This window comes from Papio anubis, chromosome 13 (genome assembly GCF_008728515.1).
Source record: "Papio anubis isolate 15944 chromosome 13, Panubis1.0, whole genome shotgun sequence".
In the NCBI taxonomy this organism is placed as follows: Eukaryota; Metazoa; Chordata; class Mammalia; order Primates; family Cercopithecidae; genus Papio; species Papio anubis.
The window spans coordinates 27,457,824-27,562,260 of NC_044988.1; the positions used below are offsets into that span (position 1 = coordinate 27,457,824).

A 104,437-nucleotide genomic window follows, 5' to 3' on the forward strand; every position below is an offset into this window, starting at 1 on the left:
ATGTTACTGAATTTATATAGAAGTATATCCACCATGTAAAAAACAAGATATTTCATGCAAGTAGATTAATTTATAGAAAAACAAGTTTCACATCACAAGGTTGGGCTATCAATATCAGATATCACATCTCTGTAACAATTTCTCAGGCAAATCTTCAGGTACCAGCATTTATCACAAACATTTTTTAATGTTTAAATAAGCTTTCAATTTTAGAATGGTTTGAGATTTCCTGAACAGTTGTGAAGATAGTACAGAATTTCCATATACCCCTCACCCAGTTTTCCCTAGGTATTCTTGAATTGCTCTTAAGAGATGCCTAAGACTGGGTAATTTACAAAGAAAAGAAGTTTAATTAGCTCACGGTTCTGCAGGCTGCCCAGGAAGCTTGGTGGCATCTGCCTGGCTTCTGGGGAGGCCTCAGGAAACTTAAAATCGTAGCAGAAGGCGAAAGGCGAGCTGGCACCTCACATGACTGGAGCAGGAGGCAGAAGGGGTGGGGAGACGCTGCACACTCTTAAACAACCAGATCTCGTGAGAACTCACTCACTCAGCATTGAGAGGGGAGACAATCTGCTTATTCTCTACTCAGAAAAACTCCTCCCCCTACCCTAGGACTTCAGTTAAGGTAAGCCCATCTTCAGAGAAACCCAGGATTCTTTAATATGCCATCTGTTTGGCTATCTCATAAGTTTCTCCACCTGATTTCTCTGAAGTGCGAGGCATTAAATCTGCCTCCACATTCACTTCATTTTCTTTATTTGTCTTATTGTGTTTTTCACCTACCCATTTCCTTGAGTTTTTTTCTCTTCCTTCACAGCCACTTTCTTGCAATTATTCAATAAAAACCAGAAATGCCAACAGCTTCATTTTCTACCTTCCTGTTTTATAAAAGAACTTTATGTACACTCTGCTGGACTTTAAACGATGTATAGAAAGAGGCATCTTTAAAAGAAATACTTTTTACTTTTTGGTTTCCCCGTGTTATTTTCTTCAGTTGGCTTCAATAGAAAAATGTTTCAGATTTCAGTATTTGCTTGGGTTTTTAGAAATATTTCTTTGAGATACTTTAAATTTTAAAAAACCACTATATATGCTGTGCAGTTTTTTTTTTTAAGTCATGACTAAGGGCTTTTCTGTGATCAATTCTTGGGTTTCACAAAAACAGCCTAGTCAACTTGTTAATGATCAGTGTCATATCAACTATCTTGTCAATATACTGCCTGAATTAAATCTATTGGGAGTTTGAATAAATTTTTAATAAAAATGTTAATCAAATGCATCCAAAGAATACAATATTGAAAAATACTTTCACTTTAATTCATTCCTTATCTCTCCTCATTTTCCAATTACAATGTAATTTTCTCCTCTTCCAAATCTCTAACTTTGCTTCAGGTGATCCCATTCTATTTGTTTTCCTACTTAGTGATTCCACCTACTTCTATAGACTTAAATTAAGTTTAATTACATTTATGTTACATTACATAAAAATGCAAATTTTTCCTGATAGTTCTTGAGATTAAGAACCTATTGCATAGAATCTTATATTCTCATAAATGAACACTTATTAGGCACCTATGTGACTCCAACACATTAATTATTATGGTAAAAGGTCTCTTATAAAGACTTTAGCCTACTCTTACCCTATAGAATAAAATAATTATAACCTACAAATACTCAATTCTGTCTACATTAAAATGATAGGTGAAACTATAGACCGTAAGTTCTATTGGTACTTAATGAAAGCCTTACAGGAAAATGTAACATAAGTAGCTCTGAGAATTTAAAGTAGAGGGAGTTAGCCATTCCTCTTTGTTAGAAAGATAAGGAAGAGACTATAGAATATGTAAATGCCAATCACAATAACTGTTAAGATAAATTTATACTGTATTTCATCATCATGAAGTTGGGGTTCTGTCTAAATCTGTTTACTGAAAGAGGTATTTAGAATTTTTTTTCTTATCAGTAGAACTGGGATTTTATAAAATCTACTTCACTTGTGTATGCGGTACTTAGTAGCCACTCAACAAATACTTATTTTGTCTTTCATCCTTATTTAGAAATTGCTTAGATTAATGTTTTCCCTAATGTTTTCCATGAAATACTAATATTTTGGGATATATTTATAGATATCTCCTGCAAGAAGAAATGATTCTTTGATGAAATAAGCCTGGGAAATGCTGGATTAAATAGAGTTTAACTGCTTTCTGTTCTACAGAATTTCTCAGGGTCTTTAGTATTCGAATATGCAGGGTTTGTTCTGATAGGTGCTCTGGTTGGCCAGCAATCATTACTTTAAGGAGGATTTTAGTCAGTTCCATGGATACTCTGGCAAACTCAGGTTTTCCATACAGAACATAACACTTTCTTAGGCCAATTTTGCCAACTCCTCCAATTTCACAAGATTACCATTGAAGCCCTTAGTAGGACAAATGTGCTAAATATCAGAATATTTTTAAACAAGGTCATCCCGATCATACAGATTGAATTTTTATCAATTACCCAAGCATTCACTCATATTAATATATGATTATGACAAACATATTGATACCAACCCTTCAGCATTTCTGAGTGCTCACTGTGTATTAGACATTGGTAACCCCCAGATGAGCAGATACAGTCTCTACTCTTCAAGAACTCATGTTTTGTGAAACTGCCATTTGACAAACTGGTTTCAATCGAAACAATGAAAAATAATAAATATTGGCAAGGATATGGAAAAACTGTAACCTTCATACATTGCTGGTAGAAATGTAAAATGGTGCAGCTACTTTAGAAAATAGTTTGGTAGTTCCTGAAAAAGTTAAACATAGAGTTACCATATGACACAGCAATTCTACTTCTACGTCTGTATTAGTCAGGGTTCCCTGGACTGATAGAACTAATAGGATAGATGTACGATAGATGTATATATAAAAGGGAGTTTATTAGGAGAATTGACTCACACAATCACAAGGTGACAAGGTGAAGTCCCATAATAGGCGGTCTGCAAGCTGAGGAGCAAGGAAGTCAGTCTGAATCCCAAACCCTCAAAAGTAGGGAAGCCATCAGTGCAGCCTTCAGTCTGTGATCAAAGGTCCAAGAATCCCAAAGCTGAAGGACTTGGAATCTGATATTTGAGGACAGGAAACATCCAGTATGGGAGAAAGATGTAGACCAGAAGACTAAGCCAGCCTAGTCTTTCCACATTCCTCTGCCTTTTATCCTGGCTGTGATGATAGCTGATGAGATGGTGCCCACCCAGATTGAGGGTGAGTATGGCTCTCCCAGTCCACTGACTCAAATGTTAATCTCCTTTGGCAACACCCTCACAGACACACCCAGGAACAATACTTTGCATCCTTCAATCCAATCAAGTTGACACTCAGTATTAACCATCACAACGTCCAAGAGAGATGCATGCAAAAACTCATACATGAATGTTCATAGGTGGAAAAAGCCCAAATGTCCATCAACTAATGAATGGATAAATTGTGGTATATCTAGACAATGGAATATTATTCATCCAAAAAGGAATGAAGTGCTGATACATGTTACAATATGGATGAACCTTGAAAACCCTATAGAAAGTGAAAGAAACCAGTCACAAAAGACCACATATTATAAGATTCTACTTACAGAAAAAATCTAAACTAGGTAAATCTGCAGAGGCAGAAAGTAGTTTCTTGGTTGCTTAGGACTGTGGGAGTTGGGAGGGAATGCGGAATGACCGCCAATGGATATGGGTTTCTTTCAGGAGTGATAAAAATGTTCTAAAATTGATTGTGGTGGTAATAGCAGAATTCTGTGAATATACTAAGAACCATTGAATTATATGCTTTAATGGAGTGAATTGTATAGTATGTGAATCATATCCCAATGAAGCTGTTAAACTTTTTTTTAAAGTTATGGTCTTAATATTTGGAACAACAATTTACTGTGTTAGGTTTTGTTTGGATTTTCCGCTTTGGTTTACAATGGCTGTCTCGTGCTTGTTCTCTGCTATTTGGAGTGAGCGTTCAGCTATCTGCAAACTTCCCTGCTGCTCTCTCTGAAATAAAGTTAGCTTCTGATCCGTACATCTTTAAGAAAGAATTTTCCTGCTGCTCTGTTCTTGGCAGTGGCTGTGCCAGGCACTTCCATGGCTTCTCCCAGCCTGCCATCTATATTCTATGTCCCACAAAAAGACTTCACCATTTTTTCTTAGCGTTTTCACAAATCTGGAATTTGTCTGTACCTCTGGAGCACTGGTGTCCATGGAGTGACTTTCCTTTATAAACAAACCACTGAGCTGGCTTGGCCCTGCCTCTTGTCTTGATCTGCCAGTGTCATGTCCTAGGGGTTGGGTCTGGTACCCTCACTTCTTACATCATCTCAAATGCATTCCTAATATAAACCAGTTGAGCTGAGGTTTCTCTATTCTATATTTATAAAGCAAAGTCCTTGACCCAGTCCCCATCTCTATGTTCATGGGGAAAACTCCTGCAGTAACCTTTATTTCAGTGCATCATTTTCCTTGGCTAGTTTAAATGCAGTATCTCTTATTTCATTCTCCTTCTAACCCAAACCCAAACTGATTTCTAAGGTGATCCCTGATAGCAGACCCAGTCGTTTCTACAAAATGTCATGTTAGTCATCGTGACAGTATAACATTTCTGCTAAAGTAAGTGAATCTTATTTTATGTTCTAGGCACTAGGCAGTGTTCAAAGGTAATGATGTGGCCATCAGAACTTTTTCTCCACAGAAAGAAATTATTAAATGATGAATGGCTTCACATCCAGATTTGCATACTTCAAATAGCTCTTTACCCCAGATATGTTAGTGTTAGGAATGATTAAACTTGGATGTATAGTATGTGGAAGGAAAGGTAATCCTAGGTAGATATCTACTAGAATAAGTACTACATATGAATTAACATTTATATAGACTATATTATACTTAATGTATATGTAATATACATAATTATGCATATATAATATACATATTTGTGTGCATATGGACACATTGTAAAGCAGTGGGAAATTATAGTAAAATTCTTCTAGCACATGCTTACCTGGTATATCACATTTTCTATATTAATTATCATTTCTCCCATAAAAAAGCTTATAGTCTTTTTCATATCTTGTGAATCCAGCATTAGAGGCAGTGTTCAATTAGCATTTATCAAGAAATGCTAGTTCATGAATTTATTTTTTAAAGAAAAATAAGTAAATGAAGGCCAAGTTGACCAAATAATTAAATACGGTCTCAGAAGAAATAAAAATTTTCAAATGCATCTCAAAGATGCATCAGAATCTGCTACTCCTATAACCCTGGGCAACAGCAGTGAACTGAATTCTGTTCTCCCCAAATTTATATGTCAAAGCTCTTACTCCCAACGTGGCTATCTGAAGATAGGGTCTTTAGGAGGTAATTCAGGTTAAATGAGGATATAAGAGTTGGGGTCTAATCAAATAAAACTGTAGCCTTACAAGAAGAGGAAGCGAAAGAGGTCTGCCACCCCCATCCCCCTCCCGCCATGCAAGAACAGGGCAAGAAGGTAACAATCTTAGCAATTGTTTTGACTCACCTTCCTATTTTACAGAAATTTATTTTTGCATGGTTTTGGAGGGTGAAAAGTCCAAGATCAAGGTTCTGGCAGGGTTTTGTTTCTGGTGAGGGCTCTCTTCCTGGCTTGCAGACTACTATCTTCTTTGTCGTTTAAGCTACCCAGTCTATGGTATTTTGTTACGGTAGACCCAGTTGACTAATACAGCAGCCTACTTAAACATCCATGGACCTCTGTTTGCTCTGTTACTTAAACATCCATGGACCAATGTGAGGGTAAGTCAAAACAATGGCTAAGATTTCTTCCAAATCTAACACTAGATGACTAGATTTCCCATCAAACCCCTAGAGTTTCACAAAGATTCTATCTGCACCTCTGCTATCCATATATTCTAAAGGTTTTAACTTGAATATGGAAAAATGTCATGCAAAATAAATAATCCACAATGAAACTACTAGCTACCACAGATAAATAAAAATTTATAGATACTGATTTCCCCCTCAAAAAATATCACATACATACTCAACATTATTATAGGGCCAGTGTTGCCTAAACTTTGACCATTTAAGTTTTATGTCAACCTATATATTTATTCACTTAAAATTTTGTCTTCAGTGGAATTTAAGTTGGCCTACTTTTTTATAATTCGCCATACCCTAAGCAATCATAAGCTTGATTGTGCTAGTTTTATGTGTTTTTTTTTTTTTTTTTTTTTTTTTTTTTTTTTTTTTTTTGAGATGGAGTCTCGCTCTGTCGCCCAAACTGGAGTGCAGTGGCCGGATCTCAGCCCACTGCAAGCTTCGCCTTTCGGGTTCACACCATTCTCCTGCCTCAGCCTCCCGAGTAGCTGGGACTATAGGCGCCCGCCACCTCGCCCAGCTAGTTTTTTGTATTTTTTAGTAGAGACAGGGTTTCACCGGGTTAGCCAGGATGGTCTCGATCTCCTGACCTTGTGATCTGCCCGTCTCGGCCTCCCAAAGTGCTGGGATTACAGGCTTGAGCCACCGCGCCCGGCCATTATGTGTTTTTTCTAATAATTATTAAAAGAAATACATAATCCATAAAATAATGTTTCACTAAATACCATCTAGAAATGTGTAGTGTACTCTCAGCAAGAAACACACTGAAATTTGGAAAATACCAGAGTAGCTTATGAAAATAAGGATATAAACACTGGTCCAGAAAATAAGACTTTGTGCTTAAAGGAATCTACTATACTAATACTTCCATTGCATTTATTAAGATAGAAAATCAGCAACTGCTACATCCATTTTTCATTAGTCAGAGATGCTGATTCTATACATTATTTTTAAATGGGCGTGATAGGACCACCAGTCAAGGGATAGAGTTTCCATTTTACATCTGAATTAGCATAAATCCCACTCTCATCATGCCAAGTGTTGATGCCAAATCTTTTAGAACCATTTAGATCCGTGAACTGAGAACGGCATTTTCTGTGGACTATGGAATAATCATCTCGACAGGGATAAGCCTATGGGGGGAAAAAAAGAGAAATAGTATTTAATAACCGAAATATGTAAAAAGAAGTAATCTTCAAAAGTTTATCTTTTATATATTATTCTTATGATCAAAGGTTAATTTTTAACAATTGATTAATTTGTTCTCTCAAATAGCAAATGTTTCAATTTTAAAAATGGCTATTGCATTCATAATTACTTCAAATCCCAAAAAAAGAACATAGTTCATGGTTGTTTATAAAACTAAAAAGTCACTACACATGTAAAATTTTTCTAAACCACAAATACACAGTATAAAGAACAATTTAAGTTTTATGATCATATATATAAGACCAAAACAATTATAATTTAATACAATTCAACACCTTTCAAAAAATATGTTATAACCATTGCAAAGAATAATATCTTGGGTTATATCTTTAATAATTGTTACCAAGTCTTACTTCCCATGGCAATGATAAATGCCAAGCTCTGATACATTCCGGTAAGAATTTACCTCAACATAAGCCAGTGTAGTGTTTAAGATGTTTATACTTAGGCCACTTCAGAAAAGCTTCATTGTAATAAAACAAGATATTATCATTGAGTATTTCCCAAAGGAAATATTGATTCTTTCTGATTACACCAAGGGTAATGGCAGGCATGGAACATAAAGCCTTTTAACTGATTATCTAATTTCTGCTTTAAATTGGCTCTAATTTTAAAGCACTAGGACATTATTGAAATTAAATCACCAAAGCTATAAAACAATGAAAGAACACCAAAATAGTTATAATCTTAGATTGGTTTTGTCAAAAATAATTGAAAAATGTAATCATATGTTCAACCTTAATAGTGTCCATGTATTTACTGAGTGCCTTTTGTGGGTTAGGCACAAGTATTTGAGTGTTTGTATTTTTTAATCCGTAACTGGGCTGTAAGGTATGAATTATTACACCCACTTTACACATAGAAATGATGATTTACTTAAAATTTCAGGAGAGAATTTAAAGAAAGTCAGAATAAACGACTAAGCCAGGACTACAAATTAGATCTATCTGACTATAAAACTCATTATCCCTCCAGAACCCTAACAAAACCTTTATCAATTAACAGATGAAAATAAATATAAACTATAAAATTGTAGAGCTATATAATATCTGTGTCACTGTTCTATGTAGTTTGGGCTTTTGCTTTTGTCATTCGGGCTATTTCTTCAGGTGTTATGGTTGGTTGCTTGGTGGGTAGGTCAAATAGAGGTCTTTTAAATGAGATTTGAGCATCACTGGCCCAAAATGTCCCCTCGAAGGCAGGTGAGATCTTCTCATTCCCATCCCTGCTGCAGTCAAACTGAAGAGAGCTTCAAACACAGCATCGATGTGTTCCTTTAGTATTTCATAGGCAGAGAGAAGGATTTTTATGAGGTGAGTGACAAGATGAAATGTGCTGTTCTAGGAAAGTGATTCTGGTAGCAGAAGCACTAAAGACTAGAGGAGGAAAAAACTGGATTCTGGAACTGTGATTAGAATTGGATCTCAGTCATTCAAATGTCATCAATTACATGAATAAACAAACGTAGTCTAGACATACAATGAAATATTATTTGTCAACAAAAGGAATAAAATACTGATACATGCTACAGAATTGAAAGACCCTGAAAACATATGCTAAGAAGTGAAACCACATATTGTACAATCTCTTGTATTAAGTGTGTAGAGCAAGCAAATTCACAGAGACAGAAAAGTAGACTAGTGATTGCCAGGGAGTGGCATGATGGGAAGGAATGGGGAGTGACTGTTAATAGGTATTGAGTTTCCTGCGGTACAAAAATGTGAAATTGATTGTGGTGATGATTGTACAATCCCATAAATATACTAAAAAATCACTGAATTATACACTTTAAAAGGGTGAGTGTTATAGTATGTGAAATTATATCTCAGTGAAGCTGTTATTAAAAAAAGAATGGACCAGGCACAGTGGCTCACTCCTGTAATCCCAACACTTTGGAAGGCCAAGCTGTGAGGATCACTTGAGGCCAGGGGTTTGAGACCAGCCTGGGCAACACAGTGAGACCATGTCTCTATAAAATATAAAATTAGCTGGGCATAATGACATGTTCTTGTAGTCCCAACTACGCGGAATGCTGAGGTGTGAGGATCACTTAAGTCTAGGAAGCTGAGACTGCAGTGAGCCATGATCGTGCCACTGCTCTCCAGCCTGGGCAACAGAGCAAGACCCTGTCTCAAAAGAAAAAAAAAAAAAAAGAATGCATTGGAAGTAGCAATTCTGACATTAGAAAAACTAGTTAAGAGACTGTTGCCTGTTAATCCATGTTAGTTACATTGGGTTCCTCTTACTCTCAGTGCTGTGCTGGTAAACCAGCTCTAAAAAATTAAAATTGTAATATTTGCCAATTTCTGTGGCATAAATACTCCCACTAAGGCTAACTTCAAGTTACCAGAGTGAGGTCAGTGAACACTGAAGAAGAGGTGAGCATAGTTAGCTCATGCCAACTGTTAAGAGCTGGCTCCAACTCGCCCCTGAGTCCACTTCTCCCATTTCCCAGGGTGTAGCAGGGGTGCGCTTTGAGTAGGATTGATCCCAGTCCCGGGTCTAGCAGCAGAATCTAATTGGCTAAAGACAATCAGAACAGTGGCATCTCCTTCTCAATGACAGTGATAGGTTCAGTGTTAGGCATGTGACTTAAATTGGTCCAAATAGATTAAAGCCCAAGACTTCTGTTCAATGGTTTATGTGAAAGAAGTTCTCTTCCACAATTGGACATAAATGAAGAAGCATCTATCCCAGGGTGCTGTTTGCAGCTCTCCTACAACCAATCTAGCATGAAACCAACACCATAAAACTCACATCTGATAGTCAGTAAGAAACACAATGGCATTACTATATCAATCCTTTCCTAAAGTCTGACTTTTTAGAACATGGAAGCCAGTAAGTTGCTTTTATAGTCTGACCCAGTTTGAGCTGGATTTTGTACATCTTATTAAAAGCATCCTAACATACACCTGAATAATCTACAATATTGGAACACCGAGGTATTTGGAATCAGAGCAAATAAATGGGTCAAAACCAAGGGAGCAGGGCATATATGAAAAGTAGGAGTGGAGGAAAACAGGAAATTTGTGACAAAACATACAACTAGGAATCAGAAACATGCAAACATGAAATAGGAAAACAAGGCAGGCATTCAAAAATTAGAACAACTTGCTAGAAACCTAGAGGGTATAATTATTCTAAGAAAGCAGAGCAAGTATGCTTTTCAAAGTTTAATACAAAAAGCATGGAACAGAATAGAAAAAAAAAAAAAAAAAGGTACACCAAGAACAACCTCAAAAAACCTTAATATTGATTGCAGCTCAGAACCAAGGCAAAACTGATATCATGGGAACCCTGGACAATAAAGTTGTTTGGTATACCACTCAAGCCAATAAAGGGGGTAATAAGTGGAAAATTATTCATGTGTTTTCCTCTTTCCATGTATATAACCACTCATTCGTACTTTGTCTCAGAAAAACACCAACCAAAGAGCAAAATCATACCAGCTTCTAACATACCTAGTAGGATTTTTCAGCAAGACAATATCCTTGTAATCCAACTCACAGTTTTGAGGACTTTAGAATGTCAATGATCAAACCTGGGAGATTATAGAGTTCTCCAAATGGGTAGAGAAAATATCCTTTGCTATGAAAGCTTAGAGAAGAGCTGAAATGAAGAGAAGGAAGATAGGGAAGAACCTATCTAGGGAATTGTGAGAATTAAAAAACAAAGGGGAAAGGAGAGCAGAACGAGCCCACTTTATGTCCCAATTTTCCCATCCCTGGGCTTTAATCAGGCAAAGTCCCTTTGACCTGAATAGTGAATGGTACACTAGACAAATGAGAATGATGGCAAAAAACACACAGGAGCTTCCTTGTCCCCATTTCTGTTGGAAACTCTTGAAATAGATCAACTCTCAGATGGCCCTTTCCTTTCACTAGCATGGTCAGGTAGAGGGAACCACTAAGATTCATCAATCCTGAGCCACTTTTGTTTTCCTGTGGCATGGATGAGATCCTAAGGTAGCTGCAAGTCTGCAGAGGAGGATACTAACAGGGGCTATAGAGCCGACCACTGGAGCTGGGGCTGCGTAAGAGTCACAGAAGGTGTCTGTGGGGTGTACAGTGTCTATGGGAATGGAAATGAGGCTGAGTCATCCCAACCAAGCCCAGGGATAGAGAGAAAAAGACTGCCAGTTACAATGTCCATAAAGTTTGGCCACTAATGCTAGCAAAGAAAAGAGCAACCAGGTAGACTAGGGATATCACCTCAGAGAACAGAACAGGCAGAAAATACCACATGTAAAACCCTACTCCTCCCTTCTGGCATCAGGATGCTAAGTCACATCCTTCTCTCCATGTATCTGGATGCCATTGTAGGGAAAGCTGCATTCTTGTTGCTGCAAACAACCCACTCTGTTCATACTAGTGTAAAACAATAGCCATTTCACTATGCCTCCAGATTCTTTGGGTCAGGAATTTGGACAGGATATGGCAAAGGCAGCCCTCTGCTCTGCAATGTTCAGGGTCTCAGCTGATTCATAGAAAGAAGACAGATTCATAGAAGACATGAAAGTTGGAAGTGAGTTGAGGGTAGAGGTTGTACACATCTCATTCCTTTTGGTCACCGATGCTGGCTGGCTGCTGGGACCTTGGCTGGGGCTATTGGTTGGAACAGCTGCATGGGTCCTCTGCCTGGCTTCCTCACAGCACAGTGACTGGCTCCTGAGAATGAGCATCCCACAAAGTGAAACAAGAGGAAGGTGTATTGCTCTTTAGCACCTAGCCTTGAAAGTCACATAGCATCCATGCCACCATAGTCACAGTTCACCACAATTCTCTCTGAGGGGGTAATTTAGACTCTGCTTCTCAGTTGGAGGAGTGTCAAAATCACATTGTAAGAGCATGTGGGAGAGGAGCACATGTTGTGACCAATTTTGGAAAATACATTTTTCTCCTCTTTTCAGGGAGAAAAGAGTATGGTGTATTGGGGTCCCCAAGACCACCTCAGGTATGAAGATCTAGGAGTACTCACAGTTGTGTGTGTATATGCACACACACCTATATACAGACACTCCTAAACTTGCAATGCAGTTACATCTTAATAAACCCATCTAAGTAAAAAAAAATCATAAGGTGAAATGCATTTAATACCAATAAACGCATCATAAAGTCAAAAAAGTGTAAGTTGAACGATTGTAAGTCAGGGACCACCTGTATAGTTGCACTCATGGTTATGATTTATTACATAAAAATGATACAAAGCAAAATCCACAGGAAGCCAGGTGCAAATTTCCAAGAGTCCTCTCCCAGTGGAGTCACACAGGATGAGTGTAAATCCCCCAACAGTGAGTTGTGCCATGCTGTCTGCTGGGAAAAGCTAATTGCAGACTCAGTGCCCAAAGTTTTTACTGGGAGCTGGGTCATGTAGGCAGCCTCTGCCTAGCATGTCCCAAAATTTCAGACTCCCAGAAGGAAACAGGTGTTCAGCATAAACCATATTTTTGCACAAACATTTTAGCCACAATGGGTCATTCTTACCCTGAAAGCCAAGTTTCTAGATGCCAATCAAGGGCCAACATTCTAAGTAGGCTTTGAAAGGATAGTAGTCTCAGTTCTGCTGTGTTAGCTCTTCTCTGCACACACAGGATGGGAGAGAGAGGATCTCTGAGAAGGTGAGCGTTTTCTTCAGGAGGGATTAAACACTTTCTATAGAAAGCAGAACTATTTAAATTATGGAATCAGACTAAGCATTAAATGGATTGAAGAGTTTATGTTTTCCCACTGGTGGTGGGCTCCAGAAGAAGGTCAATTATCAGTTAGATAAATTTCCTCTGCATATGTGAGTTACAGACAGTTATGTTTTCCACACCCTAACATAATTGGTAAATCTCTTTTCAACATTTATTTAGTGGGAATGGGAAGAAAGTGCGTATTGAAATAGATTTGTGAATTACTATATGTTGCTGTTGGCTAGGTCACTATTCGGTGCTACACACACAGAGTTGTGACAGAGTTTATTTAAGGAAGGACAAGCATTGCAAGCTTTTTCTGAGTTCTTCAAGTAGATGAGGGTAACTAGAAGAATTTGTCTAATGTGTGGAATGGGTGGGCATTAGTGCACAAAGGCTGATGCAGAATGAGAATGAAAGAGTCATTTCACAGGAAGAACGTAAAGGATTTACACAACTAACTGGGAATAAAGAACCAAAGATGATTCATAGCTTCAAGCCTGGAAGGCTGGGAGAGTTGTAATAACACTGAAAAGAATTAGAAAGACATGGGGGTGGGGATGATTTGTTTTAGGGGGAAATGATGAGTCACATTTTAGACATTTTTAATTTAAGATGACATCAGTAAAAATGTTTCTTTGGAAGGTAGTGCTGTGGGACAGATGGCCTGGAGAGAAGTCAGTGCCCTATGCACAGCAGTGATCACTGGCAGGGAAAAAATAGCTATAAAGAACATTATCGGGACCATGGATGATATTTAACATAGACTGTGGGTTATATAATGGCACTGTATCAATTTTCCTGAAATTGAAAACTGTACCATAGCTACTCGTCCTTATTTTTAGGAGATGCACATTGAACTGTTTAGGAGCAAAAGGGCACGATGTCTCCAGCCTACCTTCATATGGTAAACAGCTATCAACTCTGCAAAGAATATATGGAAGCTCCTTGTGCAATTTTTGAAACTTTCCTGTAAGTTTGAAATTATACAACAATTAAAAGTTACCCCCCAACCCCCACCCAATGATGACTGGTACAGAGACATGGCAATGGATGAATTCGCTGAGATTGCATAAAATGAGAGGTGCAGGGATCTGGGGCCCAAATGATTGGATGCCCATGATTGGGTCCGTAAAGAAGCCATGAAGGACAGAGAAGGAGAGATAAGGAGAGAGTGTTGCAATGTCATAGGCTCTGAAGAGGGAGGGAGGCTGAAGAATGTGGTGGTAACCAGCAATTGCTAAGCTCCAAAGAAGCCTAACCCAGAGTAGCACCTGACAAAACACAACAATATCAATTAACCTCTAGCCACCCTTGAGGGTGCATTTTCAGTGAAGGGTTGAGGGAGTCCCATAAAACATGCTGGTAGAAGGAGGAAAAGAAAGAGCATCAGCGAAAGGAATGCTGTAGGCAAAACAGGTCCTGCTAAAACAGGAAGCACTGGAGTTGCAGCAAAAGAATCACCATAGGGGAAAACTGGCCTTTAGAAAATTGGTTAAGAAAGCATTCTTCTTTCTTTTCTTCTTGTTCTCTTCCTTCTCTTTTTTCTTTCACAGATCATGGCAAGGCAGGTTAGGATGTTAAAGGAGGGTCCTCTTAGTGAGTGGTTCCCCCAACCCACCTTCCCTCATGGTTTTACCACTTACATCAGTAAAATGCATTAATGGATCATTTTGTTTTCTTTGTTTTTGAGACAGAGTTCATGTTGCCCAGGCTGGAGTGCAATGGCACGATCTTGGCTCACCGCAACCTCCGCCTCCCAGGTTCAAGCAATTCTCCTGCCTCAGTCTCCCGAGTAGCTGGGATTACAGGCATGCACCACCACGCCTGGCTAATTTTGTATTTTTAGTAGAGATGGGGTTTCTCCCTGTTGAGGCTGGTCTTGAACTCCTGACTTCAGGTGGTCCACCTGCCTCAGCCTCCCAAACTGTTGGGATTACAGGCGTGAGCCACCACGCCTGGCCTCATTTATCTTAAACGATGGGCTGTCCCGGTATCCACTCCACCTCCACCCCCATTGCCTCTTGTGTGCTCTATCCTTACTCTAAGCACCATTATCTCCTGCACCTTTTTTCGGAATAAAATGATACTGCTACTTCTTAGTCAACTGTACAGCCAGTCCTTAGCCAATTTTTTCCAATCTTCTGGTAGGTTATTCCCTGGTTCTATTCATTCATATAGGATTTCATCCTTTTTCTTTAGGACCTTTCATTTCTGATAGTTTTATTTTTCAAGGTCATTTTCAGTTTTAGGACTGCCTTCTGGAACATAGTAACTCTGCCTAATATAATATTACAAGATAATTTGGAAGCATAGTCTCAATTCCTTCATCCAGATCGTTCATAAAAATGCATAATGAGTTATGTTTCCTGGCCAAATTAGTCAGTGCAAACTAACCTTGCATCCGCCATGAAAGATAGCTATTAGCCACCTGGCACTGGTACAGCAAAGACCATTCTTCTCTAGTATGCCTATAAGGATGCTCATTTTGAGTATTCCATTTACCCTTAAAATGCTATTTGAGTTAGTAAGCTTATTTATGTGAATGTCACATTGGATGGAATGAAAATAGATATAAAAGTAAATTGTTGTGATATTTTGTTTCATTATTTCCAGCACGCATCATGTATAAAAGTCTTTACCAATTACACGCACTTGACTGAAGACCTGCCTTTCTCTAATAGGTTGTCTTGTAAGCACACGTGCAGAATGGTGGGAGGAAAAAAAGAACTACCCTACAGTCAAACCTACCTCATCTACCCTGGGGACCAATGGGGGATGGGTATCTCAGGCAGATTCCCTCATTCATTTCCTTCACTAAATTTCAAACATTTTATTTCTCTTACTTTTTCAAAATTTTTTTTCAGAGACAGAGTTTCGCTTTTCACTCAACCTGGAGTGCAGTGGTGCGATGATAGCTCATTGCAGGTTTGAACTCTTGGCCTCAAACCATTTTCCCATCTCAAGCCTCCCAAAGCATTGGGATGACAGGTGTGAGTCACCACACCTGACCAAATTTTATTTCTATTGGATATTTTTTCCTCCAATGATTGTATCACGAACATAAGAATAATTGGTAAATGTAGCTAAATAAATATGTAACTAGTGGGATATATTCTTATGTATTTAAGAAATATTTACTACCATTTATTTGATACAGTTTCAGGAGAGAGAAGCATTTGTAACAAACAGGTATTAATAGAGCATGAGACTCTTAGCTACAGGGAAATAGTCATGGAAAGTACAAAGAAATTTAGGCTGTGGATAGAAATACAAATTTCTTTACCACTAGTGAATCCAGTCAACATAGTAAGGTATCACTACAAAAAAAAAAAAAAATGAAGATCTATGTAAATGAACACTTCACAAATAAATTGACTTTTAAAGATTAATATCACATAAATTTTAGTTATGGCCAGCATCAAAAACTAAGCGATACACAATTAAACATTAGTTATTGATATATTTGTTTCTTTCTAATGCACAAAATTGATTGGTTCTATCACTTCAATCATATAAAACACAAACATGATTTTTCTTATTCTTCTGTCTATATTATGTGAGGACATTTACCTCTGCCACTGTTTTATAATGGAATGAATTAATGGGCTGTATATCAATTTGAGGCCTAGGCTTCTCAATCTTTAAAACTTTATTTCTCCATACATATATGAACAAAAGTCATATATGTTCACTGTAGAAATTGAAGATAATCAAAAAGAAGAAAATAAAATATCTCATAATTCCAGGTTCTCTGAAGCAGAACTTAGCTTTATGGCCTAACTTCGAAATAAATGTTAGACCAGGCCAGGCGCAGCAGCTCATGCCTGTAATCCCAGCACTTTCAGAGGCTGAGGCAAGAGGATCACTTGAGCCTGGGAGGTAGAGGTTGCAGCGAGCTGAGATCATGCCACTGCACTCCAGCCTGGGTGACAGAGCAAGACTCTGTCTCAAAAAAATTAATAAATAACTTCAGAAGGCAATATAAGGCAAAAGTTAAGTTTCTGGAGACATAGGGTATCTCTCTACTAAAAGAACTGAGAATTAAGACCCCACAATTTCTCTACTGTTGGTGATATACAAGATGAGCAGGAAGTTAAAATAATTAATTAATTTATAGTTAAGTATAATTAACACTTAATTTTCAACCAAGTTTGAAATAAATGTCTACCAAAAGGATACTTGGTCATAAATAAATGACTATTTCAATGGGATAAGATCATTGAGATAGAATCAAATCAAATCAAATAATAGAATTTGAGAGCCAGAGAGTTTGGAAAGATCATTGTGTCTGTATCAGTCAAGGATCTCCAGAAAAACAGAATCAATAGAATACTCACACACACACACACACACACACACACAGATAGATAGATAGAGAGAGAGAGAGAGAGAGAGAGAGAGATTGATTTTAAGGAATTGGCTCACATGATTGTGGAGGCAAGTAACTCAGGCAAGATTTCTATGTTACAATCTTGAGACTGAATTCCTTTTTCTCAGAAAACCTTAGTGTTTTGCACTTAAGGCTATAAACTGATTCAATGAGGCCCACTTACATTATTTGGAATAATCTTTACTAAAAGTTAACTGATTGTAAATGTTAATCACATTTACAAAAGACCTCCAGGACAACATCTAGACAAGTATTTGACTAAACAACAGGGCAAATAACCTAGTTAACACAGAAAATTAACCATCATACTGTCTAACCCTAGTCTTTTTTTTTTTTTTTGAGGCAGAGTCTCACTCTGTCACCCAGGTTGGAATGCAGTGGTGCAATCTAGGCTCACTGCCACCATACCCGGCTAATCTTTTGTATATTTAGTAGAGATGGGGTTTCACCATATTGGCCAGGCTGGCCTGGAACTCCTGAGCTCAAATGATCCACCCACCTCAGCCTCCCAAAGTACTGGGAATACAGGTGTGATCCACCATTCCTGGTCATCTAACCCTAGTCTTAAAGTAAGGAGACCAAGGCCTAAAAAGGTTGGCATATATAAATTTTGAGTCGTGTTTTGCAAAGCAGCTACAAATATGGCACTTGGAATCAGACCCGAGTTCACTTTGAACACTTATACGGTGTGTTATTACTCATACTTAACCTCTGTGGGGCATAGATTCCTCAATATATAATTCTAATAGGTTGATATTCTGGGGCAATTGTGAGGACTAAGTGAGCTAATACATGTAAGTTAGCTAATACTAAGCCAGTGTCTGGAACATGGTAGACAATAAGTGTTACTTCATTCCTCTCTTCCTCCCTTTATTTCTTTTGTCCTCCCTCCTTTCCTTGTTTCCTGGCTTCCTTGCTTCATTCCTTCCTTTCTTCTACTCATCTACCAGCAACTGTATATTTTATTCAATAAGGCAAATTCTATTGTATCCCAGTCAACTCGGGAATCTATGGAATTTCTATGGAGTTATATGAGCAACAACCAGCGGATCCTAAGGTTGAAGCTGGGGCCTAGGAAATGTGGTTCTTAGACCTGGCAGAATGACATAAGGCTCAGAACCAGAACTGTTTGTTTATAAAACTATATAAAACCAATCCTTCAAGTATAAATATAAGGTCAACACACATATGTATGACATATGTTGAGATCTTTCAGGCAAGATATTTAGGTTAGAAAGGCAACCATATCCTTCTGAACCCAAGTCAAAGAAGCCTGTTTCCATGGTTAACTAGAAGCAGCATTATGGAACACTCTGGCGTGGATTATAAGACCCTTCCCTCTTCTCCAATTCTACCCCCTACCACTACCTCATTTGCAGAGGATTCTAAAACTCTCACTTATTTCATTTCAGTCAATAGTACATGATAAGATAAATAAACAAATGGCAATTATTCATTTGTTAGTCAATACTGAGTCAGCAAATTAACAAGACAAAGAAAATTAAATCGTGGATATAGTCAGATGAAGTACAAATAACATAGCACTAAAATGAAAGTACTAAAGATATATTTTAAGCCTGGAACTTAGTTAAATTTCAGCCTTAATTTTCCAGGTACAAGTTTGGAAAAACCACACTTTAGAATACAAGGCTTTTATACTTGATTTTTCTATGTAGCCAGATTAACTTGAACAATTTTCCATGATACTATTTTTTAAAATAACAGAAGAAAAAGAGGAGAACAGAGAGGAGGAGGAGAAAGAGACTGTCTATGCTGAAACGAAAATGGGGAAGACAATAGGGACATGGAATGAAGATACAAAGAGAGGGCCTTAAAATAACTGGGATTTGAAAGCTAATGTAATTCAGACAAGTGAGGCTTTCTATAGAATCCTCACCCTGTTCTGGATTCTCTTTCTGTCCCAGCTCTTTCTGTCTTTCAGCAAGCCATTCTTTCTCTTGTCTTGTTTTTAAGGCACCTGGTGGGCAACCCTTCCTAGTAAAATGGGATAGCTCCCTTGACCCTTTTGTGGGACTCATGAGGGGGTGGCTTGCTTACTCAGCCCACAGCTCTCAACTCCTTGCAGGTAGGGGAGCACACAGGTAAGTGAGTGCAGAGGCTAGGATGAGTGCTTCTGGGAAACCAGCAGGAGCAGAAATCTGTGCGAGCCCATGGAAGCGCCTAGGGGTTGCCAACGACCCACAGTGCCCCTGAGGGTGTGTGTTAAAGTGTCCTGTCTTAGCTTTGCCATTCACGGATGGCTAAGTGTTTAACAGCTCTGTGTGACAGCCCTCTGTATCCTGAGCTCTTGTTCAGTGTCCAGGAAGAATCAGATCACACAAACAAATTGAAGATGGTGTCCAGGAAGAATCAGATCACACGAACAAATTGAAGATGGTGAATGTGGAGCATTTTATTGAGCAGTGGAAGTGGCTCTCAGTGGGATGGAGAGCTGGATAGGGGATGGATTGGGAAGATAATCTTTCCCTAGAGTTCGGCTGTCCCTGGCTGAACTCTTCTTTGAGGTCCTCCCAACAAACTATCCCTCTGAAATCAAGCTGCTTCTCTCCAATGTCCAACTGCTTCTTTTCTCTCCTCTGCTGCTCTGCTGGTGAGGCCTAGGATTTTTATACGTACAGGATGGGGAATGGGGCAGGCCAGAGTGGCTTTGGAAAAGGCAACATTCAGGCAGGAAAACAGAAATGTGTATTCTCACTTTGGGCCATAGGTCCAGGCTTGAGGATGTGACCTGTGACCCTCACTGGGGACTTCCCTCTTCTACCCAGTATTTCCCTACCTCCTGTCTGTATCATTAGGAAATAGAAAACTGAAGGCAATTCCTCTTTGGGGAGTATCTTTGAGGTAAAAAATCCTAATTAAACAATAAAGGGCTCCTAATGGTAATTCCTCCATGACCAACTCTTGATTTTTAGTGAAGATGCATCTTTATCTGGGATGGTAAGTATTTCTCAGCCAAGCCAACTGAGTAAGTTCTAGAGGCCCCCAGTCAGTCAGGTACTGATCTGGCTTCTAGGAAGTCCAGGCTGAAACAACTTAGCCGTCAGATGCAGAAAGCACAGTGCCTAGGGCTCACAATACTTTTAGGGGCCCATGAACATATTTTAATTTATTTTAAAATCTGAATCTCTAAAAATGAATATAACAACAGGAATTACTTAATGCCATTTAATTATATGCTAAAAAGATTAAAATAATAAATTTTATGTCATGTATATTTTATGTTGTGCATATTTTACCACAATAAAAAAATGCAGATGCCATTTTGAAAAAAAAAAAACTTTGTAGAAACTCAAAGCTAAGCCCGGAAATGATGCTGATAATATACTATCCATAAACACCTCAGAGCAAAGAAACTGATGACAGCTATTATACAGAAAATGTGTCTTAAAATAGGGCATAGAAGTCCAAGAGTAATTCCCAGTGGGGGAGGAAAAAAAAGAACACTGTGTGATAACAATAGTCATTGGTATGTTAGAAATAATTTCAGGAGGGTTAAGAATAACGTGGTCACATCACATGGCCATAAAATACAGTAACACAGTCAAAAATAGGCAAGGATTCAAACTGCGTAAAAGAGGGGAGAAAAGATGGGTAATTTTTATGAAATGAAAATGAGAAATATAGCCTAAAAAGATATTTCTTTTTTAAAAACTTTTATTTTAGGTTCAGAGGCATATGTGCAGGTTTGTTTATTTAGGTAAATTTCATGTCATGGAGGTTTGGTGTACAGATTATTTTGTCACTCAGGTAATAAGCATAGTATCCAATAGGTAGTTTAGATATTTCTTTAATAAGCTTTAAATCCCCCCAAAAAAGGAGAATTTTTTTACTCGGATTATTTTTGTCTTTATATCAACTCAGTTGTAAACTATGTTTGTTTGTTTGTTTGTTTGTTTGTTTTAATGGAAGAAGGAGCCCATGAAGGCAAAAGGGCTTGGGGCCCAGGAAAGTCATAATGCAACCAGAAGTCCAGAGGCTAAGACATCAGGGTTCTGGGGGACTCGAGGCCACAGTTCATTTCCAAGCAGCACAGAAATCTCAATATTTTAGCTATGCCACATCCATACCAGTGCGTAGAGTCCCAGTCGTAGGACAGGCAATCCTGCCATTTCGGGGAATAACTGCTGTTAAAGGGATATAGTTTCTTCTTTACCATGAAACAATACGTGGATGCCTTGTCCACGTATTGTTAAACAATTCTCTGTTAAAAACTTTCTCAGTTTCTAACAGCCAACTTTGAACCAGTTCTCTAATGTGCCTTCTTTCCAACGTTTCCTCTGTTCTGGTTCTTTGGGAGATGATGGAGGAGCTTTCAAGAGAACGTATCTTTAATTGAAATTGAGATGAGCTGTAATAAACATCTAGTTTAAGAGGAGAAGTTCAAAAGAAACAGCTTGCAATTTTCTTCCATTTCCCTCCTTGGAAATGACTTCATGGCTTCCTAATCCTCTGTATTTCCTTACCAATGCTTAGAGCTATGGAATGATAACCTGCATTCCCTTAACTTTCTATAGTGCTGTCCCACTTTATACAAATGTGGATTAAGCAAATGTAAGGGACCATAATATAAAAATTAATCAAGTCTCAATTTATGCACAACATTTGAGGTAATATAAATCCAAATATTTTCAGATTTCTTCAAAACTTGCATAAAGCGGAAGTAGTAGACTGAATGAATGGTGACTGTGTTCATGGCAAGGCCACATGGTGAAGTCTCTAGCAAGAAAATATTCCCTCCTTTTTCAGTATGTGTGAATTATACACTTGTTTATGTGCATGACAACATCTGTTAGAGTTCAATAACTATTCTCTGTTATTTAACTATCCACTATTATTATAATTAAAAATTATTTGTATCCAACAACAATGTCATGCAAGCATTCATTAAATGTGGGTGTCAGAAGCAGTGCTAAAACATGCCTCAAAATCAATTACTTTGGAAAACACATTAGAAGTAAATGAACAAAATTGCAAATAAAGGCAAACAACTGTCATGGTATGCTGTGCTGTTAATGTGGAAACAAGTAACATGAGAAATATTAAAAAATAATGCTGAAAAAATTAAAAGCATAAATATATAATGCAATGGTTAATGATTTATGTGCCCTGAGAATACATCCCACATTATTTATATTTATAATATTTAGTCCTTTGAAATGTGAGTTTTTAATTAGATGTCTTTTATTTAAAGATATAGCCAAATCCCATGTAAATAAGAAAATGGACCTGAAATGCATTTTAAAATAATATGTTTCTTTCCTTGCGGTTTTTCTGATGATAAACAATCACACTTGTTACATTGGAAAATTCTAAAAAGTGTAAAGATGAAGAAAGTCACCTAGAATCTCAACATTCATTGGCCAACTGTGCTAGCATTTTGGCAGTTTCCCCAGTTTTTAAAATGTTCTCCATATTTGTATGTAGTTTGGATAAAATATACATGCAACTTTGTAACTTAATTTTTTTACCCTTAAATGAAGATTTATCAAGACACTAAGAACTATCTATGGAGATTATAAAGGCTGCACAATAACTCATCATATGCTTATAACATACTTGATTAATACTACTCCTAATGTTACAGCTCAATGGATTCTTCTTGCCTGCCGGCCCTCAAAAAACAATACATTGAGAACAGCAGGTGTTTAATTATCAAGGACCAGCCAAGCAGAAGGACAGGAGAAATTTCTCAAATCTACCTTCCAAATAATTCAGAGGCTAGATATTTTAAGAATAATTTGGTGGGCTGGGACCTGGGGAACTGAAAAGATAGGCTGAGAATGAAATCACAGGAGTGTCTAAACTGTCTTTGCATAGCTGAGTCAGTTACCAGGAGAGGATCTCAGGACCAGGCAACATTTCTCTGTCTGCTGAAAAGCTAAATCTGAAAAATATCTCAAAGACCTGTTCTTTAGGTTTCACAATAATGAAGTTATCTGTGAGTAGTTGGGGAAGTTATAAATCTTGTGACCCCTGTTACACGGCTCTGGAGCAGTAAGCAATGTATAAAGAAGCAAGTTAAGCAATGCCAGGTAATTATTTAACCATGCCTATTCTTTAGCAAAGTTCAAGCCCTCACCGTAAATCTAACCTTGTGACCTTTTGTTAGTATTTACAAATATGGTTTCCATTTACGAACGAGGATATCAGTTCAGAAAAAGAACTATTATGGCCTCCACATAAGAAGGAGCAAAAGCAGCTCAGCCTGGTAGAAGCAAGACGGACTCAATTATGTCACATTTCCCTTCTTACTGTAACTTTTGCAAAGGCAGTTTCAGTAATACTAAATATTTAGGTACTTTCCAAGTTTTGTCATCATAAATAATTCAGTGATGAATATATTTGCATATGAATTTCATTGCTAGTTCGAATTACTTTTCTTTGGGGAAGTTTCCTAGAAAAAGAATTATTAGGTCAAACAGTGTTTTTTTTGTTTGTTTTTTCCTTTTTGAGACCGAGTCTCACTCCATCACCCAGGCTGGAATGCAGTGGCACAATCTCTGCTCACTGCAACCTCCGCCTCCCGGGTTCAAGAGATTCTCTTGCCTCAGCCTCCCAAGTAGCTGGAATTACAGACAACGTACCACCACATGTGGCTAATGTTTGTATTTTTTTTAGTAGAGACAAGGTTTCATCACATTGGCCAGGCTGGTTGCAAATGCCTGACCTCAAGTGATCCACCTGCCTTGGCCTCCCAAAGTGCTGGGATTGCGGGCCTGAGCCACCACGCCCAGCCTCAAACAGTATGTTTTAAAAATATTGCCAATTTTATTCTCAAAAAGAAAAATCTTTTTGTCTTAATTCATATTGTTTATTGTTTGTAAATGGAGCATGTTCCCTATATTTACTAGTTAGTTGATTATATTTCCTACTTTGTAAACAGCCCATATATTTCCTTTGCTCATTTCTCTAGGGTCATTTACATTTCTCCTGCCAATATATTTGAGTTATATATATAAAGCATATTAAACCATAAACTACCACATTTGTTGTTTCTATGTCTTAAATATTATTTTTTTAAATAAGAAAAAAAAAATCAGAATGTAGCATATAATGAAGGTGGCATCCTAAATCCCTTACTTCCCTAAATTGGTTTTGCTATCTTTTCAAAACATTTCTGATTATTCTCATCTGTTTGTTCTTTCAAATAATTCCTGGAATCTTAAAATTCACAAAGAAAACAAAATCCATTAGGATTTTATTATATTAAACTTATAAATTTAGTTTATAATTAGTTTAGTTTTCCAGTTCCCTAAAATGGTAGCTATTCCTTTTTATTTGAGATATCTGCCTCAGTCATGTTTTGGTTCATATTTTAAAACAGATAATGGCTTCAGTTTCTTCTTGTGATTCCTCATGGGTTGCAGTCAGATGGAAGCCAGAGCTGGAGTCCAGGCTCTGCTAAACTGATTATCCATGATGGCTTCCTCACTCGTAAGTCAAGCTTGCCAGTGTTCCTCCCATGGCCTCTCCCTCCAACAGAGTAGCCTGGATTTCTTCTCTGGTGGCTCAGGGCTTAAAAGGTGGAGGCAATCTTAAAGCTAAGCTCATAACTGGCACAGTCACTTTTGCCATGTTCTACTGATCACCTCAACTCGAGATGGAGGAATCCTTACCCTAAATGGGGAGTGGCTTGTGCCAACAGGAAGCTCTGCCATCTTTGGAGATAAACTGCCACGTTATCTTTTATTGATCTTGCTGAAACTTTCCTCATTAAAGAATTTTGAATTTGTGTCGCTAATAATAATTCGTATGCTTTTTTCTTTTATAATTTATTAACTGGTTAGTGCTGATGTGAAGGAAAGCTATTGTCTTATTTATTCTAATTACTTCTCAGTTTAATATCTTGATTCTCCTCAATAGATAATTACACTATTGGAAAATAAGATGTTTTTCTCTTCTTCATCAATAGTTAAATATCTTATTTCTATTTCATGTCTACTGCCCGGGTTAAGACTTCCAGAACAAGGCTAATTGGAAGCAGCCTTGTTTTGTTTCTGTTGCATAATTTGTAAAGTACAAATACATTCAAGTTATAAACTGGACATTCTTAAATTAGCATACATATTTCCCAGAGCTATATTAGGCCACTTACTTTTATGTGTTGATGCAATACAAATGAATAGAAAGTGGGTTCTTATTCCAGATAAATTGAATTCAGGGAGGGGACAAGTAAAAAAGATGAGGAAGAAAGTGTCTAATATATTTTAGATACTGCAGTATTTTTCCCTGAAATCTATAAACATCCAAAAATAAATCATAACCATAAAACATTCTCATGACTCCAATAAACAGCTAACATCTCAAAATAAATGTAAAATATTCTCCTTCCTTCCCAAGTTTGACTATACTAGGTGCAAAGAATCACTTCAAGTACACAAATAGGTAGAAGACTATGGCTCTTGTACTCACATGTGGCTGATAATCATATGGTGGAACATAATCTTCTGAGTACGTTGTCAGTGCACACCTAAGAGGGATAAGTCAATGTTTGAGGAAAGAATCACTTCAAAAAGAAAAATATTTTAAATTGTTATTGATATACACTTTACATGAAACAAAAACATTTCAGGAAGGATTGGCCCTAATCAAAATTTAAAATCCCTCAACTGCCCCAGCCTCTGTATATAGTATTACCCACCACCAGCAGGGTACCCCCAACTTCAATTTCAGCAGTCTCCCTTATTCTTAGGGAATATATTCCAAGACCCCTAAGTGGATGTCTGAAGCCTCCGATAGTACTGAATCCAATTGCTGTCAGTTAGAACACATTTCCGTTCACGTTTTCTACCCAGAAATGTAGTGCCTTTTTTTATCTTAGCTAAGGACTTATCAAACATTATGGCCTTCGCTTTTGCAGTCTGAGGTACAATAGCAAAACTAGCATGAATTTTTCTTTTCTTCTTTATAATTGCAAGGATAGAAGATTTGTTCTTACCATAGGTCTTAGATACCTCAGCATACGATTTTTTTTTTTTTTTTTTTTGCTCTCCTTAAGTTGAGAACTTTCATCTTTAAGCACCTAAAGTGCTTAAAGGAAGCACTTGACAGCTTCTCTTTAGCATATCTGAATGCCTGCACCACCACTCTTGCATTCTAGAGCCATCATTAAGTAAAATAAGGGTTACTTGAACACAAGCACTGCAATACCATGACAATCTAATAATGAAGAAGGCTACTAAGTGACTAACAGCCAGGGACAGTAGACAGTGTGGAGACACTGGACAAAGGGAGGATTCATGTCCTGAACTGGATGAAGCCAGATGGCACAAGATTTTGTGGCACTACTCAGAGCCACATGCAATTTAAAACTTACAAATTGTTCATTTCTGAAATTTTCTGTTTAATATTTTCAGACTGCAGTTGACCTCATGTAACTGAAACTGTGGAAAACAAAACTATGAATAAGGGGAGACTACTATACCTCCAATTTAGCACCACCTACTACTCTCCTGTACTAATGATATTTGTGGCAACCCAGGCTCAAGTCCCTGAGCTCAGGAGTTCTGCATTCCAAGGATTCTCTTTATCACCAACTTCCTGCCTCTATGAGCTTTTTGACCCACATTCTTTGCCAGGTGACTGCTGAAGAATAATGGAGGACAGCCAGATAGACTGAGATTACATAGCATCCCCAACCTCCACCCCATTAAACACACAGAAATGCTGGATGAAATACATCCATGCTTATCGCCCAAGGTCTACAAGTATAGCCAAGCCCAAAAGGGAAAGGGTGCTAGAGCTGAAGAGGATAGTCACTACAATGGGAAACCATAAACTGATGTGGCGTTTGAACTACACATCTAGAGTAAGAGACTTGGCCTTAGATTCACAGGAGGCAGAGAACTAAACTCCAACGATAACCAAGAATCTGTAAAGGCTATACCTCCATATAAAATAAACCAGAGAAACCTCAGCTACCAGTCCAGAGAAACTTGCAAGAAAGTTTCTCTCTGCTTGAGTTCACGGTGGGAGAAAAATTATTCTCCTATGAGAAATTAAAACCCCACCACCATTCCTGGCAATATTATGGGACTGGATGGCCAAAAAAACTCCTCTGAGTATTGCATACTGAAAAACCAGGGTAAAAGGAAATTTTAAGACATTTTAATGCATGGCTGAGCTGGCGAGAAAGTCACAGAACCCAACAAGAATCCCAAAATAACAAGTTCAACTTAGACGGGCTATTGGATACCCGGGTGGTAACCACCAATTCTTGCCGGATTCTCAGGGTGTGATTTCCCGAGTAGTAGCAGCAGCACCTGGGAATAGAAATGCGAATACTTGGGTCCCACCACAAAACAACTAAATTAGAAACTCTAGGGGTGGGACCCAGCAATACATATCTTAGCAAACCCTTTAGGTGATTCTGATGTACGCTAGAGTTTGAGTACTAATAATTAAAACAACACAAATTAGAAATGTAACTTTCAAACCATCAAATGGTTTTTTTTAAAAGACAAATCTAATAGGAGTCAGGAAAGGAGAATAAAAGGAACAGGAGACATTATTTCTGCTCATAAAACAAATTAAAATCATAAAAATAAAATTAAATATCTTAGCACTTATAATAAAAATAAAGAGGTTAAACCTATCAGTGAAAATATTTTCTCAGACTTAAATTGAACATCAAACTGTATTTTTTTTTTTAAACTCTTACTTGTCATGTTCGGTGGCATGTGTCTATGGTCCCAGCTACTCAGGAGGCTGAGGCAGGAGGGTCAATTGAGCCCAGGGGTTCTGAGCTATAGTGCTGTATGCCTATGGGGTGTCCACACGAAGTTCAACATCAGTATGGTGACCTCCCAGGAGCAGGACCACCAGATTGCCTAAGGAGGGGTGAACCAGCCCAGGTCAAAAAGGGAGCAGGTCAAAACTCCTATGCTGACTGGCTTAGTAGCTTGCACCTGTACTCCCAGCTACTCAGGAAACTGAGGCAGGAGCATCCCTTAAGGCCAGGAGTTTGAGGCTGCCGTGAGCTATAGCAGTACCAGCCCAGGTGACAGAGAGAGACCCTGTCTCTAAAACAAAAACAATTTTTAATTACCAACTACCTGCTTTTATACATAAAATAAAATTACTTTCAAAGAAGCTTGAAAGTAAACGTATATAAAAATATATACCAATGCATGGAAATTAAAAAATGTACTTCTCAGTGACCAGTGGTTTAATGAAAAAATTAAGAAGGAAATTGAAAAATTTCTTAAAACAAATGACAATGAAAATACAACATACCAAAACTTAAGGGATACAGTGAAAGCAGTACTAAGAGAGAAATTTATAGCTAAGTGCCTATATCAAAAAAGAAGTAAAACCTCAAATAAATAACCTATTGATGCATCTTAAAGAACTAGAAAAGCAAGAGCAAACTGAATCCAAAATTAATAGAAGAAATGAAATAATAAGAGTAGAAATAAATGAATTTGAAATGAAGAAAACAATACAAAAGAATGATTTTTAAAAATTGTTTTTTAAAAGATAAACAAAATTGACAAACCTTTAGCCAGACTAAGAAAAAAAGAGAGAAGACCCAAATAAATAAAATCAAAGATGAAAAAGGAGATATTACAACTGATAGGGCAGAAATTCAAAGGATCATTAGTGGCTACTACAGGAAACTATATGCCAATAAATTAGAAAATCTAGAAGAAATGGGTAAATTCCTAGACACAACCTACCAAGACTGAACCATGAAGAAATCCAAAACCTGAACAGACTAGTTGACAGAGCAGGAGCATCGCCATCTGAGACAAACACCGCCATTTTAAAGTTCACTTTGATCAAAAACTGCCTAAATCCAAAGGGCATCAGCCTAATGGCTAAGGTCAGCATGATCATAAACCACAAATGACATCTCCAACCAGAAACATTCCAACCTTAAGATAAACCCCTCCCCAACCAGAGAGATGTCAGCCCCAAGATAACCTCCCCTCCGACCAGAGACATTCCAACCCTGCAATAAACTTCCCAACACAGAAATATTCCAAGCCTATGATAAGTTTTCTAGCTCTGAATCTTTAAATACTCTTAGTCTGTAAGAGAGGAATGCTCCTAACTGAAATCGTCCAGAAGCCCCTCTCAGCTTTATTCTCCAAAATAAACCTGTCTTTGACTGTTGAGCCACTTTTTGTGTTTCTTTCCTCTTTAACTCTTACACCAATAACAACTAATGAGATCAAAGATAAAAAATTCTCCCAGTAAGGAAAAGCCCAGGACATGAGGGCTTCACTGCTGAATTCTACCAAACATTTAAAGAACTAATACCAATCCTACTCAAACTATTCTGAAAAATAGAGGCAGAGGGAATACTTCCAAAGTCATTCTAAGAGGCCAGTATTACCCTGATTCCAAAACCAGACAAAGACATATCAAAAAAAGAAAACTATAGGCCAGTATCTCTAATGAATATTGATGCAAAAATACTTGATAAAATACTAGCAAACCAAATTCAACAACATGTTAAAAAAATCATTCATCATGATCAAGTGGGATTTATCCCAGAGATACAAGGATGGTTCAACATATGCAAATCTATCAGTGTGATACATCATATCAACAGAATGAAGGATAAAAATTATACAGTCATTTCAATTGATATGGAAAAAGTATTTGATAAAAGTTCAACATCCTTTTATGACAAACATCCTCAAAAAATTGATTAAAGAAAGAATATACTTCAACTAATGAAAGCTATATATGACAGACCCACAACTAGTGTCATATTGAATGGGGAAAAACCGAAAGCCTTTCCTCTAAAATCTGAAATACAACAAGGATGCCCACTTTCACCACTGTTATTCAACATAGTACTGGAAATATTAGCTAGAGCAATTAGACAAGAAAAAGAAATAAAGGGCATCCAAATTGGAAAGGGAGAAGTCGAATTATCCTTGTTTGTACATGACATGATCTTATATTTAGAAAATCCTAAAGACCACCAAAAAAGTATACTGATAAACAAATTCAGTAAATTTAGAACTGATAAATTCAGTAAAGTTGCAGGATACAAAATTAACATACAAAAATCAGTGGCAGATCGAGCGTGGTGGCTCAAGCCCCCAGCATTTTAGGAGGCCAGGTGGGTGGATCACTTGAGACCAGGAGTTCAAGACCAACCTGGGCAACATGGTGAAACCCAGCCTCTACAAAAATACAAAAATTAGCCAGGTGTGGTGGCACACACCTGTAATCCCAGCTATTCAGGTAGCTGAGGCAGGAGAATTGCTTGAACTTGGGAGGCAGAGGTTGCAGTGAGCCATGATCACACTGTTGCACTCTAGCCTGGGCGACAAAGAAAGACTGTCTCAAAAAAGAAAAAAAAAATCAGTGACATTTCTATTTGTTAACAGTGAACAATCTAAAAAAAAAATTTCAAAAAACTTAATCCTATTTACAATAGTCACAAATAAAATTAGATACCTAGGAATTAACAAAAGAAGTGAAAGATCTCTACAACAAAAACTATAAAACATAGATGAGAGAAATTGAAGAGAACACCACAAAATGGAAAAATATTTTATGTTCATGGCTTGGAAAACTCAATATTGTTAAAATGTCCATATTACTCAGAGCAATCTACAGATTAAATGCAACCCCTATCAAAATACCAATGACATCTTTTACAGAAATAGAAGAAACAATTCTAAAATTTATATGGAATAACAAAAGACACAGAATAGACAAAGCTATCCTGAGCCAAAAAAACAAAACTGGAAGAGTCACATTATTTGACTTCAAATTATGCTACAGAGCTATAGTAACCAAAATAGCACGGTACTGGCATAAAAACAGACACATAGACCAATGGAACAGAATACAGAACCCAGAAACAAATCCACACACCTACAGTGAATTCATTTTTAAGAAAGGTGCCAATAACATACACTGGAGAAAAGACAGTCTCTTTAACAAATGGTGCTGGGGAAACTGGATTTCCATATGCAGAAAATGAAACTAGACCCCTATCTCTCATCATATACAGAAATCAAATCAAAATGGATTAAAGACTTAAATTGATTACCTCAAACTATTAAACTACTACAAGAAAACATTGGGAAAGATCTCCAGGACATTGATCTGGGCAAAGATTTCTTGAGCAATACTCCACAAGCACAGGTAATGAAAGCAAAAGCAGACAAATGGTATCATATCAAGTTAAAAAGCTTCTACATGGCAAAGGATACAATCAACAAAGTGAAGGGATCACCCACAGAATTGGAGAAAATTCCGACAACGGATTAGTAATAAGAATATATAAAGAGCTCAAACAACTCTATAGGAAAAAAATCTAATAATCCCATCAAAAAATGGGCCAATGATTCAAATAGACATTTCTCAAAAGAAGACATACACGTGGCAAACAGGCATATGAAAAGGTACTCAACATCATTGATCATTAGAGAAATGCAAATCAAAACTACAATGAGATATTATTTCATGCCAGTTAAAATGGCTTATATCCACAAGACAGGCAATAACAAATGCTGGCAAGGATGTGGAGAAAAGGGAATCCTTATATATTGTTGTAAGAATGTAAATTAGTACAACCACTATGGAGAACAGTTTAGAGGTGCCTCAAAAAGCTAACAATTGAGCTATCATATGATTCAGCAATCCCACTGCTGGGTATATATGCAAAAGAAAGGAAATCAGTATATCAAAGAAATATCTGCACTCCCAAGTTTGTTGCAGCACTGTTCACAATAACCAAGATTTGGAAGCAACCTAAGAATTCATCAACAGGTGAATGGATAGAGAAAACGTGGTACTTCTAGACAATGAAGTACTATTCAGCCATTAAAAAGAATGAGATTTTGTCTTTTGCAACAACATTGATAGAACAGGAGATCACTATGTTAAGTGAAATAAGCCAGGCACAAAAAGACAAATATCACATATTCTCACGTATTTGTGGGATCTACAAACCAAAACAACTGAACTCATGGACATAGGGAGTAGAATGATGGTTACCAGAGGATGGGAAGGGTAGTCGGGGCAGGGAGGGGGTGGTACACTGGGGAGGTGGGGGTGGTGAATGGGTACAAAAAATAATAGAATGAGTAAGACTTAGTATTTAATAGCACAATGTGGGGACTATAGTCAATAATAATTTAATTGTACATTTTAAAATAACTACAAGAGTATAACTGGATTGTTTGTAACACAAAGGATAAATGCTTGAGAGGATGGATATCCAGTTTTTCACGATGTGATTATTATGCATTGCATGCCTATACCAAAATATCTCATGTATTCTATAAATACATACAGCTACTATGTACCCACAAAAATTAAACATAAAATAATAAAAAACCAAAACAAAAATATATAAAAGTATACACAGTGCGATCTGAGAGACCAAAATAGACATCCCTTTATCAACTAAGACAGAACCTAAGGTTAAAAAAAAACAAAAAGTTACCTATGGTTTGGGGATTCAGGGACAGTTTGGCATTGCAAATTTCTAAATTCTCACTAAATATCCTAACAATAGGAGATGTCAAGCCAATTGTCCTAATTCTGACTTACAATCCAAACCACTGTGACTCTAATTGGATAGAGGACTGGCCTTACAAACTTTCTTCTCTGATAAGTGATTGCAGACCTTTAACCAGTTCCTGCCAACTGATTGAGGCTGTGCATAAACTGTCTTTGTGTCCTAAAGCTCACCTTTTGATAGGAAGAGCCAAATTCCACCTCATTTTAATGTTAAAACCCAGTCCCAAAGTGAACATAGGATGTATGTCATATACATATTTATCCATTACACACTCACACAGCTCCCTCATAAATATGTAGAGCTTTTCCCTAAAGTCTCCTGAATATGCATGATTCAGGCCCTGTGAGGCATAAAACCCAACCTGTGCTTCCCCTTGTCCATGCTGGAGACTTTCTTTTCCCAGCTTCCAAACCAATATCTCCAATAAAGCTCTCCTTTCTACTATTTAGCCATCCTGGTGGTCTTTTGGTCAACAACAGCAAATATTAACCAAAGGAAATTGAATTCTTAAATTAATACCCTATGTAAGAGACTTTGAGCAAAAATTACTAGTTATAAAGATCATTATCTACTGATTAAAACAGCAAGTCATCAAGAAAGTATATAACAATCTTATGTCAACAAACCTAACAACGTATAGAATATTGATACTGTTTGGATATTTGTCCCTGCCCCAATCTCATGTTGAATTGTAATTCCCAATACTGGAGGTAAGGCCTGGTGGGAGGTGGTTGGGTCATGGAGGAAGATCCTTTGTGGCCTGGTACCATCTTCATAATAGTGAGTGAGTTCTCACACTATCTGGTCATATAAAAGTGTGTAGCTCCTGCCCCCCAACTCTCTTGCTTGCTCCTGCTTTTGCCATGTGACGTGCCTGCTCCCCCTTCACCTTCTGCCATGAGTAAAAGCTCCCTGAGGACTCCCTAGAAGCTAAGCAGATGCCAGCACCATGTTTCCTGTAAAGCCTGTAGAACTGTGAGCCTGTTAAACCTCTTTTCTTTATAAATTACCCAGTCTCAGGGATTTCTTTATTTCAATGCAAAAACAGCCTAATACAAATATGTAAGGCAAAAAAAGACCAGAATCACAGAAATAAAATGGCAAATCCAGTTATGCAGGAAGGTTGCAACACACATTTCTCAACCCTTTGGTTCCTCAAATCCACATATCTACATACATCCTCCAAAACTATACGGGTCAACAGTAAAGCAAATAAAACTACACAATTGCCCACAGGTAGAGCATAGTTAAGGATAGGGAATACCACAAACTTCAATTTACGTGTAGGTAGAACAGTCCAGAATCAGTAGAGTCAAATCAGAGCCCACGCTGAAACAGAATCAGGCAGGGATTACATGGAAGAGAGGAGAGGTGGCAAGTCTCTAGCAGAGGTGGAACACAGAGGACAGCACCCACAGAAAGAGAATGCCCTTTTCTGATGAGGAAATCATGAGAACAGGTCTGAGACCAGAAGATCTGAAGCATGACTTTTCAAGGAAGTATCCAGGACCACAGTTATAGTCTTGGGAAGACAATGCTTCTGGAGAGGAGGGGGGCAACTAGAAGGTAAAGAAAAATAAGAAATAAAACACAAGAAAATAAGGATCCTAGGGCTATAAGAGAGTATCACGATATCAGTAAACATCACTCCCTCCTACATTTTACCACCCTGGAAACGTGTCATTAATTAAACAAGCCTCACTTCACTGTTAGAACTGAAGAGGGCACTCTTGAACTAAGATATTGAGCAAACTGCTGAAAGTTTTCATTCCTCTGGGATAGAATGATCTATGATTGCTGCTAGTCCAGGAAAATCCATCATACTTTAAATGAACAGAACAAGGCAACATTACTAAGAGAAGAACACAAAAAATAAGAATAAAAACTAAGCTCATGAAAATTCTCCCCTGAAATATTCCTAGTCACAGAAGTCCTCCATTAGCACTTCTATTCAATAATGCACTAGAGAGCCTAGAAAACACAGTAAAACAAGAAAAACCAGCAAAATCAACATCAGCAAATAGCATAATCGGAATAAAAAAACCAAAATCGTCATCCTCCATGGATGACAAAGTTGTTTACATTTTACAAAATGCTAGAGAATCTACAAATTATAACAATAGGCAAGTTTCAGCAAGGTTGTCGGATAAAAGATCAATATACAAAAATAGCATAGCCATACACCTGCAACAAGAATTTAGAAAGCATAATCAAAGTAGGAAAATCCCATTTATACTTGGCAACAAAATATCTAAGTTTCCTATAAGAATACATATAACAGAAGATATATATGATTTATGGGGAAAATACAAAATGTTGTTGAAAAACGTAAAATAATTTATGTATGTGTGGAATGGTGGATATAATGATAGCAATTATTCCATCCAGAAAATTTAAAGCACTTCCAATCTAAACACCAATAAGGTGTTTTGTAGAACTTGACAAACAAATCCTAATAGTCATATGACTCCATGAAGTGCCAAAGAGAGTCAATATAAAAATAGACCAATTGAGAAAATGTAAAGAAAGCCTGGAAGCAGATCTGCTTAAATGTAGGAATTTGGTGTATGACAGAAATGACCTTACAAATCAGTAGGGAAAGAGTCACATAATAACCTTTAGTCTTATAAAAATATTACATATATGCATCTATATTACATGTATGTTACATATACATTTCTGTATGTGAATATATATGTAATTTCTAAAATTTTAGAGTTTGACATTTCATATATAGGTCTTGACTAAATTGTAATTTAAAACTTCTGTTCATCAAAAGATACTATAAACAAAGTTTTCAGAAAAGTCAAAGACTAGAAGAACATATTTATTATGAATCTAACCAAAAGGCCGGGTGCAGTAGCTCACGCCTGTAACCCCAACACTTTGGGAGGCCGAGGCAGGTGGATCACTTGAGGTCAGGAGTTTGAGACCAGCCTGGCCAACATGGTGAAACCCCGTCTCAACTAAAAATACAAACATTAGCCGCGCGTGGTGGCGGGTGCCTGTAGTCTCAGTTACTCGGGAGGCTGAGGCGGGGGAATCACTTGAACCCAGGAGGTGGAGGTTGCAGTGAGCCGAGACCGCGCCATTACACTCCAGCCTGGGAGACAGGGCAAGACTCCATCTCAAAAAAACAGTAAAATAAAATGAAATAAATCTAACCAAAAGAGGATTAATAACATAAATCTAATCAAAAGAGGATTAATAACACAATTAATTTTTTAAAACCCTTTTTTTCTTTTTAGACAAAATCTCACTGTGTCATCCCCAGACTGGAGTGCAGTGGCACAATCATGGCTCATTGCAACCTCCTCCTCCCAGGTTCAAGCAATTCTCCTGCCTTAACCTCTCAAGTAGCTGGAACTACAGGCACGCACCACCAAGCCTGGGTAATTTTTGTATGTTTAGTAGAGATGGGGTTTTGTCATGTTGGCCAGGCTGGTCTTGAACTCCTGGCCTCAAGAGATCCACTTGCCTTGGTCTCCCAAAGTTCTGGGATTACAGGCGTAAGCCACTGTGCCCAGCCTTTAAAACTCTTGCAAGTCAAATTTAGTAATTAGTAAAATGCAAAGTAAAACAACAATGAAATGCCATGTAATATCTATTAGATTGATAAAAATTAAAAATCCCTATTTATGAGAATATGAAACAATAAATATGTACAAACAAAACTAGTGGCAATATCTTGCAAAATTGAAGGTGCATATGTCTTATTACCCAGCAATTCTGAATATAAAGAAAACTCTTTTTTAAAAAATGTTACTGTGAATTGATGATTTATAATTGTAATATTTATGGGGTATAAAGAAACTCTTACATATATATTCAAGGAGGCGTGTATAATGATAGTTACTGTGGCCTTATTTGTAATAGTGAAAATTTGGAAGCTAATGTCCTGCAAGAAAATGGATATATTGAATGGCTATATAAATCATGATAAACCATTTCTTTAAAAACTTACATTACAACTGGGTAATGAGTAGATGGGTGTTTGAAGAGTATTTTAGAAAACGAAAATATTCCATAATCTTAAAATATGTTTGTGTTAATAGATAACAGTGAACTTGCTTCCCTACCCTATTCTCACTCAAAGTTATGACTCAAATGATACGCTTATCAGGAACCCCAGTAGAACACTGGAGAGTTGCTTTGGGCTGAACTATCCTGCAGGTCAGTATCTGGGTATCTCTCTACTCATGTAAAGCAGACAGAAACCTGTCCCTCCTAATTGAGCCCTTCTCCCTCTCCTTATTATCACCTCCCAGCGCAGAGTCTGATACAAAGTAGGCAATGAGAAACATTCATTGAATAACTAAATCATTAAAATAAAATTAGAATATAAAGAGATATAGATTAACTACAATGAGTATGCAAAGTAAATACAGGTGAAAGATCAAAACATTCAGTTATCTTTCTAGAAAGGGATTGCGGAACAAAATGGAAACTTTTATAATATTGAATGATGACTTTCAGCCAATTACTCACCAACTCTTTGTGATTGCCTCCTCCCTCCCTCGCCCCCTTAAAAAAAAATCCGAAGAACAGGACAACAATCAATCTTCAAGTGATAGAGAGTACATTACGTGCTCCCCAAATTTGAAATAAGGAGGTCTTTTGAGAGTAAAAATATGGGAAATCAACATGGATCTTCCTCTAGATATTAGCTGTAGCAGAAAGAACAGGTCCATTAAAAGAGAAATGCCTTTCAGAGAAACTCCAGGAAGCAAGAGGTCAGAAAGACAAGGGAGGCATTATTTCTAGGCATTGTCTTGGGGAAGAGGTATCCTGGTTCACAAACAGATCCCCCTGGTTCTGGAAGCAGAGCTGGACTACATCAATGTCAGTCCACCAAACCGGACTTACTGACAGCCAACAGTGACTTTAAGTCATTATCTGGAACCAGCAGAAACAAGTGTGTGCCAGGTGGCTCTGCTTTTTTTTTTTTTTTTTTTTTTTTTTTTTTTTTTTTGAGACGGAGTCTCGCTCTGTCACCCAGACTGGAGTGCAGTGGCCGGATCTCAGCTCACTGCAAGCTCCGCCTCCCGGGTTCCCGCCATTCTCCTGCCTCAGCCTCCCGAGTAGCTGGGACTACAGGCGCCGCCACCTCGCCCAGCTAGTTTTTTGTATTTTTTTAGTAGAGACGGGGTTTCACCGGGTTAGCCAGGATGGTCTCGATCTCCTGACCTCGTGATAGGTGGCTCTGCTTTACCGCTCCCGTCCCTACTCATGGCTGTTAGGTCAGGGCCCTCTTTGGGATTTCCTTTTCTTAATAGTAACCAATGGAAAAGGGCCACTCACTCTCCCATGACAGTAACTGAGGGATGTAACATCCTCCAGCCAGTGGAAGAAGTTGATCCTCAGAGGGAGGGAATAAAGCCAACAGGAAGAGAATCCCAAGTTTTTTCTAGTCCCGATTCCAGTAATCTCTGAAGCCAGGTTCTTCAAAGGACTTTCCCAAAGTTCCATGAGGCACTCCAGTATTCTTTTAATAAACTGTCCTTCTTGCCCAAGAAAATTTTAATTGTATTTTTGTTCCTTACCACCAAAAGAATCCTATTACAATCAGGCCACCGAAGTCTAAGGCCATTAATCATTGTAATCATGTAACCAGCTCCCCTTGCTCTGATTTTAAAGAGTGAACAACATTCTGATTATTGTTTGGCTTCCCCTATGGTTTTTCACAGAGAGAGAATGCCTTTTATTAGGCTGACATGACCTTCTGGTGTGCTTGAAATTTCTATTTCTCATAAATTAACTAATTAGAATTCTGATGTTTCTCGTGAATTTAATGAGCACGAGTTGATCTCCATGTGTCATAAATTCTGAAGTACTGATAAAAACAGGCTTTCCGGAAATGTAAAACTGAAGACCAGAAACCAGTAAATTCACTAGGATATGCCACACTGTAAGGATGCCGGGAAGTTAGGTGGCCGGCTTTCACCCTGCACCACACACAATTTGCTATGCTTGCCCTCTTTTGTCTTTAACGGTTGTAGTTATGATATACTTTGTAAGGTAGAGTACAACGAAAGATGTTTTGTAAGATAAGAAAAGATACGGTGTCTGATATTGGAGTTATCATAAAATTCATGGTATGAGTTAAAAAACATCGACAGCTGCCCTAACACCAGTGGTAACATGTGCGACTCGATGACAAGATGATGTACCCAAGCCCACAGAATCACAGCTTCTTAAGCTCAAAGGAACCTTAAAGATCAACTATTTCTGTTTCTTTTCTGTTTTGTCTAGATGGGTGGCAGATATTTTATCACCCAGCTTCCTGGCAGCCAGAACAAGGGCATGTGACATGTATTCACCAAATCAGACAGGTCCCATCTAGGAGTCTGAATGTGAGTACGTGACTTAAAGAAGCAGGGAATTAATTTGAAGTTAATCTCATCACTGGCAGCAGTAGAAGCAGTATTCATTACTTAAGACAAACGTAGCCACAGCCGGTCATGGAGTCTACCTGACCCTGTGTTAAGGTGAGGGGTGCATTGTGCAGGTGAGACTGCAACTTACAACCACTCTGGAAATCTCTGTCTCATTCTTAACAGCAACCATCATTCAAAAAAAAAAAAAACTTATATTGAGCTGATACAGACATCCCTGTCATTTCCTCCTACTTCTATCTGCTGAATTAGCCACAGAACAAATCCACAGCTGCTGAATTCCAGGCCTATTTTTAAAATTTTATTTCTTTATTTTTGAGACAAGGTCTCACTCCATCACCCTAGCTGGAGTGCAGTGGCCACAAGGAGAGAAGAGTGACTTTATTTTAAATGCCAATCCACCATGTAACTTCTAACTAACCCCAAGTTCAAGAATGCCTCCCAAATGTCTGACTGATGTATTACTCTTTCTGTAGGAAGACCTACTCATTGTAAGTTTCCTCCAAAACGACCCTTGTTGTTCTGGAAATCATAGGCTTTGACATCCATAGCCACCTACACGTTCCTTCCAGAGCAATGATACTTTCCCTAAGATTTAAGCCCTGGGTCTGGGGATTTGCGATGTGGAGATCTACCTGTATTGTGGCCTCCCAAGACCATTCTTCTGTAAGTCTCCCTGCTTTTAAGTTCCCTTAAACTACCCAAAACCTATGACCTGGATTTGTCTGCCTCTTTCTTATTCCTTCAGCATTTGGGGGTCGCTTTGTATATACAGTTCTTTCACAGAACAGGTGATTCAAACTCACTGCAGACTTGAACTTCTAGGCTCAACTGATCCTCCCACCTCAACCTCTCAACATGCTGGGACCACAGGTATGAGCCATGTGCCCAGGCCCCAGGCCTACTTTTTAGAGATCAACCTCTAAGAAGCTAGTGGGTAAGAGGTGGAGAGGAAAAATGAAATGGAGGACAATTTGAATCTGATTTTAATCCTGATCCAAGCCCAGCATTTGCTAAGATCCCTAGATATGGCATGTAAAGCCCTTATCTCAGTGCCATACACATAGTAAATGCTCATTAAGGTAGAAGAGAAAACTATACTGTAATGATATTAAACAGTGGGAGGGTTACGTTTTAAACGGATTATTCAAGCTGCAGGTTGGAGAATAGATTGACAGGAAAAGATGAGGCAAAGGAATCAGCTAGGATACCTATATTAGCAGTTGGGACTGGATCAGTAATCTCTCTTGTGCCCCAGTCTCAAATATCCACATGCTATCTGATACTTGCTCTTCCTCCTGACTTCACTGCCTCAGTGAATGGCCCCACCACCCTCCAGTTGCCTAAGCCAGAAGCCTAGGAATCAATCTCAAGTCTGCTTTACCCCCATAATTAATCAATCTTTAAGTAGATGTCAATTTCTCTTTTTTCTTTTTTCTTTTTTCTTTTTTTTTTAGATAGATCTAAAATCTGCACCCTTCTCCGCCTCCACACCACCATCGCTTAAGGTCAGGCTTTTTTTACGTCTTGCCTTTGTACGTTCGAGACTGCAATCTCAGTTGCCTACCAATCTGTTCTCTGTTTTCTAAATACAAATCTGATTATTCCCACTCTATGCTCAAAAACCTTTAATACCACCTACATGATAAAGTCCGAGCTCAGCATGGCTTTCAGGTCCTGCTTTCTTAGCCCCAGCATTTCTCTCCAACTTTACCTGTCATCACTGCAAATTCTTGCTCTATGAGCCAAGGATGCCTCCCGTCGGTCCTGCTCCTCCCTGCTTTTTATTATTATTATTATTATTTTATTTTTATTTGAGACGGAGTCTCACTCTGTCTCCCAGGCTGGAATGCAGTGTTGGCAATCTCAGCTCACTGCAACCTCTACCTCCCTGGTTCAAGCGATTCTCATGCCTCAGCCTCCTGAGTAGCTGGGATTACAGGTGCATGCCACCTTGCTGGCTAACTTTTGTATTTTTAGTAGAGACGGGGTTTCACCATGTTGGCCAGGCTGGTCTTGAACTCCTGGCCTCAGGTGATCCTCCTGCCTCAGCCTCCCAAAGTGCTGGGATTACAAGTGTGAGCCACCACACCCAGCCTCCCTGCCTTTTTTGTACATCCTTCATCCTCTGCCTAGGGTGCCCTTCTCTCCTGTTGATCTGGCTGACTCCAACTCAGACTTTGTGACTCAGCTCAGGTGTTGCTTCTACCTACAAGCCTTTCCTGACCTCCCAAATCTGATGCAGTGCTCCCTTGCATCATGTTCACCCCCAGTGTGTTGTGGCAAGTAGTCTGGCCCAATCAACACTTATTCCAAATTCCCTTCTCCCTTGTCTTTCTCTACTTAGAAGCTGAAAACAATCATGTAGCCATGGGTGGCCAAGCCACAGTTCGTGAAATAGACGTAGGATGAAGATCCTGGGGAGGGTTTCCCTTTACCTCTTTACTTTTTCACTTCTTTCTTTCTGGAACAGAATGGGGATTGGAGGCATAGCAACCATCTTGAGATTGCAAGGACAAAAGCTACTTAATAAGACTTATAAAGAAGAAAGACAAAAAGATCCAAATTCTTGATGACATTGTTTAAGTGTCATACCAGTTTTGGACTCCTTGCCTTTATATTTCATGCCAGGTGACCAAATAAATGTCTTAATTATTCAAGCTGCTATTAGTTAGGTTTCCTGTTACTTTCAGCCAAGCATATTCCTTGGCTGATACATAAGTATTAATTGGTTGTTTTTCTGTCTCATACATTGGACAAATGAGCTGATGTCTTTTTCTATATTCCCAGCGCCTAACTCTTCTTAGTAAATAGTATGCACTCATTAAATGGTTATATTGAAAGAATTAACTCAGATATGTGGGACAAATGTAATTTCCTCAGGCCTAATACTTTTTAAATGCCATTTGAAAGAACAATATAAGATTTAAATGTTTGGGTAATAATTTAACTCTGTAACTGTCAAATACAGAATCAAATTAAATACAGATAGCAGCAAAGATTTCTGAAATTCTGGAAAACTCATTCCTGTGAAACCACCTCTGTAGCTCAAAGATGCATAGTACACTACTATTCACAGACATCAACTGAAGTCTTCATTTTAAGTAATTATAACTAATGATTTTCTATGACAACTACATAAACTTTAAATATTATGAAGAGTAATACTAGTTATACTGGCTCTTTATTAATACACATGGGATTAAAGGAAATGTCAGGTTTAAATATAAATTCCACAGCCCTGATGTTTAAAAAATCTTTGCCACTCACTTTGGGCTTTTTAAATTATTTTAAATCAAGACTGTACATGTATAAAGTGCATGATATAATGTTTTGATACATATTTACATATTAAACTGTTTTTACTACAGTCAAGTTAATTAACATATCCATCTCCTCACATAGTTACCTTTCTTTTCAATGAGAACACTTCAGATCTACTTTTCTAGCAAATTTCAAGTATATGACACATGATTGTCAACTATAATCCTCATGCTGTACATTGGATCTCTAGCACTTATTCATCTTGCATGACTGAAACTTTGCACCCTTGGACCAACATCTCTCTATTTCTCCCACCCCTCAGGTCCTGGCAACCACCATTCTACTCTCAGCTTCTATAAATTCAACATTTTAGATTTCATGTAAAAGTGAGATTATGCAGTATTTTTCTTTCTGGGTCTGTATTCACTTAGCATCATATCCTCTAGGTTCATCCATGTTGTCACAAATTGCAGGGTTTCCTTCTTTTTTTAAGGTGAAATAATATCCATCAAGATACTTAGGTTGAGTCTGTATCTTGGCAATTATGAATAATGCTGTAATGAAGATGGGGGTACAGATACCTTTACAAGATGCTGGTTTCATTTCCTCTGGATGTGTACCCAGAAGCATGACTGATAAATCATATTGTAGTTCTACTTTTTATTTTTAAGGAACTTCTATACTTTCTTCCATAATGGCTGTACCGTTTTACACACCCACCAACAGTGTTCAAGGTTTCCAATTTCTCCTCATGCTTGCCCACACTTATCTTTTGTCTTTTTGATAATAGTCATCCCAACAGGCATGAGGTGATATCTCATTGTGGTTATGATTTATATTTGCCTGGTAATTAGTGATGTTGAACACCTTTTAAAATACCTATTGGCCATTTGTGTGTCGTCTTTGGAAAAATGCCTATTTAAGTCCTTTGCTCATTTTATCAGGCTATTTTTTTTTTTTTTTTTTACTAATAAGTTGTATGAGTTCCTTGTAAATTTTGGATATGAAGCTCTTTTCAGATATATGCTTACAAATATTTTCTCCTCATCCATAGGTTGGCTTTTCATTTTTTGTTTCTTTTTCTTTTTTTCTTTTTTTTGACGGAGTCTCACTCACTCTGTTGCTAAGGCTGGAGTGCAATGGCATGATCTCGGCTCACTCCAACCTCTGCCTCCCAGGTTCAAGTTATTCTCCTGCCTTAGCCTCCCGAGTAGCTGGGATTACAGGCACATGCCACTATGCTCAGCTAATTTTTGTATTTTTAGTGGAGATGGGGTTTCACCGTGTTGGCCAGGCTGATCTCAAATTCTTGGCCTCAAGTGATCCACTGCCCTTGGCCTCCCAAAGTGCTGGGGACGCCACGCCCAGCCTCATTTTTGTTTCTTTTGCAGTGAAGAAGCGTTTTTTTGGTTTATTTGATGTAGTCTCATTTTTGTTTTTGTTTGTTTGCTTTGTTTTTGCTGCCTTTACCTTTGATGTCTGTCCAAAAAATCATTTCTTTTCCAAGACCAATGTCAAGAAGGTTTCTCTCTATGTTTTATTCTAGGAGATTTATGGTTTCAGGTCTTACACTAAAATCTTTAGTCCATTTTGAGTTGATTATTGTGCACATTGTTTTATTAGCTCATCAGTCCCCACAATTTGAACTTCTTGCATCTCTGATAGATTAAAAATGGCAAAAACTATACCTATAGGCTTAATATCAGAAGAAATGACCATATAAGATGGTATTAAGAGATATGAAGGTTGTTTCAATTACCTATTGTTATGACTTAAAAGTAACTTAAAATAACAACTATTTTATTATCTCTGATTATTCTGTGGAATGATTAGTTCAGCCGGGTGGTTTATCTGTTCCATGTGATGTTAGTTAGAGCTACAGTTGTCCAGAGGTTTGATTGGGCTGGATGATCCAAGACAGTTCATTCACATGGCTCCAGTTTGTTTTGTCTATTGTCTGGGAGCTTCACTGGAGCTGTCAAACACAAGCCTTGATTCTCCTCCATGTGGTTTCTCCATGTGTCTTGGGCTTCTCACAGCATTTCAGCTAGGATCTGAGAATCAGAAAGTAGAAACTACTATTTTTCTTAATGTCTGTACTCAGAAATCCAGGATATCATTTCTGCCGCATTCTATTAATCAAAACCAGTCACCAGGCCAGCCCGGGTGCAGAGGGCAAATAACCTCAGCCTCTTCCTGGGAGCAGCAGCACGCATGTTCAGGGAGGGAACAAAGTGCTGTGGCCATCTCTGCAAACTAGTGACCACAAGATAAATCATATAAGCCTATCTTCATAATGCTAGTTTTAGAGCCTCACTGAGCACACTCAAAACTACAAAGAAACCTGACTTTCCACTTGGCAGATATAACTTGAATGGCTACTGTAATAAAGTTAGACTCAATAAAGACCTACAGGAAACAAAGGATGGTCTGAGTCAGCCATCAGCCCATCGGGATGCCAAAACTTCAGATCTAACGGGTACTATATCATGTGCTTTCACATATATTTTCTTATCAAATTATTTGAATTACAATGCAAGGATAGTGATAGAATCGTTTATTGTTACCTGCTGTTAAAATATCCTTTGCCAAGGCACACAATCCAAATTCCAAACCAAACTCATCAGGACCTGAGTCACAACCCCAAATACTAACACCAATATCCCACCTCCTCGGTCATTTGACTTCAACATACATCAGCTAAGGAGAGATATCCTATATGCAAGGATGACGCAAAGAAAAATTGCATTTAGGTTGACTCTGAAATTAATTCAGTAAACTTGCCAACTAGAAAGCCATCACCACTCAGTACCAGCCAAGCCATCCATTCCAGGAAATTCAGGTTGGTGATATGCACTCAGGTAGCATTGCCGCCTCACAGGGCAAAAATGTCAAGCCAGGACCTAGGCATGTCTAAGGAACCAGGAGCCCAGGTAGTTTAAGAAATGGAACATTTGATTTGAGAAATTTCAAAATGGATAAATAACTTTTCACCAGTATTTCCTTTATAAGCTTAGTACTTGTCATGGCTAATTTTATGTGTCAACATGACTGGGCCAAAGAATGCCCAGATAGTGGGTAAGACATTATTTCTGTCTGTTTCTGTCCATCTATTTTGCTAATAGAAAATAGAGTAGCTTTTGGATCAGTGGACTGAGTAAAGAAGATCTGCCCTCACCAATGTAGGTAGACGTCATCCAATTCATGAAGAGCCTAAACAGAACAAAAAGAGGAAGGGTTCATTTTCTCTCTTCTTGAGCTAGAATATCCATTTTCTCTTGACCTTGGACATCTGAGCTCCTAGTTATCTGGCATTTGAACTCTGGGATTTACATCATCAGTCCCACTAGTTCTCAGGCTTTCAGAGTTGAACCAGGAGTTACACCATCATCTCCCCTGGCTCTCCAGCCTTCAGACTCTAAGTGAATTGTGCCACTGGCTTTCTTAGCCCTGCAGCTTACAGAAGACAGATGGTAGGACTTCTTGGCTTCCATAACCATGTAAGCACATAATAAATCTCCTCATATATATCATATTGGTTTTGTTTCTCGGAGCATACTGACTAATCCAGTGCTCAAGGCCTGGCCTTCCTAAATATAGCAATTATTCTCTCCATGTTTACAGAGGTAAGTGATGTTCAGGAAACTTAAGTGTGTGCCAGAGGTCTCTTAGTTGGCCTGTTAATCAGAGAAGCAGCACAGAAGAGGCTGTGAGCTTTGGCATTAAACTATCTCAGCTCAAATACTGGCCATTATCCCTGGCCAGCTGTGAGAGTTTGGACATGTTATTTACTTCTCTGTGCTTCTGTATTTCCCATCACAGAATGCAGATAATGATGAAACCAATTCATGGAGTTTTTGTAGGGAGCACTGAGTTAACATACATAAAACACTTAGAATAGTGCCTGGTACATAATAAGCATCATGTAAGTGTTTGCTTTTATCAGTATTAGTATAAGTTATAGAAATCCAACTCAAACTTAATAGGTTAAAATTAAAGGAAAATATCAGCTCATATAAGAAGAATATAATCAGAACTGTCTTTTCCCATACCTCTGCTTAACTTTATTTTTACACAGATACTCCCACAGAAGCGGGATGTCCTCTGTAACTTGCAACTGGAGAAGAAGAGGGCATCTTCTCTAGAACTCTAATAACTATCCTCTGAACAGCCTGGTCTGGATCTTGTGCCCAATACTTAGGCTTGTGGGGAGGTAGAAATGGGGAACAGAGTCAGCCATCCGTAATATGGCCTAGTCAAATTACACTGAATAGGTGAGAAGATGTTGTCCAAAAGAAGAAAGCCGGCCAGACAAAAATGAAAGGTCCTACAATGAATAAGTTGGAGAATCAATAACTGAATTCAAGCCTGTCTCACCCTCATGGCCTTTCATCACCCAACTCTCCTCTTTGCTTATTTTTGTTGTTACCCTCCTCCTCATCTGTATTAGTTCATTCTCTCAGTGCTATAAAGAACTGTCCAAGACTGGGTAATTTGTCAAGAAAAGAGGTTTAATTGACTCACAGTTCAACATGGCTGGGGAGGCCTCAGGAAACTTACAATGATGGTGGAAGGCACCTCTTTACAGGGCAGCAGGAGAGAGAAGAGTCAGCGAAGGGGGAAATGGCCCTTATAAAACCATCGGATCTGGTGAGAACTCACTCACTATCAAGAGAACAGCATGGAGGAAACTGCCCCCATGATCCAGTTGTCTCCACCCAGTCTCTGCCTTGACACGTGGGGATTATGGGGATTATAATTCAAGATGAGATTTGGGTGGGGACACAAATCATACCATATCATCATCACCATAGGGTAACTTTTTAAACTTTTTTCATCTGGCAAAATGTTCAACAACTGAGTAATATTTTACCAGGAGACAAACCACAGCACAAATGCATAAGTAGAAAAGAAAATAAATTTCCTGTACTATACTTTGAGAAAAGAAAAAATCCTTCTTACTATTTATATGTAGTCGCTTTCCTCTGAAGAGTGCCAAAGATTTTATAGATGCTAATGTCTCAGAGCGAGGAATAAAAGGGAAGAATTTAAACTGTGGCCCAGGCTTGCTACTGCTACTGTGAAGTGACCACTCCACACACATATGGATAAGTGCTCTATCCCAACAATGAACACTTAACTGCCTGAACTACTTTTGGGCCTCATTTAACTTGCCCATTTATGCAACTATAGAAACTATAGATGCCTTTCTCCTACAGCCATAAAATTTTAGAGTGGGAAAGGACTTTATAGATCATTTGGTTCAATCCCCTCATTTTGCAAATGGAAACAACTGGAGTCCAGAGAGGGCTATTAGGCAGCACACGGTCACGTAGCAGGTTTATTGCAGGCCCAGAAGTAGAACCCAGGTTTTCTATCCTATTTTTCTATACCATGTTCTTTCTGAAAAAAGCAAACACCCTCCCCGCCCGGCCACGACCACACGCAATTTCCAAAAGCTACTCAGTGATCCCAAACACTATTAATTTCTTTCTTCTCCCATTATGTGGATTACATAAATGTTTGGATGAATTGTGGAATCATTTATTATGAAATTTCAACAATATGCACTAATTACTACCACCAGGAGGCAATCAAATTTGGTGAAAACAACAAGGTACAGTAGTTAGGGCTGACTTTGTATGAGTTCTACCTCGGGTGCTTCTCCAGCCTCCAGTAGGAACTCAGTACTCCTGAGGAGCCCTCAAACTCAGGACCCCACGGACCTACTTCTCACACAGCAAATACGCTACCTGAACTGATTTTTCCCTATCAAAAAAAAAAACAAAAAACAAAACAAACAAACAAAAAAAAACTGACTTCTTCTGTGGACCATTATCTTGGGACCACACATGTTTATATGTGTATATATATTTTTTCCTTTCTTTTTTTTAAAGAGAGAAAAAAAAGTGAAGTCAAGTGAAACAGTGGGAATAGAGAAGGAACTCTATGTGTATATTTAAATGAGGACTTCTGAGAAATAAGATCGTAACACAAAATTATATCTATTACTACATCTCCCTTTCAAAATTGGATCTGCTTGATACAGTTCTGGTTGTTGTTCGTTTTGCTGGTTTGGTGTCTGACTGCTTGTTTAATAGTTGTAGACACAGCCCAGATATTTGTACATGGAAAACCTTACTTCCTAGAATGAATTAGCTACAATCATCTGGTTCTGTGAACAAATCATAAAATGATTTTATATTAAATAATCAGATATACGGGGCCTTTTGATAATTAGTGAATTTGTTTTCCATGCCTCGTAAAATGTACTTTCTTTTTTCTTTTCTTTTCTTTTTTTTTTTTTATTATTATACTTTAAGTTCTAGGGTACATGTGCATAACGTGCAGGTTTGTTACATATGTATACTTGTGCCATGTTGGCGTGCTGCATCCATCAACTCGTCAGTTATACCTGATGTAAAGTGTACTTTCAAATTAAGTAAAAGTTACTTGAGAATGCCCAAGAATCAGGTAGGAAGGCAAATAAAAACTCTTAAATTGACTTGCTTACTATATTCACATTCCCATCCACTTTTCCTATATGCCATAAAGGAAACGTGCCTCTTGTTACGTTTCTATTCCTCTACTGTCTCTATCCATGTCGCATAAGTTATCCATGTTAGAGACTCCCTACACATGCATTTGTATTATTAATAGTTTGAGACCAAACAGGCATTGTTGATGTCTGAGAGGTCTTTGAACCTCCTTGACTCTCACTCTGCCCATCACAGGCCACTGTCAGTTCCTTGGAGACTCACTGATGGGACTGAGACCAGCTCTCAAGGAAACCAATAGCTTTAGTTCTAGATAAGCTCTATCCAGACTCAAAGTCTATAAATTTCATTTTTAAAGTTTAAGTCTCTGATAATCACTTTAGTGTCATCCTAACTGTTCCCTATATTGAAATTTATTTTTCATCCATCTCCTCCATCTGTGATGCACGTGGAAGGAATTATTCACCGAGCCCTTTTCTTTAGTTAAGGTCAGGAGTGACAAGTTCTGGTGGTGTCAAACATTCTAGCTGTTCTGATTTTCAATTAGTGTCATTGAGATGTTTGCTACCCACTGATGGGGGAAAGGTGTTATGTCTTCTTCACACTGGTCCAAAATAAAGTAGGTGGGACATAGGTTGAGTTATGAGAAAGAGAGTCAGTCAAATGCCATTTCAGCATAATGGACATTATCTAAAAATTAAGATAAGTCCATCAACCTAATGTCTCCTTAATAACAAAGCTATACCTTATTCTAATTTTTCTCCCTTAAGAGGTAACCTAAACCTTAAATTTACCTTATGATTACAGTCTTTCTTTTATAAGTTGAAGCATATTTTGGTCCATTGAGCAAACTCATTCTTATTCATTGCCTTTTAAAGTTGACATTTAACTTGCAGAGCTGTAGAGTTGGCAAGAAGCAAAAGATTATTTAATATTCAAGAGAGCAGATTCTAAAACACCACAGCATTCTACTGTATGAAACATTCTATAATTAGTGTATATTAACTGAAAGAAAGAATTACATATGGAATTAGTAGGGGCTGTTTGAAGGTGTTCATGTATTTATCTCCTTGTTAATACTCATGAATCACATAAAACAAATGAGTAATTCTAGCAATTCAAACTAATGAGGGCTGATTTTCTAAAAGAAACTATGTCTTCAAATGCATTTACCAAAAAGAATTGAGAACAACTTTTGGCTCTAAAGGCCTTGAACCCCTAAATCAAATAAAATAGGAATTAGCCAAACCCCCTTCTATTATAATTTGCTGTTCAACGTCAGAAATAATTAATCTATTAACTCAGGAGATAATTGTGGTGTATTTGCTGCAGGTTAGGCTCTCTTTAGGCACTGGGGACAGAGTTGTGATAGTCTTTCCCTTCAGAGCATTGAATTGAGCAAGAACGAGAAGAATGCAAACAATTGCAACAAATATTAATAGTGTTTGCATAAAAGAAGCATACAGTGCTATGGGCACCCACAGTGAGGAACCTAACCAAGTTATTGGGGATGGGGCGGCAGTAGGTATGGGAAGGTCCTCTGGAGGAGGTGGCAAATCAGGTGAGACTTGATAACATCAGAGTTAAGATGAGCATCGAATCTTGCTTCCTCAAAAAGCTCCACTAAAACCACAGTAAAGAGACTTAAGAAAGTGTTTTTTTTTTAAACCCACAATATGGAGAATAGGAGAAAGGACAAGAGAAACAAATTTTGGAAACTCAAGAGAAGATGGACAAGTGGTTCCTGACTTAGAAGAAAGCTGAATGAATCCTAAGTCAGCAAAGGCCTGTGGGGAGAGCTATCTGAAAAGCAGGTGATGCTCCCAAGCTCTTCCCCCACTGCCAGGTAACTGCCCCTCCCCTTCCTTAGCAGAAAGCTAGAAATTTATTCATCTGTAGGGTAAGAAAGTCCTTAATCAAAAACACGATTCAATTCAGTGACCATACATTATGCAGTATTCATATTGATGTCCCTGTCCAATTGTCTTGCTCACTCTAAGAACACAGGCACCAGCCCACTCTTCACCCTTCAGAAGGGAGATTGAAGAGGCTTGTCTGGGAATACGACCAGCCCAAAAGGAGAGACTAAAATAGAGTCATGCCAAATAATGCTATTTCAGTCAACAACAGGCTGGACAGTAGGTACTATGAAGACTCCATAAGATTATAATGGAACTGAAAAATTTCTATTGATGTTGTTGCCTTTGTAATATCCTAGCACAATGCATTATTCTCATATTTGTGGAGATGCTAGTGTAAACAAGCGTACGTGCTGTTAGCTATATAAAAGTGGAGCACATACAATTATGTACAGTATATAATGATACTTGATAACAATAATAAACAACTATTACTGGTTTATGCACTTACTATACTATGGTTTTTATCACTATTTTAGAGTATATTTCTTCTATTTATTAAAAAAAATGTGAACCGTAAAACAGCCTCAGGCAGGTCCTTCAGGAGGTATTCCAGAAGAAGGCATTGTTATCACAAGAGATGACAATTCCATGCATGGTATTGCCCCTGAAGGCTTATCAGTAGCTCAAGATGTGGAGGTGGACACAGTGATATTGACGATCTGGACCCTGTGTAAGCCTAGGCTAAGGTGTGTGTTTGTGTCTTCATTTTTAAGAAAAAAGTTGTAAAAGTTAAAAAAAATTGTTTAATAATAAAAAGCTTACAGAATAGGGATATAAAGAAAGAAAATATTTTATACAGCTATACAATGTGTTTGCGTTTTAAGCTAAGTGTTGCTAAAAGAGTCCAAAAGTTAAAAAAAAAAAAGCTATAAAGTAAAAAAGGTGCAATAAGCTAAAGTAAATGTCTTTTTGAAGAAAGGCAAATATTGTTGATGTATTTTTGATGTTTGACCTATCCAAATCTCATACTGAAATGTGATCCCCAGTGTTGGAGGTGGGGATCGGATGAGTGGTGTCTGGGTCATGAGGGTAGATACCTCATGAGTGGGTTGGTGCCCTCCTTGCAGTAAGGAGAGTTCACATGAGATCTGGTAGTTAAAAAGACCCTGGCATCTCCTCCCCTCTCTCTTGCTCCCTCTGTTGCCATGTGACATTCCCACCTCCCCTTCACCTTCTGCCATGAGTAAAAGCTTCCTGAGGCCTCACCAGAAGCCAAGCAGATGATGGTGCCATGCTTATACAGCCTGTGGAACTGTGAGCCAAATAAACCTCTTTTCTTTATAAACTACCCAGTCTCAGGTATTCCTTTACAACAATGCAAAATAGACAAACAAAATTGTTTTATACATTTAGTGTAGCCTAAGTATACAGTGTTTATAAAGTCTACAGTAGTATTTAGTAATGTCCTAGGCCTTCACATTCATAGACTCACTGCTCACTCATGGACTCACCCAGAGCAACTTCCAGTCTTGCAGGGTACATGCATGGCATGCGCCCTATACAGGTGTACCATTTTTTATCTTTCATTCTGTATTTTTACTGCACCTTTTTTTATGTTTAGATATGTTTAGATACATAAATACTTAACGCTGTGTTATAATAGCCTACACTGTTCAGTACAGTAATATGCTGTACAGGTTGAAGGTCTAGGAGCAATGGATTTTACCATCTAGCCTCAGTGTGTAGTAGGCTAGACCATCTGGTTTGTATAAGTACACTCTATGATGTTCACACAACGATGAAATCACCTAACAACACATTTCTTGGAACATATCCCTAACATTACACAATGCATGACTGTACTGGTACTAGGGTTTCTTTGAAATAATGACCCACCTAGATTCCTCCAGGGAATCTCCAAGGCAGTAAGCCTCACTCACAGGCTCGGAGCCCCATCTCTTAATCATGAGCAGAGGACTGATTAGCAGGTGCCTAAGGAAAATGCCTCTAGCGTGGAAGATGGATACCATACCAAAAATAAAAAACAGAATAAAAGACATCTTGGAGAAAACAGAGAGTATGCATGGGGAAGAAAAAAAAAATTTTAAGCTATCATTAAAACTTTCACTAACATCTTCAGATAGAAAAGGGAAGATACTGAAGTCATGAAACAAAACAAAACAAAAAAATCCTACAAAAACAAAAGGATTCAGAAAACAAAAAGATAATTCAAGGGTAGAGTTGAAGAAACAGAGAGGAAAGTAGATCGTAAAGACCAAAAAGAAAGGCTGAAAAAAGACAGGAAAGTTTTAGGATCAGGAAAAGAAATCCAACATTCAAATAAAGGATTTCCAAAAGAGAGAACAGAGAAAACACAGTAGGCCAAGAATAAAATAAATCAAGAAAATTTCTCTGAACTGATATGAGTTTATAAACTGAAAGGTTCACCATGTCCAGCAAAGAATTTAGTATGCATGCATCAATTACTGCTCTAATTGTTTGATGTCTATTAACTTGCTTAATCTTCATAACAACCCCATAATGCACAATGCAATCCTTAGAATTTTGTCATACTTATAAATGTATTTCCACATCACTTACTGTACATAATGAAAGTTTATATTTAGAAAGATGAGTGGATAAGATTTTTTTTCTTTTTTAGTAAGAATTCATGCTTCCCTGCCAAAATAGACTTATCTCTTATATCAGTAAAAATAGTCTCTTGCTGTAAAGTCAGTTCTGTTTGTTCATAGTAATGTTCTACAAAGTTGCTGAAACACTGAATTAGCAAATATTGAACCATTGATCTTAGGGGAAATGTAGGGTTAGGTTCCTGCAAGCCTCTGGTCACATTTTCACCACTCGATCAATACAAAACTTTGTTTAATGTCTGTTTCTGCTTAAAGACATCTTATTTTTTGATTTATCACCTTTGAACTTATGACCAACAACACTGCAACTCATGCCTGAATCAAGCTTGTCTAACACATGTGTTTTCTCTGAAAGGCACATCACAGCCTTCTTGCTCTAAGGAACATGGCAGCACTTCAGCACCACGCTTGAGGGATGTCTTAAACGAGATCACCAACAAAAAGCATAAGAGTTTGAAAAATGTGACACTGAATAGACTGTGAAAAGAACACGTTTATAGAATGAGAGCTGAAACAAGAAGGCAGGGCATCACCCTGTTCGACCTCAGCTGGGATTGTACATATCTGGTGCCTTCCCTTTTTTACCACTCTGCATATGTCCACAAATGACCATGACAGAACCATGAGTATTGACTTGGGGGATGCAAATAGGTAAATTTTACAGAGAAAAAAGATTTACAAATACAGAATCTGCAAATAGTGAGGATTTACTGTTGTATTATTATTGTTATTAATGCTATGCATGTGAATGGAGAAAATATTTGGTTAAAGGCAAATTGAAGATGTCATGTAAAGGGCATTTTGTTGACCTTGGCTCACCCTCTCATACCTTCACCCCTGCAAACAAACCTTCTGAATCAGGAAACATTGCGTACAATTGTAGCAGTTTAGGGACTACTAACATTTTGTTCCGATCTGGTGGATGTCTAGGAAAGACAGCTCCAAAACCTGTGGCAGGCAATCCGGTGATCCTAAAACAAGATAACATTTTTTAGAAAACTTATTAGAGTGTAATGTGTAAACTTTCAAACCCATGTAAAACTAATTTAGGGGCTGGGCGCAGTGGCTCATGCCTGTAATCCCAGCACTTTGGGAGGCCGAGACAGGCAGATTTCCTGAGCTCAGGAGTTCAAGACCAGCCTGGGCAATATGGTGAAGCCCCATCTCTACTAAAAATAAAAAAAAAATTAGCCGGACGTGGCGGCATGCGCCTGTAGTCCTAGCTACTCAGGAGGCTGAGGCAGGAGAATTGCTTGAACCCGGGAGGCGGGAGGTTGCAGTGAGCCGAGATCATGCCACTGCACTCCAGCCTGGGCGGCAGAGAAAGGGTCCATGTCAAAAAAAACAAAACAAAAACTAATTTAGGGTTGGATTTTTATGGTGATTACTTTTTAAAGAGTTTTCATGTTTGCAACTTTCATGAACTTTATAAAACAAAATGTCTCAACAAGTCAATGGAAATTTTAGCATTTTTGTCATTATTTTGACTGCCTTTTTCAACAATTACAGTATAAGACAAAGGCTATGTGTCATACACTTCCATGGGGAGGCACTGTGCCAGGATGCAGGATGACAGCTATGACGAAGAAAGAGCTTCTATCCTCAAAGAACTCTCTATTCCTGAGGAAATGCCTCCATATAAATAACTAGAATGCAAGTCCAACTGTCATGTAGGACATAAAATACTCAGAGGACAAAAATAGAAAAGCAATTAATTCTGATTAATGACAGCTTACCTAATTTTTACTGCATGTCAGGCAACACTTCTATGCACACTTCATACTTTATTTCATCTAAATTTCATAACAACCCTACGAAGTAGATGCTTTTGTAATTCTCATTTTACAGGTGAACAAGCTGGGTTATAAACACCAAAAAACTTTTACAGTAAATTGTAGAGCTGGGGTTCAAACCTGGATAGTCAGAACCCTGGGCCAGAAAAAAAAAAAAAAAACACCACATATAAAGAGGAAACGGCATTTTAGCTGGACCCAGAATAAGTAGAGAGTTGATTGGTAAAAAATTGAGGAAAAGAAACTCCCAGACAGAGAGAGATCAGCATGAGCAGAAAGCATGGAAGCTTGAGACAAATGTGCTTGATGTGTTCCTTTAGTGTGGAACTGGGGTCACTATACTTTTTTGCTACTTATACAAGTCCTTTCTGCATGTCCATATTCTATAAGTAAAGAAAAGTATTAAGAATACCTTTCGATAATCCCAGAGCTCACTGTTTCCTCATTCAATAAGGCCTTGCTCTTCATTTCAGCCCATTCTGTGTTTAAACACACTTGTGACAACTTTTCATGTGTTTCTGATACCCACATCTGGAAACATAGAAGCCACATCTAAGAAAAATGAATTCTCACTAAAAACGGTCAATTACTAAAACATGTGTTTATTGAAGTACATTCTGATTTTAATTGTTGACTCTAGTTGACATTAAAAATAGGTGATAGCTCATAGCTGTCAACTGTTTCATCATAAATACGTAAAAATAGCAATTACTGTATGCTATTGGGAAATAAAAAGCAAATTAGTATTTCTACGAAACAGAAAGAACTGCATTCAATTAAATATACTAACTCTACCTACTTTCTATTTCCTTCTTTATCCTTCTCAGGGTTGGTATATTTTAAAAACCCTAAGAAGGAAAATGTTTGTAGCAATCCCTTTGTAAATTACAAGGACTTCAGATATCATCATCATCGTCATCATTATTATTCATTCTCTAGCATAGAGCATAATTCAATTAATTACTAAGCAATTATTGCTATGTGGAAAATCTGCCAACTGTAAGATGTACTCAAACCAATTGCAGAAACATCAAGGGTAGCATCTCAGGGATCTTAGGAACAAAATTGGATGTGAGGGATTCAATATTTTCTCCATACAAAATTCTAGAAGATCATGAAGCTGGAGGTTCAGAGCCAAGAACCAGAACTCATCACCAAGAAAATCCATTACTTTATCTGAAAGACTAGATTCCCCAAGATATTCATGAAGTCTCAGAACACATTACTACTACTAGATTTTCTGTTTCTTGTTTGTTTGTTTGTTTGCTTGTTTGTTTGTTTTTAAAGAGAGACCACTCTTTAGAAAACCAGAGCCTTCAACTGCAAGAGTATCATGGCTATAGTCTGACGCTTTGGGTCCATTTTGCTTTAGTAAAAAGGTGTTGCTGTAACTGGGAGTCCAGCCTAGTCAAAATCATTTTGATTAAGTCTCTGGTGCTGGTTCCCTGGTCTACTCCATGGCTCTCTAGATCCTTGGCTTCTCAGAGCACTGCTCTCTAAGACCTCAACCTCCTGAATTACTATCCTCCCAGCCAAATTTCCCAGCTTTGATCCATATACACTTAGCTCAACTACTCTTTTTCTTAGATGTTCAGACTCCAAAGTCAATGGTAGATGACACTACATTGGGTCTTATTTATTTTAACAGCAAAAAAAAATCTTTTGAGAAAAAATTAGTAGCCACCACTTTGTTTGAAGGTATAAGATAAACCAAAAAATTAAGCTTAGATTGCTTCTCAGCCTTTTGGCTAAGATCAAGTGTAAAAATTAAGCTTAGATATGCTCTGATGATTTTTAACAGTAAAATATTTCAGCAAATCAACCAACTCTTTGAAAATCATATGAAACAAAGATATTGCCAAACATAAAATAGAGGAGTAAAAGGAAACAGATAATCATAGCATTAGTGGAGCAGAATGAGTGCTTATTCTGTGCCAGACAATGTACTAAGCACTTTAAATGCATTATTTTAATACCTTCTCAAAGCAACCCTCTGAGTGTTATGTATTAATATCAGTCATGGTCTCAGAAGGGAAAAACAATCAAATTGGGAACTGAGGAGAACTCTTTATAAACGTGTGGGAACCATTAAGCAAATCAACACTATTGAAGAACCCTGAGGATAGCAATAGTGGAGAACCTTGGGGTGGAACAGTTACTGTAACTCAGAACAACCTACAGCTATAAAGTGAGGGTCACCTGATAGTTGTATCTTTCAGAACAGAAACCCAGCCACTGCCAAACCATGGTCCTACAGGGAGGAAATCACAGGAATAAGTGTCCAAGCTCCCTCTCCTCCCACCTCTGGTCACCTGCCAGTGCCTCCCACGGGCCCATCCCAGTGGAAAGCCAGAAGGCAAGGAGCTCATTGCAGCGAACCCTAGAGGTCAGTCTCCTTGGCACAAAGCAGGGTGAGAAGAGTGGAGAGCGGACCTGGAGGTGCAAATGAAGAACACTTGGTATAATTTATTTCTGTTTAAAAAAAGGGAAAACTAAGGCTGGAAGGGATTAAGTAATGCCCAGGCAAATCAGCCAAAAAGTAGAACCTCCACAATTTAAGACTCATGCAGTCTGCCTCATTCATTCATCCATCTATCCACATCTATTAAGTACCAGGCATCATACTAGGTTCTACGACTAGATTTGCAAACAAACACCAGAGGCTATACTAGCTATAGCATAGTAGGTTATAGTAAATCATGGGGATAATGGTAATAACAGCACATGGCCAGAAACCATTCTAAATATCTTCACATTAAATGCTTGTGACAACTCCACAATTCTCACTTTACACATAAGGAAATAAAGACATGAAAAGTTTGAGACTCTTGACTTAAGTTACAACCCTGTAAGTGGTAGAACCAAGAATTAAAGAGAAGCCATCCGACTCCAAAGACAACTCTTAACTTCCGTCTCCTGTATCAGTGGCAAATGTTATCTCCCAATATTAGACATTCCTTCTTCATCATCAATAGAATCCCCAAACTTTAGCTGGGTTCCTGGTGTTGCAGACCACATTTTTCAGATTATTTTACTCTTAGATATGATCAGTGACTACTTCTGGACAATTGAGCATAAGTGGAAATAGTTGTTTCCTGGAAAGAACTTCCAGGAAAAGTCATTCTGTTCTTTTCCTTCTTGCTGCCTGGAATGCAGACATAATGACTGGTTTCCAGCAGCCATCTTGAGTCCTACCCAAGGATGACAGAGCAGAAAACTGGAAGGAATTGGTCTCTGACAATACATAGAACTTTCATACCAGTCCTGCTATCCTCCAGACCCTTTACATGAAATAATACAACCCTATATGAACAGCCTCTGTTGATTTTCAGTGTCTGTTGCATGTAGGCAAACCTAATCCTACACCATCTCAGTGTGAAAAAATCACTTTGGTGCAGAAATGTTCATAACCTGACATAAGGATGGTACTTCATAAAAGCACTTCCATATGTTTAAAAGTCTTTTGGGCTTTGTATATATGTATATCACAGACTGGAGATTGGCAATTTGGTATGTGAGATAGCTAAATTAGCACAGCACAAACTCGTAGGATAATCACTAAAATTTCCATTTAATTTACATAATAAAATCTAGCTTGAGACAAATGATAATATAGAAAATATCTAATGTATAAAGGAAGCTCATTTCATAATGTCATTCATATTCCCTGTTTTCCTGAGTATGAATTATTTTTAAATCCCAATTTCTATTCTTCCAGAACGAACTCTTCCCATATGTGCTGCACTTACGGGAAGAAAATTCAGTAGATACATAACCTGGGTGACTGGTACAGGGAATGAGGAGAACACTTATGACTTCTCCTCAGGTTATATATTTCAGGTTGACCAGACTGTTCCTCTGGCAAGATTCATTTTAGATAATCCCCAACTGACAATTCTTTCCTGGGTTCTTTACAGGCACCCAGAAAGTATATTCCTCTGACCCACAGTGAAGGAAGCTGTGTTGGTCCGTTTTCATGCTGCTGATAAAGATATACCCAAGACTGGGCAATTTACAAAAGAAAGAGGTTTAATGGATTTACAGCTCCACTAGGCTGGGGAGGCCTCACAATCATGGCAGAAGGCAATGAGGAGCAAGTCACATCTTACACGGATGGCAGCAGGCAAAGAGAGAGAGCGCACGCACTTGTGCAGGGGAACTCCAGTTTTTAAAACCATTAGATCTCATGAGACTTATGCACTATCATGAGAACAGCATGGGAAAGACTTGCCACCATGATTCAATTATCTCCCACTGGGTCCCTCCCACAACACATGGGAATTATAGGAGCTACAAGATGAGATTTGGGTGGGGACACAGAGCCAAACCATATGAGAAGCTCAGGTACTTCTCACATCAAGCTTTTCCCTCTGATGCCACAGGCTGCTTCTGGAACCCTCCCGTCTGTAGCCTTTTGTCAAGCATGAGTGAGACCCCAGTGCATCAAGTTCCCTGGGTGGTATCATTGAGGCCCCACTCTCAGGGTAGAAATTAAGGGGATACACTTCCCATCCCTACCCCTTAGAAGATTAGAGGGGTTGGATTCACGGCATGTACTCTTTCTCCAGACAACTCCTCCAACTTCTAAATTCTTTTGACCAGAGCTCTTCGATTTCAACCTTTTTGTTTGTTTTTAAATCATCAAGGTGAAAGAGACACCAAGAAGCTCAAAACTCAGTTACCGCCCAAATAATTTGCATGTTTGGCATGAGTGGGTTGGCATCTCACTTACTTAGAATAAAGGAGGAGTTGGCATCTATTATCTTAGATCTTCAGTCATAACTAAGGAACAGTCTTATTTTAGTCTGTTAAGCAGCATTCCCCCTACCAACTGTAGCTTTTCTGCACCATTGCCAAAAAAAAAAAAAAAAAAAAATACAAAAGTTTGATTATCTTTTAAAATAATCACAAAGACCATACTTATTTCTCAGAAGTTTTGTCCTTGGAAATCCTCACTGTTTCACATCTAGGTTAACTCAGCAGTGCCATGTAAAGATTCTAAAGGATCCAAGAGAGGCCTCTGAAAATGTAACCGCTATTATTTTGAACAACTGAGACTCATAGGGTGCAATCAGAAAAATAATTGTATTGTTTTCCACAACTACCTCTTCAAGAAAGCTTTTGTGAACTTATTCCTTCTTCTTCTTCTTTTTTTTAATTTTTATTTTTTAGAAATAGGGTCTCACTGTTATCCATGCTGAAGTGTAGTGGCACATTCATAGCTTACTGCAGCCTCAAACTCATGGGCTCAAGCAATCCTCCTGCCTCAGCCTCCCAAGTAGCTAGGACTACAAGCGTGCACCACCACACCTGGCTTAGGGGATGCTCCTTTTCCTGTCTCTAGCAGAAATAAATTTATAACAAGTATCATTTTTTCCTGATCACTCTGAGATAACAAAACCACTTCTTGTCACAAAATAGTCTTAATTAAATATTTAATATTAGTAAAATAAGCACAAAAGACTCTTCTAATTGTCTGGGGGAAAGGAAAAGCAGAGCAGGTGGAGAAATAATAAATTATCCAACCTGGCCTACCCCTCACACCCACTTCCCTCTGCCTACTTACCAGCCTAGAGCAGGCTATAGCTGGAGGAAGAGAAAAGCTTTAACTCTAAATGAAATCCATCATTTTGATGAGATATTTTAATTATTGACATGTGACCAATAGGCTTTTTATTATCTGAGATTGACCGTAAAATCTAAGGAAGCTGCATAGGATTTTGTCCAGGCATAAAGGAAGAACTGACTCCATAAAGCAGGGTAAATAGGCAGTGGAGGCAAAAAATATGGATGTGTGTGTCTCTGCATGTTTGTGCGTGCGGGTCTGTGTGTACGTACGTGCACGTGATTGCCCAATTTAAGTCTCATTTGTTCAACATAACAGTTACACCTGCTTAAGCAGACTAATATACATGAAAAATTAAAGTCTAATTTCTGTAAGAGTTAAATTAGGGCATGATTACTGATGTAGAAAAGGAGCAGCAAATGCAAGTGATGGGATCAAAATGCTGGGTGGCCCGCTTTCATTCCCATCCCAAATGTCTGGAAATGACAGAGAAGATACTTGCTAGAATAAATAGACTCAGAGATGCAGCAGAAAACTGGGGAAGTACACACAGTGGGCCAAAAGTGATACAGAATTCCTAACACAGGAAAGCCAGATGTGATTGTGGTGATATTGGAAAAGCTGATCCAAAGTTGTTCCAGGAGAGAATGCTGAAACCTGTGACATCAACCGCAAGCTCCAAGATTATGGAGACAGGAAGCAAGAGGAGACCCTAGCTCAACAGCCTACTATCCCCAAACATCTTCCTTTCCTCTGCAGTGGCATTTAAAATTATTGCATTTATAAACATTTGATCCGTATACCCCTTTCAGGTGCTTAGATATGAATGCAAGAAGCATCTATAAGATTATGAGATTATACTGGTCAAAATACTATCCTACAATGTCAAAGAAAAAAATACTTGAACCAGTTAAGTAAATAATTGAATTTCCCATATCTGGTATAATTATATCCTTTGTATCCCTTTTAGGAACATTAGTTTTCAAATATGAAATTTTTATTCACTAAAACAACTCATATTTAGGCTTATTTGGCTAGTCTTAATCTATTCATAAAATGAATACTAATATACTTTTGTACTATTCATTTATTTGCCATTTTTAAATCCACACTGTCTGTGATGCTGTTAATATTAGCCTAATTTGCTCAACAATGTTGTCCTGTTAGTTCCAAAAATGCCTTGGCATTGAGCCACTAGCTGTATAAGAAAAATCTGTTTAATGAATTGTTTATGTATTTCTTTGTTCATTTATGTCTGACAAGTTCTCAGCTTCTATGACACAGCATCATATGTGCTCTGTACTTAATCCTTCTAAATTTATAGGATTCAACATGCACCCCTTTCTCAGAAGTGGTCTTTGTCCTCCCAGTGGCTCTCACTTTAGTATCAGCCTCACATGCTAGGAAGGTAACGTAAGTGATTGTGATAGGGCCTCTGGTAGTGTTGTGAGGATCCTTGGGTGAGAGGCTTTACAAGTTGAAGCAACGATAGTAGACATACTCTTGATGATTTTAGTTTGCGTGGAATTTACCCTGGTAGAGATATGTAGCACCTGAATAAAGTCCAGGTAAAAGACCACAGTTTAGAATGCTATTACCCACTAAGCTTAGAATAAGACAATCAGGGCAAGCCCAGTGGCTTGAATTACTGTTCTCTTGTGAATCTATTTCCCCAATGGCCTTACTTGGCCTCCTGAAACCTGAGGGACCATTGAAGTAGGAAATCAATTATCCCACCATTGAAACCTGAATGGTACGTTTCCAGATTCTGCCAAGAGATGGTTCCTTTAGGATTCAGCTCCAGAGCTTCAAAGGAAACCATACCCAAACCTCCTCCAACCCATTTCAGTTCAGGTGCACCTCACAGCATCCTGATGTTCTTAGCATCCATCATACCCTTTGCCACCATGGTTATGTGTTCCCATTTCCCCTAGGAACCTATGAGCTCCTTATATACGAGGACCAATTTTTGAATTATGTTTCCTACCCTAGCACTTAGCATTATGCGTGGCAAAGTAATGGGGCCTCAAAAAATGTTTGTTGAATGTAGAACTTCTTCCTTTTATTCTTTTCCCTTTCTCCCTCCTCCTCTTCCTTCCTACCTTCTTTCTTTGTTTCCTTCCTTCATCCCTTCCTCTCTCCCTTACTTCCTTTCTTGCTTCTTCCCTTTCTTCCATAAATACTTATTGAGCATCCACTATGTTCTAGGCACTGTTCTCGGAACTGGAGATAAAACAGGGAACAAAACAGCTCAAAGTCCCCACTTTCATAGAGCTTGTATTCTAACAGGGGGTGACAAATGATTAACAACTAAATAAGTCTGAAATATGTCCAGCAACGTAAGTATCATGAAGAAAACTAAAGTAAGGAAAGGGGATAGGAAGATATGATAAGAATGGACTGCTCTTTTACATACGAAAGGGTAACTGGCTCATTGAACAAGTAGGTACAATCAGAAAACAAACCTACTTTTCCTCCATCACTGCCCATCTGCAGTCATTTGGAGGGACTAGTTCTTTCTCACGCTCCTTGATGAAATATAAGACAGGTCCCAGGGCGTTGCTTGTTACTCTCAGATAATACAGAACTTCTCTGGCTACTTTTGTCCCAAGAGGATTTTCACTGAGGTAAGTAAAATGCCAGTCCCATATAATAGTCAAAACTTCACACGTCATGGAAAGATTCTCATTCCTCCACCTTGGGGCTGCTTCGGCCTGGCCCACTATATTGGGAACAGGGGGCACAGTTGGCTTCTTCTCAATTATCCCACTTGGACTTCTTCCCTATTCCCCACCTCCCTCTATCTCCTTGGGGACTGATACCAAGGATGTGTGGAGATGAGGAAGACAGAGAGGTAAATGCAGGAATGGCAGAATGTAATCTTGCTTTGGTTTCCCCTGGACATGTTTATCTTTGACCCTCTCTGGCACTGGTGAATGTTCAAAGATGACTTTCTTGGGATGTTCTGGTAGACTTTGGGATCACCTCTGGGAACACTGAATGGCATGTCCCATGATAGAAGATGCCTCTGGCTAGACTTAAATGTCTTGCCTTGGCTCCTGGAAACCCAGCTAGGCCCCGCCCATCTCTCCCTTTTTTCCTTCTACAAATATTTATTGGGCACCCACTATGAGGTGCTCTTTCACAGGCTCTGAAATGACGCCATGTCATTTTCTTCTTCCCCGTGGTCCATACTGGATCCACAAGAGGCACATCTGGGCCCGAGGATTCATACATCCTTGCTCCACCTCTAAGGGAGCTGGCTCCCTCTTTTCTGCTCTGCTTCCTCTCACCAGTCACCAGAGCCTTATGTCTAACTTCGTGAGGCACACAAGGGTCCTTGAGATGAGACTTAGAGCACACTCTTTCCAAAACCCTCTCTGTACTAACAAACTCCTCTTTAGGCTTCTTGCATTTCAATTATCTTATATCCCTCATGTGAGTGGGAGCCAATTAGCACCATCTTCTTTGAGGATCTTGCTTAAGTGACCTAATTATTTACTTTGGCACATGAGGCTATTGTTCTGTTCTTAGACTTTTAGAGCCTTAGCCAAAATGTAGACAAAAGTAAGTCCCATTTTAAACTCTGCTACAAATAAATGATGCTCACATTAGCTCCTGCAGCAGCATTTAAGGACAAGGACACCTTCAATCAGCTAAATGAAAATGTGGTGGATGGACAAAGCAGCCATTCAGCAGCAATCTTGAAAAAAAAAAAAAAAAAAAAAAATGTTAAGAAGGCATTCAGAAGGGGAAACAGATGGGAATAGGGCTAGCCAGCATGTGTGTGGACATAATTCAGGAAATAGGACAGAAGTTACGTCTAAGATGCAAGAAATCAAAGCCCCAACACATATGCAGTGAGATATACAATATCCAAGCCAGAGCAAAAATAATCAGGTCTATTTTCTACAAGGAAGGTGCAGTACAGTGGGGTAAAAAGGCCAGCACACTAGACGTGGAAAAGTTTGGTACTCCAAGAGGCAGTTTAGAAAAGTCTCTAAGATCTTAGCGTTTAAAGCCAGAGAAGAACAATGGATTTTAATTTGTAATACACTTTCTAGTTGTTTGACTTTTCACCAGTGATTAAGCTTCACTTGTTCTCAGTCCCCTCATCTGTCCAATGTGGATCACGTATGAGACCTGCCTGAAGAGCTGTCCAGAGGATGAAATGAAACGTTTTTAATGGAACCATCTTGTTGAATTGATCCTATTGCATCAATAGGATGCAATCATAGAGGAATTTCATTTTAATCAGACTGCCCCTTCCCTCCCACAGCAAGTTATTTCCTTTTGTTTAATAAAAGTATTAGGCAAGTCTCTTCTTGGCCACTGCTGTCCCTGCCCCAAGGGCAGTGTACTCCCTCTTTCTGCTGTGCCATATCAGGCATGACTTCTAACATTTAAGTTTTTAAGCATGTGCCTGGACCCCATGTCCTCTAAATTCCAGGACATACATATTAATCTCTCTGAGTGGTTCCCTTGAAACTCCTCTCAACTGGAGAAAGAGGGGCACAGGACCCACAACTACATGAATCCTTTTTTAATTCTTCAGTCCCTTGTCTTCAAGGACATAACTACTCATATTGGTTTAATCTAATTTAGTCTCTTAGTAGGTCCTGCCTAGATGGCCTGGATTCTTGCTTTAAGGCATGTGGTTCCTGCCAACTATCAAGAGTGTCTTTAGGCCCTTATCAAAACTCTGTGACAACAGGAAGACGGACTTGCCTATCCTCTTGCTACATCCAGCCTCATACCTGGCATGTGAAGGTGTGGGGGCTCGGTGCCAGTATCCCCTCCTTCTCTTTACACTTGGGACCTTGGGTGAGTCATTTAAGATCTGCAAGTCTAGGTTTAGAACTAGAATAATAATATATTTCTTGACAGCTTTATAGCTTTGTTGTGAAGAATGAAAAACAAGATTGATGAGCCAATGCTTTATACACAGGAAGTCTATAGGGAAAAATGTAAATTGCTATTAAGATAGAGAATAGCAGTTCCATCAGAAATAGTGATTCCTCAGTCTATTTTCTTTTCTATTGAATACACATTCCAGATCTGGCAGGTGAAGGACAGGGTTTCAATGGCCATCAACAAAAAGACATACAGACAGTAAATACTACTATTTATTTACACATTCTCATTAAACCTGAGGCTCGACCACTGTAATGCATGTAATATTGGGGAAGGAATGTTTGTGGTTCCTATACCTCATACCCCACTTCATCTCACGTCCTTTGTGATATGAGGTATAGGAATACCCAGAGACCAAGAGCATTTTTATATAGGAATCAAATATATGAGGTATAGGAATACCCAGAGACCAAGAGCATTTTTACATAGGAATCAAAAATGAATGTTTTTAAGGACCAAAAGTTCTTTAAAAACATTTTTTATATAGGAATCAAAAATAAATGTTTTTTAAGGACCAAAGTCTCTAAGTGCATGCCAAGCAATGCCTGTCTTGCCCAACTTACTCTTGTCCTGACCACAGCCCCATGCTGAAGAAAGCAAGGTTAAGCTGGGTTTGTAGGGGAATGGAGCAAGGTGGATGCTAACTGAGTTGGGCATCACACTGCAGAGCCCCATCCACATACCGGCTGATGACCCATGAGGCAGCCTGATGCAAAGGGAAGAGGGTTGGGTGGAAACTGAGGAAATAATCAGATTCCCCTGAGATCTGGGCTATGCAGCAAAAGGTAAACCTGAGCAGAGAGAAATGGAGATGCCAAAGAGACTCTGTGTGTGCATGTGACACAGAGAGGTTGGGGTGGCGATGGGGATGCCTTGCTTTAGAGCTGTGTTAGTTCCTGCAAGTTTGCTCATTCCATATCCAGGCAGCTGTCACTTTACAATAAATCCCCATTCTCCAGGTGATCCTTATTACTCTCTGTCCACTGCAACTATAAGAGGAAAGGAGGAAATGGCGCTTCCATGCTAAGCTAATTTGTCCTCATTACCTTGTAGAATGGAGAATCTTCTAGAACAATTTCCAATGCGGAATTATGCATCTTTTTACACTTGCCTCATTTTAAATGCTGGTCTAAAACTAGTCCAGCTTTGGGGGGCAGAATGTGACACAAACCCAATCTTTTCATCAGTTGTACAACCACCCTCATCAAATCACCAGCTCTTCATGCCCAAGGCCATCCTCTAAGGCTAAATTGTCTTCAGCTAGCCCCAAAGTTCCTGACATTGTAGGACCCAATTTGCGGGTCTCCTAGGAGTTGAGCTCTTGCCTTATGCTGACTGGACAGACACCTATGTAGCCAAGTAGTAACCTGCTCACCTCAATTCAAACAGGAATTACTTATGCCATAAATATTCTGCTTGTAACTGGATTGCACAAACATTATGAGACTGTTAATAGCACGTTTTAGTTACTCACAACTCCACCAGCTTAAGGTAAGTACAAAAGACTTGAAACCAAAGACCTAGGTATAAACTCTCCCTCTTCCACTCCCTAGCTGTGTGACTTTGAGTAAGTCGCTTAGTCTTTAGGAGGCTCTTTCCTCTCCTCTGTGAATTAGAGATGGTAATACCCACTTCGCAGGGTTATTACGGAGGTGAAAGGAGACATCTAACAGGATATTGTCACTGTAGTGACAACAGCATTATAGCAACAGGAACAATTTCCTAGGCACTTTTTTGTGCCAGGCACCGTGCCACGTACTCAACTTGCTCCATCTCATTTAATTCACCCAATCACTTTATAAGATAGGCACATTTTACAGGTAATGTAGCTTCAGCACACAGTGACTAAGTCATCTAAGTAACTAGCACTGTTAACGAGGGATGGTGCTGCACAAAACACTCCTCCTTTAACTTTTTCATGTTTCACTATGACAAAGATTTCCGACTTAAAACAAAGTAATAGCAATTACTTACTGGGGATTCATCGGTTCCAAGTCGCCGATATGTTGAATTACACAGCTTTTTAACTTTCTCAGGACCCTCTATATCATAATCTTTGGGAAAAGCTTCTCTGTCACGGTGCCTTAAGAAAAAATTAGGAGTACATTAAGAGATGAAGTTTATTTATTCTATATTGCATTCAGATTTTTAAAAACTATCCAATGAAAATTTTCTATATTTGCAGCATTATTTTAACTATAAATTTATTAGATTTGTGACATATAAAGTATTTTCCATCTCTTTTCAAGTAATGCTGAGGCTAATTCCTAAAAGCAACCTAGCATAAGTGATAAAACTAATAATATCACCCAAACAATACTTCTCGAACATAGTAATAGTAATTACTCAGTGATTCCAATGAACTGAATCTTATTTAATAATGTAGATTAGTTTACCAACAGTAAATTCTAAAATAAGACATGGTAATATCTTGGAAAGGCAACCTTCCACTTTAGAAATTCTTTCTACCATGAATTTTAATTACAATTTTTTTCAAAACAAGACAGCAAAGTATTTGCCCATATTGATTTATAACCCGTGCTTCCTGCTTCTAAAGAGGCAATAAAGGAAGCTGATAAACATGAGGTAGAAGAAAACAGTTCTTAAAAATGTAGATGGAAGAAGGAAAAAATATACCAAACATCTTGATTAAAAGAGTGATTAAGAATAATAAGAGACAGGGCACAGTAACACATGCCTGTAATCTCAGCACTTTGGGAGGCAGGCAGATCTCTTGAGCCTAGAAGTTCAAGACCAGACTGGGAAACATGGCAAGACCCCATCTCTACAAAAAAACACAACAATCAGCTGGGCTTGGTGGCATGTGCCTGTAGTCCCAGCTACTTGGGAGGCTGGGCTAGGAGGATCACCTCAGGGAGGTCAAGGCTGCACTGAGCCATGATTGTGCCACTGCACTCCAGCCTGGGCAAAGAATAAGACCCTGTCTCAAAAAAGAAAAAGAAGAAGAAGGAAGAAGGAAGAAGAAGGTGGAGGAGTATGAGAAGAAGGAGAAGGAGGGGGAGGGGGAGGGGAGAGGGAGGGGAGGGGAGGGGAAGTAGTGGCGAAGAAGGAAGAAGGGGATTTGGGGCTAGAGAAGGAAAAAGCAGAAGTGGCTGGCAACTGAATAAGCTATTTTTAATAGAACTTTCTTGAGTGAAATACAGGAAGCTAAGACTAAGCACCCCTCAGAAAGTACCTTGCTTTAAGGGATACAGGGCTAGAATTCTTGAGTGCAAGTACCCAATAATTCAATCATTCAGCTATTTGTTTATTCCGCAAATGTTTTAAAATTCCTACTATATGCCAGGCACTTTGGTAGGTTTGGGGGATGCAGTGGGGAGCGAGTCTGATGGAGCCCCTGCCTTCAGTTGCTTGCAGTCTAGATAGAGAGACATAAAAATAAGAAAAATCTACAACATGGTAAGTGTGGGTAAAAACCTAGGGAAACAGAATCACTTCCCTTAACCTAGATTGGGCACCCAATCCAAAGGGCATCCAAGTCATGAGGCCCTTTAGGACCTGACCCCCTCCCCCATTCCCACTGGACTGGGACTCAGCCCCTGCACTACATTCCCATTAACACCCTTGCCTCCCCACCTCTGAGCATGATAGCAGAGCTCTGTAGTAGAACCCAGCAGCAAGGGAGCCCAGGGTGGGGTGGCAGGCAAAACACCACACCTGAACCCTCTTCTCTCCTCACATCTGAGCATCAAAGTGCAAAACACTAAATGCTTTTTGGTAACCTACCAGCATTTTATGAGAGCCTAACAGGAAGCTTTCACTTAAGTCGTCAGGGGGGATATTGGACAACACAGGCTCAACCAGGTCCTAGCTGTTTGGCCTTGGGCAAGTCACTTAACCTTTCTGTGCTTCCATTTTCACATATATAACATGAGGACAGAAATAATAACAATACCTTTTAAGATCTTAATATGAATTAAAATTTTTTTAAAAAGCAGAAAACCCTTCATATGCTGTAAAGCATCACAAACATCTATGTGTAGTGAATACTAATTGGGCTCCAAAATCTGGTATACACTGGAACTTAGTTTTGCCATAATTGAACTTAATTTTTCTTCCAAGCTCTCATTTTACCAAGTGGAAAAACCTGCATATTGGTCAATCCTGGATTTCTTCCAGTTCTGAGGGGTTTGTCTGGTGCCACAATGCCAAAAACCCATCTTTGTTGCCATCCTTTCTCCTTGCTTACATCTGCAGAAATACTCTCCTTCCCCTGTGGTCTTCCCTTACAGATCCATGCAGGTCTCCATCCTCCTGGCCTTGCCACACAGCCTTGTAGGTAGACTGGTGCTCTGCTGCAAGGGTGCCACTCTCTAGCCCACCAGACATCTTCCAGTGTCTCTCTCCACCTGGGTTCCTGGAAACCCAGGCACCATCCCTGGGTTACGTGCCTGACCCACCAAACAGATAGTGTTTCACTTCTCCAGCACTCTGGGCTTGGGGACATATGGGAGCCCCAATCTTCAACAGTTCTGAAAACATTACCCTGGGAATAGGGGGTGATGGGGAGAGGCAATGACAGGTCCTGATATGGTTTGGCTGTGTCCCCACACAAATCTCATCTTGAATTGTAGCACCCATAATTTCCACGTGTCATGGGAGACACCCTGTGGGAGGTAATTGAATCATGAGGGCGGGTCTTTCCCATGCTGTTCTCATGATAGTGAACAAGTCTGACAAGATCTGATGGTTTTATAAAGGAGAGTTTCCCTATACAAGCTCTCTCTTGCCTGCTGCCATGTAAGACATGACTTTGCTCATCATTTGCCTTCCACCATGATTGTGAGGCCTCCCCAGTCATGTTGAACTATGAGTCAATTAAACCTCTTTCCTTTCTAAATTACCCAGTCTAGTGTATGTCTTTATTAGCATCATGAGAACAGACTATTACAGGTCCCATCTGGCTCCAGGATTTCCAAAATCTTAACTCAAATTCAGGATCCCAGACAAATTCAAACATTCTCAGCTTTTTCTCTGGCCTTCTCCTTTGTGTGTCTATGAATTCTTCATTTGCTGTGGAACAGGATGGCTTGGCTCTTCATGCTCCCAAATCTATCGGGCTTATGCTGAGACCCAAGTTTTTGAAATCCAAATCCAATAATTTGGCTCTTTCGTTACCTGCTGGGTCATTCTTCCCTGAGGCAATAAAACCGGAGTACGTCCCTACAGCAGCACACAAATGAAGGGGAAATATACCAGTAATATTTCAGCGTATTTGCCCCAGGGCCCACCTCTTTATTAGACCGCAGGCCTGGGAACCCATACTAGTAGAGGCCTACAAAATAACTACTTTTAAATCAGAAATATATATATATATATATATATATATATATATATATATATATATATAATCCAGCTTGGATTATACCTGTCTTCACACCATCAGTCAATCTATCATTTTAAACTTTTTTTTTAATGGAAGAATGGGCCTAAGAAAGCAAAGATATTTATGGTCTGTGAAAGTCAGTATGTGGCCCTAATGATCCTACCATATACTTTAGCTTTCATGATAACTAAATTCTTACAAAAGATGCAGATATGTTCTTTTTTCATATAGCAACCTTAGATAGCAGCCAAAAGCCTAACATTAAAACCATGAATCTATAATGAGGGTGTTTCTTTGGGGGACTGAGCTAATGTAACTGGCATTTCCTCGTGCCTGCTGGCTGCCCACGGATGCTGTGCCCACAGCCTGTGGGGCTCTGAGAGATTCACAGCCCAAAATCTGCCCCTACTCCCAAGAGGCTGCCAGCCTAGCAGAGAGAAATATACATGTTTAAAAACTATAAAATGTATAAAATACACTGTATGAAACATAGTAAAATATATAGACCCAAATAAGATATAAGATATGCCTTTACTATATACTCTCTCTATAATACATATTTACCATATATAAAATGATTAAGGCTTTCTAAAGGAAACAGGAGACTGAATTAATTCTCTGACTTTATTATGTTAGGGGAACAGTGGCCTGTGCCTCGGATTTCCTGAGATGAACTGAGAATCATAAGCTGAGGAACTAAATGAATCAACAGATTGAGAGTCTCATATGAAAGGTGACACATAAGTGTAAAATATTATTAAGTGTAATGATAATATGTACAATAGGCTTTAGTTGGGTATTTTTAAGCACTTCATCAAAACCAAGCCTTATAACCTTTCTGTGATTAAAATATAATATATACATACATAAAAATAATCACGGTGCAATAATATATATTTCTTCTAGCTTCATTCTTCTTGCTACCTGCATTTGTTTAGTCATCAAATGACTTGCCATGATTTTTTATTTGTTGCAATGAAAAATTCTGCATGAGAAAAATAAATAAATGTACTAAAATAGAATTTAGAATGCCTCTAGAGTAGTAACTTTCAAACTCTTCAACTACAGTCCCCAGTAAGAAAAATGATGCATCTTTTTTTTTTTTTTTTTATATGAAGTTTTGCTTTTATTGCCTAGGCTGGAGTGCAATGGTATGATGTCAGCTCACTACAACCTCTGTCTCCCGGGTTCAAGTGATTCTCCTGCCTCAGCCCTCTGAGTAGCTGGGATTACAGGCAAGTACCACCATGCCCAGCTAATTTTCTGTATTTTTAGTAGAGACAGGGTTTCACCATGTTGACCAGGCTGGTCTCGAACTCCAGGCCTCATGTGATTCACCCACCTTGGCCTCCCAAAGTGCTGGGATTACAGGCATGAGCCACTGCATATGGCCAAAAAAAATGATATATCTTAATCCAGAATACATACGTGCATTTCCATGCATAAAATTGAAATCAAAATTTGTCCAGACACGGTGGCTCATGCCTGTAATCCCAGCACTTCGGGAGGCCAAGGCAGGTGGATCACTTGAGGTCAGGAGTTCAGACCAGCCTGGCCAACACAATGAAACCCCATCTCTAGCAAAAATACAGAAAATTAGCTGGGCACGATGGTGAATGCCTGTAATCCCAGCTCTTCGGAGGGCTGAGGCATGAGAATCACTTGAACCCAGGAAGCAGAGGTTGCAGTGAGCTAAGATCGCGCCATTACACTGTAGCCTGGGTGACAAAGTGAGACTCTGTCTAAAAAAAAAAAAAAAAAAAGGAGAAAAAAAATTGAAGCCAAAATCTGACAGTCTTTACCATCATAGGAATTTGGATACTTTTCATTCCTTATATTTTATTTTTTTAAATGTCATTATTAATCCACTGAATTCAGTTCACAATGCATTAACGGGTCATGAAAAATATTGCTCTAGACCAGTGGTTTTCAATCTGGTTGGAGAAGGGGATCAATCTGTGGCCTCCACTCCCACCCCAGAGACAATGCAGACATTTGGCAATGCCTGGAGACATTGATGGGTATTACTTCTAAGGAGGAGAGCACTACCAGCGTCTAGCGGGTAAAGGACAGCAATGCTGCTAAACATGCCACAATGCACAGGACAGCCCCCATCCACAGAGAAGTATCTTGCTTAAAATGTCCATAGTACCAAGGTTGAGAACCCCCTAGAGAACAGCTGCACCCCAGACTCTCAGTGGTTCCCAAACCTAAGTGCTTCATGGAGCAGCCAAACTTTCCCCCAAAAAGGATGGGGCCAACATAAGGCTGCCAACTTTTTGTTTTGACAAGAACATTCAAAATAAAGTAATCATCTATCACCCTTCATAAGAAGGCCTGTAACATCAACAATCAGTAAAAACAACCTCACAGTCCTTCAAACTGAATAGATTCAGCTATCTGAAAATCTTGCTACATTGAGTTGCAGGACTGAACAAACTGGAGTCCAGAGCTACAGGTCAGGAAGGTCCCGCAGCTCCCAGAGGCTGCCCCAGGCCAGAGGGCCCAGCTCCCCATCAGCAGAGGAGAGGGTGGGGTTTGGTCATAGGATTATTCTTACAGGAAAGGAAACAGGTTACACTTTAGGTTTCTGTGGTTGTATGTTTATGTGAGGCAAGGGAAGTGGGAGGTTGCAAAGAAACCAGCATCTTTGTCACTGCCTCACCTTTCACATTGTTTTATAATTATCCATTCACGTATCAGCCTTCTCATTTGACAGAAAGCTTCTTAGACACAGGAATTATTTTTTATTCATCTTTGTGATCTTGGTGTGACACATTGTAAATGCTCATTAAATCTTAAATGATTGACTGATTGATTGATTAAATGAATGTTCTTACATTTTGTTACTGTCACCTCAATATAAATGCGGAAAGCAAAGACTTTCAAACGTGTCCATAAAAATGAAGAGTATCCTGGCTCAGTCTGCAAAAGCACATGTAAAGAGGGAGTAATTATGCATATAGAGATGCTAGTCCTTTGCAATGCTAACTTGTCTCCAGAGGAATTATAAATCTACTTGCTGAATGAGAAAACTTTCAACATACATATGCATAACACTGATTGCAAAGGGGTTTGAATCTGAGCAATAACTGACATGAGAACAATGAAAATCTGAGCTGAATTCTAGCTTCTGGTAACTTGACAAGAGACGTACTTTTCTTTGCAGATTTCAAAGATGTTTAAAATGTTTAGTTAAGACTCCAGATGGCAGAATATATTAATTTTAAATTTTAGAAATATTAATGTAGTTCACAACCATGCCGTCAGCTATTGTATTTTCTGATATAAATCTAGCCCAAATAAGAAGCGAAAGATACCTTTTCTATTAGATTTTTATAATCATCTGCTATCTAGAACTTTAAAAGAAAATTACCCTTGAGAGTCAGCTATATTCCCTAACACATTAGAAACATAAAACTGATAGAATCAAAGACTGCAACGAGACATTTGACAATCCTCTTTGAAGATTTCATGGGCAAATGATTTACATGCCAAGGCAGTGTTATTCGGTGGCATAGCCCTCAAACTGACAAATGAAGACTTCCAGATGTATTTGCAGAATCATAAAGAAAATCTTATGTTCTTGGGAAAAATTGTGACATTTCAGACTTATAAAGAAAGACTTTGTTTTTCTTTGTATCTCATGCTGTATGTGATCTGTGCATCTATAACCATGAAACCACAGAATTTGAAACTTAACTGCACTCAAAAGGAAACCATCTGATGGAGGCAGATAAGTGAAGTCATCTCCTTCACTCAGCATATATTGAGTGGCATGTAAATAAGACCTATCATTATTATAAATTTTCTTCATAGAAAATCTTCAAAACAGGAGGCCCTATGGAGAATATTGGAAGGAAACAAAAGGAATACAACAGTTGAAGGCTTTGTCTAGCATAACAGTTTAAATGTTAAATAAATGTGGTCAGTCTGATTAACTGCCAAACACATGACTTTGAAAACAGCTGAAGGGATATGTATAAAATAGGGCAACACTACAATTGGTAATCTCACCTGGGATACTTTTAGAGGGAAATAAGATGCTAAGTACACCAGGAGTGGTGAAAAAACGGACTATCATGGTGAAACGAGGGCAAGTACGTTCTGTCACCCTATGTTTAGACAACTGGATCTCAATTATCTTCAAATCCTAGGACACTTCTGAGTTTCCTTGATCCTCTCCTCCAGAAACAACTTGGAATAACTGGCTGAAGACACTGGGAGTTTTTAAGGGGCACTGTACATTAGTAATTACTGTAGTCTGAAAACACCTTGCAGATTTCCGGCATGGAGTGACATGGAGATCAGCCTGCCTCCCTCCAAAACAAAAAGCAAAGAAACACTCAATTACCTGTGTAAGCTCCTATTCCAATAGTCTTAATCTACTGGCTTAAATAATTTGAATTATTCCAGAATAACATCAAAAGATTACATTATGTCACCTTAAGATCTATTTTAAATCACACTTAGTGATTCCATGAGCTGTGCATATTGAGTAGATAATACAAAGTCTTTTGGTTTCAGGACAATTTGTTTCATTTACTTTAGAAAACAAATAAGTTTTTCTTCAGGAATAAAATCTAGAATTCAAACAGACTTCCATAATGAACGTAACTACACAAATACACATTTTTCCCTTTCCTCCTAGAATTCATTCAAAAACAGCAAAGGAAATGAAACAATTAAAAGCAAATAAATGTTTGGCAAAATCACAAGTTATGATCCCCAGATTATAATATGTACAAGGGCTATTAAAAGCAGCCAGACTCCAGCTGAGGCCAAGTAGAAGAAGTGCTGAGAAGAGATCAACAAGATTGCACAGAGGTGGGCCTCTTGGAGTGCAAACCAAGTTACATTTCCCACGGCTGCACAGATAAACTCTTTCTCCGGAAACAATGGAAAATGTTAGATTAAATATTATTATATTTTGACCAGGTGCAGTAGCTCACACCTGTAATACCAGCACTTTGGGAGACAGAGGCAGGTAGATTGCTTGAGGCCAGGAGTTTGAGACCAGCCTGGCCAACATGGCAAAAACCCGTCTCTACTAAAATACAAAAAGTTAGCCAGGCTAGTGGTGTACACCTGTAAATCCCAGCTACTAGGCAGGCTTGAACCCAGAAAGCAGAGGTTGCAGTGAACTGAGATTGCACCACTGCACTCCAGCCTGGGCAATGAAGTGAGACTCAGTCTCACAAATACATATGTGTGTGTGTGTGTGTGTGTGTGTGTGTGTATGTGTGTGTGTGTGTGTGTAGAGAGACAGAAAGAGCGGCATGTAAATAAGAGTATTACATACTTTTAATGTGTTGGACATTAATGGAGAATTTTCAGACCAATTTTTTGGGTGAAAGCTAGAACCAGAGGAGTAATTAGAACTTCAAAACACCAAACCCACTCCCTTAGGGTGTTTACCAATGTTATATAAGGGTAATGGCTTTAGGTCCAGAGGTTCAATAATGTTAGGGCTACAGGGAGCTCCAGAGCCCATCCTAGGAAGGGAGTTTTACAAGAAGGTCTTCTAGATGTGATAGACATTGTGTTCACCAATATATTTTATCCTTCTTTTCTGGGAATGCAGGAGGTGAAAATTCCCAGCATTTGCAGTTAGTAAGGCCATTTGACTATTTCTGGCCGATAAAATGAATATACACAGAAATGATATGTGTCATTTCTGGGCTACGACAGTGGAAGCTCTTCTACAATATTCAACTCTTTCTTTCCCTGAAATGACTTTCTGAAATGTCATTTCTTTCTGAAATGACTTTTCAGATGATGGAGCTTCAATCAAGCTGATTCTCGGAGTGTCTATGTGGAAGAGTGCCCACCTTCCACCAAAAACCTACAGCAGACATTGTATGAACAGAAAATCAACCTTCATGTAATACTCACTGGAATCTGGGCTGGAGGGTGGGGGGATGCTGTTTGTTATCATAGATTAAGCTTAGCCTAATCTCACATAGGAATTAGTATCAAAAGTGGGCTATGGGTGCTGCTATCACAAAAATAAAAATATATATATGGCATTGGCTAAAAGCCAGGCAGAATAAAATAGGAAACTGGAAAGGCCAAACTTTATAGCTAGAGAAAGTGAGAAGTCAAATCATATACCTCCTGAGATTGAAAAAAAAATTGGAAAACTGTTAGTTTTGTGTGTGAATTGCTATTGGTTGTGTTTTCCAGGTATTTACAAAAGAGAATGAGATGAATTCAGGAAATAATTGGCTGGGCTTCAAGAAGAAATTAAACAGAAATGAGAAATTCCAAAAATCTGGGGCCTTGAAATATTAAAAGAGCCAACAACTTTTAGATCCCAAACAGTAAGAGAGAAAACTGACAAAGACTCTTTTGAGACAAAGGTCCACTAAGGCTCTGCTTTGCAGCAAAGTTCATCCTATTGTGAGGCCCTCCAAGTAAATTCAGATAAATTAGAGTTGTCAAAAGATAAAATTACAACAAGTTTAAAGATTGACTTGGCTTTTATTAATGATTCTAGCATCTGGCAATACCTCATTCTGGAAAACAGAATGAGTTGAGCAGAGGAGGTTGGTTTTATAGATAGAAAACGGCTGAAAAAAGCAGAAACAGAGAACAAAAAATGGATTGGCTGCTTCAAAATTCCTTTCCTGATAAGGTTAAAACAAAGGGGACTTCCTTACTAGGCTGACTAAGGTAGACTGCAGTCTCCTGGTTTTTCCGAAAACTGGTCTGTTTCAAAATTCACTTTGATTATGTGGCACTTAGCACAAGTGACTCCATTCCGGCTTGGTCTGGTCTTCTGGGGCCTGGTGCAGGAAGCTGGTTCAAAACTATGGCCTCCTATAAACTTTGTTTAACAGAGCAAATATCTAATTAAGGAAATGGCCAAACAGAAAATTCCAAGGTGTCTGATTTCTGTGACTACATCAGTTTCAAAGTGAAATTCAAGGTGTTCTAAAGAGAAAAGGTAAAGAAATACAGCAAGTCTGAGAACTCTATCTAGTTTATATAGAAAGAGTTGAGGGTGAGATTACTAGCATTTGGAACAAACTGAATTCAAATAAATAAAAAAGTACTGTTTTTGAGAATTGTACTTCCAAATAAGCCAGGAGTCTACATTTGTAAATCCTTTGACTGTTCAATATTTAAAATATCCTTTGGTTCCCCAACATCCGGAAACAGAAAATGAACCAATTGAGTTGAACACAGGAGATGCAGGGAGTCCAATATCCACTGCAGGCATAGAATAATGGAAAAGCAAAGATCACACCAGGGTGGAGCCAAGACCACAGAGAACAATGGGAAAGAGAAGCTGCTCCCTGAGAGCCGAATCAGGGTCTCATCAAAGAGTATTCCTGACACCAGGGTAGAGCTTTCTAACAATGTCTGCTTGCCGCGGACAAATGACAACTCTGTCACTGCCATCCTTCTTCTTTCTGAGTAGGTGTCCCTATTATACTCATCCTGTCTCTGTCCCAGCACTGCACAGTTGACCCTTGAACAACATAGTTTGAACTATGCAGGTCCACTTACACATGGGTTTTTTCAATGAAAGTTACACTGGGTGTGACTGCTTCTCCTGCCTCTCCTTCCACTTCCTCCACCTCTTCCTTGCTGCCTCATCTGCCACCTGAGACAAGAGACCAACTCCTCCTCTTTCTCCTCCTCCTCAGCCTACACAACCTAGTCAATGTGATGACTTTATAATGATCCATTTCCACTAAATGCATAAATATATTTTCTCTTCCTTATGACTTTTTAGTAATGTTTTATTTTCTCTAGCTTATTTTATTGTGAGAATACGGTATATAATACCTATAACATACAAAATATGTGTTAATTGACTGTTTATGCTGCCAGTAAGGATTCCGGTCAACAGTAGGCTATTAGTAGTTAAGTTTTGTGGGAGTCGAAAGTTATATGCAGATTTTCAACTGCACATCTGGCCAGCACTCCGACCCCCATGTTGTTCAAGAGCTAACTGTATATTGGGTATATCAAGTGGGGAGGACAAAAATCTGGATTTTTTTTCCCATAGGTTTTTGAACCAAGAAGAACCACAGTTAGTCTTGGTAGAGAAACTATGGCATAACATGAGCAGATCCTGGATTTTGACCTACGACTAGATGGAATTTGGGTCATTTTTCTTGGGTAAACATTTGGGTAAAGGGGTGAACATAGACTGCGTGTGGAAAGAAGAGTGAAAGCAATACTTATGACTTGCCTACAGAATACAACTTCCAGTGCACATGGGACTTTTATGAAAAATTAAGATAAAATATTTCAATATATTCAAAAAATATAAATCATAGCTCCTGACCACCATGCAATAAAACTACAAATTAACAACATTTTTAAAAATATCCTTCTTTGATCTGAAAATTTTTAAACACTTAATCAAACAACTCTTGAGTCAAAAGATCAATGCAAATTAAATTGCTTAATTTCTCAAAAGTGCAGACAAATTAAAACACCACTTATAAGAATCCATAGGATATAGCTAAAGCAGTACCCAGGGAAAAATCCAAAGCTTTAAGTATTTAGATCACTAAACATGAAAGAAGGAAAGCAAATAAATGAAACATCTAATGCAAAAGCATAATAAAAGAACAAGCAAAACAAAAGAAGTAAGAAGAGCAGAGTAATTCAAGATAAAAGCACAGTTAAGTAAGTTAGAAAACAGAAGAGAGGCCAAGAAAAAAATCAGTAAGTAAACAAAATAGACAAGCTTCTAACAAACCAAGAAAACAAAATAGAGGGATATAATATCCATACAATGACACATTATTAAGAAATAAAAAGAAATGAAGTATTGATAAAAACTACAACACAGATGAACCTTGAAAACATTATGTAGGTCACCAAGGACCATATGTTGTATAATTCCATTTATGTGAAATGCCCAGAATAGGCAAATCCATAGAGGCAGAAAATCAATTATTGGTTGCTTGTGGCTCGAGGGCTGAGGGCTAGAAGAGGTTTGGGGTGAGGTATAAAGGGAGTAGGATTTATTTTGGCAGGGGGTAACAAAATGTTCTAAAATTGATTGTGGTGATGGATGCACAACTTGGTGAATACTAAAAGCCATTGAATTAAATACACTTTAAAAGGGTGATTTGTATGGCATGTGAATTCCATCTTAATAAAATTGTTAAAAATAGGATATAACCATCAAAATAGAAGAAAAACATCTTAATCATTAAAGATTACTTTCCATAACTCTATGCAAATATACATGGAAAGCTAGATGACTTACATGACTTTCTAAGAAAAACTATTTCCTAACACTGCTCCCAGTAGAAGCAAGAAGTCGAAATAGACTATTTCCAAAGAAGAAATAGAGACAATTATCACAGAGCTGAGAGTTATTCCCCAAAACAGTACTAGTAGGGGAAAAAAAATTGGTATTTGTGCCTGAAAGTCCAGCAGGACATTTGGTATGCCTTGACCTGCTCATTTGTCAGAGTTATATGGGCAAGGACTGAGACAAGGAGCAAGACTTAACACATTACATTTGCCACACTGACTTTGACATGCATGGAAACCAACCAGTAGTGGTTCCAAATTACTTAAGTTTATTATAAAATTGTTTTACACGAAAAGAAATATTCAAATTAAAAAACCATGCAGTCTTTCCAGGCTAAATTTTTCTAATAATTGACATAACACCTAATCATTTGTTAGAGGTCTGGGTGGGAGGTCACAGTATCTTAACCTCTGAGAGACTGCCTGCAGTGGCCCATTGTTGCCTATTGACATGCATCCCCTACAAGGAGAGCAGGTGCCACTGATCTCTGAAAGCTCGGGGTTCTTATACAATCCTGAGTGGGGAATTCCCTTTCTGTGACTGGATCTATTATGAGTGTTGCTGTTCACACCCTTGCTATAAATGGCCATATGCAAACTAGCTAGCCTTAATGTGTTGATGGTAGATACGTGTTAGCTCTGCTGTTCTCACCCATCTGGCTGTTATTATAGTTTATGGATATGTAAATTAGGCTTCATATATATAGATGGATAAATGCTGTTAAGATGCTATGGCCACCTCCAGGACTAAGAGTCACAATTCTTACAATCACACATTCTGCATCACAAGATACCAGTCATTACACAACAAAAAATGCCCACACATATTTCCAAAGACTCTTGGGGAAAGGGTAGTACTGCCCTTGGTTGGAAACTAATGTGCTATACCTTAGTTCTCCTTGGGGATCCTAGGGACTAGGTGAACCTCCTCTGGAAAGCTTCCCTTGTCCAACAGGCCTACGTTAAATGCTCCTCTTGGATGCTCCCTGAGCAACCTGCTTACTGCTAATTATAACACATATCACAGTACATTGTAATTGCTAGGGTAGCCCTCCCCACTCCTGTCCCACAGTAACCTCTAACATCCTAAAGGCAGGTGGGATGTCTTAGTCATGGTCAAATTCTTAACCCAGCAAAGTGCCTGCAACAGAGCAATGGATTCATAAATACACTTTTAATAAATGCCGTTCAAAAAAGAGTCCTTCATCTAGGAAGAAGATAGTGAATAAAAGCTTAGTGCTTTTTTAAAAAAAAGCTTATTTAATGCTTCTGGATCCTTACTGAGCAATTCAGTTTTTCCAAATGTTTAAAAAATTGTGACAAGTTATTTATTCCTATATTTTAATTTCAAAATAGTTTTTCCTATCACTATCTATAAAAGGAGGCTAAATTATTTGCAATGAAATTTACTTTGCAATAGATAAATGGTATTATGTTAATTCTTCCATTTAATTGAACCTGGAACAATCTGATTGGATATTTAGTAGCTTACCAAAGAAACATATTATAATATTTCTGCCAATTAATTCTCTTTGTTAATGCATCACAACTTAGTTAAATATAAAAAGAAAATACATAGTGTGACTAATAACAATTAAAACATAATTGTATTTCAAGTGAAATAAAGGAAACAGTAATAAAGATTAATGTCTATCAAAACCAGTAAGAAGGCTGGGTGCAATGGCACACATCTGTAATCCCAGCACTTTGCGAGACCAAGGTGGGAGGATTGCTTGAGGCCAGGAGTGCAAGACCAGCCTGGCTATTAAAGGAAGACTATCATCTCTACCAAAGAAAAAAAATGTTTTTAAAAATTAGTCAGGCATGGTGGTGCATGCCTATAGTCCCAGCTGCTTGGAAGGCTGGGGCAGGAGAATCACTTGAGCCCAGATGTTTGAAGCTACCACAAGCTATGACTGAGCCACTGCACTCCACCTTGGGTGACAAAGCGAGACCCTGCCTTTAAAAAAATAAAATAAGAATATTTAAATGTATTCATAACTTTTGTAAAGCACTCCAAAGATATGTTTCATCTAATCTCTACACAGGATTTCTGTTTTCAGCCCATTACATCTAAGATAAATTTTAAAAAATTGCATTGAGTAGGTACAAGTTGGCTGGGGAGGGAGAGTTTAAAGTCAAAATAGCATCAATTGTAGGAAGTCTCCCAATATATTAATGGGTTATGTTCTAGACGTTTGCTGTAAAACTGAGGGTTTGGAATTTGCTATTCCTTCTCCACCACAGTAACTTTCTCTAGGACTGCCAGCCCAGCACTCTTTCCTTCTCCTGGGTGCATCCTCCTTGTTCGTGGCTCTTGGAGAGCTACCATATTTCCATTTGCCCTTGCCCAGCCAGATGACTTCAAACGGGTACTTGGCCCAGGGAAAGACATATGGCCTGAAATTTGTTGAGCCAGAACTGAAAATACCTTAAAGCCAATCTTTCTTTGTGGGATGAAGATGTAAGTTATACATTCCAGAACTGCAGCAGCCATGTTTCCCATACTCTTCCACAACAAGATGAAGCAAATTCACAAAGAGAGAAGGGAAACACAGACCTGGTGCATTTTCATCCTTCGTTCCAGTTGTTCCTAAGGCCCAGCTGACCCCTGCCCTTCTCACCTGGTAATCAATCATCCAGGAATATCCTGAGTTAATTCATTCTGTTTTCTTAGGCTAGAGCAAGCTGACCATCTGTCACTTGCAACGAAAAGAGTTCTGACCAGTACCCACAGAAAATGGTGCCCATGGGGATGAGTTCCCAGGGAAACTCAGAGAAGTGTATCTAACAATACTAGTTATAGTGCCACAAAACCCCCTGAGCCCCGAGTTTGGGCTTCTCAGTGTGAACCTCTCCTTATCAAAATGTCACTAAGCCGCACATTCTTCTAACTTCCTCCCCCAACCACAACACTCTTACCTAGAAAGAGATAGTCAGTAAGGTAAATGAAAGCAAGCTTGGTGAAAAAGTACTTCGGACTATCTGTGAGAGGAAAGACTACAGCAGCATTACAATAAGGAGAGGACTCTAATGGCTCCCACAGCCCAGTTATGAGTTGGGTATAAGGGTAGGGGTTTGGCTTGAGGCAGAGGTACTTCTGTACAGCAAGGATCTTTCCTAATCCAAGTTTGCCTGTGTGGTGAAATGCCTCTTCTGTATACTTTGCCTTACCAGGGCTCATCTTGCATGTAAAACAATTTTATTTTTGTAAATGCCAGTTAAGTTGAGCAAACTTTCACACAAAGGTCATGGCACAATCATTCTATAACTATCGGTTTTCAGAAAAAGAATTTGACTGGAATTTCTTAAAAGAAAATAGCACTGAAAGAAAAATGTAGTCAGGGCAAAAGGAGGCAGAGTCTCCTGGATTTCGTCTTGAAAAATAAAAAAATATAGTGCTTTCCCCAAAAACTACTATATCCAAAAGCATTTGTAGGTGATGTGCGTATGTTGAGGAATGAGAATGTAGGACTAAATTAAAAATAACGATGGCGTAGGATCCACCGTTGTAGAACACAGACGAGAATGAAAGGGTGGTTAAACCAAATGAATGTGAATAACATCATGCTTTTTACCCAACATAAACTAGCAATTAAAAAGATATTTTTAAAAGGCTCATAATAAACCATGGAGGGTGACTCAGATGCTGAAAGAAATGAAGTATTGTGTCTAAATTCTGATCCTTTAGAAAATGTTTGCATCCAGGTAAAAGCTGCAGAAAGTGATATCACAAATTTTAAGTAATTTTACTTTATTCTTATTATGAAAATACATGTTTGTTATGGAAAATGTAGAAGTAGCAAAGAGAAAAAAGAAAAGGAAAAATAACCCATAAATCCACCATCCAGTAATAAATATGTTACATGGTGAATATTTTTCACTCTCTTTTCAGTGAATATAGACTCATTTATTTTATTTTATGTTATGTTATTTTATTTTATTTTATTTTATTTTATTTTTTGGAAACAGGGTCTGTCACCCAGCTCTGTCACCCAGGCTGGAGTGCAGTAGCTCAATCTCAGCTCACTGCAACCTCTGCCTCCCAGGCTCCAGCGATCCTCCCGCCTCAGCCTCCCAAGTAGCTTAGACCACAGGGGTGTATCACCACACCTGGCTAATTCTTGGTGTTTTTTTGGTAGAGATTGGGTTTTGCCATGTTGCCCAGGCTGGTCTCGAGCTCCTGGCTCAAGCAATCCTCTCACCTTGGCTTCCCGAAGTGTTGGGATTACAAGCGTGAGCTACTGTTCCTGGCCTAGACACATATTTTTAACCAAAGAGAGAATTCCAGTGCATATTGCTTTTTTATACTTAAAGAGATCAATTTTTCAAATATTAATCTTTGTACTTTTCTTTACTGAGCCACCCTTTAAAATAACTTTTGCTCTAATAAATCAGAGATACCCACTTTTGCTTTGGGAAGAATTAGGACTGTTTCATCAGAAATCTGAAGAAAAAATGGAGTATTATTGATTAACTTCTGACTGACAAAATGAAATTTTTGAGTTCTGAGTGAGATGTTTTCTTGAAAGTCAGGCATTATTGAGAAACAAAAGGACTTCTAAATTCCTTAAGCTTCTGTTAACAACAAGAACCAGAAGCTCCCAAACATACCACAGGGAGGATGACTTTGTCATTAATCTTCTGAAGAACACTTTAGAAACTAAAAGAGGAACTTTGGTAAGTCTCAAGCCAATGGGAGTAAACCATCCTGGGCAAACCATGGCATCCTCTCACCCTCTCTCCAGGGCATTGAGAGGAAAGTTGAGTTGAGTGTCACTGGGCCAGCTGCAGGCCACCATGTTGAGGGTAGAGGTGCCCCACCTCTACCTGTGGCTGCAGGGTGACCAGCCTAAGTCAGGGGCTGTACGAGGACAAGCCTGATAGGTATCTGCAGTCCCCTGCAAGAGACCAAGTGGGACTGAATCTGGAGGCAGAGACACCAAGTTCTCAACAAACCAACAGGATCAGCCACAAATTCGGCAGCAGCATGCACAGCAGTTGGACCACAATGAGGCGAGCAAGGACAAGGACCTACAATAGATCCGGAGGCCTCACTCCTCCACCCCCACCCAAACGTCACATAACCTCAGCCCCTTGTACACATACAGATGGTGGTGGGGGAAGGAGAAGGTGGGGGAGGAAGGACTCAAGGAGTGGGCACTGTTCTGAACGAGACTATTTTAACCTAAAACAAGCTGTTAAACTAAAAGAGACACAGATAAGCTTTAATTGGCATGTTTGAATTTTTCTCTAGTAACCAACAGTTGAAAAGTTTGAGGATTGGTTTTAGAAAATAAATTTTATATATGCATCTGAGTTGTGTGCATATTTCTAATTCTGCTACCCGCTAGAGTGAATATATTTCCATGTTCTTAGCCTACTGTTACATCATCTTAAATGCCTGCATGATATTATAATTTGGAATTTTTTAAAGTATAAGTTGAGAAATAAAAGTATCTCTTTAAAGTGTAAATATCATTCGTCCCCACATTAACTCAAAACCTCATTAGTACCTATCAGTTCTTGATGGTATGACACACACTGCAACGAGGAACAGCACAAACTTAGCTCCCATTTAAAAATTCTTTACTATTTTAACAGAAGTATATGTTATACCCTTCTAAGGTCATTTCTACAGAGGTGTCCAAACATACTTCCATGTAATGTTATTGCATCAAGAGCATGGCTGTGAAAATCAGCCCTGGTTTGAGTGAGGATTTTGTACGACACTGTGGTCTTTTACCTCAAAGCCTCATTAAAATATAAATATAGGGCCTCAGTGTGCAGTACATTTTGGGTTTCTGTCTTTATTCTTTCTGCCTGCTCATTTGCTCATTTATTTGAGAAACATTAATTGAGCACCTACTGCATTCTTATCCCTTGTCCTGAGGCTTGCCCTTCTTTCCGCCTTCTAACTATAGATCCAAAAAAGCCCCTTTAAAGCCTCTTCTCTCCCCCGTCAAATTTTGTGTTGTTTGCATGGAAACCACAGAACCAAACTTAAAAATGTGTACAAATTAAGAGTTAATCAGCTTCTGATTGAGGGCCTGAGTCTATGTTAAAGGCAGAAAGATGAAGGCTTGATAGAAAAGAAGCCCTTGTGGATTTCAGCAAAAGGACAGGCTGCAGCATGTGGTTACCAAGGGGCCTTATTATTTTTTTTTTCTTTGCTTTTTATCATAGTTGTCGAATGTGTGTTGGAAATGTAGAAAGATGGGATTGCTGGCTAGCAAAGCTCTGTGTAGCACAAGCTTGGTCTCCTGTGACAGGAGGAACTCTAAATGCTTCCAGGTTAGTACCTGAGAAAATCATTCATTAAATACAAGAAGAATGACACAGCAAATTAGAAAATTCAGACACTCTCTTTTCTATTTAAGTGCACTCATGATATCCAGGTGTCTTGGAATTGGGTGCTCCTGTGAACGTGAAGTACCTTAAATACATATAAACTTCCTGTTCAAACAGTGCAGTAGGGTAGGGGGAAGTCTGAAGAGCTTCATGGAAAGATTCCCCCCTTTAATTCTAATTTATTGCCCCAGCCCAAATGATTTTGTGTAAAAGTATTTAAAACTACAAAATTCTCTACCCCACAATTATCACCATATTTCTCTTCCCTTTTTTTCTGTTTATCTTTCGGGTTTCTTCCTATAGGGGACAGGAAGTGAAACTCCCAGGCTCTTTAATTTGGGGCTTAGGCAGGGAAGAAAAGTAATTAAAATCACAAATACATAAAATTAACCTGAGTCCTTAAAACTAAATGTCACCATGGAGACCAGAGCAAGAACTGTCTCCATGGAGATCCCAATGCATTTGTTTTGCTTTAAATTATTATCACTTGTTCCCAGATGTCAATTTGGGCAAGGAAAAGATAAATATGAATGAATGAATATAAGAATTAGCCTCACATGAGAGATTTTGTTAAGGGTAACTCTAAATTGTTGTGATTCTTAGTATTTCATCATTCCAATGAGTGGGAAGATATCCTAACAGAAAATATTTCCCCTTAGTTCAGTTCTAATGGAATCACCTGATGATATGGCTCCATAAATGCTACAGGAATTAGTGGGGTAAAATAATTCCTAGAAAAGGCATCTCTCACTCAGAAGCATCAAGGTGTGATGAGGGTGATATGACTCTATCAACCACTTCAGTTGCAAGGCAGAGGTGGCTCTTTGGTAATGTTTCATCCCAGTAACAGATGAAAGGTATCCCCTAACAAGGATTCTGGATATAGTACTTTATCACGTCTATTATACACAACTGTTTTTAATATGAGTAATGAGGTCAAATAGCTCTGTATCACATGCCAGATAAAGAGAAACACAGGGAAAAAATCTAAATGTTTGAACTGTTTAATCAGAGGAAAGTCAGAATTTCTCCCAGATACAGATTTTGTTTTGTACATATGTGTACAGTCACTTAACTGATTGAATACTCTGTTGAGAAGCCATGCAAATGGTGTGTTTATAGATACTAAGTGTTTATCAGTTAAATAAGAAATCACTAATAAAAGCTATTAAAATTTAATAAAAATTTAATCTATCATAAAACAAATCAATAGAAAGCTAACAATTATGACCAAAATGCATAAAAATAAGTCAATGACATCATTCAATTTAGAATTTTACACAACCTGAATTTTTTTCAGCTTTGTAGGACAGATCTTGGTGACTGGCTAGATGTGGAAGAACAAGTATGCCAGCAATACAGTCAGCACAGAAAATGCTAGTGCTTCTCACATTTCACAGTTAATTCTTGCTATCTTTATATTCTATAAAGTTGCCTCGAACACTCAATTAGCAAATACAGAAATACAAGGTTAGGTTCCTGTGAGCCTCTGGTCACAATATTTTTGTCAGTCAATCAAGACATAACCTTGTATTATATGTGTTTCAGTTTAAAAACACCTTACGTAACGTGTATTGTTGATTCATTCACATTGAAATCACTGCCAACTGCACTATAATGTTTTTTTGGAGATAGACTATAAAATGTATTGTCACAACTCAGAGTTAAATAAAACAGGTTTTCATTAAAAATCTAATGTAACAGTTATAAAACTTAAAATCTTAATAGGGATAATTATAAAAGCTATCACAGATACTCAACAGGAAACTTCAGAAATTATAATTATTTTGCCATTTATGTTTTACTATTAAGTATAATTATTGTGTTTCTTTTTTTGTTATACTTTAAGTTCTAGGGTACATGTGCACAACATGCAGGTTTGTTACATATGTATACACGAACTGCACTATAATTTAAATCTGAATGAAGCTTTCTAATACATGCATTTCCTCTGTAAGGGGTGTTACAGTCTTCCTGTGCTTAGCATGATGCTTGGGGCCGTTTTACCATATAGCTAACAAAAAGCACAAAATGCAAAAAAAAAAAAAAAAAAAAAAAAGTCGCATTAAATAGAACATGAAAAGGATACTTGTTTACAGTATGAGAGCTGAAACAAAAAGGCAGAGCATTGCTTTGACCTCAGGTGGGAACATGCACGTTGGGCAACTCAATTTTTTTTGGTCTTTTTTGCTGCTCTGAGAATGTCTACAAATGACCACAAAAGTGCATCAAGTATTAATTTTGACTTACAAATAAACTGTAGCACGTAGGTGAATTTACAAACACAGAATTCAGAAATAATAAGGATCAACTGTATTTGTCCACTATTGAAGAAGAATTCTGTTTCCTGAGGGGCTGTTCTTTACTATTCCACTGCACTTGCCTATTCTTTTTTGTCCCCTATCCTTAGTTGAAAACCTTGCTCAGGAACCACCCTCCCCACTGCACCATTACCTTTGTTTCTTATAATCATCTTTTTTGCAAAAATCAGATGATAATGAATTTATTGATATTATTCTCCTTTACTGCTGTCTGGAGCTCCTTGAGGTCAATGGCCATGTCGTAATACATATAACTAACTTCTACTGTGCTTAATATGTGGCAGGCCATGTGTTAAAACGTGTTTCACATATCATACCTCATTTAATGTTACAATAACCCTGTCATCCTCATTTTACAGTTGCAGAAACAGGCCCAGAGCAGTCAAGTCACTTGCCACAACACACAGCAAGAGAGTTAGTTTTCAAACCTAGAGCCCGAGTTTTAACCATTATGCTATGCTAAATCAATAGTGTTAGCTACTGATATGGTTTGACTCTGTATCCCCACTCAAATCTCATCTTGATTTGTAATCCCCACATTGGGAGGGACCTGTAGTCCCAATGTGTCAGGAGAGGGAGGTGATTGGATCATGAGAAAATTTTCCCCATGCTGTTCTCATGATAGTGAGTGAGTTCTCACAAGATTTGATGGTTTTATCAGTGTTTGGAAGTTCCTCTTTCACCCTTCTCTCTCCTGCTGCCTTGTGAAGAAGGTGCTTGCTTTCCCTTTGCCTTCCACTGTGGCTGTAAGTTTCCTGAGGCTTCCCAAGACCTGATGAACTGTAAGTCAATTAAACTTCTTTCCTTTATAAATCACCCAGTCTCAGGTTTTTCTTTATAGCAGTGTGAAAACGGACTCATACAGCTACCCTACATTATTGACAACTTATGATTTTCCAGGAACGATGCTAAATGCTTTACAACAATTATCTAATCGAATCCGTTTCTCTATCTCTATGTCCCCAACATGTAGCAAAGTGCATGACACACAAATGTTATGTTGGGTTGAATTTAAGTCTTCCTGTTCCCCAGCCTTCCTTCCAAAACCAATGCATGATATCCCTCTATATTTTCAGCAGTGGCTGGAATGACTTACAGTGTTCCACTACCCTTTTCTCCTCACCAGGTTCCTCACCTTCTTCTCATTTATGTTCTTCTGTGGTTTTGCTATTGATATCTGTAACTTTCAAAATGGAATTTTCAAAGTAATAGTGGTGCAGCAGAGAGCAGAAGCACTGTCCCTTTGCAAAAGGTCTTTCTCTTTAACAGTAACTTCTAGTGGTGATTTATATTATGACTCAAATCTCTGTAGGGTAACAGAATCACAGAAGAGCTAAGTGTTTTGCTTGAGAGCTATGAGGTAAGTCCCATATGAGGCTAAAAGAGGATTTTCTGTTTCCCAGTGTAGCTTTGGATTCCAAATCTGTATAACCTCTCACACTAAGTTCAAAGGAGGAAGAGAGACAGTTTCAGGGTTGAGAAGTAAAAGCAGAAAAGTAAACTTGTTGGAAAGCAGGGAGTTAATTTGAGGGAAAGAATTTGAAAAGTCCTAAAAGTTTCCACTATTCTTCCAGTTTCTCTTTAAGAGAAAGTGAATTTCCAGGTCAAGGTCTAAAGCACAAGAAGTAAACCAAATGCTTCTTGGGGCCAAGCAAGAACTTACATGAGGGAAGTTCCTAAAGACAGAACAACACCCATCTTAAGGCGTAGCCAGTGCTCAGCTCTGGTGCATTCATAGTTTCCCAGAGAAATAAAATCCTCCCTGGCCAGGACTTTCAAATTTTCAAATATATAACCCTGGATTTATTGTGAATCTCCTAGTTTTAAATGTGGCCAACTAATTAAAATGAAAAAAATAAAAAAGTAAACAGAGATTATGCGAAGCAATGTCTTTTGGTCTTAACCAGTGTGAGATGCCAGTTTGCAGTCTCTGGCCAGAAAAGTCCTTGTATGTAGCCTAGAAAATATGAGGGGCCTCGTTCAAATCACTCAATGTATGCCCTACCCCCAGAAAATGGCAGCCCTGGAGGCTGGTCCTCTAAACAGGCATCTCCCTCCTGCTGTGCCCCTGGCCTCCAATTCCTTTTATGAGTAAGTGCCTGTTTCAGAAATGTGATTTCCAGGCCTCTGATAGCACCCGCTTTTCACCCCCTATTTATACACACCCGCTCTGTGCGAATGAGCTAAAACCTCAGGTGGCCGGGGATTTGGCTGCTGCATGGCCCAGTGTGTGTGTGGCTGGGAGCTGCCCCTGGAAGGCTCTTCTATTTCCTCCTGCCTGCTCCAACCCTCTCTCCCACTCTCCCCATCTCTCCTTTGAAAATACTTCTTTCACTTTTTTTTCTCTCTTTTCCGCCTTCCCACTCCTCTCTCGTCTCACCTTTTCCTCACCTTTATTCTCATTTCCTTCTTTCTCTACCTTTCTCCCCCATTTTTCTCATTCTTTTTTCTGTTTCCTCTCTCTTCTCCACTCCTGTCCCCTCTCTCTGACTCTCCTTTCCTTTCCTGTTCTAGCCTTTCCCCTCTCTTTCCTTCCCCCAATACCCGGGATCTTGGGAGGGGAACCTCGCTCACCAGGAATACACCAACACCGGTTTCGAATATTTCTTGTGATGGGAGCGAAGGGTCAGGGAGCCCTTGCGCTCCACCAAGTCCAGGGGTCCGATCTCCAACCAGTGTTGCTTGCTGTCGCACCAGTCCTGACAGAATCTGTCAAGGCTTTCCATGGCAGCCCTCGAGGTATAGACCTCTGAGGAGTTCTCTATGCACCCGTCCTGCCCTACTAGACCGGAAGTACCAAGATTTGGCGTCTCTTATCTCCTAAGCAACCTGGGGCGGGGCCAATGGAGGGGCGGATCCAACCTGACGGCCAAACGTTTCCTAGACGTTGTCGTTACTGATAAGAAACTACGTTTCCCAGAATGCAGCGAGGGTAGCGACCGGGCTACATAGGTGATAAAAGGCGGAACTGCATCCTGGGATCTGCCGTTTCGCCTGTCCACCCGCCAAATCTTAAGAGTGGCTGGGCGCAGTTATGGGGGAGTGGTGGGTCAGTTAAATACCAAGGGAAGAGCAAATTCCCTGAGCCCCGAGTGGGTCTGTTTGGGCTGTTTTTAGAGAAGTTCTTTTTCTTTTTTTTTTTTTTTTGAGACAGAGTCTCACTCTGTCACCCAGGTAGGCTGGAGTGCAGTGGCGCGATCTCGGCTCACTGCAACCTCCGCCTCCCAGGTTCAACCGATTCTCCTGCCTCAGCCTCCTGTAGCTGGGATTACAGGGGCCCGCCACCAGGCCGGCTAATTTTTTGTATTTTTAGTAGAGACAGGTTTTCACCATGTTGGCCATGCTGGTCTCGAATTCTGACCTCAAGTGATCCGCCCGCCTCGGTCTTTCAAACTGCTGGGATTACAGGCTGAGTCACCGCGCCCAGCCTTTACAGAAGTTCTTTCTACCGTCCATCATCCATTGCCACCACATCTTCTGCTTACAAGTTATTTATAATAAGTTTGACTAAAAGAGAACAAGAGAGCATCCCCTGAAACCCAAAGTATGTCATTCTATACAGCTTTCTCACCTGCGAAAGAGGAGGAGCAGACTCATGCAGCAAATCACCTAAAAAGTTTGAGGATCAAAAAGTCTAGCTCCAGTTTCAGATCCTCTCTCGACCTTTCTGAACACTAGTTTCTTCTTCTGAAAAACGAAAAGAGGGAATGGGACCGTAGAGTGGAGTGGGCACAAGAATCGCAAGTTCCTTCAGGCTATGATGCTGCAAGACTCTAGGTACAGTTTAGGACTCTGGGCATTCAGATCCCCAGGACTTGTCAAGTTCTCCTCATTGAAATTTTTGATATTTTGTGACAACAGAAATTCATCACATTTTTGTGCTGTGTGTTATATGTGGGAAGGAGATTTCAAAAAGATTGCCTTTTGAAGTTATTGGATAGCTGTGTTACAGAAGAAAAGACATTTTATTTCATTTTTGACTTTCCAAGAAAAGAATATGTAACACATCAGAATTCTTCTCTCCTCCCTGGCCTTAGTCGAGTACTTGAGGGGCATTAAAGGGCTTCATCCTTGCAATCACTTACCCAGCATAGTCCTTAATACAGATATCTTCAGTGTTGAATGAATGAATAAATGTTCATTATGTTTGATTACCTTAGATTTACTTTCCAAAAGTGTCTTACTTGAAGAAGACCACATGTACACAAAGAATCAAACTTTAAAACAGAGTAAGAGACCATTCACACTACAAATAGAGTCTTTGGTTTATAAAAGATGTGTTATAGTGCTCCCATAAATAATGAGGCACTCTTCTGTATCAGATGGCACAAATTTGATTACATATAGCTACTAAGTGGTTTTCCGTGGTCTGTGGTGCATAATGTGGGTGCCTGTGGTATGCTATGGTCTCTATTTTACTGACAGCTACAGTTAAAACATATTTCTTAAAACCAAATAAACAGTCCACCATCACCAGCCAAGTGCTAGGAGAGGGCTGACTGCTATTTTAGCCCATTTCTTCTAGGCAGAATGAAAAGAAAAATATAAGTTAACTTTAAAAGGGGAAATATGATCCCCGTCAAGCTCAATTCTGTCCAATCAAAGCACAGCATATTGATGTTGCTCCAAAAATATTATCATCATTGCTGTCATCTGTTCATGTGTTCATTTTACTTACGTTTAGAGTGGCGGTAACATAATATATGTGCAACCAATATGTCAGATCTCTGCAGACAATTTCACTCAAAGATGGAAGCTGCCCAAGGCCAAGCTCTTTCCACAGTGCATGAGTGCCGCAGAGATTTAAAAGCTTTTCAGCACACCAAGAAGCAATAAGTTAAGAAAACATGCAAAACAAACATAGCTTGTTATTTCAGAGTTCCTTAACCCAAGCCGACCACCTATTTGAGTGTGTGACTATGTTTTTTGTTATACTCACTTTTCTGTTTGTATCAAATTTATAAACTTCATTGTCTTCTGTGTCTACTGAATACTTTTCAACATCCTTGTCCTAGGATTTAGGATATTAATTATGTGATATCCTCGAGTTTATGGGCATTTCATTTTCTTTGTATACACCAATACATACTGTAGAATTTTGGTTTCTTGATTCTTTAGCAATAAAACAGGAATAGAACAGCACTTATCGCAGAGGTTTCTTAATAGAACTATATAATATAATAAATACATTAAAAGCAGGTAGTACAGTGCCTAATAGATGCTCAGTCCTCACTTAAATTTAAACTTCTGCTGCTAGTATTACTACATCCTGATTTTGTCTTTATCATTTGTAAGCGTATCCTAAAATGTGGTGGGGCTTTTTGTGCGGCGTTTCCTATACTCACTGTTTTCAACCTTTGTTTACTAGCTCTTTTTAATGAATATCTTTTTTATTCTAGTTTAATATGAAATTTAATAGCCAGGATCAGAAAAATGTAGGCAAGAAATTTGGATATGGTACCACTGATAACGATAACTTTGCATTTCCTATATTATTTCTCTTCAAGACTATAAATAAGTTTTATACTTTATAAATGTTAAATCACTGATCCTCAACATACTTGAGTTGTCCCTGTTTTCTTCAAACTTTAGCAAACCACTGAAGTACAGAGCTTAAAGCAATGCCTTCTATTTGTATTAATCCCTTTGTGCTGTAATATCTTTGTGGTGAGAAAATTAGAGCTCAGGTGGGGGAGGAACTGGGACTTTTCTGTAAGATAAGTGTAGGCAGGTCAACTCAGGAAGTGAGCTTATGCTAATAAATTTCCTTATTAGCTTTATCAGATTCCTGAAGAGATTGCCAAGGACTGAACAGGACAGCAAACCTAAAACAGATGTAAACCAACCAGATGTAAACGTCTATGGGGGCAAACCTCTTTGCCATCTCCTTTCCCTTCCTGTCTTGATCTGTGCTCAATTCCTGGAAAAGCCCCTACTCAGGATCTCCTCAAGTCTCCAGTAGCTCCAGTAGCATGTTTCCCTCCCACCCCCATTAAATTTACTTCTCTCTATCAAATGTCTTTCAATTATGCTGAGAGACAAGAATTTAACATTGCTTAAGAAAACTGATTTGTACTATCTCTATGTCAAATCCAGTTTAAATATGTTAAAAACTCCTGTTTAAATTGTATAGCACTCAGAAACTTAAAACTCAGCAGTGATGTCCTAATCAAGGATTGTATAGTATTTTTTTTTTTAACTACTCCAGGAATAGGGAATTCCTGTTACTCACCTACATATACATCTATGGTTTCCCTTTTGAGTATTCTTTACAAAAAGTTGGAGTCCACCTGCTATGTCAAAATGAATAAGAGGTTCTTGCTCAGAAAAGGGAGATTGGGAGAAACTGGGGATGGTGAGGAACCAGACCTCCCCATCTCCAGCTCCCCACATCCCTATTTTCTTTCCCCTCTTCCTCTCCCTTCTTCTTTTGCTTTTTCTCACTTTCCCCTTTATCCCTTACTTTTCCATGTCTTACTCCTTTTCTTCTTTCTTCCCTTATTTCTCTCTCTCCTCCTCCTCTCTGTCTCTCTGTTTCCTTCCTCTCTTCTTACAACTTTGAGAAGTAGTATGCATTTTGGAGTCAGAATCTATCACTGAGAACCCAGGTACAAATCAAATGAAAGAAAAATAATCAGACCTAGAAACCAAAGCCAAAATTTATATGAATAAGTTTATGTCTCACAACTCTCAAAGGAATCAACTTGAGCAAAACTTCAATCTTCTTTCCTTTCCTGTAACTGTAACTACCAAAAGTCTTTTTTAGAATGATTTTAACCTTGAGTATGATTCCTCTGTGCTTCTAATTTGGACTGTGAATCAATTCGGCATCTACTCGTCCTTAAGCCATTATCACTAACTAGCATTGATTAAGTGCTGACATGCAACAGGCATTATTTCTGGAACTCCTACTGCCAGCATGGGGGATTAATTTATTAAATATTCAGTGTATACTATAATTCAGCATTTCCTTCATTTTAATATCTAATCCAGCCAATAAGTGAAATACCTTGACAGAGTTATTCACAATTATTATGATAAATTTTAATGCCCAAGATTAGTAATGACATACTCTAGCATAAAGGTAGCTGAGGGACTTTGAAAATATCCTATAAGTTGGAAATCCTTAATTATTCCAAGACTGAATATACATTTTCATAAAATATTCTCATCAGTTTCTCCCCAGTGCTGCTTTGCTTTTTGAAACCTTCATTGTTGTTATTGTTGTTGTTGTTGTTGCTGTTGTTGTTGAGATGGAGTTTGGCTCTTGTTGCCCAGGCTGGAGTGCAATGGTGCGATCTCGACTCACTGCAACCTCCACCTCCCAGGTTTCAGCGATTCTTCTGCCTCAGCCTCCCTAGTAGCTGGGATTACAGGTGCGCGCCACCACGCCTGGCTAATTTTTTTGTGTTTTCAGTACAGATGAGGTTTCACCATATTGGCCAACCTTCATTGTTTATTAGCAGCAAGAATGAGACAATTTAGCTACCAGTTAAGAGTTCTTATGAAAGGAGTGGTACTTGAAATTAAATTCAGTATGGTTGTGGCTTTCTTTGTTCTTTGTGGCCTTTAGTTTGGTTGAAGGAACCTCATCTCTCAGGGAAAAAGCTCAGAGAAAATCAGGGGGTGGGGCAGGGGATCTTTTCCACTCTGAGAGTGATGGACATTTGCCCATATCCCTGACAAGCCCTGCCACCAGCCATGTGGTGAGCAAGCTGGTAAGGAACTGACCGAGAGGCTTTCCCCAGAGGGTCAGGTGTGAGCAGACAGTTCCGGTTTGCTGCATGCAACAGAGGCTGTTCTAGGATGAGGACACCTAGTCACCAATCTGGGGGTAATGGAAGGTTCAGGGAAGAAGCTGGAAAATTTATTGACCTTGTCTGAAAAAGAAAAAAGAACAAAAGGAAGTGAAATGTTACCTGCTTTTAGGGTTGAATTTTAAGTAGTCATCTGATTGCTTTAATATAAATGAGGTCCAGAGAGTTTCCAAGTAAAAAGATAATTTCCAGTTAAAGTTTCTATAACAGTAGTGACTCAGCTTTGTTTTTTTAAGAGATGGAGTCTTGTTATGTTGCCGAGGCTGCACCTGAACTCCTGGGCTCAAGTGATCCTCCTGCCTCAGCCTTTCCAGTAGCCGGCACTGTAGGCTCAAACCACTATGCCCAGAATTGAGCTAGTATACTCTTAATGACAAATGAGAGAAAGTTAAACTAATTAGGTCAAAAAGAGGAATTTTTGGACTTACATAACTGGGAATTCCAGGGGTGTGTCTGGTTTAAGCATATCTGAATCCCAGGGCTTAATAATGTCTTTGGAATACTGTTTCTCTATTTCCTGGTTCTGCTTTACTTTTTGGGTTAGCTTATTCTCAACCAAGCCCTCTCCAAGATGGCCATTAACTTACATTATTCCCTAACTCCCCACAACATAAAGCACTCCTCTTCCTTCAAGCTCCAGCAGAAATCTTGGTCACTCGTTGACCTGACTTGGCTCGTGCGATCTACTCTGAAAATGTCACTAGAGTCAGGCCCAGAGGTAATGTGGTACTTTCCCCAGCTGGGTCTGTGTCATGAGGTTCTCTTTGAAGGATGATGCCCACTCTTTCTAAACAATCTGGACTGAAAGTATGGAATTGGACTACAGGGAAAAATAGGTTGCTACTTCCAAAGTAAGGGAAAGTGTGCCTGACAGGCAAAAATAATAGATACCCACTGCAGATAGTAACAATAAGACATCCCATCCACATATCACCTGATAGAATACTTTCACATACACAGCAGGTCCTTGAGTAACATCATTTTCATTTCATTCAATGCCATCTCATCATAATGTTGATGAGAAAAACAATTGCTTGCCAGCTGGGGCCATATCTGTGTGGAGTCTGCATGTTCTTGCCATGTCAGCGTGCGTTTTCTCCGGGTACTCTGGTTTCCTCCCACATCTGAAAGCTGTGCAGATTAGGTTCATCGGCATATCGACACAGCCTCATTGTAGGTGAGTTCAGATGGGTTCCAGCCTTGGCCTTGAGCTACTGAGATAGGCTCTGGCCTTCTACAGCTATGAACTGGAATAATCGGGTAAATAATTATCATACTTGCTTGCTTGTTTGTATTAATCTTTTTTAAATGTATATCTAGCTCACTTTTATATTAATGTTTAATATTACAGTGTTTATGGTCTTTATTAAGAAGTTTGGTGATGTTTTTGTGACCTGAAATATGCCATAAGAATGTAACTCATTTGTATCAATTCACTTTTGGTAAAGTTGGTTTCATCACAGCTCCTTTTCACTTAAAGTCACAGTTTTCAAGAACCTGGTGACAATGTTGAGTGAAGGCTTACCGTATTCTCTTACTTGACCCTCACAAAAACTATGCATTGTATTAGGTTCTCCAGAACCAATAGGACATATATAGATATATAAAGGGAGATTAAAATGGGAGTTGACTCACACGATTATGGAGGCCGAGAAGTCCCACCATCTGCTGTTGGCAGCTGGAGTTCCCGAAAGCCAGTGGGAAAATTCAATTCAAGCCTGAAGGCCTGAGAACCAGTGGAGCCAATGGTGCAACTCCCAGCATGAGTCCAAAGGCCAGAGGATCCGGGGAGTTGCCAGTGTAAGTCTTGGAATTCACAGGCCTGAAAACCAGGAGCTCAGATATCTGAGGGCACAGGAAGACAGAGAGAGAGAATTTGCTTTTCCTCTGCCTCTTGGTTCTATTTGGGTGTTCATTGGATTGGGTGATGCTGGTCTGCAATGGCGAGGGCAGATATTTACTCAGTCTACTGAGTAAATGATAATTTCTTCCAGAAACACCCTCACAAACACACTCAGAAACAATGTTTTACCGAGTATCTGAGTACCCCTTAGCCCAGTCAGGATGACACATAAAATTACCCATCACAGATACACAGTTGACCCTTGAACAACATGGGTTTGAATTGCACAGATCCACTTATACGTGGATTTCTTTTCAGTAAGTTACACTGAGTGTGCCAGACTCTCCCCTTACACCTCCTCCACTTCTTCTACCTCTGCTGACCCTGAGATAGCAAGATCAACCCCTCCTCTTCCTCCTCTTCCTCAGCCTACTCAAGTGAAGACAAGGAAGATGAAGACTTATGACAATGCATTTCCACTCAATAAATAGTACATGTATTTTCTCTTCCTTGTAATTTTCTTGATAACATTTTCTTTTCTCTAGCTTACTTTGTTGTGAGACTAATACATATGACATACAATATATGGGTTAAGTGACTGTTTATGTTATTGGTGAGGCTTCCAGTCAACAGTAGGTTATTAGCAGTTAAATTTTGGGGGAATCAAAAGCTATACATGGATTTTTGACTGCACAGAGGGCTGGCACCCCTAACCCCACATTGTTCAAGGCTCCACTGTACATTGTCATTTCTATTTCTAAGGTGAGTAAACTGAACTGCATCTAGTAAGCCAGTCCCACATTCTTATCTTTGGACTTCAAGGAATTTCTCATTCTACTACAGAAACCACACTTAAATACAGAAACACACACACACACACACACACACACACACACATAATATATATGATCTGTGTAGAAGTCTGTACATAAGATTATTTCCTCATAGCCATTACCTCTACGACTTTTGTCTCTTGTGCGTATGTGATTACTTACCACCTAAGGCATTGGTCGCTGGTCAATTAGCAGAATGTTTCTAAAGTTCTTACCTTGTTAATTGCCTCTAAAATGATAGAATTCAACTTTCCCAAGGCTTTCAAAAAATATGGTCGAATAGCTTGAGTCTTGTCCTTTGGCCTTGTTACTTGGTATCAGATTTCCTTTTCGTCCCGAAGAACACCTGACCTACAATCTGCCATTCTTTGCTCTAATCCTGTTTGTGTCTAGACTGATTTTTCTTCTCTGGATAATTTCAGCCCCCTGTGGTGTGTCCATTGTCCCTCACAGGACTAGAGGACTCAATTCTTTCTTTCTCAGGATTCTATTCTCTCTCTAGAATTTAAAGATGGTAAAGGCTAGCTGAATTTCTAAAACATTTCAATCCGACATTTTTATACCACAGTGGAAGACTGTATGCTTTGTTTTCTCCAAAGCTATGATTTTAAAACAAGTATGATTTCATTTTCATACAAAATTCTAAGGAAAAATATTACTGAGATCTCAATGTCCTCTGCAAGAATATTCAAATGCCTTATCCAATTGTATCAAGAATTTGTTTTAATATTAAAGGAAATGACCCTGAAATATATTTTAAGTTTTATTATGTAGCTCATGCCATGCCATCTCATCTCATTTACCAGTGTCTGTTCTATTTAGTTTAAAATGAACTAAATTCTTACTCCTGACTGAACCTTATTATTATTAAAAAATGCATCATATTTTCTCCCAGTGTGGATATGCATGAAGACAGTATTTTGCATAAAATTAATTGCCTTTTTTCTTGACGTATTACAAGGATGACTATTTTGGAAGTAAAATATATTAACGATTACTCTGATTCACAAATTTGAAAGGTTTCTTCAATATTGACACAAAGTTTTCTTTTACTATAGTCAGAATGTGGGATACATACTTTTTCTAGATGGCTTCAATGTCTTATTTTTTTCATCTAAATATAGAGAGAGTCATGGGAAACTAGCCTAGAATCTGAGCACTGGGAGAGTAAAGGTTATTTGATACAGCATCTTAGCCAAAGTATAATGGTTGAGGATACGTATTCCGCATCCATATGAGTGTAGGGAGGACACATTTCACTCACAAAGGCAGCCTATGTCAATTTATACAAGTTCCATCTTTTATTGAGCTAAAATGAACCTTCTTGGTAGATCCACCTGTTTATTCTACTTTTGGAAGGCTAAAGATAAGTCTTATTTCTCTCTCGTGAGGTCCTTTTAGATATGTGAAGAAGAGTTCACATGCTTTCTCTTTTTTTCCAGATCAAGTAAGCAAACCTACCTGCTCTTCGTCTTTATGATGACAGGCACCTCTGGATGTGCATCACTTTGGCTAAGATCTCCTTCAAAAGTGTTTATCAGAAACACTTTTGTGTTTCTGAAAAGTATGGGGCTACTGCCTTCCATGCATTTGATTCTGTACTTTTACTAGCATTGACTAAGCAAGAAGGAAGGAAGAAAAGATAGAGGAAAGGAATAAAGAGAGGAATGGGGCAATGGAAGGTAAGGGAAGACAGACAAACTGAAATCAGAGCACAGAAAAATGAACAAATTCAAAATAAATAAGACTTATTTAAAATAAATGTATTCTCCAAGGCTAATACTAGGATCAGACCCACCTCCCGGAGACTAAGCTCTGGACTTCTGGCAAGCTTGGAAAACTTATACGAAGTCCTCCAGCTTGAAGCCAGGGACATTTTGATACGGGATGGGGGCAAGGAAGGGCTGGGAGGAGAAGGGCACCGTCCTTGGTGAGGGCTCCACCCCTGGGCCTATGCCTACGGACCTAGGTGAGGACACGCATTTCTGTTTTCATGCCCAAATGCTGCATTTTCCAAGACCTCCCTGGTCCGCCATACCACATTCTGTGCATATAAAAACCACAAGACCCTAGCGGGCAGAGACACAAGTGACTGGACATTGAGAGGAACACACCAGCAGAAGAACACAGAAGTGGTTGGATGTCAAGAGGAGCAGAGGAGCAGAGGAGCAGAGGAGCAGAGGAGCACACTAACAGGCACCGACAGATGGCAGGTCATCGACTTCTGAGCAGCCCAACTCTAGGGGAAAACCATCTTCCCACTCCACTCGCCTTCTGGCTCCCCATCTATCTGCTGAACACTTCCACTCAATAAAACCTTGCACTCATTCTCCAAACCCATGTGTGATCTGATTCTTCCAGTACACCAAGGCAAGAATCCTGGGATGCAGAAAGCCCTCCGTCCTTGCAATAAGGCAGAGGGTCTAATCGAGCTGATAAACAGAAGCCACCTACGGAGGGCTAAACTGAAAGAGCACCCTGTAACACACGCCCACTGGGGCTTCTGCTGTAAACATTCACCCCTAGACACTGCCATGGGGTCGAAGCCCCACAGCCTGCCCCTCTGCATGCTCCCCTAGAGGTCTGAGCAGCAGGGAACCAAAGAGGTGAGCCACGCCCCCATCGTGCGCCCTGCATGGGGGACAAGGGAAATTTCCCTGGTTTATTTTGAAGGGGTCTATGAAGATACAAATCCTCTCTGAAGCCATGTACCCCCAATCTAGGCCCTCAGGAGTCCCCCAGATTAAATTCAACAAACGTGAGCTCACAAGAAAACGTTGCTAAACTTAGAGGGAAATAAACTAGGATGAGCAAAACAATAACAACAGAGGTACGTTCCCCTCCTTCCCCCAGTTCAGATGTATGAATTATTAGATGCAGAACATGAGATAAATCTGAATGGAAACTCTAAAGAAACAAATCTTGGAATAATAAAATAATTTTATCAAGCAATAAGACACTATCAAAAATGGTCAGAATTTTCAATATTTTGGTAGTTTCTTTCTCTCATCATGGAAATCCTCTGAAGCCGTAGAAAATTGAGAAAACAAAAATTCAGATTTTGGTAAAATTAAAAGAGACTCAAAAACATTTGTAAAGGCTACTGAGTAATTGTGTTCCTTTGGGAATCATGTGGCAGTAAATAGAGAGAAGCCTAAGAATGATGTAAAAGCCACACCACTCCCCCTAAGATTTCCTGCCCTAAACCAAGGGATAGGAATATGTTGCATACTACGTCACCGCTGTGATTATGTCACAGTACATGACAAAGAGGGTTTTGCAAATGTAATTAAGAGTACTATCGAGATGATTTTGAGCTAACTAAAAGAGAAATTATCCTACTGATTCTAATCTAATCATATGAGCTCTTTGAAAGCAGAGTTTTCTCTGTCTGGTGGCAGAAGGGAAAGTTAGAGAGGTTTGAAACACAGAAGGGTTCAAAGTGCCATTTCTAGCTTTGAAGATGGGAGGGTCATGTGAAGGACAGGAGAGAGGCCTCTAGAACCAAAGAGTAAACTTCAGCTGAAGGCTGGCAGGAAAACGGAGACCTCAGGTCCACAGCTCTAAGGAACTAAATTCTGTCAGCAACTGAAATGAGCGTAGAAGTGGATTCCTCCCCAGAGCTTCCAGATAAAAGCCCAGTCCAACTAAAAGCTGCATTTCGGCCTTGTGAGACCCTAAGCAGAGAACCCAATGAAGCCTTTCCAGACTTCTGTCCTATAGAATTGTGAGCTAATAAATGCGTGTTGTTTTAAGCCATTTCATTTGTGGTTATTTTTAATGCAGCAATAGAAAACCAAAATGATATTTCGGAAAGTAGGGTTGGTTTAAAAACTGTTTTTGAAGATGATGAGTAACATCTTGAGGTACAGAAACTATCCCTAATGAGCAGAAAATGGATTAGGAAAAGAGGTAAATATTATCAGATGGCCCCCTTGTGATTGACATAGCAGAAGAGGAGGGCTGTCAAGAATTGACTAGTGCTGGCCGGGTGCGGTGGCTCACGCCTGTAATCCCAGCACTTTGGGAGGCCAAGGCGGGCGGATCACGAGGTCAGGAGATCGAGACCATCCTGGCTAACATGGTGAAACCCCGTCACTACTAAAAATACAAAAAAATTAGCCTGGCGTGGTGGCGGGCGCCTGTGGTCCCAGCTACTTCGGAGGCTGAGGCAGGAGAATGGCGTAAACCCGGGAGGCGGAGCTTGCAGTGAGACGAGATCATGGCACTGCACTCCAGCCTGGGAGACAGAGCGAGACTCTGTCTCAAAAAAAAAAAAAAAGAATTGACTAGTGTATATACTCTAGCAGCACGAATGAGCCTATGTCTTGTACTCTTTGCCAAAAGATAATATTTGTATTATTTTCATCAAGATAAAATTATATCCTTTGTGCTATTTTAATTATTTTGACCTTGAATTATCCTTGTTTGATATTAATGTTGCAACATCAACATTTTGATTATTGGTGATTTTTCCTAGCGCATCTTGGCTTATCTTTTTATACTAAGCCATCTAGGATTATTAGGATGGGTTTCATTTATAGAGAGAGTATAATTAATCTTTGCTTATAGAAAAATGTTCAAACCATTTCTTTTGGTTGTGATAATTTATTTTTTGTCTAATGACATCTTTTTCTTGTTTTTCAATGTTTTCTTACTTTTATTTCTCTGTAGTTTATAGACAAGCCTTTAATTGCTATTATATTTTCATTACTCTTAAAAGCACACATTCTATTTTTATTTTTCTAGTAGTTCCTATGAAGCTTTTCACTTTCTTTAATCTGTACTTCTCTATATTAAGATCAGGAATGAAATGTTACCTTTTGACATTATGTAAGATGGCAGTGCTGAGAACAAGGTATGACATCAACAAATGCTCATTCTATTAGACAGAGTTGAAATTAGTTTTTCTCAATCTCATTGGAAATTATTTGACACATGGGATTTGTACAACATCTCAGACAGCTCAGAGAAAAAAATAAGCAATATAGTCTCTGATAATGCAAAGAGAAATA

General features: G+C 38.8%; 1 protein-coding gene across 5 annotated transcripts; it reads right to left on the reverse strand.

The window, feature by feature from the left end:
* Positions 1-6,735: 6,735 nt before the first annotated feature.
* On the reverse strand, positions 6,736-91,834 carry C13H9orf135 (chromosome 13 C9orf135 homolog). Of its 5 annotated transcripts, none has more exons than XM_017949918.3 (6): positions 91,504-91,833; positions 67,597-67,705; positions 55,555-55,673; positions 54,199-54,320; positions 25,594-25,651; positions 6,736-7,017 (listed from the first exon to the last, which is right to left on the reverse strand). In XM_017949918.3, exons 1-5 carry the CDS (start codon positions 91,653-91,655, stop codon positions 25,641-25,643), a joined length of 513 nt encoding a protein of 170 aa, XP_017805407.2. In that variant the 5' UTR covers positions 91,656-91,833; the 3' UTR covers positions 6,736-7,017; positions 25,594-25,640. The 5 variants fall into 5 exon arrangements, 4 of the variants coding, with proteins under 4 accessions (XP_017805407.2, XP_031510003.1, XP_003911840.2 ...); XM_031654143.1 differs by having other exon boundaries at positions 54,225-54,320; positions 91,504-91,829; XM_003911791.4 differs by having other exon boundaries at positions 54,252-54,320; positions 91,504-91,702.
* Between the last annotated feature and the right edge of the window lie 12,603 nt (positions 91,835-104,437).

Coding starts and splice junctions, on each gene's coding strand:
- C13H9orf135 (XM_031654143.1), bottom strand. CDS start 91,655: ATGGAAAGCCTTGACAGATTCTGTCAGGACTGGTGCGACAGCAAGCAA. Junction 54,321..55,554: donor AGCTCTGGGATTATCGAAAG/GTATTCTTAATA, acceptor ATCTTGTTTTAG/GATCACCGGATTGCCTGCCA. Junction 25,652..54,224: donor GTCCCTAAACTGCTACAATT/GTACGCAATGTT, acceptor TATCCCTCTTAG/GTGTGCACTGACAACGTACT.